Raw genomic sequence first — 144179 nt, 5'->3', positions numbered from 1 at the left:
GGGGGAGGGAGGGAGGGAGGGAGGGAGGAAGGAAGGAAGGAAGGAAGGAAGGAAGGAAGGAAGGAAGGAAGGAAGGAAGGAAGGAAGGAAGGGAGGGAGGGAGGGAGGGAGGGAGGAAGGAAGGAAGGGAGAAAAGGGGGAAAATTGCATGGAATGTTCATCTGCAGAGGCTGGGGAAGTACACTTTTACTGTTGCCTAAAGGAAGGAAAGCAGAAAGTATTGGTGAACAGTCTTCCTTACCTGCTCTGCTTCTAAAAATAAGAAACCCTGTTACTGTTTGGTTTTTACTTTGATTTCTGAAAGCCCAGTGCGTGGTTTGGGGTTCTGTCCCGATGCTGGAGGTAAGAGTGCTTGAGTAAATTAACTTCGGAAGCACAGGTCTGGCTGCCCTTGCCCTGCCTTATCCTCAGTCATGAATTACTTGTGACAGGTGCGCTCCCCACTCTGGGGTGACCTGCGGGCTCTCCAGTAGTGCACATTCAATAGGGTTCCATTTTAATGAGCCATTCTCACTCCTCTTGTGACTCTTCCTGGTAAGTAATGTCAAGCATCTGAAAAAGGAGTCTTTTGTGATTTTGTAGCCAAGTTGCAGAATGTCTAAGTGATAAAGCCATGAGACAACACTTCCATGTCAACCACTGCACATTACAAAGGGGAAATGAGACCCAGAAATGAAGCCCCCACTCTCAACATCAGAAACCTAAGACATGGGTGTTGTTTGAAGTCACTAAATGTGTGTAATTTGTTATGTGGTGATAGAAAACTAACACAAACGTATTATCTCAAGAGTAGTTGTATTTTAACTAGGCCCAAATTAAGACCTAGAGCACTAAAAGCAGTAAGATCTTGACATCCCACATCACTACCATATGTAATTCAAAATAAAATGTTAGTTTTTTTCAATTACATATAGCTTACATAATTTTTATATGGTATTCTACCCAATAATTGACAAATATGCAAATTGACCGTACCTTCACTATGCCCGCGATTGGCCAGGAGGCGCGGGGGGGCGGGACTCGGGCGGGCTGGGGTGGCCGATTGGGCCGGCGGGACGCTGAGCTCGCGTCGCCAGCGGCGGCTCGAGCTCAGCGTCTACGCCATGGCTGTGCTGCGGCACAGAAGGGGCCTCTGGGGCAGCGAGCTCACGTCCCACCACGGACCATCAAAAGCGGGGGAGCTGGGTGCCTGTCTGCTCAGGCACCAGGCCTTTCAGAAGCCTTTGCCGCGCCAGAGCCTTCTGAAAGGCCTGGTGCACCAGCGGACAGGCACCCAGCTCCCCCGTGATCGAAAACAAAAGCGTGAGAGCTGGGTGCCTGTCCACTCAGGCACCAGGCCTTTCAGAAGCCTCCGCCGCGCTGGAGGCTTCTAAAAGGCCTGGTGCACCAACGATCAAAAGCAAAAGCGTGGGAGCTGGGTGCCTGTCCGCTCAGGCACCAGGCCTTTCAGAAGCCTTCACCGGGCCGGAGGCTTCTGAAAGGCCTGGTGCACCAGCAGACAGATACCCAGCTCCCCTGCAATCGAAAGCAAAAGCGTGGGAGCTGGCCTTTCAGAAGCCTCCGGGGGGCGGAGGCTTCTGAAAGGCCTGGTGCACCACCGGACAGGCACCCAGCTCCCCCGTGATTGAAAGCGAAAGTGTGTAGGGGACCCTACACGTGCATGATTCAATCATGCACTGGGCCTCTAGTCTATAATAAAAGTGTAATATGCTAATTAGACTGGAGGTCCTTCTGGATGAAGCCAGGGCTGCGAGGGAAGCTCGGGTCCCGGGTGTCAGAGGGAAGCCGGTGCTGGCAGCCAGGGGAAGGAAGGCCTACTCTTGCACGAATTTCATGCATCAGGCCTCTAGTAATTTTATAATTAAGTTTCTTAGAAATTTTCTGATTTCAAATTTTGATCTTTCTACCAAAATAATATTTTGTCCTTTCTCTCTTCATACTAGATAATCCGCCATTAGTTTTTAAGATAAGAAGCCTTAAATTTATAAAGTAAGCATCTAATTGTGGATTTTCAGAAATCAGGATAGGAATGGGGCACTTGGATGTCATGGAGAGGGACCCTCCCAGGGTGCGGACACACCTCAGTCTCCATTATCCTGCCCAGCAGCAGCCTGACTCCCCAGAAGACCTGGTTTTGTGGCAGATTAAATGGTCCTAGACACTGTTTACAAAAGGGTGTTTGGGGCCCAAGGCAGGGAGAGAAACAGAAGGAACAGGTGCTCATACCTGGATTAGAGAGCAAATTTTGGGTCACCACAAGATAGAAATTCAGTTCTACACACCTGGGGCATGGCAGAAGCCAGCAGGCCGCCCTCAAAGCAGTCCTGTAGAGGTTAAGAGCGAGGCCTGGGCAGGTGCACTGCTCTGTTTGCTGCCTGTGACCCTGGAGCAAGTTACCTAACTTCTCTAAGCATCTGTTTCCTCATCTGTAAAATGGGGGTAGGAGCAACTCCATCATGTGTGTGTGTGGGCGGCGGGGGGCACGGGCCAGCAGATGTTGAGAATTAAACAAGTTAAAACATGAAGTGCTTGGTCTGGTGTCTGTCAGACAGGAAGTACACAAAACTCTATTACCAAGGCACTCTCTCCAACATTGGGTAAACTTGCCGTCACCACGGAGGAAAAGAACAACCATTCCCACCTTCCTTCCCACTCCCAGCAAGAGCCTTGGTCTTGTTTAACCATGTCCACTTGCCTTGCTTACAGGATGGAGGCAGGCGCTGTAGTTGAAGTTCACTCTGTGTTTGGGAGAAGCAGCCTTTGGCGTTGCACCAGTCCTGTATTTCAGCTTCAACCACCGGCCATCACGTCAGCCCCAGGAGCTGCCTCCAGGGCAGCAGGCAACTGATGGGGGCAATTGATTTTTTTTTTTTCTGAATATGCGTCCACAGGTGATGGCTTCTTCTGAGCAATAGAATCATAGCTCTGATAGTTCTCAATAGGGAGGAGGTCTGGACTCCGTGTGAAGAGAGGGTGTGTCTCTTTCCCAATCCACGTTTCCGGTGAATGAATCCGCGTGGATGTGTACCTGGTTGGCCAGTCCAGCCCGGGTGTGCAACCCGATGCACATCGGAGAGAGGAAACTACAGATCCTGCCCTGCCCAAGGTAATTAGCAAGACCAGGCCACACCCTGAGTCACAACAAAAAGCAATGACTTGTAAAAGAAGAAACAGGGACAACAGCACTGTGGCGTTAAGTCATGTGATTTTTGTTTAAAGAGGTGTCTAGTAAACTGCTTTGAACCAACATGGAGAGTATAGGAGGGTGATGGAACCACAACGCCAACCACCTTCTGAATCCATTTTGCAAAGCTGCATTGTCCTGGGAAGAAATTACTCCGGACTTTAAATTCATAGTTCAAAAACTACATTCCCCGGGTCACCTTTCCAGCATGTCCTTTGGAGGAAGTTTCTCTTCTGCTCAGGATAAAATGAAAATAAAAATAAGGATTTCCAGGGAACTATGACCCCCACAGGGCAGGTCCAAATGGCCCTAGCAAACTCCATAATTTCAGAGTAAATGGTCTGTCACTCAAAGTCACAGGTGGAAAACTCACATGCCCAGAACCCCATGGATGACACAAACCAGTAGATACATTCTCTGAGCAATGTTAAGTCGGGGAATTTTTTCCTCTTTCTTTTTCAGTGTAGAATCATCATCTAATGGTCGAAACTTTGTGGTTAGAACCTGGAGAATCATTTATCCCAAAATGTACTGGTTCCATTTTTCCACGAAGTGGATAGTAATGTGTTGCTCCTTCCCAAAGGGGCAACAGCAAGAACGGAAATGTAATTTATTTTTATTGCTGAGTTGGGCTTTTTCAAATGATTTTTGCAGAAGGATCTTTAATAGATTTTCAGACATATTTTATTTGTTGAAAAATTTCCATGCTCTTGCATAATTTCAATTATTCAATGGAAACCACAGCTTGGGGAATTGTTTCCAGCCACTTATTCAGTCCTCCTAAAGAGCCAGATTCATAGCTTGAATTGATTGCGTTGTCCCTTTGGAGATTAGCCAGGATGAGTGGGGATTTAGAGGGAGCGTGTTTCAGGTCCCTTTCCTCCCACAGTCACGCAGGGGCCTCTGTTTCTGTGGGGCGGCCTGGGAGCCGCTTGGAGTCCGCTTTCAGGCCACTGAGTCCTGGGGAAGAGCGGCAGGTGAGGGAGGGTGTCGCTGAGGATGCCTTCAGCTGCAAGCAACAGAGGTTTGTTTATTCACAAAACAAGAAATCTAGAGATGGGCAGTCACTGTTGTTGGTTCAGGGCATCAACGAGGCCCTGGCCAACATCTCAACATGTTTTTTGACCAAAGACGGCTGCTGCAAATCGAGCCATCGCATCCATGAAGAAGAGTGAAAGGGGAAGGGAGCGGGAGAGAGAGAGAGAAACATAGATGTGGGGAGAAACATCAATCTGGTGTGCCTGAACCGAGGATGGAACTGAAACCTCAAGCCACAACCCTTCAGTGGATGGGAGGATGCTCCAACCAACCGAGCCACACTGGCCAGGATGTTATGCTGAGGGGTTTACTCCAGTGAAGTTGTTTGCCCCCCAATGTAGAGACCTGCACTGTCCATACAGTGGTCATCAGTCACGTGTGCACTTGAAGTGTGGCTAGTCTAACTTGAAATGTGCTGTGAGGACAAAATATACACCTGATTTCTATAACTTAATATCAAATATGTAAAACATCTTTCTCATACTTTTTATATTGATTACATAATGACCTGAGACTCCTTTGGTCATATTAGGTGAAATAACATACACAGTCGAAAGTAATAACACCTGTTAATTTTATGTTTTTAACGTGGCTCTTAGAAAACTTTAAATTCCATTTGTGACTCCCAGCATATTTCTGCTGCACAGCACTGATAGGGACAACTCGGCAAATCACACTGTCTTTGTTTGTTTTCTCTCTACATATCCCACTAGGATGGGGAGCTCAGGGCGGACAGGACGAGCATCTCCCACTGCAGAGAGAGGCTTTATCTGTGGTGAGTGTCCCACAAAATGCTTGTCAAGTGAATGAAGCTATGACCAAAAAAATTCCACAACTATACAACGATTCTGAAATAACTATTAGATCACTTGGAACGATATGCTATGAATTGCTATTGAATTGTCGTTAATCCTTTTGGTGTTGAGATGACTTTCAGTACATATGGTTGGTATGCCTCTATAGTCCCTCGGGTGTGAATGAAATGAATATTCCAAAACTGCGCTGAACCTTATGCAACTCAAGCTTGCACACTTACCTGGTGGTGAGTCGGGCAGGCTATTAACTTACAAAACGTAGTGAGTGACTGTGCCCTGCCTCAGAATGAGGCTGTTCAGTCAGCTGTTCCATGTCTGTCCTCGTTCCCTGTGGGCGGCCCAAGGACCAGCAGCACGAGCATCACCTGGGAGCTTGTTAGAAATGCAGCACTGCCAGTTGCACCTGAAACTTTCTGAATCAGAAGCTCTCCAGTGAATTGCATGCCCTTAACATCTGAGAAGCCTGAGCTATGAAGTTTTGTCTCTCAGCTCCAAGGATGAGGGCCGCCTGGAAACTCGGCTATCATTGATTCTTTGCACTCTCTACAGATTTTTTTGCTAAAAATGGTTGAGCTTTCAGTTGTGTAAAATGCTATCCTAGGCCCTGAGTTATGAGGTTGAACCAGACACATGGCTCAGTCATGGGAGACATGTGACACTTAACTGAACCCTCACTCTGTGGGTAGCAGAGATCTCCGCAGGAGGGGAGGACAGCAGTGAAGGGTCAGAAACTGGCAAAATGGCCCACGCCTGGAGTGAATCTATGGCAGCTGTTTCATGAGCCGTACATTCTCAGGGTGTCCAGTGGAAAGGAAGCAACCAGCACTGCCCTTTTCTCCAAGAAGGAAACTTACCCAGAATCTGCCCGTTTCCATGGAAACCCAAGCAGCTGCAAAGCCTCCATCAGCTTCCTTGTCCCCAGGCTCAGGTTCAATCCAGCATAATTCCCTGGAGGTCCCCAGGCTCAGATTCAAGACAACTTAATTCCCCTTTGTCTGAGTCTCTGGGGAGCTCAAGTTTTCTTACTCTGGGGGATGTGGGGGTTTTGCATCCCCTGCGGGTTCCCGGAGAGCAAAATCAACTCCAACTCCATCTCAGCAGCAGTCCTCTCTCTGCGGCTGGCGAAGTGCAGGGAAACCTCAACAACTCTCACCAAAACTATCCGAAAAGTCAGCCACCAGAATTCTTTTTCTCGACTTCTGCAAATATAATTGCATTAATTTCATTAGTCAAATTTCTTGAGTGTCTATGGTGTTTACTATAAAGTTTACCAAATAGCACATCCTAGCAAGAGAAACTGATGTGTAAACAAATAATAGCTTTAAACTCTCCCACAGCTCTTATGCCTTCAGACATGGAAATTATCCCACAAATGCTTGTCCTACCAGGCTGCAGGCTCCGTTCCTGATGGCCCCAGCTCATGCCACCCACCTCCTCCCTGTGCTGTCTCTAGCCACACCGGCTGCTGCCTCCTCGAGGGCCTTTACCTACAACAGTCCCATCTCCCTCCTCCTCCACCTCTCTTCTTGCCTAGTAAACTATTGATCCCTCAGATCTCAGCTCAGGGGTCACCTCCTCGGGGAGCCTGTGGGCGCTTAGCAGCCTGCGTGGTCCTGCCCTGAGCCCTCGGAGCCTTTCTGCTCGCGTCCATCTCTCCACTCACCCCTGAGAGTGCACACCTTTCCTGGCTGATACAGACTTTATTCTACCGACTCTGGGAATCTGAAGTTTTTTGAGCAGGGAAAGATGAGATTAAAGTTTGGGGAAGATGAATTGGCAGCTGTGAGCAGAGTCTATTAAACAAAGGAAGAGATTGCCGGCACAGGAAAGAGACTAGAATGATTATCTTTTAAATGCCAGGCCTCGGGGGGTTTTTAAAATATTATCTTATTTGTTCTTCATCATACATCCATGGGGAAGGCGTTGATGTCCCCATTTTTTAGCTGAAGAGACTGAGACCGAGAAGGGTTTAATAACTTGCTCAAGGCCACACAGCTGCTGTGCCCAGGCCTGCCGCTCTTATGTAAGAGGCTGCCTCTCCGGGCTTCTAGGGGAAACGTTCCTTTCAGGGAAGATGATGGAAAGGAAAGACGTGACCTGGCAGTCATTATCCGGGGGAATCAAGAGAACATGTTGGTGACTGTGTGTGGTGACTGTGTGTGGGGACTGAGGTACGGGAGAGGAACTCATCCCAGATGACTGGACCTCTTACCTGGCCACTTCCTTCTGGACGCATTCCAGACACTGCTCTCTTGGGTTTCCTCCATCACCGTACTTTTCATAGAGTTTTCCCATTCCTGGTCTATTTGCCTGGCTTCCCCACCAAGGCCATGGGTGTGGGATTCACTGCTGGCCTCCACAGTGAAGCAGGCAGCCTACAAGTGCCAGTGAAGATTTGCTACACGAACACAAGGCAATGAATGAACAAAGGACTGGGTGACTAGGAGGGTGAGGATGCCAATGACAGACTCACAGAGAGAAGAGCTCGGGGGAAAATGCCAAGAATCGGTCAGCCAGAGCATGTAGAGTGTGTAAAGAGTTTCGCCTGGAGTGTTTGCCTGGACAACCACGTGGCTTAATCCCACTAAAGAACAGGGCTTTCCCGTGCGAGTTAGGTGATTGGACGAGGCGGGCTTCAGCATCCAAGCTTAGAGGAGCCCAGCTTGGTGCACGCAAGGGTAGATGCAAAGTCAACAGTGCCACAACAGCAAAGCTCAGAGAAGCCCCTTAGCGATTGATTGGATGGTACATCTGGCACTTGAACAACAGCTATGCCCCAGCTAGGAAAACTTTAACAATAGGAGGGTGGCTTTCCCTTGAGGGTTTGCAGTGATGCCTTACGAAGAGAGAAGACCCATAAGGCATCACTGTTGGCTCTTAAAATGGAATCTACCTCAAACTTTCCCTGTTTCCCATCTGGGGGAGGGTCAACGAGCCCTGCAAACCTGTGCTCACCACTCGGTTACCTCTGGAAGTTGCAGAAACTCCTTCTCACACTCTCGGGGAGTCTCTACATCTCCTCCACATCTCTCCGCACTGGCTCCAGTCGACGTCTCCATCACCGCCTGCACAAACCAGGACAGTCGTCTCCTTCTAGTCTGCTTCCAGTATTTCTTCTCTGCTGGCTGCTAGCAGGTAAGATTTTCTAAACACGGTCAGACTAAGAGTGGAAAGCACGACTCCTCCGCTGGCATTCATGACCCTCCGTGCTTCAGCTGTCACCTCTCCCTCCGGACCGACCCTAGACTGAGGCTCTCATCATGTTCACTGGCCAGTGAAGCAGTTCATTCCTGGCTCTTCCTAAAACCTGTCCTCTGTTTCCAGCCACCCTGTTAGACTCAGCTCATGATGCTTTCTCTCCAAAGAACCTGTCAAAACCGTACTGGCCTTCCAGAATTTGCTCACATGCCACTTCCTCTCGGAAACTGACCCAGTTCTCTCTGTGAGAACTAACCTCCCCCTCCTTTTATATATTTACATGGGCCTTCCTTATTCTTGCTCTTAAGTTTTTTCAAAAGATTTCAACGATTGTGAAAAAAATAGTTTTATAAAAATTTGTGAAAGTAGCCCCATTGCATGATTGTATGTCACAGTTAAGATCCATTGATAAATAGCAATCCATCCATATTCGGCATATCAGTGGGTTGTTCTGGTGTTCTTTGTAAACTTCATGGCCCCAATTAAAATTCTTAGCATACCAAAAGGTTTGTTTAAAAAACAACAATAATTAGCTTTAAAAATATTCACAACTTGTTAACTTTGGCAAGCTCAATAAACACTGTATTTTCCTGCTTATGAGTCATCCAGGAAAAACTTTGAAATCCTGAACCGTCCCTCTAGTGAGTAGAAATAGTATGAGTGTTGATTATCAAACTTTTCTCTCTTTTCTTCCCTCTCCTCAAGTGAGAAAGAGAGCCTATATCGACTTTAAGGGTAGCCAACTCAAGAATTTATTATCAATTATTTCCTCTTTCTTGGATAATTCTCAGCTTCCAAAAATATACTAGAAACTTCATATTTAGTAACCTTCTCTTAACCTAGTTCCCGCTCCACAAACAGCACCAGCAAAACTTCTCAGAGTGGATTGTTTCTATACTCCCTATGTCTACTTTCTCACTGCCTATTCTCTCTCTCTATCTCTATCTCTCTCTTCCCTCTCTCTCTCTCTTCATTAAATGTAAGAGCCAAAAATATAAAATTCTTTAAATAAAGTATAGAGCTAAATCTTTATGACCTGAGATTTTACAAAAGATCTTACCAAAAGCTTAAGCAATAACAGCAACAAAAAGGACAAATTGGACTTGATCAAAATTAAAAATGTTTTGGGCTTCAAAGGATATCATCAAGAAAGTGAAAGACAACCCATAGAATGGGAAGAAATATTTTTCAAATCACATGTCTGATAAGGGACTTACATCTCTAGGCTATATGAGAAACTCTTACAATTTAATAATAAAAAGACAGATAACCCAACTTAAAAATGGGCAAAGGATCTGAATAAGCATTTCCTTAAAGAAGATATGCAAATGGCCAGCAAGAACCTGAAAAGATGATCAATATCATTAGTCATCAGAGAAATGCAAATCAAAACCACAGTGCAATATCTCTTCACACTCACCAGTATGGCTAGAGTCCAAAGTCATACAACAACAAGGGTTGGTGAGGAGGGGGAGAAATTAGAACCTTCATACACAGCTGGTGGGGATGTAAAATGGTGCAGTTGATACTGGAACTGGCGAGCAGGAATTCTTTCGGGGGTCGTGTCTCACGGAATCCAATCCATGGACCAGAGGCATTCAAACAACGCAGGAGTTTATTGCCAGCAAACACAGGCTCCCTGCTTGGGGAGGCAACTCAACTGGGTTGCTGCCAAAGCATTCTGCTCTTCCCCTTATATCTGCTGAAAGCCCGCTCTTTGTCTATCTGTGCCGCTCTCTGATTGGTTCCTGGTCTTTTTGCAACATTTTATTTTGTACTTTCAACAAAAACATCCTTGTTTCAAAACACCTTGTTTTTCGGCTCTCCTGTTTTTCTGCACAACATTTTGTGGTTTCAGCTAGCTCCATAATTCCTCCTTCCTCCACCCCTTACCCTGTCTACCTAATTCTGCTTTAACTCTGTTCACAGTCACTTTGGAAAACAGTTTGACAATTCTCAATCAAATATAGAGCTACAATATGACTCACTGGTGCCATTCCTAGATATATATCCAAGAGACATTAAAACATACTTCCAACACAAAAGCTTGTACATAAATGTTTATAGCAGCATTGTAAGCAAAGGTGGAAACAACCCAAAAGTCCATTAACTGATAAATGGATAAACAAGTGTGGTATATCCATACTATGGAGTACTATTTAGTCATAAAAAAGAATGAAGTACTGATACATGCCACATGGACAGACCTTGAAAACATTATGCTCAGTGAAAGAAGACAGTCACAAAAGACCACATATTTTATGATTCCATTTACACGAACTGTCCAGAGTAGGGAAATCTACAAAGACAAGGAGTAAATCTGTGGTTGTTTATGGACTGTTTTACTCACAAGTGCCATCACCCTGAAAGTGCCATATATCGTGCACACAGATGATGACACAACGCTTTAAGCCCAGAATAGACTGAGAGTGCAATAGACTCCTCCTGTTGGGATCTTTCTTGACCATTCCTTCTGTCTGATTCTTAACCACCAAGAAGCCACTATCCCATGCATGTCCCTTTAGCCTTCTTGTCAGTCTTTTCATTCTTTTCCATGGGCTCCTTGTCTTAGCTCCAACTGCCATAACATAAAATCATATACTGGTGACTCAAACAGCATAAATTTATTTCTCACCGTTCTGGAGGCTGGAATCCAAGATCAAGGTGCCAGCTGACTCGGTTCCTGGTGAGAGCTCTCTTTCTGGCTTGCAGACAGCACCACTCTATGGCCTTTCCTTGGTGAATGGGGGGGGGGGGCACGGAGATTTCTCTCTCTCTTCCCCCCCTAACCCCATCATGAGGGCCCCACCCATGACCCACTCCGACACTATCTCCCAAAGGCCCCACCTTCAAATACCATCACATTGGTGGTTAGGGTTTCAACATATGAATTTGGGGAATACAAACCATCATTCCACAACATTCTCTTCTTCTGATTAAATGTGAACGTTTTCCAGGGCTCTGTCCTAATGCCTGAAACACCCTCCACCTTTTACACATCAATGGTTTCTACCCCATCTCTTTTAAGTCTAAAATATGTTCCAGAGGCCGAAACCGGTTTGGCTCAGTGAATAAAGCGTCAGCCTTCAGACTGAAAGGTCCCAGGTTCGATTCCGGTCAAGGGCATGTACCTTGGTTGCGGGCACATCCCCGGTGGGGGGTGTGCAGGAGGCGGCTGATCGATGTTTCTCTATCATCGATGTTTCTAACCCTCTATCCCTCTCTCTTCCTCTCTGTAAAAAATCAATAAAATATATATTTTTAAAAAAATATGTTCCAGAGAGACCCAAACTCCAAATCCAGACCTAAATTTCCCCAAGTCTCACAAACTGCTCAAACGCACATACCCTAAAGTGTCTACCCTTTTCCAGTGCTGCTCCTTCTATGATGCTCACCCCTGTGGATAGTAGGGTGCATGGCATGGGCATCACCCAGTCACCTGAGCCGGAAGACAGGGTAAGTCAGGGTAATCGAAAGACGAAAAGACCTAAGATATTGGCCTGCAAAGGTTTGAAAGCTCCTGTAATACTGATATGGTGATTTTCTTTTTTTTAATATATTTTATTGATTTTTTACAGAGAGGAAGAGAGAGGGATAGAGAGTTAGAAACATCGATGAGAGAGAAACATCAATCAGCTGCCTCTTGCACACTCCCCACTGGGGATGTGCCCACAACCAAGGTACATGCCCTTGACCGGAATCGAACCTGGGACTCTTGAGTCCGCAGGCCGACGCTCTATCCACTGAGCCAAACCGGTTTCGGCGATATGGTGATTTTCTAAGAGTCATGAGGAGACACTGCAGCTCAAACCCATCTTTTCGCAGCAAATAAACTACAAAATATGCCCAGGGAAAACAAATCCCGCTGCAACAGCTCTTCCACATGGGCCCTGATCGGAGGCTCTGAGACGTGACCTGCCCAGGCAGCCACTGGCCTCTCCTGCCATTTTATGTTTCCTCTTCAGTCAGGTCCCTGGATGCTACCGTTCGTTCACACTTGCAGAGATTTAAAAGGCACTTTGATTAATGGACTTGATCAGTGTCTGCTCTTGTTTAACCACGCGTTCTCCTCCACGTTTCACATTTCACACCCACGTAGCACCATTTCCCGTTTATTACAGGAACTGAAGGATGTGATGGCTTGCCAGACAGCAAAGTAATTTATGAAAAATATATATTTTTAAAAGAGTATTAAAGCTTGGAAAAAAACTCAGAGCCTGTTGCTATTTTAATTTTAAATGGGCTATGCAAATAATTAAATGTCAGGTCATATTGACACTATCAAATTAGGAGAGTAGAGCTGCTATACAGCCCCCAGGTTCCTGGGAAATATTAAATCAGATTCAGCCGGGCACTGCATCTTATTATCTTGCTTTTGACAAGAAACAACAGTATCAATTGGGTTAAAAATGACCCGATTTCCAAAACACTCTACCTGCTACAAATATTTCCATATATACCACAATTCTTAAAAAGAGATAAAAAGAAATATAGATGAACTTGTAAATGCATTCAAGTACTAAATCCCTCTTTGGCCTTTTATTTTTCTCAGGCCTCTGCTGCCTCACACTAGCCTATTTCCAATACTGACTCCCAGGAAAGGAGGGATGAGAAGAGCCAATATTCAGGGCGAAGGCAATGGATGCTGCTCACCCTACTTTGGGGCAGTTTACTTTGGATATTTACCTGATCTTTGCTCATGGCTTTGTCCACTTGAGTCTCAATTAGTCACACCAACGTGCACTGTGTACTGTGCACTGAGTTGTGTACTATGGTTCAGCTATCTCAGGTTAGCAGGAAAGTCAAAAATCCCTTTAAAAGGACATTTTTTAACAAGGTCAGTAAATAAATATTTATTGCGTAAAGAATTTTGTTTTATTGTACACGCGCTGTGAAAATAAGGCACAGTTATACTGTTGAGGAAAGAAGTGAACAGCAGAGCCCTAACGGGTTTGGCTCAGTGGCTAAAGTGTTGGCCTGCGGACTCAAGGGTCCCAGGTTCGATTCCAGTCAAGGGCATGTACCTTGGTTGCAGGCACATACCCACTAGGGGGTGTGCAGGAGGCAGCTGATTGATGTTTCTCTCTCATCGATGTTTCTCACTCTCTATCCCTCTCCCTCTCTGTAAAAAATCAATAAAATATATTTTTTAAAAAGAAGAAGTGAACAGCAGAAAACTTGCCTTTTTGTTTAAATTCTTAATTTGGTGATTAAGGGTATTCTTATTTCCAGGATACCAAATACTGGTCATCAGGAAATGCACCAGAATCAAGCTGAATGTCTAAAGTAAACCAGTTTCGCATGCAGAATTGATTGGGCAATAACAACCAATCCTGTGATGAGAAAAGCGTGGCACTGACGTCATGACGTGACCATCATTGTCCATGGCCGATAGCACAAACCAAGCGCAGCATTTGGCTGTCAGTTCCAGGAATATTTCTGAGTGTTTTCTACATATCAGCACTCCAATAACACAGCAGACACTGCAGTACTCAAGGGAACAAAGTCCCTGACCTCATGGAGTTTACATTCTAGTGGAAGAAGGGGCCTAGGAAAGGAGAGAGAGTGTGCTCAGAGGCAGGAGGAGGGAAGGCACTTAGCTCGGGTGGTCAACTCTCCTAAATTTGGTAGATGTCCCATTTGGGAAGAAACTGGACCAAGGCCAGCCAGAAAAGACCCATGAGACTGACTCCTCGAAGCAGCACTCCAGACAGCCATTACCAGTTACTGCCGCCGGGCGGTGCTATAGACGAGCCCTGTGCAAAGCACTCCGTGAAGCTGTGGGAACACATTTAATAACATCAAACAGCACAAGATTCTTACCTAGAGAGTGGAAGGAAGACTTGAAACACTTGGATTCTAGTCTTCCTTTTGCCCCTTTGGAATCTTGGTTTCCTCATCCGTAAAACGAGACGGTTGGACCAAATGATCTGTAAAATTTCTTTTGGAGCCTCTGGTCAACAATTCTAACTAAAAAGGGAAGCAGGTTTTAGACAATTGGAGAGACTGCGTAGATTACATAGAGAGGTCTTTTTGTAAATGGGGTCATTTGGACAGTTGGGAAAGAAATAATATGTGGTGACGGCCTCTTAGAAGCTTCTTGGTGATTTCAGAAAGAGCTCCCGTCAGCTCCAGGTTTCGCAAGCAGCTTCAACCGCTGAAATCCAAAGGACTTTTCACCTTGAATTCTGAATGAAAACAAATTGGCATCATCTTCTCAACACCATACACATGTTCAAAATCACCAACATCTGTATGTCATTGGGTCATCTTGGGACAGGAAGGGCTACACCAGACAAATCATTATGTTGTAGAATAAAGAGCAAAGAGTAATTAGAGATTCACCAGGAAGGACCACCTTTCCCTGCTACCTGCCAGCAGGAGCGACAGGCCTCGCCAAGTGCCATAGGAGAGAGACTTATAGGCTTGCATGATAATGATGTGTCTGGATCAAGACTCGGGTATTTACTTCAAAAATTCCTGATATTGCTTCACAATAGCATGAAAAACAATTCCCAGGTGCATGAAAACGCCCCCCTTTTTACAAGCAGCACTTCGTTCGGGTCTTCAGCCATAACACAAATACTTACATGTTACTGTGATCGTGTGAATTTAGATGATAAATGATTGAAATTCACTTTGTAAGTACAAAGTGCTTCATAAATACTTCATATGCAGAGAGACTTCAACTTAGAGCTTCTTATTCCATTTGGATTTCTGTTTATCCAGGTCACACAGGTCCCTGTTCCAGTTGTAAATATTTCATGTTCCACACTATCCGATTTACAGGTCCCCCTGCTCTCATGGGATGCTGAGTGGGATTTTGCCTTTTGGGAAGACTGAGAAATCAGGACAAGCCAGGAATGGTTTTGAGTAATTGATGGTTTGCAAACAGCCCCACCAAGTTACCATTTCTCTGTTTTTTCATGCTCTGAAGCTAAGATGAAACTACCTCTGTGACTTATCACAGACCACAGGGATGGAAGGTTCATGGGAGGATGCTCTCCCCAGAGAAAAGCTCATGCTCTCCACCTAGCACTTTGGGCCCACTAACCATTCATCAGCCAAGATGCAGCCTCCCCCTCCTTCTTCCCTCCCCCTCCCCCTGCCCTCCATCCCAAACCAGGAGCTAAACAGGAAGACAGCCAAAGGCTCGCATCCCCTGGGAACACACAGGCAGGGACAGCGCAGATGCCGCCTCCTCTATATCCTTCCCTAAAGCAACAACCTGAAGACACCTGTTCAACACAGCTTTGGTCTGCACTGTAGAGCCTGAGGGCCGGGCCGGAGTCTTATTGGCCCCAGAATGAGTGGTTAGTAATGCAGCTCCGCAGCGATACTCCCTCCTCTCCCTGATCCTCACTCTTCTCATTTGTCTGTCTCTCAAGGTTTTATAAATCATGGTAGCCTGTTTGGTGGATAGGCCCGAGTTCAAATCCCATCTCTGGCACTCACTGCTTGTGCTGCCTGGCCTCACTCTGCCTGTCTGTGTAATGAAATAAAAGCCTGCCTCACAAGGTAACTCTAAGAAACAAGTTAATTACGCATGTGAGGGCAGTTGTTCAACTGCAGTGAGCTGTTTTGCCCAAACTCCCCTGCAGGTGCTGCTCTGAGCTCAAAGTGCAGCATCTGTGGACACGGCGGGAGCATCGCTGTGGCGGGTGTGGATGTGCTTCCCTTGTTGGGGACACCTAAGAAGTAAGAAAGCAAGCCACCCGCTCCCACAAGCAAACCCGATATGGGATTAGGGACCAGGACACAATAAACACTTCCATTTGGAAATGGAAGCGCAGGAGCACACAGCAGGCCCTGACCCACAGCAATTGTAAAGTCCCCCTCCCCCCACCCCCGCACCAGGCAGATGTGAGCAGCAACTTGTCCTGAGGGTGAGGCGCACTCCGTGGTTAGCCCCCACTGACTCAGCCCCAGAGGAAACGCCCATCCACTGTGCTCTGTGGTCCTTGGCTCTGTCCACTGGGAGTTCCTTCTTCTCTCGTCACCTTCCTTAGCTACATCTCAAATGGAATATGCTCTCCTTTGGGGGCTGAGCAGGGCCCTCAGCCTCCCTCCTACCTATAAAAGGTTGGGGGTGGATGCAAAGGTCATTTTAAGTACCAAGTGGGCAGTCTTTTTTACTCCAGTCTGGTAGCTTCTTTGTCCATACAACTCTCTTAAAACGTTGGTTGGTTTCTTATATGTTTGATTCTACTCAGCCTCCAGAACCAACCAGGAAAGATAATAATAAAATGATCACTTTTGCTGTAAGCCCCTTAGTTTGGGGTTGGTTTGTTATGTAGCCATAAATTAGCAGAACTACCCACACCCCGGCTGCCAAGGCATAGTAAAAATCATTGTAATTTTCTGAAATTTAAATTTTAACTGGACAGCCTGTATTTTATCTGGCCACTCCCCAGGGGACTCCGCTCCACATCCTCACTCTGGACTCAGGCTAATGAGTCCATTAGGTGCATTCGCTGTCAGAATATTTTAGAAAGAAAGGGGATGTGGCCATTTGCACATACATATACAAAACAAAACCACTGATTATTTGGAATTCAAATTCAGCTGGGGGTCCTTATTTTTCTTTGTTATTCCTGGTACCCCAACCCCCAAGTGACCCATATGAAGCAGGTAGCATTAGAAAGAAAGAAATCTTTGTTATTTTAAGTCCTAGAGAATCAGGACGGTTTGTTACAGCCAAATAACTTAGCCTATACTGACTTAACTATTTCCCATCTTTGATGAGAAATCATTTTGATGAAGCATAGGGTAGCACTAATATTTGAAATGAAGTAGGACGCTTCCCTGCATGATAAAGGAGATAATTGAGAGCTCTGGGACATAATTTGAGAAGGAGAAAAGGACTTTATGGGAAAGTAGGCTTGCCTGACTGAGGCATGGCCAAGTCAGTAGGATTTAGACCACTGAAGAGCTGGGTGCAAGAATGCCCTGAGGGGAGTGGGCACGGCTCTGCACTGTCACGTCCAGCTCTGTCAGCACGTGGGGCTCAGGCTTCTGGGCAGGGCTGGAGAGAAAGCTGTAGGTGGCCAGCTAGGTTCTAGTTCACAGGATTGCTCTGATGCTGAGAGATTGATTGCATTCCACAACACAGATGTCTGTGACTATTCTGGGCCTCTGGACCCAGAGGTGAAGTTAAGTCACTTTGATGGAGAGTTGACATTTCAACACACAAATCCAACCATTTTTGCTAATTTTTGATGGAAACATCTGTGTTATAGGAAAGCTCCTTGATAGCAAGGGCCTGCCTGTCTCTATTTTCATGGACTCCAAGCTTAGTGCAAGGTGGGTGAAACATATAGAGAATGTAATCCATGAGACAAGGCCCTAGTATATACGTATATTGAGACCCCATTAGCTGCTACAGCTACTTCTTTTGACCACCAGGGAGCAGCATGGCATCTTGAACTAAACGGAGTTCAGAATCAGGGTGGATTCAGTGATTCTCAAAACCAGTTGGAACCAGGATGCCAGTCTCAGCCTGATGTTTTTCTAGGTCCTTAGCAAAGGGGCAAAGTAGTCATTTCCCCCCCACAAACCTCTATTTATCCAATTTTAAGGAATATCCTTTATTCTGATTGTCTTTCCCTATGATGTTTTGTCATTAAAACATCCTTTTCTTTTGTGAAATGGCGGTGACTATATGTGGTTAGGGGTTTTGGTTGGTTTGTTTATTGTTAATGCTCTTTTTTAATCAAATAAATAATGGCAACCTCTGGTGTTGCAGAATGTTTTTAGAAAATTACTTGTTAGGTTTGTGAAATCACAAGTCAGATATCCATTAGTGGAGAATGTCAGAATCAGACAGGGCTCATGACAAAATAAAAAAGGTGGGGGAGTAGCCACCCCGAACCTCTGAGGCCCCGGGTCTTCTTTCTGCCGCCCACTGCTCCTTCCTTCCCGCTCCCCACGCCCGCTCCCTGCCCAGCTCCTGCCCTGGTGGAAACCTGCTCTCGGGAACGCATCTGCTATCAGCAGCTTAGACCTCGGTGAACATTTAAATGACTGCTTTTCCCTCCGGGGAAAGCCTGCCTTCCGCAGCTTATCTCTGATTCCAGAGCCCAGGCGTGTGTGGCCAGTTCAAAGGATTTCAGACCTGAGCAGACAGAGGAAGATACCAGAGCGCAAAGCAGTCGGCGTGGGGGCCCTGGGAGAGCCCGCCCCAGGGCGGGCACCGGGTCCTCGGGCAGGGGGCCCAGATACCTCCCTTCCTGCACCTCCCTGGAAGGTCACAGGTCACACCCATAAATGCTCAGGGTACTCTGGCCCTGACCACAGAGAGCCTTCTGTCCACTGGACTAGTGCCTCCGGGCCAGAGACGACACCGGTTCACCAGGGCCTGCCGCCTCGCAACCCCGCAGACACTGCCCCGGCGCACTGGGGGATAGCGGGGTGTTGGCAATGATTACCCACCAAATCACCCCTGTGGCCCGAGCACGGCGCCCCCTGCCCTGTGAGCCCTGCCATGGAGTGGGGCACCTGCTCCTGTTACAGGGACAGAGAAATAGGAGAGGAAGTGTGTGTGTGTGTGGGGGGGGGGGGGGGGGGGTTGGGGGGGGCCCAGTACAAAAGCCTCCAAAACGACCGCTGGAGTTGAAAGAGAGAGGACAGGAGGACAGCTCGTCCATCTGGAAAACTCCACAGGCACAGGGAGCTGGGCCTGGATTAACAGCTGGGATTGTGACAGGAAGCAGGAGAGGAAGGACCTGCGGGCAAGATGCAGCCTGATCTAGGGCCCGAGGAGAAAGCACAGGGTGTGTTTAGGGTTCGGGGCCCAGTTCAGTTGGTGGCTGCATCAAGAACGTCCTAGGAAACCACGGCGATGCTAATCCGGGCAGGAGGGCTGGGCCCTGCGCACAGACCTCCCGCTGGCCCTGCTGACTCCCTGGCCTGGGCTCCCTGACCATCAGCTGTGGACAATGGTCCTTAGTCTTCGGAGAATTAAAGAAGAGAATGGGTTTGTAATTGGTATTAAATGTTAACCAGCAAACACAAACAGTAAAGAAGAAAAAAGAACGCTTAAAGTTAATGCTTTTTCCTTCCTCAGTGTCTCAGTAGCCTCATTCTTCTGATGTCGGCCCCCTCTCCTGTGCTCAGGGCTCCGCCGCAGAAGCCCGTGCTGAGGGGCACCAGCGCCAGGGTCCTCCCTGGGCCGCAGCTGCAGAGGCCTCTCTCCCACCTGCTCCTCGGGCGGCCCCACGGCTGCTCCTGCATCACCCTTCCTCCTCCTGCATCACCCTTCCTCCTCCTGCATCACCCTTCCTCCTCCTGCATCACCCTTCCTCCTCCTACATCACCCTTCCTCCTCCTGCATCACCCTTCCTCCTCCTGCATCACCCTTCCTCCTCCTGCATCACCCTTCCTCCTCCTGCATCACCCTTCCTCCTCCTGCATCACCCTTCCTCCTCCTGCATCACCCTTCCTCCTCCTGCATCACCCTTCCTCCTCCTGCATCACCCTTCCTCCTGTCTGGTTAGTTGGCCGGGGCTGCTGGGACAAAGCACCACAGACTGGGCGCCTTAAAGTCACAGAAATGTAAGCTGTGGCAGAAACCAAGGTATCAGCAGGGCCAGGCTCCCTCTGAAGGCCCCAGGGAAGACATCCTTGCCTGGGGGCGGCTGGCCATCCTTGGCGTCCTCAGTTTGTGGCTGCATCACTCCAGTCTCGCCTCCCTCTTCACGTGGCCGACTTCGCTCAGTGCAGGCAGCTCAGTGCACGCAGCTCTGTATCGAAACTGCCTCTGCTTATGAGGACACTAACCCATTGGCTCACGCCCCCTCATCCAGTGTGACCTCATCTTAACCTGATTGTGCAAAGACCCTGTTTCCAAGTCGGGCCACACTCTGAGGTCCCAGGTGGACGTGAATTTGGAAGGGACACGGTAACCCGGTGCACTTCAGAGGCTCCTTCCAGCCCCCGCTTCCCCGCTCGTTCTGTGCTCCTGCAGCACCAGGACCGCTCTCCCTCTGCTCTGGGGCGAGGGAACAGCCCTCTCCTCTCCTCTCCGAGACCTCCACACCCTTCCCTGGCTCTCCCAGCTAAGAGGGCAGGCCCCTCACCCGAGATCCCACAGCCCACCCCTCCCCAGGGAGCTGGGCCAGGGTGGGTGAGGGCAGTGGCCTCCCTGTGCACAGCCCACCAGCGCCGATCTCTCACCCCACCACTCCTCTCTCTCCCCAGCCTGGGGAAGATGTACCAATCTGCCACATCTCCTGACTTCCCCGAGTCTACTGAGGAAGGCCTAAATTCCGAAACTCAAAAGCCAAAATGACCCCCTTTTCTCCAGAGCTTTGCCTTTCCCGACATACGTCTCACTGGCTAAATGGGACACGGGCATCTGGTAAGAAAACATCAGCAATAAAATGATTCATAATTGGACAGTATCATCCCCCTGCCCCAGCCCCCGGTCACCGGATGTGTGAGGGTCTAGCAATGTCCCCAGCGTGTACATTCCAGGCCACCAGGGACCAACCATGGAGGTTTGCTTTACTTTCAGTGTTAAAAGTAGCAAAGTCCCAGGCAAAGCAGGACACGATGGTCACCCAGTAAAGGCTAGTTCCCTTCCCCAGGGACTCTTCACAACCTGGGGAGACTGTGTCTTGGGCCTCAGAACCCAAACTGCTAAACAAATGAGGAGGTCTCCCCGCAAAGGCTTTCTTTACAGAGCAGCCCGTCCTCATGTCCGAGCTCCCAGCGGCCCTGTGCAGACTCAGAGGTATCTGGCCACCAGCGGGATAACACAAAGGCACCCCAGGACTGTCAGCCAGGCCCGGGGCTCACCCTGCAGCCCTTCCCTCGCACCGCCTCCTCTGCGGCTCTTCCTCACATCTGCCAGCGGCTCCCCACCACAGAAAGGACACTGCGAGTTCTGTCCCATATTCTTAAAAATAAAAACACTGTAGCCCCCCCCCCCAAAAAAAAAAAAATACTGTTCCTTTCTTCGTAGCCAGAGTGGGCATCTCACTCTGTAGCTTGTCTGTGGGCTGGAAAACAACCTGGATTTCCACAACCTAAAACCTATTTCTGGTAGGAAGCTACCATCTGGTGGATATTTGAGAAACTGCTCACGTCCCGTGTTTGGAATGAACATCTGAGGGCAGCTGTCCTAACAGAAGGCCAACGGAAATATCACTGCAAGACGGGATGAGGGCTCCCATTCCAACATGGGCCCGCCCCCTGCACATCTGGCTCCTCACACAGGCAGTTATTCTTCCTCTAATCACACGCAGCTCGCAGCCTTCCCTTTTCCGACCTCCTCGGTCCAGTTTACAAACAATTAGCACAGCTAGTCACTGTCTGTTCGCTTCTCCCCAAGTGTAAGTCTTGTTCCTGGACATTATCCCTGAGGGCCGTATCTTGAGGAATCGGTCAGGCCTCACTCAGAAGCCTTCTTCTTGTCCAGTCCAACCCTCCGTGGACAGGGCCACACACTGGCCTTGTCTTGGGCGGTCCCCTCCCCTGCTTACCACGCCCCTCCTCTGAGACTGTGCGCCCCTAACCAGGTGGGGGAGCTGCCACAGGACCCGAGCAGGTGGTAGCACGGGCTGAGCAGGCAGATGCTGGCTCCCCTGGGATCCGGGATTTGGAACCAGTGTCCAGAAAGCACGACCTGGTGAAGCTAAACCTGGGAGGGGACTCCAGGGCCTGGTGGCTGCCGCCAAGTGCATAAGAGAGCAGCACCCGCTGGGGCTGAGGCGGCGAGTGACCCTGGGCCTCCACGTCCCAGGCCGCGGGCTTGCCCTTGGACTTCGTGAGTCTCATGTGTCTGACAGGAATAGCCCCTCTGAAGCAGGCTTGGGGGTGAGGGGGTGCTCACAGTTAGAGACGCACACACACCTGACAAAGGTCTGAGTCGCCTGGTAGGTGGGGACTTCTCTCTCGCCTGCAGGGGCCCGAGGATTTCACGGAAATGAATCGCTTCTAATCACATTTCGGAGGGACTTTATACTCTGTATAATACATAGCGTCTGTGATCAACAGTGAGATAAAGCAACCTGCCCCAGGCCTGTCTGAAGGTTCCAGCAAGGGAGGTGGCTACCCTCTGCCCCCTGAGGAGCAGGTTTCCTCTGAGCATCTCCCACGATGCAGACGGTTTGGGGAGGAGTGCATGGTGATGGGGGAGGGACACACTCACTCCCATCAGAACCACCGGGAGTGTTGGTGGGATGACAGGTGAGGTAGCCAGAGGGAGAGATTCCAGAATTGTGCCTGGGTTCACAGGGAAGCAGTTCAGTGGGCAGGACGTGGGTGGGAAAGAAGCAGGGTGGGCAGAGGGGAAAGGAGCTGGATGCAGCCCAAGAGCAGCTTGGCGGCCCCGTGGGAGCTCTGGGGTGGGACAAGAGGTCCTGACCTTTCCACCCGCATAAGTCAGTCATGGGATGCGGGTCACCTGGCAAAGGCCAGGACCTTGGACAAGGAGGCTCTCTACAGCCCTAGGCTGTCTGCGACAGGCCTGCTGGCATGGGGTGACCAGTCCTTCCCTGGAGGAGTCCCTCATCTGTAAAAACCAACTCTTAATGTGGTGTTTACCTCTGTGTTACGGTCTCATTCCCACTAGGAGATGGCATCTTGCATGCTCTCTTCTTCCTTGCCCTCATTCAATGAGAAATCAACTGGAATTTACATGAAATAAATCAAAGCATTCCCCAAAGATGGGGACCTATGTAAGGAATATTGGAAAGTCATCAATATGTGTTCCATTTCCATATTTGTTCAATATTTTCTCCTTTATCCCTTCCCTTTACTGTACTGTTCCTCCCCTTTCCTGGTTTTCTACTCTCTCTCCAGTCTCTCCTTCTACAGAGTTTTTGTTTTCTAAGAAGATAAGCAACAAAACAGACTAATTCATGCTATAGAACAGACTAATTCATGCCCACCCTGCTTCTTTCCCACCCACATCCTGCCCTCTAAACTGCTAACCAATCATTCATCCAATGCAAACTTCTGTTCCTACTGTGGTCCAGATGTTCATCACAACTGTATTTAGACACTCTTCTACCTGGTCTCCCTTCTCCATTCCTCCGCTAGTTCACCCGTTCCATGGAGTCCCCCACACCAATAAGTATATCTTATGTCATGTAACCCCTGTGTTCAGTGTCTCCTCAATCCCTTGCATGCTCAGTCCAAGGACAAGGAGCACTGGACCAGGAGTCAAAGACCCAAGGGACCACGTAGCTCAGAAAGTCAGAAGATCACAAGCTCTGGAGCCCAATGTCCTGGTGTGAGTCTCAGTTCCTCCACTTACTGGCTCTGACTTTGGGAGAGATACTGCCCTCTTCTGCCTCAGCTTTCCACCTGTGAAATAGAGGTGAAATAACATACCCTGCTGTACTAGCTAACGCACTGAGAATAGTGGCTGGCATAGAGTGAGTGCACCATAACCTTAGTTATTAGTACCACTGTTAGTGCTGCTACTAGTAGTATTATTAGGACTGTTTTTATTACTCTCATTCATAATAGTATCACTGTGATTATAGTTATGCCATTAGTACTAGCAGCAGTAGTACTATTAATCACCGAGTGCCAAAGAACTGAGTGACCTTGACCTTGAACAAACCACTTCATCTTGCTGAGGGGCCTCAGTTGCCTCATCTTTAAATTGAGGGGATGGCCTTGTGTGCCTTCCAGCCCCAAATTTTGTTTCTCTTATCCTCTTTATGTCATCCAGGATCTACCCCTCATCACGCATTACTACATTACTATGTGGTGGCTGTACGGTAGCTCTCCCCTTATCTGTGAGAATATGTCCCAAGTGGTGCCCAGTGGGTATCTGAAACCTCCAATGGTACTGGACCCTACATATACTATGTTTTTTCCTATACATACCTATAGCAAAGTTTATTTATAAATTAGGCACTGTAAGAGATTTACAACAGTACGTTATCTATAATAATCCTATCTAATAAAGAGGGAATATGCTAATTGACTGCTCCACCCTCAAAGATGGCAGCGCCCACAGCCAATAAGGAGGGAATATGCTAATTGACTGCCCTGCCCTCAAAGATGGCAGCGCCCACAGCCAATAAGGAGGGAATATGCTAATTGACTGCCATGCCCTCAAAGATGGCAGCACCCACAGCCACAAGATGGCGGCACCCAGTCCCCTCAGCCCCCCAGCCGCCCAGGGCTGGCCCGAGGAACGACAAAACGACTGAACAAGCAGGCTGCATGGGGTGATCAGGCTGGCAGGAGGGTTAGTGAGGGATGACCAAACGACTGAATAGCAGGCTGCGTGGGGTTACCAGGCCAGTGAGGATGGGGCAGTTAGGAGCGACCAGGCCAGCAGGGGGTGGGCAGTTAGGGGCGACCAGGCAGGCAGGCAGGTGAGCCATTAGGAGCCAGCAGCCCAGGATTGTGAGTCTAGACTCTCAGTCGGACATCCTGGCAGTCAGACATCCCCTAAGGGGTCCCAATTGGAGAAGGTTCAGGCTGGGCTGAGGGAAACCCGCCGTCCCCCCTCCCCCTGCCCCCGTGCATGAATTTCGTGCACCAGGCCTCTAGTAAAAGCATAATATGCTAATTAGACTGGACATCTTCGGACAAAGTCGGGGCTGTGAGGGAAGTCCAGGTCCTGGGTGCCAGAGGGAAGCTGGTGCCAGCATCTGGGGGAAGGAAGGCCTACTCTTGCACAAATTTCATGCATTGGGCCTCTAGTAATAAAATAGAATAATTGTAACAATATACTGTAATAAAAGTTCCGTGAATGTGGTCTCTCTCTCAAGATAGCTTATGGTACCGTACTCACCTTTTCACTTGGAGGAAGCACCTCACAGCTTCTCTTTGGCCAATCTGAATTGCCAGCATCACTGCTCTTGTGCACTGAGCCGTTGGGAAGTGAACTAGGGTGACTTGAACACAAGCACTGTGATACCTAAACAGTCAGTCTGATAACCAACACGGCATCATTGAAAACTTAGGAATTTCTTATTTTTGGAGTTTTTCATTTCATATTTTCAGATCTTGGTTGACCACAGGCAACTGAAACCAAGGAAAGTGAAACCAAGGATAAAGGTGGACTAATGACATTTTCAGCTCCCCCTTTCATAAGCCTTTGTTCCTACCTCCCATCCTGGACTTGCTCCTGAGCCCCTCCGTGTGCTGCCTCACTAGACAAAGCACAAAATGTAGGTGTGTGACCTGTGAGCGCCCCTATCGTCTGGAATAGCTGATAGACCACACTGACTCCGAGCGCGGAGTTTCTGGCCACTTCCCAGCTATTTGCCCTCCCCGCCCCTCCCTATCTGGAATCACTCCTCGAGCAGAGGGCCCGGAAATGCTCTGGCTCTTTCAACTGCCAGTTTAATTTGCCACCATCTGTCACAGGGAATGCAAGTTCCCAGAGCCCGAGCACATCTTCCAGGGCGTAGCGCTGCCTCCCACCCAGCTCCAGGCGGAGGAGGATCATCAGCGGGGAAGGAAGCTGAAGCTGGGCCGAGTCCCACGTTGGCAGCCGCCAGTTTCTGAACTATCCCCACTCGGTGTTCATGGATAGAATTCAGGATTTCTTAACATTTAGAAAATTAGTGTCCTCGAGTAATCTTCCGGAAAGATAGCCTCCTAGATACATCGTCTCTTCTTTTGTATGTTAACACCTCTAGTACCCACCACCAAGAGTTCGGGGTTAGGCCACGCTACCAGAAGGAAAGGACAAAAAAATCTTAAGATCCACAGGCGTGGGAAGGGAGGTGGGAAGTGACTTTTTTCCCCTAGAGGTATCAGTGGTAAAATCTGTCACATCTGATAAAGAAACCAAAGCAATGTGAATGAGTGGAGCAGCTTAGACCAGAGTCCTCTGCCTAGAAGGTCAACAAATATATTTACATCAGCTTCAATATTCGTATATCTGGGCCTGTTACACTGGCCGTACGGAGAATTCTTGCTAGGGTTTTTTAAAAACATAACATCCTTTTTAAGAAGTAGCTGGATTTCTAGCAACTTCAACCCTCCAGAACCCACCCAGGAGCTTGGAGGTCAAGTAGAAGATATCACTGCCTCCCCCGACCACCGTGGGCATGCATTCGGGATACAGCATCATTCTAGCCTGAGCAAACCGTGGGCTCACAATCGTGATATTAATTGTGAAGCCCATACAGTCTTCTGGGAGCCTCTTCGGCGCTGCCGATATAATTCTGTAAATGAATGCAACAAGAAGCACTTCTGAGTTCCAAGTCTGGCCTATCCCAGGGTCGCCTTGCCAACCTCCTTGGCCAACGCTAATCACAATTGTCAATGCAGGTAATTCCACCCCCGATTAATCCCATCAAAGGATGCATGCCCGGAGTCCCTTGTTACCACCCCGTGGTCTGGTTCCTAACTCCCAGCTTGCTGCCACGGGCCACAGCAGATACAGTGTACAGTGGTTACAGCTGACTCTCGGGGGCGTGATCTCCACCACCTAGCCTTCTCTGGAAAGGCCTTCTCTGCATGTGCTGGTCTGAAGTTCAACCACCTAAACACCAAAGAGGACATTTTATAAACTCCACATATTCAGAGCAAGTAGAACAACAAAATGTCTTAAAGAGCCATGTCATGTTGAGGACAAGCCCAAGCTACTCTACTCTGACCCAGGACTGTCCCACCCCCCCTCTTCCTCTACTGCTTCTGAGAAGAGGACTAACCCATCACCCTTTTCCAGAGCTAACCCACCCCTCTCACTCTCCATCCCACCGTCTCTTACCCATTCTGGAACTTCAGTCAGAAAGCACTCTCTCACCCAGCACAGCAGTGCTCAGCACTCCCCAGGGAACAAACCCACTCAACCTGTCCTCCCTCCTTTCCGTCCCCTCTCCTACCATTGAGCCCTCTTTTACTCCTTTAAATACACATTTCTTGAAAAAAGGCTGCTTACAATGATCAGATCTGTCTCAGCACCTTCTCTTTCCCCTCGCTCCTTGCTACGTGCTTCAGTTCCCATTTCTCTTCTGAAGTTGGTCCCTCAAATGCCACCAGTAAGCTCCCAATTGGGAGATTTAATAACCTTTTATTCAGACTTTACCTTGGTCAACTCTCTGCAGCTTTTGGCATATCTGCCAGCTATTTCCTTAATGTCCTCGGCTGTCCTGGTCCCCAGGACACTTCTCTCTGTGATTCTCATCCTAATTCCATGACCACCTCCTCTTTCTTCCTTTGATTCCATCTGCAGAGCATTCTCCAAAGCCCTGTCCTTGGCTTATTTCTCTCTCTTAACATTCCTTTCTCAAGACATCAGCATGTTCCTCTTTGTGAGGGGTGAATGCTGGATCTTCACCTTCAGTTCTGGAGCTGCTATTGGAGCCAGAGAACTCTATCTGCACCTGCCTAGTAGACATTTCCATTGTTACCTTCAAAGTCAACAGGTAGCAAACTGAACTCGTCATTTTCCATCCTAAACTCACTCTATGCCTCTTTTTGCCATTGGCACCAACATGCATTTTCACCCCAGTCATCTTAGTCACCACCCAGGCTCAGCCACGCAGCATCGTCCTTCCTCCACCTCCACCTCCACCTCCACCTCCACCAGGTCTATTCCGTGGCAGGCTAACTTATTGTAACATTACTTTGTGTGTTTGTTATGGGGCGACCCGCAAGAGACGACCACCAGAGACAGAGATAAAAATGTATGAGCCTTTATTAAGCTGGCCAGCGACTACAGCTGCAGCACTTCACCGCGGTAAAGGCCGAACTGCAGTGCAGACCTCAGGTGTTACAGCAAATTTATACTCGGAAACCACAAGAGGGAGTTAGGACAGTTACAATGACAACCCAAAGGTTACAAAAGTTATTTCAGCCGTTTCCAAGACACTCAGGGCACAGGTGCAACGCCTGGGCATGCTTGGCCGGAGCTTGAACCGCCACCTCCCTCCAAACTCTAACCAACCCATTGTTCGGTGACCTACTCCACCTCCCTCTGTCCCAAGGCATCCTGCCTCCAGGCAGCAGAGGAGCTGTGCAATGTTTGCAGCCCAGAACATGTTTTTGTGTTGCCTTTTCCCTCCTCTATTCCATGAAGACAGCTACACATCTTGTGCATCCTTCCTTTGAGGGCAACAAGAGGAGAGAGGGGATGCTTTAAGGAAAGAGGAAGAGAGACCGAAAGACTTCACAAATAAAACAAGTGGAATCCTATTCAACAACAAGAAAGTAATACTAAGCAACAAAAAGGAACACTTACTGACATACACAACAATGGGAATGAGTCACACAGGTATAGTGTTGGGAGAAAGAAGGTAAAGGATTTTATTCATATGAAATTCTAGAACAGGGCTAGAACTCAAGAGTGGCTGCCTTGGGGTAGGAGGGTTGACAGGAAGGGGCACAAAGGAAGAGCATTCTGTGCAGGGTGGGTCCCAGCTGGCACCCTGAGCTGGCAAGATAGGCCACCGTGACCCTAAACTAGAATAAGCCAGCTGGATAATATCTTACCTTTATTCATCTTTCTTAAATGTATATACAGCTCACATTTATTTCAAATGTTTAATATTATAAGTGTTTTGGGTCTTTATTTAGAAGTTTAGTGATGTTTTTGTGACCAGAAATATGCCACAGGAATTTAACACTTGTTTTATATCAATTGGGCTATGGTAAAATTGGTTTCATTATACCTCGTTTCACTTAAAGTCACAGCTTCCAAGAACCTATCGCCAACATTGAGGACTTACCTGCATCTCATCCTCCAGTCGGATGTCTGGACATTGAAGGTACCTGAGGTGGGGGATCTTCAGGCAGAAGACACAGGGCTCACCACTGTGGGCAGAGCGTGGCATTGTCAGCGAGGCCTACTGATCCCATCGGGCACTAATGAATCTGTAGGATTAGGAACCAGTTAGCAGCAACAGATCATGGAAGAGAAGACAGCAAACTTCCCAGCCTCCCAGCCCCGGTGGAGCAGGAGCAGAGCAGGGAAAGAGGGCAAGGGAGGAGGTGGGGCCTGGGACATTCCGCCCCCCCTCCCGCCTACCCCCCCTCACCCGCCCCCAAGCAGCCTTGCCCACGTTGAGCTGTGCTCAGGATAGGAGCTTTGAAATGACTGGAGACTGCAGCGGTTCACAATGAATTTAACAGAGCAGACTGGGGTTCGCTTCCTCCTGGTTCCCTCACATACAGTTAGTTGAGGGGAAAATAAAACCGTTCCAGGTGTGTCCGTCCCCGAAGTGACTGGGTCCTCACACCAGTTAGTGAGCCCAGAGGAACGTGGGTGCAGGAACACAGGTAAGCCCCTGTCACGAAGCTAAAATGCTGCAATTCCTGAGGGATACCAGCTTGCAGACTGTGTCTGGCCAGCCTGAATGAGGAGACCAGTGAGGAAGAGGGTGGCTCATTCTGAACGTGGACTTTTATCAGATCACCTCTGGATACCTGCTTCTTCCTCTGAAGCCCTACCTCTGCTGGCTGTAGACCTGCACACCTGAGCTTCAAGTGAGAAGTGTTACTGACATAGGTCCCCTCCCGGCCACGACAGCCAGAGATTCCTGCTTCTCCACTAACCCTCTGCATGAAGGGCAGGCCCACCTGGGAGGCAATGCGTAAATTGAGACGACCTTTTTGATGCTGCTCTATTTAGATCTATTAATGTCTTCAGTGGTCCCCCTGAGCTACATCTTAATTAATGGTTTATGTGCCTCCATCAAAGTGGTGGGTGAGCAAAAGTAAATATGCAAAGATTTGAAAAACAAATCAAGTTCCGGTGAGGAATTGTGCAGTTACTTCTACCCATTTTCAACTGCAAATGACAATCTGTATTTCCTCAGAGTGGAATCTGACAGCTTATCGCCTCTTTGAGTTCCTGAGCATCTATTTTATCTCTAATGATACTGCTAATGGGGGGCCTATTTGCACTCACCGCACATTATGACAAACACATCTATCCACTGACATTTAGGGGACTGCGGACAAATGGAGCCATAAAGAGCTTCAATTGCGCACTGCCTCATTGCCTAAGGGTGATTTGTACTTTATTAGGCAGAGGTGGGGTTGTGATGGAGAGGATACCACAATCTGTTACTTGGGTAAAGGCTAAAGGAAACTTCCCAGCCTCCCAGCCGAAGATGTGAAACTTCTTTGATTCCATGTGCAAAGTGTTTATTGGACATCTACTATGTGGTCAAAACATTGGGGGAAAAAATCAGGTGGAATTTTAAGCACAGACTCCACCCTCCAGGAAGAGATAATTACTTGGTGAAAGAAAACTATCTACACACAAAACCCTTAAAAGTGAAAAAATAGAATACAGGCTTATGTGCAATGTATGTATTAGGTAAATACATTACACACATATTTAATGATAAATTCAGAATTGTCAGAATGGAAAAAAAAATCAGTTCGCTTGGTCTTACATCTATAACATTAAATAAACTGTTAAAAAGTGACAACATCTAATAAATTATTAATGCAACTGCCTTCTTGGAGTGTTCCTGATACTCAGTTAAAATCAGTTCCTTCATCCCTTTGTCCCTTACACCTGGAATGTACTTCTGTTCTAGCCCAACAGCTGAAGGCTTCCGGAGCAACCAATCGTCTGACAAAGGCAAGCTTATTGACCATAACTGTGAAGGGGACTGCACATGGAGGAAGTGTAAAACTTACAAGTTGTGGGGTGTAGACCCTTGTGCTGAGCCAGCTCAGCCAGGTTCAGTGAACCTGAGAAGGGGTGGTGAAGGATTAAGAAAAGACAGACAAGAGAATGAAAGCTGGGTCTGGGTGGGACGCTGTCCTTTCTGATGGACAGCATGGCTTACAGGCCATATCTTTATTTTATAGCCAGATTCCAGGAGGCAAAGTAAGGGCGTGGTTACAAAGTTCTCATGAGTTTCGAATCTACTCAATTACATACGTGAACTCTATCAAGCCCACATCACTCAGACATGAGGGGCCACGTGTTCGGATAGGTTCAAGCTTACAACTATAGCTGTTGGCTATAATTGTGCTGGGGGGCTCTGCCCTCCAAGCTGGGACTTGCACGTGGCAATGAGAGGACTGTGCCCTCTCATTAGTCCGAGGCTTGAACCTGTCCAAACACTGTAGGTGCTCTCCACAGACCCTGGTAAGATAGAATCATTATGTAAACTCTGAGAAGGAACTTAACTACTGAAATGGACTCTCCTGGTCAACTGGGGCCCCAAGTTTTATGCATAATAGGAGCCTATTGCAGACAGGGGCTCCTCATGTGCTCTGTCCGCTGGGAAGAACCTGAGTGAACTCAGCTTCCCGAACTGAGCCTGCTGGTCAACCACTGCAGGAAAACCTGATTTTCTCTTTCTACCAACTGAGATCTGCTCTGTCCAATCAGAACCGCACATTTGGATGCCTCATTTACATAAAACAAACCTAATTGAGAACCAGGGCAGGAACGTTAGCTCTGAACTGGTGGAACACAATTTAGGTGGCTACCTGAATCTGTGTTTCCCGGGCTGCAACTCCTTCTTTGCCCAAATAAATGCTTTTTAAAATTCTTTTATAAGAGTCTAAAATTAATTTTGGTTTACAGGGGAAAGGGTGACATTTACATACATCAGCATTGCAACAAGCTCGGAGCAAAGCAGGGCTGTGCGGAAAGGGCCGGGCCTGCAAGTTGAGCCCAGGGTCCTGTGTCCTTGGAAGATACGAAGTTTACATGTGGAATGTGTGTCCCCAAACCCCTTTTCTGAGGCTCTGCACCGAATTTGGGAATTGAAGCAATTTTTCTGTGTCAAAGTAAAATATGTTACAGTGGGAAATTCCATTTCATTCTTACTGATATACTTTCAAATAGCAAAATTTCTGATAGTCTATGATCTCAGAGAGCAAAGTTTCTCAGAATGTGAGAGCCAGTAGTCGCTCAAAGGGAGCTGTTATGACATGTTACAGCTGCAGCACGTCCTTGGGAGAGAAATTGCTTCCTATGAACTCTGCAGCTGGCTTTATCTGTGTCTGATGGAGGGCGTGCGTATTTATATTTTCTCAGCCTAAGCTAATTTTTACTTTCTCACGTCCATTACAACCCAAAACACACACCACCCTGCATTTTGGTTAGTGTTCAGGGCTATCTCCATGCTAGGCTATAAATACAACATGCTCTGTATTCCCACCAAGGTCTAGCCCAGTCTCCTACACGGTGGATGCTAAAAAATATTTCTTGGACTGAATTTGATTTCCAAGAAATAACATTTCAAGTTCAGCAGAGATGGTCCATCAGGCCCAGGTAAGACGAAGACCAATTAGGGCTAGTCCCGTGGGGGTTGGGGAGCTCTTCCACCCGAGGACGTCCAGGCCTGCAGCACTGGAAGCAGGACATTCCTTCTCAGCGGAGGAAAAACATTATCTTAACAGGATTGCAACAGGCATCCATTAACTTTCAAAGGACAGAGGCCTGGCTGGCTTTCTGTGTAAATCCTGCTTCGGAACAATATGGTAATTTCAAACCTGTGTCCTTCAGATTTTGCTTTTTATGAATGGTGACAGTAATCAGCCTTTTCTTTGTCTTATCCTACCTTTGGCATGTACTAATTGCTTTAAAAGGCAGAGCCTACCAAGTTTTTATTGCTCAAGTAATGTATGTTCAATCATCTCAGCTCAACTATGTCATCATGAGACAATTACACTCGTTATAGAGAACATAATGAATCCATGTGGAGTGGAAACTTCTTAACCCGGCGGAACCCCTCAAGTAAAGGGCTTTTGTCTGAGAGGAACACTTCCCACTTCATCTCTTCGTGAAATGTTAACACACTGGGAAGAGTTGTTTGCAAATTGTTCTGGTGGGTGTCAATGGAGCACAGAAAGCACAGAGAGCGGTTGTTCACAAGACCTAAAGACGTGCCACTAGAATCTCTACATACCCAATAATTCCAGGGCAAACTTACTAGGAGTTGGTGAACACAAGACTTCTCATCTGATAAAGCAGTTCCGCTTTGCACCAAATTGCAGGCAAGAATTCATCAGTCAATGCTTAGATTACTAAACAGAAACTAAGTCTAGATGACTAAATGAAGACCGTTCTTAAAGAACATTCCTCACTGAGCGTTCCGCCACGTCCTGTTGATCAGCAACACCTGGGGTTCTGGCCCTCCTCTCAGGGGCAGCAAATTGCTTTTTCCATTCAATGTGTGGAGCTCCTTCTTGAGAGCAAGACGGACAGGATACATGCATGAGTGTAGTGGTGCCAGGTTTCATGTAATTTGAACGCTCCCTCCCTCCAAGGTATCTCAAGACTACCTAAAATACTATACGCATGCAATGGCCCAGCCGGTGTTGCTCAGTGGTTAAGCATCGACCTGTGAACCAGGAGGTCGAAGTTTGATTCCCAGGAGTGCACATGCCCAGGTTGCCAGCTCAATCTCCAGTGTGGGGTGTACAGGAGGCAGCCGATCAATGGTTCTCTCTCAGCATTGATGTTTGGCTCTCTTCTTCTCTGAAATCAATAAAAATATTTTTAAAAAATAATTATCAGAATACAGAACAGAGGCAGGTATATCCTAAATATATTCTGGAATATAAAATCAAAATCACAGTCCTCTCCCATGCTAAATCTCAAGTATGTCAGCGTCAGGACACTTATGGTTAGTTCTATGCTAAAGTGGTAAAAGCAACTGGCTAGTTTCATACATCAAAGTAAAACACCCACTTATGGAGTTCTAGTGGAAAAGTTGCATGTTGCAAAGTGGAAATAATTTCTGAGCTTCTTTTCTGGGTAAGAAACCTTCATTTACCCTATATGTTAATAGGAAAATGTGGGACCTTACTTGATGGGTGCCTCAACTCTGCTTGATGTCCACAGAACTTGAGGAAATCAGTCTTACATTTCTTTGTTGACTTTGCACCTTTTCAATCATCTATATCACTACAGAGAACTTGTATAAAGTCTTACCTTAAAGAAGCAGAGAGAATACAAGCAAGTACTATTAGAAACTAAACTTTAAGGATGAAAAAACGTTTAGAATGTTACCCAATCCCTTACCTTTTCTGGCTTTCCTTAAAGTTAGGATATAAACAATTTTGGTTCTGACGTTGAAATTTTAATATATTTTGCCGTGACTTGGTTATTCCTTTAAAGCTCCAGAATGAAAACTAAAAACCTCTTTTTTGCTCATTATTATATCCTTAGCACCTTGAAAATGTTTAGCATATAAACGTTCCAAATTGATACTGCTGTATAAATAAATCCCACATTGAATTACTGCTACAGCCTAAGAAATATCTTTATTTTTACTGAAGTCATGGGTTTATTACTGAAAATGACATCCTTTAAATGGGAAAATGAAATGTGTAATTTCTATAACCCAGATCCAATTTGTTTTGATAGCAGCAAATCTAATTTAAATATATTCATTTACGGATGAGGGGAGAGAAGAGAGACACCTAGTGGATGGATTGAGAGACTAAACTCAAAACCCACCATCTGCCACTCCATCTCCTGCTAAAAGTCTGAAGAAGTCGTCTTTGAAATAGGTCAAAGCAAGTAGTTACTTCAATTTCAAGAATACTAGAATGCTAATGATTGAACAAAAAGTCTTCTACTCTGGGGAAAAGAGTACTTAAAACCATTTCATTCATGCTTCCAGTACCCTAAGGACTAATATTGAGGTGTAACTTTCCGATTTATAAAGGTGAAGAGAAATAGGAAAAGATCAAATACTATACTTCTTTTTTAGATATATCAGTGGCAGGTGAATCCACAGACACACAATTCAAATGTAACCCAATGTGAGATCATTAGCAGACGCTTGATCTTGAGGTTATTAAAATATATGTATGTACACATAAGGGTTGAACCACTTCAATGGACTTGAAGGAGATGAATTTTTAAGACCAGTGGTCGGCAAACTGCGGCTCGCAAGTCACATGCAGCTCTTTGGCCCCTTGAGTGTGGCTCTCCCACAAAATACCACGTGCGGGTGCGCACATACAGTGCGATTGAAACATCGTGGCTCATGCGCAAGAGTCAGTTTTCGGCTCTCAGAAGAAATTTCAATCGTTGTACTGTAGATATTTGGCTCTGTTGACGAATGAGTTTGCCGATCACTGTTTAAGACAGCTATAAATGGATACGTAAACAGAATTTTAATTTGTGCCAAATATGTGACATTTTTAAAGTAGCCATTACTCTGTGTCCTAAATATTCTTTTTTAATTACTGGAGCAAAACAGTGATAGAGTCAGAAATACCATTTCTACACGTCTTTTCTGATCCAGATAACTTTATTCAACAAGTGTTTGAGCATTTGCCACATGTCAAGAATTGTATTTCATAACATTATCAGAAACCTCACTTTTATTTGTAGCCTAAAAATGCTTTCCCAGTCTTTAAAATCAGTTGTGGTATTTTCTGATTCACAAAAACCCAGTTATGTCACTGGTAAGTTTAACTTTCAATATCAATGAGATCTGAAATAAGGTATCAATTTAGAGATTCATGGCCCAAATGTGCAAAGAGCTCAGAACAGTTTCAAGTTCCAATTGTCATTCTGAATACAGAGTCCTTTTTTCCAATTCAGTCTCAAACAGACTTGCTGAATTTTAGGCTTTTATGAACTCAGCACTTCAGCCTGGTAACTCTAGGCCTCCTGCATGGTTTGGTAGACATATATTGAGGTTATTTGATATCTCTCTCCTCAGTAGCATAGCACAGTAATGTTGATATCGGTTCTCCCAACAAAATGGGTCAGAGAGGCTAAACAACATAGCTAAGTAAACTTTGAAAAAAAACTTTTTATGTGGACTTTGCCAGCCAAATCCCTTCAAATGTTTTCTCATCTGTAAAATGTAGGACTAGACCAGACTCTGAACATTCCACAATGCAACTTATGTCAAGTGTGTGTGTGATTTCAACCTTAACTGCACCAATTTTTAAGTTTTCCCGTCAATGTCTGAGTGGCAGATATCCTCCCATCTTATCCCCTACTCTTGCTTACAGTCACATCATGCTCATCCTTCCCTCCAGTGACTAAGTGTTATGCAGGCGGTTTCTTTGATACCTAAAACATCTTCTCCACCTACACTCCATCTACCAAATTTTCTTCATCTTCCAAGCTATTGGAAAAGAGAAATCAAGTCTATTCTAGTAGAAACTATGCTATATAAAGTAATTTAGTCAACTCATGAAATGTCTATGACATACCAACTAAGCATTGTGGCACAAAAAACAAGTCTCAGATTTTCTTAAAGCCCAAACCTCTAAGCAGATTACAATTTGCTTGGGAAAAATAACATGCACTCTCAATAAGATGTATGGCTCCAACTCCCGTATTGACTCTCTAATAGACCTCCAATTTAAGATTGACAATCTACTGCACCAGTGACTCACTCATAGAAAATGGAGAACATTTTAAGTCATCATCTCTAAATTAATTGGTTTGAAAAGGGAGTTAGACCAGAGAAAATCAAAATTGTCAAATAAAATCCAGAACTGGAAATTAGTAGTGTTTCTGCTGCTGATGTTCAATGCTATAAACATTTAAAGGCATTTCAATCAGCATTGTACAATGCTGTTTTAGAGCATAACATCATTTATACTATGGAGATTTCAAAATGATGACCTAGTTAAGAAACTATTAAAGAACTACATCAGAAAATTTATGATCACTTTATAATCCCCCAGTGGTTTTTTTTTTGTTTGTTTGTTTGTTTTGTTTTGTTAATCTTCACCCGGGGATATTTTTCCATTGATTTTTAGAGACCGGAAGGGAGGGGGAGAGACAGATAGAAGGGAGGGGGAGAGACAGATAGAAACATCAATGTGAGACACATGGATTGGATACCTCCCGCACCCCAACCAGGGCTGGGAATCGAACCTACAACCAAGGTATTTGGCCTTGACTGGAATCAAACTTGAGACCCTTTAATCCTTGGGCTGACGCTCTAACCACTGAGCAAAACAGGCTAGGGCAACCCCACTGTTTTATGTAAATTGTTGATGTTTAAGGCAAAAACTAGAATAGAAAAATGTAATAACCCAGTCTTATTTTCTGGATATTTTCAAAGGGACAAAAGTTGTATGCTCAAATAATTCAAAGTCTTAATTTCAAAATGAAAACTGATTTTATTCACTCATTCACTAATCAAACACATTCACTGAACCACTACCATGTGCCAGGCAAAATGTAAGGCACTAGAAATACCAAATGAGTAAGACAAATTACTTTCTTCAATTATTCAATTGTATATAACATTTATCATTTTAAGAATTTCAGGTGCACACAAAGTATTTTTAAACCATAGTCACTTTAACTTTCACCTTACCCGAGTTATTTTTTTTCTCCTCAAAACTACCGGGACCATCATCTTTATGAAGAGAAATTCTAAGCTTAGTGATCTCTCAAACTCTGGGCAAAATACTTCTCACTCCTGACTGTGTCTTTACTACTATTACACTAGCCACTAAGCTCAGGACAGGATGTTATTCATCTTCATGACAGTGCCCGAACCATAGCACACAATCAATGCCTCTGGAATTAGAGGCCCAAAACTTGATACTACTATATAGGTAGTATACTGTACACGATTGTAGTGTAAAACTATTTTGGCTCAAAATCTGAGTTTCAATGTAATGTATAAAAGTGACCACAAAGGATGGCACACTGGAAAACAGTAAATAATCATTTGCTAAATCAAAATAACAACAACAGTACTTTTCTTCTATTTTTTTTTTCAGTTGTCATTTTTTCTAAATCATTCTTATCTATTTTTGGTCCCCCTTTTTCCTGCTCCTGTGATCACTGGAACAATATTAATGCAATTCTAAATTCAGATAGGTGTTATTTAATTTCAGCTCCTGAGTTCCAAATGCATGTGTTAAACTGGGTTACGGCATGGAGATTACCAAAGACAACCACATGCTTTAATTTTTTGTTGTTGTTAAGATTCTATCAAGACCAAGCAGGTTATAACAAAAGATCTGGTATACTGAAAAACAAATTATGCAAGAGAGATGAACATTTACATAGTGCTGAGTTATCAACAATGAGTAGCAGAAATCCTTTTTCAGAGATCTAAAAACTTCCCAGACTCTCCAGGAGATCTAAACATTCTTGCTTAAGGTCAACTTAGATGTAGTTATGTCATTAATTAGTACTGCCCTGGCCCAGTGGCTCAGTCACCTGGAGCATCATCCCGTTCCATATACCAAAAGGTTGTGAGTTCAATTCCCAGTCAAGGCACATACTAGTATCTAGGTTCAGGGTTCGATCCCTGGTAGTGGGGGCACATTAAGGCAACCAACTGATGTTTTCCTCTCTCTTCCCACTTTCCTCTCTCAAAAGAAAAACAAAACAAAAAAACAACAACAAAACAACACTTAGTTTTAGGGTTTGCTGTTAAAGTTCCCCATAACTTCTGGATAACAAGTCTGTCCCAACTACATAGACTAAGTGCTATTATACTGAAATATGTTCTAGCACAGGATTCCAATGAGTGGGAGAATGTTTCACTCCCAGAGTCTGCACACACTTTGGATTGTATTTTAGCCAATATATGTATACAGTACCCATTAACCTAAGTTGGAATCAGGTGCTAACAGTTGAAGACTACAGAGGGCTAAGGTACTCATGCCCAGTGATTATGAACCATAACAGATCAGGGAGCAGGGTGTCACAGGAGTCAAAGATGGATTGTTAACAAAGGAAGAATAAACCGGACTTTATTACTGACATATCAGTCCAGTATTTAGAGGAATGACAACTCTTACAATGGTACTTCATTTCCTCAATGTTACAAATATTCTGGTACCATCTTTAGGGCTACCTGAAAGTTTCTGTTTATATAGATACTAGTGACCCGGTGCATGGATTTATGCACATTGAAAGGAAATTAGAAGGTGGCAGGTGGGGCGGGACTGGGCAAAAAGGGCCGGACACGCCCTGAAGCCAACCTCCCGTGGTCCCTCCCCAGCATCTGCAGAATGAGCGGGGTCCCTCCAGCAGGTGGGGTCCCTCGGCCTGGCCTGCAGGCATCAGGCCAAAACGGGCTCTCCAACATCCGCCGAGGGGTCCCAGAGTGCGAGAGGGCACTCTGCAAAGTTACTTTCATACAGGGTGTGGAACGCAAACTCAAGTGTGCAGTAAACCAGATTTGGGGCCGACAGTGCCCCAGCAACAACTAACCCATGGCTAAAGGTGGAATCGCAAGGAATCAGGCTCCCTCCTCTCTGGTTTCAGGGTGCGTCACCCAAGAACCACCACTGCCAAGTCACTGTAGCTCGGCAACATGTGCACAGAGCGTCTGCCCGCTGGTGGTCAGTGCACATCATAGTGACCAGTCGGATGGAGGGAGGAACACTTAGCATAATAGCCTTTTATATATACAGGCAGTGCTCGGGTTACGTCGGACTCGACCTATGTCGTTTCATGGTTATGTCACTATCTCCCACTTATTTATATTAAAAAATAAAGTTCCGTCATTTCGACGTATGTACATATGTGCTTTATGTTTTTTATTATTTATTTACCACAAGGTCAGGAATTGTTATCTTTCTTTTAAATTTTTTTTACTGTTTCACTTCATTACGTACTGCTGTTTATATGCTCCACGTGAGTGACGTAGGTGCTTATGTAGGTGGGTTCTGACTTACGGCAAAAATCGTTTTACGTCGCAACCGTAGAAACAGATCTCTGACGTAACCCAAGGACCTACTGTATAGATATTTTCTAGAACTTCTCTATAGAAACTAAGGAAAGAATAAAGAACATAATTGCCTATTATCCTTATAATTCATATTATTACTTATTAAAAAATTTCTAGAAATAACTGCAAGAACAGTTATTTCAATCTGTTGAGGTAGCCTGGAAAACAAACCAAAATATTGTATGGGCGACCTGAATAGATAGCTGCATTACCTCATGAGAAAAGAAGCTAGGTCAGAAGAGGGTGATTACTTGCAGTATATGCTATTTACCAATGTTTAAGAAATAAGTAGTGAAAACTTGCTTACTAAAGAGTAGGCATCAAGTTAGATAACTGTCATCTATTTATTTCTGTCCAATAATATTTCCCATTGATCAAAGCGCTATTAAAAGTAAAACAGCTAGGTTATATTTTCAGAAATCACAAAAGTTGCATTGTTAATATGGCTATCACCAATACCTTATATATAAATTAAGGTCCAGAAAGTTCAGAATTTATCCAAATTATATAAATATGTTTCTTGTGCTTAAAAAAAAAATCAAACTTGAAGGAGTTGTATACCAACTTGTAGATTCAGAATAAAATTCCAATGTACCATGCTCATGCAGCCTGACATCAAACTGGTGTGAGACCTGAATTCAGCTTGGCCAACCTCTACCTATATACAACCAAAGGTGCTATAAAATGCCAAAATGATACATGACGACAGGAGAGATGTAAAGAAATAAGAGCACTGTTTCTACCACATTGATAGCTCACTCCTATAAGCACTTGCAAGGCAAAAGGCATAGCAGAGTCCTCTTGTTTTCCCAAATAAGCATAAGCTTAAAAGAAAATATTTGACCTTCACATGTTCTTATCAGTTAAGAACATATTTCAGAATGTATGAGATTATAATCAGCTTTGTAAATGTGTCTTCTGAGCTTATTCATTTACTATTCAACCATCCCAGGTGAAAATGACATTTATGACAATGCTAATGCTACTTTGAGCCAGGAGCATGAAATCTGTAATGTTTATCAGCTTAGGTCTATATCAAAAGATATTTGCAACAGTATATATAGTAAGCTCCTATTTGTGTAAAATAAGGGAGCTATATTTCATTTAAATATGCACAGAAAGTTACAAGGGCACACCGACATTTCTAACAATGTAATGATGAGAAAATGAGACAGAACAGTTTGGTGAAGGCCAAGGGAGGGAGAAGTGGAGGTAGATGGAGATAGGCAAAGGGGGGAGGGGGAGGTAAGGGGGGGGCACCTGCAATAATGTCAACATTAACAATTTTTAATAAATAAAAAGAAGTGACACAGACTAGGATGGGAAAGAAACCTACTTTCACTATTTAGTTTTTTTAATAATGTTTATGAAATATTTTTCAAGTAAAAAAAGATATTTGATACTGACACTACTACTACTATAGGACATACAGTTTGTTCTTTATTCCACACTCAAAGAATTAAGATTCATATAAATAATATAATTTTAAATATCCAGATTCATTCTAAATAAAAAATAAAGTTTACTCCCCAATCCTATCTTTATACTAAAAATAAACAACAAAAACACTTTGTTCTTTAACTTTTGGGTAGAGATATACTAATCATATGTGTTATTTTCATGGCTAATGAAGTTCAAGTGTTCACTGGTATTACTGCTTAAGTTCTAAAAAGCCTGTAAAATCTCCCATCTTTGTCTTCTATAAATAACTGGATAAAATTTGAAGTTCACAAGAAATTTTCTACCATATACATTATAGAGATTTCAATGAATCCCACTATTCCAACAAACAGAAATAACATAAAATACAAAAGCACAAAATAGAATGACAATGCTTCTAAAAAAAAAAAAAACATTAGAAAAGGTAATTCAGTTTTAATTTATTTTTATCACGTTTTCTTCATGATCCAGAGATTTTTAAATGCAAAGAAAATTAACTTTTCATGATATGTCAGGGACTGGCACTAAAAAAATTTTCAGACTGCAAATGAGTTATACAAATGAAATATCAAATGGAGATCCAGTTATCAAAATGAAAGCACTCAACATATTAAAAGTTCACAATTATTTGTTTAGAGCACATAAAAAAGTCAGCTTGCTAACCAACTGTTTGATTTTAAAGAACTATTGCAGAGATCTGAAGGAAATAGATTAGTTAACATAAAGATTAAAGGGCTTGAAACAAGTATTAAAAAGAAATCTGTGCCTTTATTAGAATGGTGTTAGGCTTTAAATATATGAATTTTGGTAATTCATTTTTTATAAGAAATGACACTACAGAACTGCAATACTGGTCCAACAGTCTTGTCTTTACTTTTCCTTTAAAGCAACAAACAGAATGCGAATAATCAGAAAGCACTAGCAGGCATCAGTTAATCCAAGATACTAGCTTCTTAGTTCCAAAAGCACTTGCAAAGAAAACCATTGGGGCAGCACAGGGGGATGGCAGCAATTCATAATAACTGGAATCCCACGAGCATGTGTGTACATCAAGTCTCATGAGGCTATTTTTTTAATTTATCCTTTACTTGGTCACTTTTTTTGTACTCAAATACTAGTTTTTCTTTGACTTTTTTCCTCAAAGTATAAAAAGTATGAAATATAAACAAGCTCTTGCATTGCACACTTAGAAGTGCACAATTCAAGCATTATAGAGCTATCTACATACTGATAAATCCCATCAAATCTTGGATAATTCAATAATATACAAAATATCAGGACACAGAAAGAACTAAAACCCACTTCTTTTTGTTACACATAAGATTCAAATATTCAACCTAAAGAAAAACAATCATTTTGGCGCTCCTCTACATTCGCATGTTGATATATTTATTAAAATATTCCTGTATAATTATGTTTGGTCTTATTATTTCAAGTCAGGTTTAAAACTTCAAAACCAGCCATCCAGACAAAACATGTAATCAGAAAGATGATTTCTTTCCCACCTCCCTAACCCCAATAACTAGGAAGCCAATTTTACGACATGACTCCAAACACTGGATTGTGGCGACAAATGCTAGGTCCAATTTCTTCATAATCCTTTTTGGTGTGGCATACTTGGTAGAACTCAGGCTGAAAATAAAAACAAGTATTTTCATAAAGATAAAAAATCTACCACTTTTCAATTTGCTTTAAAATAGATTTGTTAAGTCTAAAATGTTTATTAGTAGTCCATCCACAGTACTTGAACAAAGCTTAGAAAGTCCAGCAACCATGACTTAAAATCACCTATACATCTAACTCAGAACTGAAAAGGAGCATTTAACTTATGTCCATCAACCTCCTCAACACCTATTTGTCTTAGATTTTGAAATTTTAAGGAATGGAAAATTGATTTTCAAATGCCAAGACTATTCTACTGAGACTTTCCCAAACTATATATTGAATCAATAATCTACAGAAGCAGCATTAATCTGAAGTACCAACAAATCACTCTTAGTGATGCTACAAAAACTTGTAGTCAATTTGCTTTCCTCACTCAAGGTCTGGTATAGACAGACTATTCAATACTCTCTCCGTTATCTAATTTCTCAAAGGGCAAAGCTACAAACTCAACTAGCTATATGGCACAAGTGAAGACAACTAAAATTAAGAAAGAAAATACTTTTACCTCTTATTGTTAAATGGTTTTAAATTTAAGGTTGTATAGTTTTTAATAATTCAGATAAAAGCACCTGTGCACTATGAGATAAAATACCCATATTTAACAGGCTAATGATGTTAAAATACCTTTTTAAGAGGCTTTAAGATGTTTTGGTTTGGGAAGAGGGCTCTCAGAATTCCCTTTACTTAATTTAGACCAGGTACATGCTATCCAGTAAAACATTACTCTTAACTCAATGCTTTTAAATATTTGCACAGAGAAAACAATGGCCTTCTGATATCTGCATTATCACAGGGTTCAAAAAATTTTCCCTACAGATACATTTAAAAATTCTAAATGCTCACTCTAAAAAAATGTCCAGCAAGCAAAGAAAAATATGGACATTAAATCCAAATGACTTGCACTTTTTAAAAATACTATGTACATATATATCCAATTTTAAAACTTTAAAACATTTTTTTAAATTTCTCATTTTTCTAAAACTTAAGTATTCAAGGATTCTTCTATCTAAAAAAAAAAAAAAAATTAAAAAAAAATCAAATTATAAAAGTAAGCTTCTTCTCATTTACCGTGGAAGCCAACATCGATCCTCCAAACCAAACTGCATATCGCTGCATGTGGTGTGTAATGACTTGTACATCAATAGGTTTTGGCTAAAAAAAAAAAAAAAAAAGAAAAAAAAGTAAGATCGATTCAACAGTATATTAAAATAACAGTTTCTTTGGATCATTTGCCTTAAATTTAAATTTACATATATCAACTGTAATGTTTCACATACTTGAAAATAAGTAAAACTTTAAAAGATGTGAGAGGCACATTGGGCAAAACAACAGAGTAGAAAAACATTAAGCTCATTTTTTTAAAAGCATAACCACACTGAAGTTGGGGAAGGAACTACTCCAAGTAAGTTGTGAACATAGGATTATGACTATGCCCTCAGGCTTAAGATTAAAAACTACACAAATATTGAACTCTTGTTAGTAGGCCTATTTCTCCCAGTGGTATGAATCAACAATTCTGAAGCTACTATAAAACATAGCCAAGGATAGACCAAAAACATAAATATATTATAAATAACAGAAGCCAGTTTTCTCACTGTCCGAGAGGGCATTACAAATATGGAAAGGTAAAAGGCTAGAGCAAACCTCTGGTATTCTGGAACTGGCAGTATCAGCATGAATTCAGTTTTTAATTTACATAGAGAACTAGATATAGATGTTCATACACACACACACACACACACACACACACACACCCTAGCTCCAACCGCCAACAAGGCTTAGAAGCATTGACACCCAGTAGCAACGAATATATCTAATGTCCAAAACTTGATTTCCTAATAGCATTTTCCACTAAAATGAACAAGGGTGCCTTGGGGAGAAAAGGGCTGATTCCTGGTTTGGAGAAGAAAATGTACAGGATGAGCGTGGAATATCTTGCTGTGCCAGAAAAGTAAGAAAGTGCTTGAAAAATACTGGGACCACATCCAAAAAGCTACTTCGAATGGCTCCCATTGGCCAAATCTTAGAAAATTTGAGCATCAAAAGTAATGATATTAATAATAATATTAATGTCGATATTAAATCAAAATGATATTAATGATATAGCTATGGAATAACATGAGAAATCAGTTTCTACAGATATGAATGAATGAATGAAAGAAAGAAAGACTTTTCCATAAGTAAAATGAGACTAAAAAACATAAAAGGAATGATGGAATTTGCAAAATACCACTTGGCAACTACCACCGTAATAACTATCAAAGGAAAGAAATATGGGTGTTAAAATTAGAGGTTAAAAGTTTGATGAGTATCAGGATAGTTACAGAGTCTGAAAGTATCTTCCCATAAGATTCTCATTACATGTTAAAAAAAAAAAATCACCTTATAGTAGAAAAACCTGAAAGACACACCTTTAACCAAGTGATCTAAATTAACATACAGGACAAATCATATCATCTGTCTAGCAATAAATGCATTGAAAGGACACATCATCACTTCTGTGGCATTACTACCAAAAGTGCATAATCTGAACCTAATCACGAAGACACATCTGACAACCCCAAAATGAGAACCATTGCAAAACCAAATGATCTCCACTCTTTAAAAACATTAATGGTTAAAAAAGACTAAGTAATTGTTCCAGACTGAAGCGACATGGCAACTAATTCGAACATGTAATCCTGGACTGTATCCTAGATCAGAAAAAAGTATGTATTTTTTTCCTTTTGCTATAAAAAGAACAATAAGCCGAAACCGGTTTGGCTCAGTGGATAGAGCGTCGGTCTGCGGACTGGAAGGTCCCAGGTTCGATTCCGGTCAAGGGCATGTACATTGGTTGCGGGCACATCCCCTGGTGGGGGTGTGCAGGAGGCAGTTGGTCGATGTCTCTCTCTCTCATCGATGTTTCTGGCTCTCTATCCCTCTCCCTTCCTCTCTGTGAAAAATCAATAAAATATATTTAAAAAGAAAAAAAAGAACAATAATAATAGAACCAATGAAATTTGAATCAGATCTATAACTAGATAACATACTGTATTCAAGATGATTTCCTGATTTTAAAATTGTGATATCCTGTTTTGGGGAAACACACTTTAAACTATTAGAAGTAATAGGCCACCATATATGCAACTCATTCCCAAACAGTTCGGAAAAAAATAATTTTTCTATGTGTAGGTATACGTATGTAAACATAAAAATATATAAAATACTAATATTTGGGGCATCTAGGTGAACAATATATAGGAATTCCTACTAGGTTTTGCAATGTTTCTGGTAAATATGAAATTATTTCAAAAAAAGTTTACAAGTCATAAAAAGATGCGGCTTATTGTTTTTTTATTTTTGGGTCAAAAAAAGCTATTTGGTTGCCATTAAAAATTACAGATTAAAAAGGAATAATGCCAGATTTAGATACAGATATATAAAAATTTATGAAGATCTATAAAATGACTATCAAGTAAAATAAAGGGGAAAGAGGGAGAATCCTATATCAAGTTTTCCCAATATCACTAGATGTCAGTATAGCACTGTTCAGCAAACCCAGGGGGTGGGGGGTGGGGGGGAGGGAGCCCTCCTTTCTTATTTAGAAATGTACCAGAAGCTTAGAAATATATTAAACAATTTTACTTCATTGAAATACTAAAAACAGCATTTATTTTCTCATTTCATGTAGCTATAATGAATCCTATAAACTGAACCACCGATTTTCAACTGGTGAGCCACAAGAATTTTTAAAGCATGTAATACCTGACTATTTAGTCAGAGACATTGACCTCTTTTCCCTTAGATTGTCAAATAAAAAAATGACAACAATCAACACAACAGCCATCCAGTGTGAATGAATCAAAATTATAACAATTTTTTGGTCAGATGAGCAAAAAATATTTTTTCTGGGGGGCCGCAGAATTATAGTAATTAGTTTATGTGTGCCATGAAATGAAAAAGGTTGAAAATCACTGAACTCTTAAACATACTTTTTAACTGAACTTCAAGGGGTAGGATTAAAATAATCAAAATTTAGGGGCTGAAAACAGTCAGCTGTCATGTAATTTCTCAAAAGGCAGCAAACTCTAGAGTGTTGTATTTTACTGTAATTTTGACTGACTGTAGTATCCCTCATTCTTGGTAATTTTCCAGTTGAATAAAATGTGTTTTATTTAGCAACATATCTTCTGAATTATGTTTTGTGTCAATTTTCTACATTTAACAAGGATGAAACATAAATCTCTTTCACAGCTACAAGAATATTTTCCAGAAATGTAGACAATATCCTAGAGGAATCAAATGGTCAAGAATATAGATATGAATGTTTAATATTAATCATTCTCCATTAGAATATCCAACAGTTCCTCTTATTTTCCTAATAAAAGCAAAAGTTGGCAGACATTTCCCATCCCTATTATAATAATCAAGGCACCCTCAACCTTCCCAGCAATTATAGAAAAAAACCAACCTTCAATCTACCGCCACTCAATTCCTCACTTAATTTCAGCCTGGCATCCACAGTTCTTTTCAAATCTCTTTGCAAGCGACGTCCGAAGTCCCTGAACATGGTTGACCCTCCAGAGAGGACAATATTCTATATTAGTGGAGAAAAGTAAATAAATAAATAAGCAAGCATGACCTTTATTTTAAAAGAATAAAAAAAACTAAAGATATAAGAAATGGTAATAAAATCCAATTATATCCTTTAAAGAGAAGTTTTTTAAACGCAATATTCAACAATGGACAGAAAATAAAGAAGCTTTTAAAAGTATGACCTTGAATAACAATTTAGCTGTAAATACTGACCTTGTAGAGAGGACGTCTAACATCAATAGGACAATTCTGAATTACTTCATCTACAACTTCTGAGATAGGTTGAGTAAAGTCTGGATTAGCAAACTGAAAAGTAAGTAAAGTTGGATATATAATAGAGATTAAATCAATATTGACTTAAATGTCACAATTAAAAATGAAGTTTTAAAAACGTTATTATTTTTAACTTCATTTTACAATGATTTAAACTATCAAATCACTTTCCATCTCAACTCTACCTTCCTAACCAGTCTGTTAAAAAAAAAAAAAAAAAAAGAATCTGAAGTTATAACACAAATGTACCTACTACCCCAAATAACCTCGACAACCTGAGAACCTGTCAACAGCTTAAGATATATAATTCTCAAAACCCGGACAGAAAATATTAACAATATGACAGAAAATATGTGCTATAATATTCATTTTAAAAAATGTTATCAATTTGTTAATACAGAACTTGCAAATTCTCTATACTGATCTTTGTTAACCATACTCTTCAGTATTTAACTAAAACAATAATACACACACGAGGTAATACTTTCCCTACCTTTAAGATAGTTTATCTGCTATACTATGAGCAAGTAAAATGCAGGAATAGGGTCATTCATTCCTGTGCTGTAACTCTGTGCCCTTCTCACAGTTTTTAATCAAGAATATACAGAAATGAAAAATGTATACAACATTTAAATCTTCCCATAATCTGGATCCACACACACAAAAAAATCTGATTTAGAAAGAAATTAAGTCTGATTTAAATATATCTTTTGAAAAAGCTCAGGGGCTATAGTGCTATAGAACCTCAGGTGACAAGTAGAATAATATGAAGTAAAGCAGCAAGCAATGAATATTTAGTAAATAAATTAAGGAAAATATAATTCACAGTAAACAAATTAACAAATTGTTGAAAGTTATTCAATACTTTAATACTAGAAGGCTCAACCTAGGGTCCCTATTAAGATTATTTTTAGGCCTTTTCTTTCACTTTCAGCAAAAGGATGTCTTGCTTCCAAATGCTCCCTGATCAGGTCTTCATATTACCGCAAGTGGCTATCAGAGGAGGAATATTTTTCCTCTCCTCTGAAAAATGTATAGAGAATACACCCAATGAAACACAACAATCCAAATAGTTTTGTCAAAAATTTATAATTTCCTTAAAAAGAAAAAAAGAAAAATACTAAACCCATTCCTCCTAAAAATAATTCTTGTATTTGTGATGAATTTAACAGTTCAAAAATAAATATCCTTACTCTTTCGTACATTTTATCTTCAACTGTTCAAGTTCAGATGCCTATCCCTTCATCTAATCAAAACAAAAAACAGAGCAAATCCTTCAAATGACAGAGGAACTATGACAGAAATATCTAAAACTACAGAAGAATCTTAAAATTCACTTGGGAAGTGACCCAGTTAATTTACATAAAAAAGGTCTATTCTCAAAAAATACAGTGAACTGAACACACATCCTATCCTATATAATAAAAGCCTAAAATGGTTAGTGTCCAGTTGTACATTCAACCAACCAAAGCGTAATCTATAATAATAAAAGGGCAATATGCTAATTAGATCAGATGTCTTTCAGATGTCATTCCAAACATCCATCCTGACGAAGCCCGGGCCAGAGGGAAGCCAGCCCGGATCCTGGGTGCCTGCGGCAGCCCAAGGGAAGCCAGCCAGGGTACTGGGTGCCTGCGGGGGGCCAGAAGGAAGCCAGCCAGGGTCCCGGGTGCCTGTGGGCGGCCCAAGGAAAGCCAACCCAGATCCTGGGTGCCTGCAGCAGCCCAAGGGCAGCAGACTGGGTCCCCGGTGCCTGCAGGCAACTGGAGGAGGGAAGCAGCCCGGGTCCCGGATGCCTGCCAGCTGCCAGAGGAGGGAAGCAGCTGGGGTCCTGGGTGGCTGCCGGAAGCCAGAGGAGGGAAGCCCGAGTCCCGGATGCTGGAGGGAAGCCGCTCCCGGCAGCCAGGGGAAGGAAGGCCTACTCTTGCACAAATTTGCATGCATCAGGCCTCTAGTATGCCAATAATATGCTAAGGCTGCTCAACTGCTTACTATGATGTGCACTGACCACCAGGGGGCAGACAGTCGACCGGTCGACCAGTGACTATGGCGTTCACTGACCACCAGGGGGCAGACGCTCCGACTGGTAGGTTAGCTTGTTGCTGGGGTCCTGCAGATCGGGACTGAACGAAACTAACCAGACACGCCTGGAGTCCTCCCGCAGTCCGTCCCTGGCTGGCCAATTTTCTGCGTCCCTGCCCAGCCCCTGATCAGGCACCAGTGGGGTCCCTCAGCCTGGCCTGTGCCCTCTCACAATCTGGGACCCCTCAGGGGATGTCGGAGAGCTGTTTTTGGCCTGATCCCGCAGGCCAGGCTGAGGGACCCCACTGGTGCACGAATTTGTGCACCAGGCCTCTAGTATCTAATATTGTTCTCTCTCTCTACTAAAAGCACCACTAAAGATAACTTTTTAAAAGGCATAATCCCAGGAGGTCCACACTATGAATTCCCAACTTTCATCCATCACCAAGGCAACAAGCTGCCTCTATCACACCATTCCCCTAAAACGGTTCCACCAGAACACCAATAATTTGGATGCAAAAAAACCATGAGTGCTTCTCAAGTTTCCTCTATTACCATACTGTATTAATGGGCACTACTATTTAACCTCACTTCTTCAAATTCTCACTTCTTTTAATGTTAACAGCATAATCCTTTGGCTCAGCTGCTCCCTTTCTGCACTCTTCAGTATTCTTTGCAGGCTCCTCTTACTCTGCCTGTCCATAAAGTGCTGGTGTTGACTAGGGCCCCACTCTTCCCCTTATTCCCACTCCACATCTTTTCCCTGACCATTCTCTTCCTTTGTTCCGTATGTGCTAATAACTTCACATCTATCCTCACTTGAAAACACACTAGTTCAAAATCCTTAGAACCCAAGTGTTCATTTTGCAATCCTTTAAAGATGCATAATAAAGTAATCTCATGTTTTCACCTCACCTATTCTTCCCCTTCACTGTTCCTAATCGGAGTGGATGGCATAACATCTAATTACGATACAAACCTGGGAATCATCAGAGATTCTTCATATTTTTACTCTTCTCACATCTAAGCATCAGTAAGTCACGTTGCTTCTATTCGTTCTCTCTCACCTTCTTTCTCACTCTCATTGACCTACTAACATTTAACTTTCATCTGAAAAACTGCAATAAACTCACCTGCTTCCAACACAATTCACACCTCTATTCTAATCTATCCAACCCAGTACAGCCAGAGTGATTTTTTTAATACTGCACATAAATCTGTGTCATTTTCATGCTGAAGTTTTCTGCACGACTACAGAATCCAGTAACTCCTTTACATAGCATATTAGTACCTCATGAACACCAATCTGGATCTATCTCCTACTACTCCCTTTATACTTTTACTAGAGGCCCGGTGCACGAAATTCATGCATGGTGGGGTGTGTGTGTGTGTGTGTGTGTGTGTGTGTCCCGGGGATCGGGCCTAAACCAGCAGTCGGACATCCCTCTCACAATCCTGGACCACTGGCTCCCAAGTGCTCACTTGCCTGCCTGCCTGATCGCCCCTGCCCCCCCCCCCCACACTGGCCTGGTCGCCCCTTACTGCCCCCCTGCCAGCCTGGTTGCCCCAAACTGCCCCCTCTACCGGCGTGGTTGCCCCTAACTGCCCCCCCCCGCCGCCAGCCTGGTTGCCCCTCACTGCCCCCCCCCTGCCGGCCTGGTCACCTCTCATTGCCCCCCCTGCTGGCCTGGTCACCCCACGCAACCTGCTGTTCAGTCGTTTGGTCATCCCTCACTAACCCCCCTGCCAGCTTGGTTGCCCCATGCAGCCTGTTTTTAGTCGTTTGGTCGTCCCTCACTAACCCCCCTGCCAGCCTTGTCGTACCACACAGCCTGTGTTCAGTCGTCTGTCCAGTTGTTTCGGTCATGATGGCCCCTCGCTTTTTATATATTAGGATTATCTAGTTCTCTTATATCGCAGGACCTCTACCCAGCTTATTTCCTCTGCCAGATATATATTCCCCTAGCATAACTGCCTAACAAACATCCACTCAACCTTTAAGTCTCAGTTCAACTGTTATCTCCTCTAAAAAGTTTCTCTGGTTCTCCCAAGCAAACTTAGATGCTCTTTGCTTCTATTTCCTCACCTGATGCATGCATCCATTAAAGCAACTATACCTATTTAGGTATTCATCTCTCTTATTCTTTAAGCTCAGTAAGAGCAAGACAAATTAATTTTTGAATATCCAATACTTAAACTGAGAGCATGACAATTATATCCACTTATTATTTGCTAAATGTGTAAGCAAGAGTAGGCATTTAACTTTAGTAATTCTATTAATAAAGTTGTTTCTTATAAGTTATAAGAACTTTCCATTATTAAAAGCATGTATTTTTCATTAATTTAATATAGCCTGTATGTCATTAACATTTCATAGAGACAGAGACTATTTTGCTAACAATTAAATATCTTGTGACAGTCAATTGGTTTTTTTATAATGGTCATTTTACATATTTTATTTAAATCATCAAAAAGTTTAAGGACTCCCCTCTTTCTATGACCCCACATAAGCCACAATTATTAAAGGTTTCATTTTTCTAAATACATGAATAATAGTAATATTTAGCCTGTTTTGACAAAGGCCTTTTTAAAAAATATATATAACTAACTATAGCATTTTAGTATACAAAAAAAAGTTCCTGAGATTAACTCTCTTGAATAATCTTATAGTTCACTGATATTTTTTGCTGAGTATTATAAAACAATTCCATCTAAAAAAATTACCTCTGGATGAAAGAAGATTTCAGGTCCCAAGAATCTCTCATAACCAACATCAATGGAAAATTCTTTCTTTGAGATAGCATTGATTCCAGTATACTGTTTAATCCACTTCGATCCATCTGTGTCATACTTGTTAAATTCTTTTACTAAATCTGGGCAGACATAACTATAGCGCTCCTAGAAAAACAAAGAAACAAGCAATTTATTCCTCTTGTTTTAGGAAAAGTACAAAAAGTGGGGAGGGGCATATTTTCAGTAAACTAGAAACAAAAAAATCTTTAGAAAATTAGAAAATTAAGCTAAAGAAAATTTTATGTAGTAGAAATAAACAGTTCACCTCCTGGCTTCATATATAAATAGACGGATTTGATAAATGAAAGAATCAAGTTCTACTATTTCAATGTTATTTCAAAAAATATTCAAAAATGTCTTCCAACATTTTATACTGTTTTAGTAATTAATGAACTCTATATTCTAAAAAGAAGAGAAAGCATAAAATATACAGAACTAAAGAATTATTCATAATTGATAAATCCACACAAATTAATGTATATCCTTAGCAGGAATAAAAGTGATTATAGTCTAAGTAAATAAGCAGAAGAAAAAAGGCTAAAAATATAAACTATTCTTTTTCACTATATCACCTGCACAACTGAATTGTTGCTTATCTGGTTATATGTCCCAGGAAAAAGCTATCATCTAAAATGCAATTCAAAATGTTATGGGTTATAATATTCTATTTGTAATTTATGGACTCCTGACTTCCAACCTCATTGTTTCTTTTTAAAGAAAAATACATATTTCACGTATCAATTATTCTACCCAAGATAGATACAAACATTATTATTGATAATCAAAGGATATAGAGAGAAAGAATATTAGAAAACAAAAGGCAATTTGGTTAAGTTATATTAGGTCTTCTTTCTCCAAACCTTGGAAATAGTAATTACATAGTAATGATCTTTCCCCGGCCAGGGTGGCTCAATGGTTAAGCATTGATTGATGAACCAGGAGGTCACAGTTTATTTAATTCCTGGTCAGGGCACATGCCTGGGTTGTGGGCTCGATCCCCAGTAGGGGATGTGCAATGTTCAATGATTCTGTCATCATGATGTTTCTATCTCTCTCTCCCTCTTCCCTTCCTCTCTGAAATCAATAAAAATGTATTTTAAAAAAAGAAAAAAATAATCCTTAAAAAAAAGGCATTCAGACTGAGCATCAGTATTCTCTAAAATAGATTTCTCTAAAATAGATTTAATTCAAACTCCACAGATTTCCCAAAACTGTTAAAACTGTAGTGTTCATATTGTTTACATATTTAAGAATAATGTCACCAACTGTAGAGTGATGTTTGGCAGCCATTTAGTAATTCCTTTACTATCTAGAAAGTAGTAAATTTATTTTCATTCCCAACCTTTAAAAATAATCATATAAAGACTAGTGGCCGGGTGCACGAAATCCATGCACAATAAAAGGGAATTAATTAGAGGAAATATTTTAATATTGCTATTTGCCCTTTCTCTATAATAGAAGTGTCAGAGATTAAAGAAAATTAGTAAAATGTACATGAAAATCTCCCTCCTGTCAGAGTCTGGAGCTTGCTGTGGGACCCAGAGTCAAGTCCCCGCCCACCCGTGCGCGCCTCAAAATCATGGGAGACCCAGACCCGGCCAGCCCCACCCCCATCAAGTCCTGCAGAGCAGGGGGCACAGCCTCAGGTCCCCCAAGCCTCACCGGGTGGGGGGCGCAGCCTCAGGTTCCCCGTCAAACCCCGCCAGGTGGGGGACACAGCCTCAGGTCCCCCGGCCCAGCGCCGGGGTAGGGGACGTGGCCTCAGGTCCCCAGCGCAGCCTCAGGTCCCCCAGCCTGGCATCAGGGTGGGGGGTGGGGCCTCAGGTCTCCCGGCCCCAGCACGAGGGCGCAAGGGCATGATGACCATTTGCATATTAGCTCTTTATTATATAAGATAGGCAAATTAATTAAGTTATTTTTGCCAGGTTAGATTTCCTTTTACATATTCCAAACATATGTGATAGGCCCAATGAAATTTTGTAGGTATGTTGACAAATGATAAATGTAAAAAATGATGCTCAGTATTTTGATAGTTTGTATGAAACACTGAAATAAGGAAGATGTATGTAGCATACAAGTTAATAGAATACTTACACAGCCTTCACATTTTTCTATTTGCCATTAACACTTGAGCTAACTATGTCAAAATCAATCAATTAAATCAAAATAATTTTGCAACAGAAAACTTTCAGAGTAAGGAATTCAGTGAAGAAATTGAGGTTTGAGGACTCTGAAGTGAACGAGTTTATTTTACAAAAGGAAATAATCATGAAAATGTATGTCAGTCCTCTCAAATGTTAAGATGTGAGGAAAAAAGAATTGGTAATCCCCCAAAATTTCCTTACAAGAGATACAGAGAATACACACACACACACACACACACACACACACACACACACGTAATTAATAATTTGTAACTGGCTAACACATGTTTTTAAGTACCGTTCTTAAGAATTTTTCATGTTAATATTTTAAATTTGATTTTAATCTCTAACTGAATTACACCTCATCACTCTTTACCTTTACTGCCTTAGCAGTTTCCAAGGATTGCTCTGGAGGGATTCCTACTTCTCGGTCTCTCAGCAATTGCTGAATAAAATATGTTATATCTCGTCCTGCAATGGGAATGTGCTTAATACAGCTGCCAATCACATAACCTTCAGCCTAGGGGGAGGAAAAAAGAGTATCAAATTTACTGTCAATGTTTTCAAAATTAATATAACCTAAATAATTAGCTATTAAAGACCAATACCTCAGGTTAGTGTAGTTATATCTAAAGTATTGCTTTATCCCAGGATAATTCTTCTAGTCTTTATTTCTCAATTGTATTCCCCACAATTACTTATCATAGAGTTTATAATACTGTACAGTAACAAAAATGAATGGCCAGCAACTTAACATTCTCTCATTGATGAGTTTATAACCAAGACTGAAATAACTCAATAACTTAGAAATAATGACTTTCTTAAGTAGTAATGTTTTAGATAATAGACTTCAGATGAGATGATTTTTTAAATCTTCTAAAATTTTAATAAAAAATTTAGATTTCATCATAGGAAATTTGATCATTAAATCAAAAGCTGGCTATCATGTTTCCCAATGAAGTAAGTACCAATTTCACAAGCTTCAGACATACCATGCACCATAATAATGCCAAATAATTAAGTTCTGCAGAATTCATAAATTTATTGATCCAAGTAATAAGAACAAAAAATAATGTAGCAAAATTAAATTTCATTAACAAATGAAATGTCAGAGATGTCCTCATGTGCCCATGACAATATAGTAGGGATTGAATTAACCCTCTCATCTTAAAAACAGGACAAATTTTATGAAGTTGATTTTCAGATATTAGAGAATAGATCAGTAGATCAGAGTAGATCAGTGATCCCTAAGAGAATGGAAAACAAACAAGGTGAGTGCTACAAACATTCCATCTTGCTGCCCAGGGAGAGTTCTTAGACAACAATAATGGGAAGGAGAATCCAGAGACTGGTGGTCTCATTAAGCTGAGGATACAGAATCTGCAAGTCAGACTTCTAAAATGGGAGAAGCTGCACCGATCGAGAGCTCTAGAGGTCTGAGAATTATCATCTTAGCTGACTCGTAATCATCATGTGTATGTGAGAAAAATCAAGGCCAGAGAAAGAACCTCTGGAAAGGAGCAGGCAGAAAGAACGATCCCCAACTCATACATAGCTGGGAATAGTTTATGTTCCCACTCACCATAGTTTAAAGACCTCAAACTCAGAGCACCTAGTAGTCTCCAGAAGAATATTGCCCCAACAAGGGGGACAAAGTAGGCCTAGATAAAACATTGTTCTGGACATGCTTAATAATGTTTTAAAGGAGTCCCTTAAAGGATCAAACTGATTCCTAGTCACTTACCTGTGTCCCAAGAAAATATCTTAAAATATTAAGCAAGAAAGGAACCAGGAAAATACAACCCCTGATCAAGAAGAAAATAAATCAATAGAGAAAGAAGCAGAAATGTCAGATACAGAATTAGTAGACAAGGACATTAAAACAGATAATATACTCCATCTGATCCTAATCAAGAAGATCAATTGAAACATGAGGAACAGAGAAATAGAAGCTATAAAAAGGCCCAAACAGAACTTATAAGAACAAAAATACATGAACTTAAAAATACAATAAATTTAATTACAGCAGATTAGACAATGAATAAAAATCATAATCATGAAGATAGAAACAGAAACTATCCAAAAGGATACAGGGAAAAAAAAATGGTTAGAAAAAAGTGAAGAGTATCAGTTAACTATGAGACAACTTTAAACAGTCTAATATACATGTAATTGGAGTTTCCAAAGATAAGGAGGTAAAGTAGGAAAAGAGAAGATATGTGAAGAAATAATGGACAAAAATTTCTCAGATAACATAAAAACTACAAATTCATAGGTCCAAGCAGCTCAATGAGAATAAATGAAGAAAACCACATTTAGATACATCACAATCAAATCGCTAAAATCTAGTGAACCTGGAATATGTAAAAAGATAACTTGACAGCAGCCAGACAAGAAACCTTACATTCAAAGGAACAAACCTGAAATTATAGCAGATACTTTAAAAAACAAAGTAAGTCAGAAAACAGTAGAGCCACATCTTTAAAATACTGAAAGGAAGAAAACTGTCAACCTAAAATTCTACACTAAGTAAAACTACCTGTCAAAAATGAAGGCAAAATAAAGACTTTTTTAAAGTATGTACATGAAATAATTCATAGGCAGTGGATCAGCACCATAAGAATATTAAAAATCAACATTCAGACAGAAAGAAAGGATGGAAATCTAGACCTTCACAAAGGAATAAAGAGCAATGAAAATGGTGTGTAGGTAAATATAAAAGAATTATATGTGTTTTTCAAAATCTCTTTTAAAGATGACTATTTATTATAGGCTGACTTGTGACCTGTCCTTCCCAAAATTCTAAGTTAACATGCTAATCCCCAATACTGTCAAAATGTTAATGTCTTTGGAAATGGGGTATTTAAAAAGGTAATTAAGTTAAAATGAAATTAGAGTGGGCCCTGATCCGGTATGACTACTGTTCTTAAAAGAGGAGGAGACTGGAACACAGACACAGAGAAGACATATGGTCTACAAGAGAGTCCTCAGAAGTCAACATTACCAACATTTTGACCTCAAATTTTTTAGCCTGCATATCTGTGAAAAAATTAATCCTTTACTATTTAAGTCACTCAGTCTGTGGTACTTCGTTATGGCTGCCCTAGCAAAACTAATATACAACTTACAATGAAACAAATTAATAATATACTATTGAGTAAGTAACATGTTGAAGTAAAATGAATGACAATGACAATACAGACTAGAAAGGTTATGAAATGTTAGAATATTACTTGGAGTTAGATTGTGTTAAGTTAAGTTGTTTACTATAAGCCCTGGAGCAACAACCACCAAGAAACAAGCAAATGACAATACCAAAAAAGTATAGTGATAACTTCATAGACAATTTTAAATGAGAAATAATTTATTTCAAACACTGTATTTAAAAGTCATTAAGCTTAGAGGTAAAGAGAGACACACAGAGCAAAGAAAAAATAGAGAATTCAAACAGATCTAAACATATGCAAAAATGTGGTTATTCACATAAAAAAAGGAAACTGAATTCCTGTCACACCACTTGTAAGAATTAAACATTGAGAAAGGGAAAGAAGGAAGAAGGAGACCCAGTCAAATCACCTTGTAAACATGGTAATGAAAGACCTCCAATGGTATTTGCTAGTGGAAGAATCATCTATGCATTGTTTATAGCAGAATGTACCTGATCTGTCTATAATTATAGTAAACTAGAGGCCCGGTGCACGAAAATCGTGAATGGGTAGGGTCCCTAGGCCTGGCCAGTGATCAGGGCTGATCCGCAGGGTGACTGGCGGTGTGATCGTGTGGCCCCCACTTGCACCTGCCTTGGCTGGCCTGGCACCACCTGCTTGCCAGCCCCACCCCGCGCCACTGCCATAGGTCGGGGCCTGCAGGCTGGGAGCAGCTCCTGCGTTAAGCATTTGCCCCTAGTGGTCAGTGCGCATCATAGCAACCGGTCATTCCGCCAGCTGTTCTGCCTTTCAGTCAATTTGCATATTAGTATTTTATATAGATAAGATTCTACAAATTTATGGCACAGCTTCCTGAAAAAAATTTTATGTAAGTTAACATTAACTGTTAAGCGACTATAAAATAGGTCAATAAAGAAGATAAAACAGATTAAAATAACCCATTAACTCAACAGAAAATAAGAAAATAATGATCAGTATAAATTTGAGCTGTCATTTTGAATCTATGAGGCACAGTAAAAAAGCTAATTTGTCATTAAGATTAGAAGCACAAAGGCCTTGGCAAAAAAATGCTATCTCAGACAATAATCCAATCTGATGCATTTTTCTTAATATGCTTTACTAAATTCAAACCATGAAGCCCCATCATATCTTGAGCTTTTTATTTTAAAAAAATAAATAGTTCCTTAAAAGTCATTAATAGTCATTGCTCACAACTAACTGCCATTTTGTTAATGTACACACCAGTCTGAAATGTGTTAATTAAGGATAAGAGAGATTATCAACTCGCTAATACACACAAAGATACATCAAACTGGAAAAAAGAATTCCAAGTTTAAGAAAAGATGTATTTTTTCATTCCATATACTCCAATTCATCATTTCCCAATTATGAATTAGAAACTATTGCTAATAAATTTCTAATTATTTTCTAATAGTAGTACAAACCTATAGCAAAAGAAACATTTTAGAATTTGTTTATACAATTTTAACAATAATTTGAGCAAAATACAACTATAGTTGAACAAATGGCCAAATCACAGCAAAATTTTAAAGTATAATATTTAAAGTTTTAAAAAGTGGTATTAATTCATATAATTTAACTTGTCAGATGTATAATTTGATGTCCTGTTCAGTAATTTTAAAATATTCTTACCACAGGAATGACATGTGTGACACCATCTCCACTGTCTATTACCGTACCAGTCAATGTCCGTTCCCCTACTTGTCTTGAGGTCCAGGATGCAGCTAAGGCAAGAACGGCCTTGAATAAAAAGAAATAAGACAGGCAAAAAAGAAACACAAAGACAGAGAGTTAAAATTACATATATTTTACTGGAGTACTTTATTCAATTTTAAATGTAGTATGTCTGGAAAGAAAATACACAAAATTAATTTACACTATACAATCAAATTATTCACATCCTACATTTTATTAAGACAAACTTACAAGCTTATATTTGCTTTCAAGGACATATTTATACATTTTCCATATTTTAGTGAGAGCCTTTTTTCTCCTAAAGTCAAAAAAATGTGGAAGACTAACGTGAAATTGTATAGTATAAGATTGCCAAGACTTAAACTATGTTTATATGGGATAGCCTGTTACAAACAACAAAGTAGGAGAAGCACACCACCAACAACCCAATCACCAGAATTATTCAATACAAAAATGGCTATAAACAAGTATCACTCTTATAAGATTATCTCCAAATTTTCAAGTGCAACATGCATCTAGGGATATGTAACAACTTATCACAGAAAAAGCCCTTGCGCACTTCCAAATACTATGATATAATTATAAAACAAAGTTGATGAGGTAACATTTTTCTGTGAGAAATTGTGGCATAGGCAATAAAGTATAATTCTTTAAAAAAGAAGTTTACAAATTGAGAAATTAACACAGCTAGTTCATTTTTTAAAATCTATATTTCATACAATCCAAGCCTCAAATAAGATATATGACTAATAATTAAAAACAGAACAAAACTAGCTTTTTAAAATCTACTTGCAATATAAATAGCTGAAAAACGGACCTAGAAAGATGTCTAGGCTGACCTCCAATTATAACACAGGATCACACTACAAACATTGTGTGCCACCAGAACTATACAATAGTTTTTATACTCATCAAGCATCTGTGATATACCAGGTTATCACACTTACTATAGTGTTAAAAAATAAGAGGTGAGTTCTGATCCTGAGGGGTGGGACAGAAGCTGTACCATATAGATATACACACAAATTAAGTATAATAAAGTATTGCAGGGATTTATAATATATAGGATACAGAGAGGCACAAAGGAGAAGGTGGTCAAATACACCTAGCAATAAATCAGTCAAAACAGACGGTAAAAAAAGGACACAACGAATGTTATAAGGATAAATGAATATATATATACTAGAGGCCCAGCGCACGATTCAATCGTGCGGGTAGGGTCCCTAGGCCTAGCCTCCTGCGATCAGGGCCATCTTCTGCCTGTTCGCCAGTCCCCAGGCCCAATGGTGCCTCCGCCGCCGCCACTGGGCTGCCAGGCTGTTGGGATCACCAGCTCATCCCCAGCCGCTGCTGCTGGGGCTTGAGGCGCTGACGAAAGGGAGCACGGCAGGGGATCCGGGTGCGGACAACCGGCTCCCCGCCTCCGATGGCAGCGGAGCTGGGTGTCCAGGGTGTCCGAGGCAGCCCCCCTCAGAGGCCGCCAATCCAGCCGTTGAGAGGCGGGGGGGGGGGGGGGGGGGGCGTGGGAGTCCCGCGCCTCTCAATGGCCGGATATGCCACCCCGAGTCCCGCCCCCCAGCCTCCCACCACCCAATCGTGGGCGTAGCGGAGTGATGGTTATTTGCATATTGCCTTTTATTATGAAGGATACTAGAGGCCCGATGCACGAAAATTCATGCAAGAGTAAGCCTTCCTTCCCCTGGCTGCTGGCACCCGCTTCCCTCCCACACCCGGAACCGGGCTGCTTCCCTCTGGCCCCAGCTTTGTCAGGAAAGATGTCCAGTGTTGGAAGCTGCCCACTGCCTTCACTAGCAGAAAGAGGTGGACAAGGAGTGCACAAGGCTGGTCAACCTTGAGGCTCTGGCAAGGGTCAGAGCCATACACCCACTGTCTGGTGGAGACAAAGGAAGCTAAAGCAACTTCCACCTTTTAGTCTTGTGTAAATCCTTGCTGATGGGCTATCATGGAGCTATTACTGGAATTGCCTGCCTAAGGGCTATGGGTGTATCCCAAAACCTGAATAAAAGGGATCACAAGGCCAGAGCAAAGCGGAGTCCTCTCTTGGGCTTCCACCTGGACAATTCCCAAATTAGTATTTTCTTGTCTTGTCTCTTTCATTTGTGTGTGGCCTCCTACAGAACCCGAACCCTGAACCTGAACCCTGAACCCTGAACCACGCGGGACGTGGGGGGTACACTCACAGTCCGGAATGACACCTGGAAGACGTCTGGTCTAATTAGTATATTACCCTTTTATTATTATAGATATGAAGTTCTTGACATGGTAGAAACACTCAATGAACTTTAGTTCCCTTTTTTCTGTCTTATAAAAGGCCACGAGTAAACCAAAAACCATTAACATACTTTAACATTTCTTTTCTACTAACTAAAACTCAATTTCTTATAATATGATTTCTAAATTATCAATTCAGGAGAGAACTATGATATGCTTTGAGGTTATAATACACACACATAGATAGGTAGACAGATAGATAGATAGATAAGAATTAAACCAGATTAAAACTTAAGAATCCAGATTCTCTTAACTTATGAGCTTGCTTACCTGTACAGCAATGTACAAGCCTGGAACATTGAAGGACTCAAACATTATTTCAGCAGTATATTCCCTGTTTTCTGGAGTATTCAGAGGAGGTTCAGTCTATTAAATTGAATAACATTTTAAATAGACAATATCAGAATATTTTGATAACTTCATAGACAATTTTAAATGAGAAATAATTTATTTCAAACACTGTATTTAAAAGTCATTAAGCTTAGAGGTAAAGAGAGACACACAGATCAAAGAAAAAATAGAGAATTCAAACAGATCTAAACATATGCAAAAATGTGGTTATTCACATAAAAAAAAGAAACTGAATTCCTGTCACACCACTTGTAAGAATTAAACATTGAGAAAGGGAAAGAAGGAAGAAGGAGACCCAGTCAAATCACCTTGTAAACATGGTAATGAAAGACCTCCAATGGTATTTGCTAGTGGAAGAATCATCTATGCATTGTTTATAGCAGAATGTACCTGATCTGTCTATAATTATAGTAAACTAGAGGCCCGGTGCACGAAAATCGTGAATGGGTAGGGTCCCTAGGCCTGGCCAGTGATCAGGGCTGATCCGCAGGGTGACTGGCGGTGTGATCGTGTGGCCCCCACTTGCACCTGCCTTGGCTGGCCTGGCACCACCTGCTTGCCAGCCCCACCCCTCGCCACTGCCATAGGTCGGGGCCTGCGGGCTGGGAGCAGCTCCTGCGTTAAGCATTTGCCCCTAGTGGTCAGTGCGCATCATAGCAACCGGTCGTTCCGCCAGCTGTTCTGTCTTTCAGTCAATTTGCATATTAGTGTTTTATATAGATAAGTCAAGATTCTACAAATTTATGGCACAGCTTCCTGAAAAAAATTTTATGTAAGCTAACATTAACTGTTAAGCGACTATAAAATGGAGATATTTACATAGTTCTCTTCAGTTTAAGTTATGTGGCTGCATACATCACTTAGAAACCTGTGTCTGGGTTAAGTCTGAGGCAAAAACAACCTTGGGAACAGCACTGACAATCCCAGACTTCATTTTTTGCTTATGTCTCATGATCATTTAATTCACTTAAATTATTAAAGTTGAAAACTGGGTAAAGCTGATTCTTGTGAGACTGATATGACAATCCAATCCTTTCTGTTATCTCAAATATGTAAAGTTAAAAGGCAAAACTTTTAACCTTAACACAAAAGAATTATCTTTTTGAGCTTGAGGAAAGCCAGGAATTTCTTACATTTACAGAGCAAAAATTACAAAAAAAAGAATGATAAAACTTGAATTCATAACAAATTAAATGTATTTTTTCAATTTTAAAAGACACTATAAATAAAGTTTAAAAAATTAAGCAGGAATAGAGTTTTTCATATGTAAAACTTTTAATAGTTAAACTGCCTGATGTTAAGAGAGTTTGGAACTAGGTTCAACAATATGAAAATATTTAGCAATATATACAAAACTAAGCAAACTAAAAAACCAAAGCAGTTAAGCTTATAAACTCCAAAACAAAAGAAGTTCTACATAAAATATAATCAGAAACTTCACAAGGAAAACATACAGATAGCTAGTAAGTACATGAAAAAGTGCTCAATGCCATTAGTCATCAGGAAAATGCAAATTACCACCAAAATGAGAAAGCTTACACACCCACTAAAATGGCTAAAACTAAAAAGACTAACACAGCAAATATTGGGCAGATTGTAGAGCAACCAACTTACTAACATCTTATATAAAAGGTTCTGAAAAAGTTCTGAAAGTTTCCTATAAAACCTATTATGCACCTACCTACAGCAATTCTGTACCAAAGTATTTATACAAGAGAAATGAAAACATTTGTCCCCAAAAAGATCTGTATAAGAATGTTCCCAGTAGCTAAAATATTGTTAATAGTAAAAAACTGGAAACAGCCTCGGACTAGGTGAACATCAACAGAAATACATAGTAAGGCATATTCATCTAATGGAATACAACCCAGAAAAAGCAACAAGTTATTGGTATCCTCAACAACATGGATGAATTTTTAAATGTTAGTCTCCGGGGAATACGAATCAAGGGTTGGGAGAGGTGAGGAAGGAGAGTGCTATTTTTTTATTTTCGATCTTACACCATTTGATTTTTTTAAAGATATGAACATGCAACTATTTTGGTAAAAAGAAAAAAGTTTAAAAATTAAGTTATATTGTATTTTTGTTACCAAGAATTACAAATGAAATAATGATCAGACTACAATTAAAAAGGGAAGCGCCACATTTCCAACTTTTTTCTGAACCTTACTATTCCTATCAAAAAAATTACATATTAATTATCAAAAGAATTTCTTAAGTGTCTAAACTTTGTTGTTTCAATATATTACTACTCTATTTGAACTCCAGAATAGGATCATCTTAAAAACAACAGAGCTTTTCAGCAGAGACTTTTAGACATATGACAATTTAATAAAAAATAAAGCATGCCCTCGTGAATACAGATGTGATAAAAATATTCTCATTGAGTTTCTTCAAAACTTTCCTCAGTAAAATTACAATTTGTACTTACCAAAAGAAAATAATGGTCTTCAGGTTCTGCCCTTAAATATTTAAAGATCACTTGTTCCATAAACTTTTCCATCAAATCCCAATCTTCAACTATACCATGGCGAATTGGCCACTATTAAAACAAAAAAATAAAATACAAATATTATTAACATCAAAATAAACTACCAAAATTTAAAAACCCAGAGAATACTAGGTCATTAGTGAATATTAGATAAGGACAGCATTTCTTAGGTGTGATAATCAAACTGTAGATCATTCTTTAGAGATTCATACATAACTATTTAGAAATAAGTAAAATTATCTCCACAATATATTTTCTGGTGATTCAATTAAAAACATAATGCAAACATGTAAAAATGTTAAAAATTGTAAATCTAGATGGAAGATCATTGTACTAGTCTGTCTGGATTTCTGAAAATTTTGCAATAAGCGAAAAACTTAAAATTAAGCCTATGAAAATTATAGTTTACTACAATTTCCTTAATTTTTAATTTATTAGCTCTTTCACAAATATTTGATATGTGCCTGATATATAAAACACAGTTGGTAAGTATATAGCAATAATAAATCAAGCACATAAATTAAAAAAAAAAAAACTATATATATTTGCAAAGAAACATGCTTTCAAAACTGAGCCCCAGGGTACTACAGCAAATTCACAAAGACAACACCAATTACTTTAAATTTTTCAGGAAAATACAGTGACAACCAAAATCAGTTCAACACTGCATATCTTACTAGCAGAGAAATTAAGTTTCAACATTAGGTAATACTACATATATTATTTTCAATAACATCACCTCTTTGAGAAGCTGAATTGCCAGTAGTTGCTATAATAAAAACTAGGACCTCCCCCAAAAACTCATCCTAATATATAAAGAGCCAGGTGCCGTCACGACCTAACGGATGACCAGTCGCTATGAAGTGCATGGAGCACCTCTCAAGTCATCCCCGCCCAATGGCCCCCGAACCGCTTGCCATGAGGGGGGGGTGGTGGTGGTGGGCGGGATTGGGGACTGTTGAGTGGCGGCGGTGGGCTTAGCGGAGCAGTCACTGTGTGGGGGAGTGTAGAGGAGCAGCAGGAGCCTCGCAGAGCAGTCGCGGGGGGGAGGGAGTTTCACGGAGCAGTGGCGGGGCAGGAGGACCAGTTGTGGGGCGGGGGTAGTTTTGCGGAGCAGTGGCAGGGCAGGGGGAATTTCACGGAGCATGGCGGGGGGGAGGGGGGGAACCTTGCGGAGCAGTCGAGGGGCTGCGAGCATCGCGGAGCGTCCCTGGGAGGGGAGCTTCATGTAGCGTCGTAGGGCAGCGGAGGCCAGTGACGGAGGCCAGGCTAGGCCTAGGGACCCTAACAACACATGATTTCGCACGTACCGGGCTTCTAGTGTAAAATAAGAAAGGAGGCAATGTGCAATCTGATTCCAGGTGTGAGAAGTTGTAAAGTAACTAACAGGCAAATATATTCTTATAGAATTGCAATTATTTAACAATTAAATCTTTTCCTTTCAAATAAGTGTCTTATTTTTTTCAAAAGGCTATTTAGTTCCTTAGACCTAGCCACTTAATAAGGAAACTTTTAGATATTTCTTTTGGTCTAGATATCACTCTACACAATCTTACTGAGACACTAAAAGGCATTGAGAACATTTGTGAATCTCTGCAATAAAATACAGTTCCACAACACATATAACTAACAAAAGATTAGTATTCCAAATATATAAAGAATTCCTTAAATAAGCAAATTAAAATTTATGCAAAAAAATTTTAAATATATATAACAGAAAAAGAAACAAACAAAAATATATAGTTCCATGCACATAGTACATACTCAATACCTTATACTGAAAGAACAAGTAAACCTCCTATAGTCATTTACTCAGTCATTAAACCTATTATCAGTTAATCCCCAATATTCACATCTCACCCTAGTCTTCTCCATACTTTTTAAGGAATTATACTATGAATTCTCCTCGCTTTAAGTAAAGAAAAATATGTACTACATCATTCATTTTATAATATTACTGAAGTTTATATATTTAAATAGTCTAAGTGTTATTTTATTGTGTAGCAACTGTGAACCATTGGCACAAATGCTAAGGACATGAACAGCCTGCCCCCTAGAAGCTCAATCTAGTGAAAGAGATAGATAAAAATCTATTGTAAGTTTTTAAAGAAATAAAGTACCTAGGACTAGATAAGGAGCTAGGCTCCTAAGGAAAAATAGAAATACTCCTATATAACTGATGAGGTCATATCTAAACTGGGTCTTAAAGGAGCAACCTTGTTGATTTTATTTTCTTGGAGGAGGGAGAGGGAAGAACATGTAGATGTAGAATAGAAAGAAAAAAGATGTAAAAAGACAAACACTGCATTTAACAATGAGAAATATGTGTGACAAAAGGATAGGGGGTGGGGGGGCAGGTGTAGAAAGACAGATCAGTTCTAGATAAAGGGACCAAATTCTCAAAAACTGTATTTTCCTTGTATTTAGATTTTATTCTGTAAGAAATAGGGCATCAGCAGAAAATTTTAAGCAGGAGAGTGACAAGAACAGCTTTGATTTTTAGGAAGATTATTATGGCAGCACTGAGAAAGCTGAAAAGAATTTAAGACAACTAAGCAAGGGAAAATAAAAGCCCCAACTGTGATATCAATGATATTAGGCCAGATTTAAGATTTCTATCAATAAGAATGAGAAGAAATGCAAAGATATCAATATTTTTAGCTTTGAAGTCAGACTGGAAAGAAGCTATTAATCAAGACACAAAAGTTGTGTTTTATTTTTTCTTGAACTAAGCAAGGGTAGAGTATATATAATAAGTTTTGTTTTGGTAGATTATATTTGAGAGCCAGGCAGTAGGTAGTTGACAGTAGGTAGCTGGAAATGAGGCCAAGGAATTGAAGTAGAGATTTTAGGTTGTAGTTGTAGACAGAGGAGTGGATGAGATCACCTACACAAAGAATTTAATCCTATATAATAAAAGGATAAAATGCAAATCGACCAGTCACTATGACGCACACTGACCATTAGGGGGCAGAGACTCAACACAGGAGCTGCCCTCTGGTGGTCAGTGCGCTCCCACAGAGGGAGCACTGCTCAGCCAGAAGCCGGGCCCACGGCTGGCAAGTGCAGCGGTGGGAGCGGGAGCCTCTACAGCCTCCGAGGCAATGCTAAGGAGCAGCGAGCAGGCAGGCAGGAAGGAGCGAGGGGTCCTAGACTGCAAGAGGGCTCCTGGACTGTGAGAGAAAGCAGGCCGGGCTGAGGGACCCACCCCCCAGTGCACGAATGTTGTGCACCAGGCCTCTAGTAAAGAAATAAAAGAGAATCAAGGACAGTACCAGGGAAATAAAAACATTTGAGTAGTGGGCAATGGAGGAACGCGTAACAATAGCGAAAATAAAACAGTAACAAATAAAGAATAGTCTATGTTAGAAACAGAAAAGACAAATCAAGAAGGATGAAGAGTGTTACAATCAGATTTAATAGTTTATCAAATTAGAGACTAAATAAGAAATTTGGTTTCAAAAGGAAAATAATAGCTAAAAGGCTGAGGAAAGAAGGTACAAATAAAGACTGAGAAAGTTTTGGTTTTTTAGGTTTGCTTGCAGAATTTGGAAGACATGAAAATGTGTTTAAGGGAAAAGAATCAGTACAGAGGAACTATGGTCTCTCAGCTCACTATCTTCAACACCTTCAAAGATTTCTTTTCCCCATTTTGGCTAGTTTAGATCTTAGTATCCTCAGCATCTCTAAGTACCAGAAATACAAGGACGCTCCACTCTGATCATAACCATTTATCCGCCAGCAACTTGCTATATCTCTCTTTATTACAATTAGACTAGCAGGCCACTGGCTATTATAATTATTCCCTAGCTATCACCACCACCCCAACACACACACACACACACACACACACACACACACACACACACACACACACACTTAGATTTTATGCCACATCACCTTGACTATTCATATTTCCTTTTGTCATCCCATCTACCAAAGCCCAACTCAGCATGATCCTACCCTAAACTTCCCTATACACAGAATGCTGGTTATACTGAAGAAACATATGTAACTGGGTTGATAAAACTAAGCATTCATACTTGCTATTCTCAAATGGACCTAACTTTGCGAGGCAAGCATTTGTTTCTCTACTCTATTCATCTTTACTCTCCACAATGATGATTTTAAATGTCCCCATTATTCAGATTTCACCTCCCACCATTTCCTGGGAAGCAGAGATGATAACGCCATGTATGTCACAGAGACGACAGACACCAACAGTTAGGAATCCCTTCATCAAATCTATAAAACTGACTCCATACATATTCCTTTTTCTCTTTCACTCTTTCACTTTTTAATAACATAAGAGAATCTTCCACATATCAATTAGATCATCTGTGCTCTGGACCTCACCCTTCTGGCTTTCTCAGAGACCTGAATTATATGTTATTTTAATCTCTTTTTCTAAGGGCGCTTTCATAATAGCATTTAAACATTTCTTCTACCTTAAACCCACATGTCTCTTGATCTCTCTCTCCCAATCAGAGCCAAACCTCAATGAATATTGACATTTTTTCCTGGCCTACCATTCACAATCCAACCTACTGTAATCCAGCCACACTGCTCCTAAAATGATTTTTATTAAGGTGACAAATGACATCCTTGTAGCTAAAAAAACAGTAATTAATATATGGGCTCCAGGTGACTTGATATCTTAGCAACATTCCATGCTGTTTATCACTTGCCTGTTTACCCCATCCTCTAACCATGCTTTCTCAGTCTCCTTTGCAAAGATTTCCTCTTCTATTCAAACCTAAATAGAGCACTAATCAGGCTGTGTCCCAGGCTCTTCCCTGGTATACACTTCCCTAGGTAATTTCAGCCCTTCCTAGGTAACTGATACCTTCCAAATATTTATGTCTTTTTTCTGAGTTCCAAAAGCCAAATATTTGTCTAACAATATATCAGATGTCTCCCAGATACCTACAACACTACTTGTTAAAAACTAAACTTATCTTCTCCCTACATCACACCCCAGTCAAAAGTGTTTCTCCTTAAATGTTCTCAATCTCAAGAAATAAGGAGGAGCAAGGAAACTTTCCAAGAACTGAGAATTATCCTCAATTACTAGGTACAAAGTATTGCCACCAATATCTTGTTAACCATTCCCTGTTACTCCTTAAATATCCACTTTTTTATTCTTGGCAAAAAAACAACAACAAACCCACATTATTTTTACAAAAATCTAATCAAACTTCTAGATTTAACTACCATTTTACAACAAAGTAAATATAGAAAGTAGAGGATCACATTAAATGACACAAGGATGCAATTATCAGAATCCAGAATATGAATCATTTAACAAGACAACAAAAAATTTTCTATAAATAAAGGCAAAAAGAGATAGCCTTGGCCAGTGTGGCTCAGTTGGTTGGAGCATCATCCTGTATACCGAAAGTTGGTGGGTTCAATTCCTGGTCAAAGCACTTGCCTAGATTTTGGGATCAATACCTGGTCAAGGCATGTATGGAAGGCAACCAATCGATGTTCTCTCTTGCACTGATCTACCCCACCCACCCCCGCTCTTTCTCTACCTCCTTCCTTCCCCCACTTTAAAAAAAATCAATAAGCCTATCAAGATTGAAATTTTTGAAAATTTTATAATGTAGTCTTGATGGCTTTTAAATTTTAATTTTTTGCACTATAATATTACTGTTTTAGGTTCATTACATGGTGCACAATTTTATCATGAGATGAAGTACCAATAAAAATTTTAGTTAACACTTTAGGAACACCTTTTTGTCCAGTACAATTAATTTTTCTAGAATATTCGCTTGTTTCAACTAGCCAATTTAAATTTGCCTGAAAACTTGACTACTATTTTACTGTCAAATTTATTACTCTAACAACAATCTTATTTTACCCTGTAAATATTGGTGGAAGGGATTATTTGCCTTCTTGAGTAGGTCCTGCGCATTCCTGGTGGTAGGCTGGATTTAGATATCGTAAACCCACTTCCCCACACCATGGGTACAAGACAACTCAAACAATTATTGTTGGAGTGAGAGGGCAGCTGCTGTCGGCCAAGTTTCCTAACATTTAAATCAAAAAAGGAGGGGATAGTAGAGGAATATCATGTAAGGAAAAATATCCTGTAAATTACATCTAGAAAATTAATACTTTAGAAAATTAATTGTAAGGCTAAAAGCAAGACACCCATGAAAAACACACAAGGTGACAAAACAAGCTAGAGGAAAATCATTTGGGCAAAAAATGAAATAGGATCCCAAGTCAAATTTATAGAAAAAATTCCTTTATTAACTTTTGGTCGAGAATATGTTTGTATATTTTAAGAAAACAACTCCGAGACCATGTGGATTCCAACAACAGAGAGGAATCGACAGGACTACTCCAGCCATGAAGACAGAAGAAGAGAAGCAGTCCAGAGACGGAAGATGCTGATGTGGCCTTCCCATACTAGCAGTTAGCAGCTGTGCATCACTGCAGGTTGCCCAGGACCAAACCAGACAGAGTCAGACCTGCATTACCACCATTTGTCCACCATCCAGAACTGTAATGTCAGTGCTGATATGTACACATAAGGAACTGTTGGACATTGAAATTGGGTCTCAAAAGAACTGTTGGCCCAGAAAGAAACTCACTACAGACTGATTCATTTGCCTGTCACCATAACCATTATTGCTTGTCTCATTTTCGGTTCTTATAAGTGTATTTCTAATAGCACATGATCTCACTCATCTAGGGGAAATAATGAACAACATAGACTGATGAACAAGAACAGACCCAGAAACAAGGAGGCATGGATCAGACTGTCGGGCCTCAGAGGGAGGGTAGGGAAGGGAGGGGGTAAAGGGGAGAGATCAACCAAAGGACTTGTGTGCAAGCATATGAGCCTAACCAGCGGTTAAAGACAACAGGGGGGTAGGGGCATGTGTGGGGAGGGGTGTGGGATGGGAATGGGGGGATGAGGACAAATATGTGATACCTTAATCAATACAGAAATTAAAAAAAAAAAGACTGAAATTTTAAAAGGCAAGAAGAAACATACATACAGAAAAGAACCTATAAAAAGACTGAAGAGTTACCAACCAAATCCAATGAGTACACAATGTTTGAATCTTGATTCAAACAGATTAATAATCAGAGAAATTTGAGCACTGACTAGATTTTAGATAATATTACGAAACTGCACTGTATTCAGGGATAATATACTTAAAATATATTTTTTCAAGTCCTTACCTTTAAAGGTAAGTGTTTATAGGTAAAACAATATTTGGAATTTATTTTGAAATAATCTGGGGGTAAGAGGGAGATCTGATAAAACAAGGGTGGTCCAAGGTTGATAACTTCCATTGCTCTGAGATGGATTCCTGGAGTTCATTATATTCTTTCCTCTATTTTTATATATAAAGTTTCCCATGACAAAGGTTTATTTTTCCCCATTTTCAAATCATTTTTGTTTCAATTACACTTGACATACATTACTATATTGGTTTCATATGTGCACCCCAGCAATTAGATATTCCATAACTTACTAAGTGATCATCTGGATAAATCTCACACCCATCTGATACCATACATAGTTATTGGAATACTAGAGGCCCGATGCACGATATTCGGCAAGAGTAGGCCTTCCTTCCCCTGGCTGCCAGCACCAGGTTCCCTCGCAGCCCCGGCTTCATCCGGAAGGTCATCCTGTGGACGTCCAGTGTAATTAGCATATTACACTTTTATTATTATAGATTACTGACTATATTCCCTATGCTGCACTTTACATCCTCATGACTATTCTGTAACAACCAATTTATACTTCTTAATCCTTTCACCTTTTTCACCCATTCTCCCAACCCCCTGCCTTTCTGGCAACAATCAAAATGTTCTTTATCTGTGAGGTTGTTTCTGTGCTGCTTGTTTATTTTGTCTTTTAGATTCAATTATTGACAGATATGTACTTATTGCCATTTTATTGTTCATATTTTTATTTATTTTTTCTCAAAAACTCGTTAACATTTCTTATATTACTTGTTTGGTGATGATGAATTCCTTTAGCTTTTTCTTGTCTAGGAAGCTCTTTATGTCCTTCCATTCTAAATGACAGCTTTGCTGGGTAATCTCGGATATAGGACCTTGCTCTTCACTTTGAATATTTCTTGCCAGCCCCTTCTGGCCTGCAAAGTTGCTGTTGTGAAATCAGCTGACAGTCTTATGGGAGCTCTCATGTAGGTAACTAACTGCTTTTTTCTTGCTGCTTTTAAGATTCTCTGTCTTTAACCTTTGGCATTTTAAGGATGTGTTTTGGTGTGGGCCTCTTTGGATTCACCTTGTTTGAGACTCTCTGTGCTTCCTGGAGTTGTATGTCTATTTCTTTCACCAGTTAAGGGAAGTTTTTGTCATTATTTTCTCAAAAACGTTTTCAAAATCTTGCTCCTTCTCTTCTCCTTCCAGCATCCCTATGATGTGAATGTTGGTATGCTTGAAGTTGTCCCAGAGGCTACTTACACTATCTTCATATTTTTCTTTCTTTTTGCTCTTCTAGTTGGGTGTTTTTTGCTTCTTCATATTCATATGCTGATTTCATCTCAGCATCCTCTACTCTACTATTGAATCTCTGTAAATTCTTCTTCATTTCAGTTAATGTATCCTTCACATCTGAATGATCCTTTTTCATACTGTGAGGTTCTCACTAAGTTCACTGAGCATCCCTTATAAGCAGTGTTTGGAACTCTTCATCTAGTAGATTGCTTATCTATAATACATTTAGTTCTCTTTCTGGAGTTGAGTTCTGTTCTTTCATTTGGGACATGTTTCTTTGTCTCCTCATTTTTGCAACCTTCCTCTGTTTGTTTCTATGCATTACATAGAGCACTACATCTCCCAGGCTTATAGAGTAGCCTAATATAGTAGGTGTTCCGTAGGGCCTAGTGACATAGCCTTTCTGATAACCCAAGAAGGGCAATTGGGGTGTGCCCCCTGTGTGGGCTGTGTACACCCTCCTCTTGTAGTTGAGCTTTTGATTGCTGTTGGAACATCAATAGGAATGATTTATCCCCAGGCCCATCAGCTGCAAGGACTGGGTGTGACCACAGACCACTGACCTCTGACCATCATGGAGATCAGCTAGCAGGGGCCCACCCCACATAGTAGGACTTACTTCAGCAGGGCTCTGGTGCCCACTGAATTTGTCCCTTTAGTGTGTCACTTGTGGAGTTGTTTGTGAGGTGATGCTTCAACGTGGTCAGAAGCTGTCCTCTGGATGCACGGGCTCTCAGGTCTCCAAGGAGGTGCAGGCCAAAATCAGCCATTGCCTGTTACTGCCCAGAGCCATCTGACATGAGCTACAAAGCAATCTGCAAATGTCTGCTACTTGTGTTGGCCCAGGAGAGGCCAAGCTACAAATCAAGGCTAGCTGCTGCTAGTGCCAGGCCTGGGGCCACTTATTGAAAGGTATGTGGTATGCTGAGTCCAGGTTCTGCTTGTTTGAAAGATTTTTAGGAAAATCTAAAACATGAGCCAAGACAAGCCACTCATACAGAAAAGCCACTAGAAATAGCATGGGTACTCCTTAAATTGGGCGGAGTGGGGCCTCAAGGGATCACAAGGTGGGGAGAAGTGGACAGTGTTAGCCAAGCTGATGGAGACTCAGACATGCTGGCTCTGTGGAGGTGGAGAGCTCATCAAGGCAACAAATGGCCTCTGCCAGCACTTCTGTCTGGAAGAAAGCTGCCTCCCCAGCTCTCGCCCTGATGCTAGACATTTCAGTTCCTTCCCCTATGTCTCTGATGCCTTTTTCACGCTGCTGCCCAGTGATAGAGCTCAGAGGGAGTGAGTCCAAATAAGTCCGTGTGTGAGCCCTTTAACATGTTATCTGCCAAGCCTGTTTTGTCTTCCTTTCTGTTTAGCCCGCAATATCCGATTTCACCGATATACTGGCAGCACAAGTGACTGACTGGTCTGGATGGAAAGTATAGTGTCAGTCACCGGTAACTGACATGGCGCTTAACATGTTAAAAGGAACTGCCTGGGACTCCAGCAGTCTACCATCTCCCTCAGCCTCAATCCCACTGGTTTGTACAGCCAAAAGTTAGGGGGACTTCTCTTTTTGACATTGGAACCCTGGGCCAGGAGGCCTGATGTGGGGCTGGGACCCCTCACTACTAAAGGGGGATCTCTGCAGCTGAGATATCCCTTCTGATTTATATCCGCCACATGTGAGTATGGGACCAGCACATTCAGCATCTCCACCCCTCTTACCAGTCTTAATGTGGCTTCTTCTTTAACTCCCTAGTTGTAAGACTTCCATTCAGCCGGATTTTAGGTGGTTCTAAATAATGGTTGTCCTATGGTTTAGTTGTAATTTTGATTGGGTTGTGGAAGGAAGCGAGTACTAGATTTACCTATGCTGCCATCCTGACTGAAAGGCCCTATGATGAAAGTAAAATGTTTGTGTGCACACACACAATTTCTGTTTCTCTCTATGCCTACTGCCATAACTGTAGTCCAACACACTAATATTCCTTGCCTTAGCAATTACAATAGTCTGGTCTTCCCAGAATGATGCTGTGTCCCCAAATAATAAAAACAGCCAATGCTCTAACTGGTTTGGCTCAGTGGATAGAGCGTCGGCCTGCGGACTGAAGGGTCCCAGGTTCGATTCCAGTCAAGGGCATGTACCTTGGCTGCAGGCACATCCCCAGTAGGGGGTGTGCAGGAGGCAGCTGATTGATGTTTCTCTCTCATCCATCGATGTTTCTAACTCTCTATCCCTCTCCCTTCCTCTCTGTAAAAAATCAATAAAATGTATTTTTAAATAAATAAAAAATAAAAACAGCCAATATATATGAGTATTCATTTTGTACAAAGCACCATAACAATTGTTTGATATGCATCATCTCATTAAATCTCCCAACAATCCTATACTATCACCATTTAACAGATAAAGAAACAAAAACTCAGAAAGATTAAGTTACTGAATGATATCACAAAGCTAGAAAGTTGCACAGCCAGCTCTAGCTGGTTTGGCTCAGTGGATAGAGCGTCAACCTGTAGGCTAAAGGGTCCCAAGTTCAATTCCAGTCAAGGGCACGTGCCCAAGTTGCAGGCTCGATCCCCAGTAGGGGCCATGCAGGAGGCAGCCAATCAATGATTCTCATCATTGATATTTCTCTCTATGCCTCTCCCTTCCTCTCTGAAGGAAAAAAAAGAAAGTTGCACAGCCAGAATTCCAGCCAAGCCAATATACTTCAATATTTGTGCTTTTAATCACTACTTAAAACCATTAATGTTACCCAAAGGACAGAGTTAAATTCTTTAACATGGCCTAACAACACTTTCAACAATCTTATCCTGGCCTACCTGTTCAGCCTCCTCACTTCTTTCCACCTCCTCTATGCTTTAGGCACACTGGTCGTTCAGTTTCAGGCTCCCCTCATACTTTAATGCCTTCCTGAATACTGGAATCTCTGCCTAATATATATAACCTTGCCTATATACAATTCATCCAACACCTATTTATTATTCAACCCTCAGCTTAAAGATTTACTCCTTAAAGATTTTTTTGAGTCCACAAAATAGGTTAGTTACTCCTGATATACATTCCCAGAGTTATTCTATACTTTCCTTTTTGTAACACCCTTAACACCTATAATTATTTCTTCAGTGTATTCCTTTCCACCACATTATAATTGCCTCATCAGGAAAGTCATTTTATTTATCACTGTATTCTCAGCACTTAGCCAAATTTTTTAGATATGGTAGTGTTCATTAATAAATTATGAGAATAGAAGAAATGAGGTACAAAGGAGGAAATTTGCAAATGAGGCAAAGTCAATGTTCAAAAATAAGATCATAAATGTCAGAATAGTGTTTACCTTTTGGTATGGGTAGGTGTGGTGATTATGGGAGTAGGCACAAGAAAAGCTTCTAGGTTACTAGATTTACTCTATATCCTGAACTTTTACAATTGGAGTCATAAATTTTTTTAAAATATATAATTAAGACTTACCTATTTTACTACATACAAATTATACCTCAATAAAAAGGAAGAAGGGGAAGAATGAAAGAATAAGAAAGGGAAAAAGAAAAAGAAGGGAAAAGAGAGCAGCACTACCCGGTGACATAAGCTTCAAAAAGGAGAGAAATGGTATAGGTTTGAATACTTATGGGAAATGTCTCTAAATGTGGCTATGAGAAAGGCAATCACATTGATGATTCTAAGATATAGTAAATATGGAAAAGTAAATTCTACTCACTTGGGCAGGCTGAAATTTTCCACTTGGAAAAAAAATAAATAAAGTTAAAGCTAAGTTGGGAGGGGCCACAGGGAAGGAGAAATTTCTATTGTGAAGAGGTTGAAGCTATCAGACCTATAACAGAGTGAAATTCCAAATGGCACAATTATAAACTAATTTTTGACAGAAAATGTTATTTATAATTTATAAATCATAAAATATACCTTTGTTGCATATGTAGGTTTTTCTATTGCTTCATCACCAATGAAGAAGTCTAAGTCATCAACACCTTTCAACACCCTCCTTTGAGCTTGATCACCCACTTTTGCTGACTCCTTAATAGCAATACCTTTAAAATAAAAGTTATTTATACATGTCAAAAATTTTATTATTTTCAGGTGCAACAAATTTATAAAATACTTCTTCCATTATAAAGTGCTATTAAACAAAACATGATCTAGCATATTTAAATTGCCAAACTAAAGCACAAAGGTAAAAAGAAAAAAAAGAATGACCAAATTCATTTAACACAATGAAATCTCAATACAAAGACAAGGTCTCAAATGTTAAAAGCCAAAAAAAAAAAGAAGTATGGCTCTGGAAATGTTTCAGTTATATTTTTTAATACTATGTTAAGATCTACTTTGATTTTATAATCCTACCAAATCAACATATGCCTGATGGACCATCAGAAAGAAAAAAATTAAAAACACTAACTAATGACAATACAAAAATTACAAGGGGAATTTTTTTTTCTTAAAGCTTTCTTCACGCCCAGACAGCATGGCTCAGTGGTTGAGTGTGGACCTATGAACCAGGAGGTCACGGGTCAGGGCACATACCCAGGTTGTGGGCTCGATCCCCATTGGGGGGTGTGCAGGAGGCAACTGATCAATGATTCTCTTTCATCATTGATGTTTCTATCTCTCTCTTCCCCTTCCTTTCTGAAATCAATGAATATATATTGTTAAAATAAATAAATAAAAGCATTCATATTTCTATTCTATTTGTACTATAATAGATTAGTAATTTCAATATAGCACTGACATAAGGTTCTGTTAAACTTTAATCATATACAAGACAAAGTTTTTTTTTTTTCTAAATCATTTAGGTAAAACCTATAATAATCCCCTTAAAAAACTTCAGAAATTCAGCATACAGTTCTATACATAAAACTTATTACATATTTCTTAATTATGTTTATAAATCCTCCAAGTTAAGCAGTCCTTCATTATTATTATAATTACCTATACATAATACCTATATATAATATCTATAATGTAAATAATAAAAAATGCATACACTTAAGTTAATCTGGCATTCAACTGTTATACTTTCATTTAATAACAGTTATATACTTAATGAAGTGGGCAAAAAATACTGAAGAAATTCTAAATCCACATTCTATTCCTAAATGTTAGAAACCTTCTCTAGCAATCTATATATATAAAAGCCTAAGCAACAGTTCAACCATTTGACTGGTAGCTATGATGCGCACTGACCACCAGGGGGCAGACACTCAATGCAAAGGCATGGAAACATGGAACAGACTGATGAATCTCAGGGGGAAGGGGGAGGGCGGGAAGAGATGAACCAAAGATCTTATAATGTATACTAGAGGCCCAGTGCACGAATTCGTGCACCAGTGGGGTCCTTCGGCCTGGCCTGCGGGGATCAGGCCAAATCCATGCACGGGGCCTCCGACATCCCCCAAGGGGTCCTGAATTACAAGAGAGCACAGGCCAGGCCAAGGGACTCCACCAGTGCACGAATCCATGCACTGGATCTCTAGTTCATTTATAATGTCCATAGACATCCAGATAAGTCACTATAAATTTCCTGGAAAACAAAGATATATAAAAATAACTTTGAACCATACCTACAGCCTTTCCAGATCAAATATTTATGCTCATCAGTAGCATGACTATATCTGCTGATTATAAACTCTGTACCTAAAGTATTAAAATACAAGTTGGGTGAAAAAACTCCAAAATCAAAAACTTCCTTTCAGAAGGCAAATAAATGTTTAACATGCTGCAACTTCTCATAATAAGACAATGAAAACTACCATTTGGGTAACTGGAAATATCGAGGAACTCTTTGTAAAGTATATGATTATCTAACCACTATGCTATACAACTGAAACTAACACAAAATAACACTGAAAAAATAAAGACAATAAAAACTAAAATATTTTGACAGAGAGACGAAATAGAGAATGGGTACAATGATGATGAGAACCTAAGGTTCAAAAGATCAAGATTTTAAAGGTCTCCAATAAACACTACATATAGCCACTTGAGAACATAAGCAAAACCAAATTTTGTAAAGATTAAAGTGACATATCAGTAATCTCCTAAAATAATTGTTTAATCACAACATAATGCCTTATAAAAGATTACATATTAACCTTTTGCACTCGGATGTCGAGTGTGACTCGACACGGTTAGCATTAGAATAAAGAAATCGAGAAAAAAGCAAGCAAGTGCAAAGGGTTAAGAGATTGCAAAACCAGAAATAGGTTGAATTGTGTCCTGCAAAAAAAGATATGTTGAAGCCCTAACCACAGAATGTGACCTTATCTGGAAGTAGGATCTTGCCAGTTAAAATAAGGTTATTAGGGTGGGCCCTACTCTAATGACTAGTGTCCTTATAAAAAGAGGAAATTTGGACACAGAAAGCCACACAGAAGAAAGGCAATATGGAAACACACAGGGAGGAGACAGCCAAGTGATTGTATATACAAGCCGAGGAATGTCCAAGATTATCAGCAAACACCAGTAGCTAGAAGAAGCAAGGTTTTTCCCCTAGAGCTATCAGCAAGATCATGGCCCTGTTGGCAACTTGGTTTTGGACTTCAAGCCTCCAGAACTTAAGTCTCTTGTTGTTTTAAGCCACCCAATTTTTGGTACTTTGTTACAGCAGCCTTAGGAAACTAATACAAGCATATACAATGGTCTGACAGCACTAAATTCCAATACAGGGTGGGCAAAACTTGGTTTACAGTTGTAATACAAATAAATAATAAAAGAATAAGCTGTGTTCACATACAACTATAAACCTACTTTTGCCAACCCCTGTATAACTAAAGTCAAGTACTAGTCTACAAAAGCACTTCTATACAAGTCAGCAATAGAGCCAATATTTGTCATCAAAAACAACAATCAATAAATTGATATATAAATGTGAGGAAAAGCAAACCTGTCCTTCAGTGTACACAGGACAACATAATGGTACCACCAAACTAAGGCCGCTATTCTCACATGAATAAGCTATATCAGTGTCACCTAAAATCCTTTCTAGGTATTAAAGAATTAGACTTAGGTAGTAGGCTAATTTCTTATAAAATTAATTCCTAGAAAAGTATACCAATAAGCTATTCATGTCCAATTAGTACCCAACTGAGACTAAAGATGTGCAGTCTTTGGCAAGCCTAATAATTTCTACCTAGTTCTCAACTTCACTAATTCTGAAATGTCAACTGCTTTCATTCCTCTCTGCATGTTTATTTTTCCATTTCTTTCTTATTTTCATAATAAGAATACATAAAAATATTCAAACAGTCACATAAATACTACTGTGCAAAACTACTGACACTCCCAAAATTAAACTGTCCAGGAGTTAGCACCACCAAGCAAAGGCTCAAAAGGTCTGTCATCTAATAAGTTAAAGTTTCAATTCAACATTAAGACAAGTAAATCACAGGTGTTACTATATAGCATAAAAAAGATGAATCATTTGAAAATCAAAAGTACTAAAGTATGCCAAGGACCAGATACATAATCCATGCTAACAAATAAAAGCTCTAACAAAGCCAAGTATGAGAGTATTTTTAAAAAACTAAAGACAAACTACTGAAAGTTGATGTTCAATTAAATTAGACAAAATAGGACAGAATAATAACACTGGGTGATTATAAGATATTAGAAAACAGCTGAAGTCAACATCTCTAAAGATGAAATTCCATCCTTATTTTAAAGGATGAGCTTTGGTCATGATGTCAACAAGCACAAGGCCCTGCAAAACGTAATCATATCCAAAAACCAAAGGACAGTCTTCTAAGTGTGTGATGGGGATGCCTTCTTAACAGTTTACAAGCACATACTGTTAATAGCAATATCCTTAAAGCAGAAGCTTGTTTAATTCCTTCATCTTATCTTTAAAGAGATACTTGGAAGATTTGGTAAATGGAGCTAAACAGAGAGCTGAAATGAATGATTAAAGGTGCAGAAATGAGGCCACACTTAAAAGTTTGCAAACCATAGTATTTAAAGGATTAAATAGTACTGTGTATCAGAAATGATTATCTGTTTTACTTTAATTAAGAAAAAGATCTTTTAATCTGTTAATTTGTGGCTTAAAAGAAACACTTACAGGAAGGGATGATAAACTGTGGTTCTGTATTTCCAGCATATCCTATTTTTGTATACCTGCAAAATAAAAAGAATTTTATAAGGATTTCACTTAAATCTTATCAATTATTAATTTAATTCTTAGATTTCCATTTATTATAAAGTGAAGTTCCATGGTGGGTAAATAATACATAAAATTCCATAGCTTCTCTACTTTCAAAATTATAAATACCCATAGCTTTTAACCAGCACTTCCACGTCTAGAAACTGATCCTGTGGAGATATTAATACATACTTGAAGTAACATATAACAAGGCCATGTTATTGTACATATACGTTAGATGTATATACTGCATCTTTTTTGCTACAACCTTGCTTATAACAGCAAAAGACTGGAAATAATTTAAATAACCATCAAATGAGAAACTAGTTAAATATGCTAAATTTATACTATGGAATATTACATAGTTATTAAAAAAGAGATTGAAGAACTCTTATGTACTGATAGAAACAATCTCCAAATTGTATTGCTAATTGAACAAAGCAAGGTACAGAACGAAGTTTCTTTCAAGTATTCTACGTCTGTATAAAAGTAAAAGAGCAAGATTAAAAACATATAGTTTATTGTATAGGCACAGAATATCTCTAAAAAAGTACAAAGAAATCAGCAACTGTAGTTATCCCCAGGGAAGGAAACTGGGGTAGGTGATGGTCAGGGGTGAGAAGATTTTAATAGCCTGTCATCTCATACCATTTGAATGCATTACAATTTAATAAGTATAGTTTTTTAAATGTTTTACCACAGTGAATTCTGCCTATATTTTTACAATAACAAAAAACAAGCAGCAGATAGGAGGTAGCTACTTAGGAGATAACTGGACACTAAAAACAAAATCCAGTGAAGTCTGAATACAATGGATATACATCACTAAATTACAGTATTTAATGACTATCAGAGATGCCAGTATTTTCACCAATTTTTTTAAAAATATGAAAGGAAATGTCTTGGTTAACTTAACCTTAAAAGTTACAGCCTCCAAGAATTAATTTGGTTCCTGGCTAAAAGAAAAATGTGGTATGTAGAATACAATCTAAAAAATAGAGCAAGTAAAAAAGGTGAAGGAATTAGGGAAAAAAAAAAAAAAAACACCTAATAGACAACAGTATGGTAATTACTAGAGGGAAAAGTGGAGGGAGGTAAAAGAGGGTAAGGGGGGATTAATGGTGATGAAATGAAACTTGACTTGGGGTGAACACAAAATACAATATACAGATGATATATTATAGAACTGTACCCATGAAAACTATATAATTTGATTAACCAATGTCACCCCAATAAATTCAATTAAAAATTATCAAAAAACAAAAAATAGAGAAGGTCATATACTAAAATCTGGAAATAAATTTGCTGAGTTAGGCTGAGCCCTCGAAACCTCACATTTTTTCTGGTGGAGAGGTAGCAAAGAACTAGATGACAAAAGAAGAATTTGACTCTTTAAAAACTCTTATATTATTAGCAACCTTTAAAAAATGTTTTGAAAATTAGACTTTGAAAATACTCAAAAAAATCCAAAGTTCAGAAAGAATCAAAGTTCCAGAAAGCATTTAGAAAATATCTCAAAAGAATAAAAAAAATCAGAATAGAAACTTATAGAACTCTCAGACTTAAAAGAGAGATTTTAACACTCATATACTTTGAGTGGTGCAATACACAGATCTTGTAACGTAGAAACCCACACCCAAAACCTGTATGTTCATGTTGACCAATGTCACCCCAATAAATTTATTTTTTAAAAAGAAAAAAAAAATCCTATCTAATAAACGAGTGATATGCAAATTGACCGTCACTACAACACACAAGATGGTCGCCCCCATGTGGACACAAGATGGCCAGCAGGGGAGAGCAGTTGGGGCGATCAGTCCAGCAGGGGAGGGCAGTTGGGAGGGACCAGGCCTACAAGAGAGGGCAGTTGGGGGGGACCAGGCCTGCAGGGGAGGGCAGTTGGGAGTGACCAGGCCTGCAGGGGAGGGCAGTTGGGAGTGACCAGGCCGGCAAGGGAGGGCAGTTAAGTGTGACTGGGCCAGCAGGGGAGGGCAATTAGGGGCAACCAGGCTGGCAAGGGAGGGATGTTAGAGGTGACGGAGCCAGCAGGGCAGGGCAGTTGGGGGCGACCAGGCCTGCAGGGGGGGACAGTTAGGGGTGACCAGGCCAGCAGGGGAGGGCAGTTAGGGGTGACCAAGCTAGCAGGGGAGGGCAGTTATGGGCAATTGGGCTGGCAGGGGAGCATTTAGGCATCGATCAGGCCGGCAGTGGAGTGGTTAGGGGGTGATCAGGCTGGCAAGCAGAAGTGGTTAGGGGCAATCAGGCAGGCAGGCAGGCAAGGGGTTGGGAGCCAGCAGTCCTGGATTGTGAGAGGGATGTCTGACTGCCCGTTTAGGCCCAATCCCAGTGGGCAGTCGGACATCCTTCAAGGGGTCCCAGATTGGAGAGGGTGCAGGCTGGGCTGAGGAACACATACCCTCCCACCCCCTTGCACGAATTTCGTGCACTGGGCCTCTAGTGCTCATATAAAACACTTTAACGCTCATATATAAGAAAAGAATAGAAGCATTTAAATAGGGAAAGTAGAAGAGATGAGAGGAAAAGATTCTAGGGAGATTTGAAGGAACTGAGTCTAAAAGCTGAGTCTAAAAGTATGAGCTGGAATAGGCAGTACATTTCTAACCCTTTACATATCAATGCATATAAAATATAGTAATATTTGAAGAATACATTCTTTTATTTTATTTTTTCCATTACCATTTATCCCATCTCTGCCCTCTTGCATACATACACCTCCCATATCAACACACTGTTGTGCATGTCCATGAATTCTCTCTCTTTTTTCCCTTTTTTAAAGAGCATATTCTAATAAGCTGGAGGGAGCTTGGTATAGCTAACTATAAGAAGTTTGCTTAAATTTTTATATAATTAAAATTATTAGAAAAATATGAAATAATATACTTAAAACTATCAAATAAAAAGCTTTCCAAAAGTAAACTTCCAAAAAAAAGTAAACTTCCATTAACCTAACTTAAATCTATCAGTTTTCATACTTGAAATGGCTAATTTGATTAAGACATTTTTTACAATAAACTCAAAATTTTTGATAGCCACCCAGAAGAAATTGGACAAGTAGATGGCAGAAAAGTTCCTCTCTGACTAAAAGAAACTCCTTTTGAAGGGATAAAAAAGGGTATTTCATACAAATGGAAATATTTCACAAAATAGACTTTAAACAAAGGCTATAGTAAGAGACAAAGAAGGACACTACATAATGATAAAGGGAACACCCAGCATAGGAGCATCTAAATACATAAAGGCAATCTTGATGGACATGAATAGAGAGATTGACAGTAATACAGTCATAACAGAGTAAGTTAACACCCCATTTATATCAATCGATAGATTTTCCAGAGAGAAAATCAAAAAGGAAACAGTGGTCTTAGGTGACACACTAGATCATAAGGATTTAATTGGTATCTTTTAAAGCATTTTACCCCAAAGCAGCAGAATATACATTCTTTTCAAGTGTACATGGAACGTTTCCTAGGATCGACCACATGTTAAAATACAAGACAAGTCTCAATAAATTTAAGAAGACTGAAGTCATATCAAGCATATTCTCTGACCATAATGGTATGCAACTAGAAATCAACCACAAGAAAAAAAAAAAAAAACACCTGAAAAACACACAAAAACATGGAGACTAAGATACATGATACTAAACAATAAATGGGTTAAAAGTGAGATCAAAGAAGAAATCAAAAGATACCTTGAAACAAATAAAAATGAGAACACAACAATCCCAAATTTCTGAGACACATCAAAAGCAGTCCTAAAAGGGAAATTCATAGCGTTACAGGCCTATCTCAAGAAACAAGAAAAATCTCAAATTAAACCATCTAACCTTACACCTAAAGTAATTAGAAAAAGAACAACAAACAAAGCCCAAAGTGAGAAGAAGGAAGAAAATAACTAAGATCAGGGCTGAAATAAATGCAACAGTCTTAAAAAAAACAATACAAAAGACAAATGAAAAAAAGAGCTGGGTTTCTGAAAAGATAAACAAGATGGGCAAACCTCTAATAAAACTCATCAAGAAGAAAAGAGAGAGGACTCAAAGTTAAAAAAATCAGAAATGAAAGAGGAGAAGTAACAACTAACACCACAGAAATACAAAGGACTATAAGAAAATATTACAAACAACTATATGCCAACAAATTGGAAAATCAGGACATAACAAATAAATTCCTAAAAATATACAACCTTCCAAAAATGAATCAGGAAAAATCAGAGAATCTAAATAGACAAATTACAACTAATGAAACTGAAGCAGTAATCAAACAACTTCCAACAAACAAAAGTTCTGGACCAGATGGCTTCACGGGTGAATTTTACCAAACATTCAAAGAACACCTATCCTTCTCAAACTATTCCAAAAAATATAAGAGGAGGAACAATTCCTAGGTTCATTCTACAAGGCCAGCATTATCCTAATTTCAAAACCAGCCCAGCTGGTGTGGTTCTGTGGTTGAGCATCAACCTAAGAACCAGGAGGACAGGGTTCAATTCCTGGTCAGGGCACGTGCCTGCCAGGTTGTGGGCTGGATCCCCAGTGTGGGGCATGCAGAAAGCATCCAACTAATAATTCTCTCTTATCATTGATGTTTCTCTCTCTTCCTTTCTCCCTCTGAAATAAATAAAAATGTATTTTAAAAAAACAAAACAGAAAAGGATACTACAAAAAAAAATTATAGGCCGCCCTAAACGGTTTGGCTCAGTGGATAGAGCGTCTGCCTGTGGACTGAAAGGTCCCAGGTTTGATCACGGTCAAAGGCATGTACCTTGGTTGCGGGCACATCCCCAGTAGGAGGTGTGCAGGAGGCAGCTGGTCGATGTTTCTCTCTCATCGATGTTTCTAACTCTCTATCCCTCTCCCTTCCTTTCTGTAAAAAATCAATAAAATATATATTTTTAAAAAAATTATAGGCCAATATCCCTGATGAACACAGATGCTAAAATCCTCAATAAAATATTCGCAAGCCGGTTCCAGCAATACATTAAAAAGATCATAGACCATAATCAAGTGGGATGTATTCTGTAGATACAACGTTGGTACAAAAGCCACAAATCAATAAATGTGATACACCATATAAAAAACATGAATGATAAAAATGACATAATCATACCAATAAATACAGAAAAAAGCATCTAATAAAATCCAGCACATGTTTAAGATAAAAATTCTCAGCAAAGTGAAAATAGAGGGACATACCTCAACATAATAAAAGGCCAAAGACTCACAGCCAACATATTTAATAGGCAGAAATCAAAAGCATTTCCATTGGGATATCCACTTTCACCAATTTTTTTTAATTAATTTACTTTTAAAATTATATTTTTATTGATTTCAAAGAGGAAGGGAGAGGGAGAGAAAGATAGAAACATCAATGATAAAGAATCATTGATCGGCTGCCTTCTGCACACCCCTCATGAGGATAGCGCTCACAACCCGGTAGGTATGTGCCCTGACCAGGAATGGAACTGTGACCTCCTGGTTCATAGGTTGACACTCAACCACTGAGCCATGCCAGCTGAGCTCACCACTTTTATTTAACACGAGAGGCCCAATGCACAAAATTCGTGCAAGAGTAGGCCTTCCTTACCCTGACTGCTGGCACCAGCTTCCCTCTGGCACCTGGGGCCCAGGCTTTCCTCCGGCCGCCAGCAGGCACCAGGGACCCAGGCTTCCCTCTCAGCCCCAGCTTCATCCAGAAGGTCGTCCAGAAGGATGTCCAGTCTAATTAGCATATTACACTCTTATTATTATAGACTAGAGGCCTGGTGCACGAAATTTGTGCATGGGGGGGGTGTGTCTCTCAGCCCAGCCTGCACCCTCTCCAATCTGGGACCCCTCGAGGGATGTCCGACTGCCCGTTTAGGCCCGATTCAGGTAGGACCGGGCCTAAACGGGCCCTCGGACATTCCTCTCACAATCCAGGACTGCTGGCTCCCAACTGCTTGCCTGCCTGCCTTCCTGAATGCCCCTAACCACTTCTGCCTGCCAGCCTGATCACCCCTAACTGCCCTCCCCTGCAGGCCTGGTCACCCCCAACTGGCCTCCCCTGCAGGCCTGGTCACCCCTAACTGCCCTCCCTGCAGGCCTGGTCCCCCCCCAACTGCTCTCCCGTGCAGGCCTGGGTCCCACCCAACTGCCCTTCCCTGCAGGCCCGGTTGCCCCCAACTTCCCTACTCTGCTGGCCTGGTCACCCCTAACTGCCCTCCCCTGCTAGCCTGATCACCCACAACTGCCCTCTCCCTTGCAGACCTGGTCCCTCCCAACTCCCCCCACCTGCTGGCCATCTTGTGGTGGCCATCTTGTGTCCACATGGGGGCAGCCATCTTTGACCACATGGGGGCAGCCATCTTGTGTGTTGGAGTGATGTTAAATTTGCATATTATCCTTTTATTAGATAGGATTAGATAGGATAGAGGCCTGGTGCACGGGTGGGGACCAGCTGGTTTGCCCTGAAGGGTGTTCCGGATCAGGGTGTAGGTTCCCTTGGGGCGTGGGGCGGCCTGGGTGAGGGACCTGTGGTGGTTTGCAGGCCGGCCACGCCCCTCGGAGACCCAAGTGGAGGCCCTGGTATCTGGGACTTATTTATCCTCTATAATTGAAACTTTGTAACCTTGAGCGGAGCCAAGCCTCTTGCTCGCTCCATGGCCGCAGCCATTTTTGTTGGGATTTATTTATCTTCTATAATTGAAACTTTGTAGCCTTGAGCGGAGGCCTGGGCCCGCCAGGGCAGGTGGAAAGCTTGGCTTCCTCCATTGCTGGGGCAACCCAAGCCTCCTGCTCTCTCTGTGGCCGCAGCCATCTTGGTTGGGTTAATTTGCATACTCACTCCTGATTGGCTGGTGGGCATGGCTTGTGGGTGTGGAGGAGGTATGGTCAATTTGCATATTACTCTTTTATTAGATAGGACAGTAGAAGTCCTAACCATAGCAATCAGACAAAAAAAAAAAGAAAAAGAAATAAGTCATTCAAATTGGAAAAGAAGTAAAACTGTCAATATTTGCAGATGATATGATATTGTACATAAGAACCCTATAGATTCCACCAAAAAACTACTAGAACTGATAAATTCAGTAAAGTAGCAGAACACAAAGTAAATACCCAGAAATCAGCTGAATTTTAACACACCAATAATGAACAATTAGAAAGGCAAACTAAGAAAACAATCCCAGTTACAATTGCATAAAAAAAAAAAATTCCTAGGAACAATTTTAACCAAGGAAGTAATAGACCTGTACTCAGAAAATTATAAGACACTAAAGAAAGAAACTGAGGAAGATACAAATAAATAAAGCATATACTGAGTTCATGGAAAGGAAGAATTAAGACCATTAAAATGTCCATATGACCCAAAGCAATCTATAGATAGCAATGGCGTATTCCACAGGACTAGAACAAATACTCCAAAAATTTATATAGAACCACAAAAGACCCTGAATAGCAACAGCAATCTTGAAAAAGAAAAACAAAAGTAGGAGGAATCATGCTACCTAATATCAAACTATACTACAAGGCCATAGTAATCAAAATAGCATGGTACTGGCATAAAAATAGACATAGACATCAATGGAACAAAATAGAGAGCCCGAAAATAAACCCATGTCTTTATGGTCAATTAATATGTATTTTACAAAGGAGGCAAGAACATATACAATGGGACAAAGATATTCTACTTGAAAAATGGTGCTGGGAAAATTGGACAGGTATTGCAAAAAAATTACATCAGACCATCTTTTTACATCAAACACAAGAATAAACTCAAAATGGATTAAAGAATTAAATGCTAGACTCAAAACCATTAAAATCCTAGAAGAAAACATAGGCAGTGCAATCAGACATTTCTTATAGCAATATTTTTGGATATATCTCTTCAGGCAAGGGAAACAAAAGAAAAAGTTAACAAATGGGCCTACAACAAACAAAAATGTTTTTGTACAGCAAAGGCAACCATCAACAAAATTAAGTCTTCCTATCTAATAAAAAGGAAATATGCTAATTGACCCTCACGCCGCCACAAAGATGGCAGCACCCACAGCCAATAAGGAGGGAATATGCTAATTGACTCCCACGCCCTCAAAGATGGAGGCACCCACAGCCAATAAGGAGGGAATATGCTAATTGACTGCCACACCCTCAAAGATGGCGGTGTCCACAGCCACAAGATGGCGGCGCCCAGTCCCCTCAGCCCCGCTGGGGCGGCAGGCACGCAGCACACTCTGCGTGCCTGCCTCCAGAGTCCCCCAGTCCCCTCTGCCCCCCCAGCCGCCCAGGGCCAGCCTGAGGCACAGGCAAGCCTGGGATGGCAGCTGCCCAGTCGCCAAGGGCCGCCCGAGGCTCAGGTAACCAGGGCTGGCCGAGGCTTACGCTGCCGGCAGTGGCAACAGCAAAGGTGTGATGGGGGTGTCACCTTCCCCTGATTGCCGGGTTACCTCCCGACCCTGAGGGCTCCCGGACTGTGAGAGGGGGCAGGCCGGGCTGAGGGAACCCCCCTCCAGTGCATGAATTTTCATGCACCAGGCCTCTAGTAAGAATATTTGCCAATGATATATCTGGTAAGGGGTTAATATCCAAACGTTATAAAGAACTAACAAAACTCAACACCAGCAAAACAAAAAATCCAATTAAACAATGGGCAAAGGAACTGAACAGACACTTCTCCAAAGAGAACATACAGATGGCCAACAGACATATGAAAAGATGCTCAACGTCATTAATCATCAGAAAAATACAAATTAAAACCACAATAAAATATCACCTCACAACTGTCAGAATAGCTATCATCAATAAAACAACAATCGACAAGTGTTGGGGAGGATGTGGAGAAAATGGAACTCATGTGTACTGTTGATGGGAATGCATATTGGTGCCGCCACTGTGGAAAATAGTATGGAGTTACCTGGAATAATTAAAAATATAACTGCCTTGCCGCCCGGCCAGTGTGGCTCGGTGATTAAGTGTTGACCAATGATCCCGGAGGGCACGGTTCAATTCCCGGTCAGAGCACATGACCAGGCTGAGGGCTCGATTACCAGTGGGGGGTGTGCAGGAAGCAGCTGATCAATGTTTCTCTCTCATCTTTGATGTTTCTATCTCTCTCCCCTTCTCCTTTCCTCTCTGAAATCAGTAAATACATATACACATACACATACATATACATACTAGAGGCCCGGTGCACAAAATCTGTGCATAGGGGGGTGTCCCTCAGGGGGAGGGGTAGTCCCTCAGCCCGGCCTGCACCCTCTCCAATCCGGGACCCCCTCGGGGGATTTCTGACTGACAGTTTAGGCCCGATGCAGGATCGGGCCTAAACCAGCAGTCGGACATCCCTCTCACAATCCGGGACTGCTGGCTCCTAACCACTCACCTGCCTGATCAGCCCTAACCACTCTGCCTGCCTGCCTGATCGCCCCTAACCACTCTCCCCTGCTGGCCTGATCCCCCTAACCGCCTCTGCCTCGGCCCCCGCCACCGTGGCTTTGTCCAGAAGACGTCCGGTCTACCCGGTCTAATTAGCATATTACCCTTTTATTAGTATATATGTGTGTGTATATATACATATATACACACACAGACACACACACACACACAGACACACACACATATACACCTCTGCCTGCCTGCCTGATCGCCCCTAACCGCTCTCCCCTGCTGGCCTGATCCCCCTAACTGCCTCTGCCTCAGCCCCCGCCACCGCCACCGTGGCTTTGTCCAGAAGACGTCCGGTCTATCGGTCTAATTAGCATATTAACCTTTTATTAGTATATGTATGTGTGTGTGTGTGTGTGTGTGTGTACACACACACACACACACACACACCTCTGCCTGCCTGCCTGATCGCCCCTAACCGCTCTCCCCTGCTGGCCTGATCCCCCTAACCGCCTCTGCCCCCGCTACCATGATTTTATATATATATATATATATATATGTATCCTACATAATAAAATGGTAATATGTAAATTACCATCATTCCGCTACGCCCACGATTGGGCCAGCAGGAGGCGCAGGGGGCGGGACTCAGGGTGGCCGGGGTAGCTGATTGGGCCAGCAGGACGCTGAGCTCGCGGAGCCAGTGGCGCCGCGAGCTCAGCGTCTGTGCCATGGCCGCGCCGGAGGCTTTCGAAAGGCCTGGGGCACCAGCGGACAGCCAGCCAGCCAGCTCCCCCGCGATCAAAAGCCAAAGCGGGGGAGCTGTCTGTCTGTCTGTCTGCTCCGGCACAAGGCCTTTCGAAAGCCTCCGCCGTGCCGGAGGCTTTCGGAAGGCCTGGGGTACCAGTGGACAGACAGCCAGCCAGCTCCCCCGCGATCAAAAGCCAAAGCGGGGGAGCTGTCTGTCTGTCTGCTCCGGCACAAGGCCTTTCGAAAGCCTCCGCCGCGCCGGAGGCTTTCGGAAGGCCTGGGGCACCAGCGGACAGCCAGCCAGCCAGCTCCCCCGCGATCAAAAGCCAAAGCAGGGGAGCTGTCTGTCTGTCTGCTCTGGCACAAGGCCTTTCGGAAGCCTCTGCCGCGCCGGAGGCTTTCGGAAGGCCTGGGGCACCAGCGGACAGCCAGCCAGCTGGTGCACCAGGTGCATGATTAAATCATGCACTGGGCCTCTAGTATATATATATATGCCTTATGACCCAGCAATCCACTTCTGGGAATATATCCGAAGAAACCCAAAATAATGATTCAAAAAATTGTAAGCGCCCCTATGTTTATTGCAACATTATTTATATTAACCGAGATTAAGGATGCAGAGCAAGTGTCCATCAGCAGATGAGTGGATAAAAAAGTTGTGGTACAATTTACACAATGAAATACTACTCATCAGTAAAAAAAAAGGAACCCTTACCTTTTGCCATAGCATGGATGGACCTGGAGAGTATTATGCTAAGTGAAATAAGCGAGTCAAAGAAAGACAAGTACCATATGATTTCATTTATATGTGGAATCTAATGAACAAAATAAACTAACAAACAAAATATAAACAGATTCATAGATACAGAGAACAGACTGGCAGCTGTCTGAGGAAAGGGGGGTTGAAAGACTGGGTGAAAAAGGTGAAGGAATTAAGAATTTCCAGAACTCCATAATCCAGTTCCAACGTATCTTTTTAAATTTAAATCAACAAGAAGCACTTACTGAGCATCTTCCATGTATCAGACTCTTTCGCTACTTCCCTGTACCATACCAAACATTTCAATACTTTTGTGTAACATATGAAACACACTACTTCCTTGTATATCAAACCTAACAAACCTAAATTCAACCTTTCCTTTTCCCACCTCACTTTGTTTCCTCCCACTGTTCTCGCACCTTATATCTGCCTATCAGTCAAGGCCTTCAGTTAGTATCTCTACCAGGAAGACTTTTTTCATCTTCCCTGGAAAATATAAATTTTCCTTCACCTATAATTCCAAAAAGTTTCATTAATACCTGCCAGAACACTTGCCACATTGTCATAATTATTTGTGTATATGTGAGCTTCCTAAAGGCAGGCACCATTTTCTGTTCAACTTTATATTCTCCATGACAAAAGTATTGCAAAAGTGTTCATTTGCAGAGTTGATGCTTACTAGATATTTACTGAAGACGAATTTCTCCAACTATAAACAAATAAATGCATAAGCTATTTCCTCCCGTGTTTGGGGGGGAGAGGTGTGTGTGTGTGTGAGTGAGTGAGTGTGTGTGTGTGTGTGCACGCGCACGCAACTCATTATATTCTGAAAAAAATAAATGAGTGCAGCTCAAATTCTTTAAATCATAATTCTGGGTTCAATATTTTTTAAAAACCTTCAAGAAGTAGCCTCTCATATCACTGCATTTCCAAAATATTCCATAATCACAAAATTACTATACTTTTATTCCTCTGTTCTAACAAAAATCCTATATTACTCAAACCATCAATTATTCTTTTAAAAAAACTTCTTTCACATGTTTAGATTAAACACAAATTCTAAGGATTTTTGCACTTTTGGAAAAGAATAATTCAAACTGCTAGTTAGCAACAGATCAAATAGTTATTAAAATAAGGAATTAAAGGCACCATAAAGAAAAATGATCAACATATTTTCCCATACTCATCTTTTCCCCTATAGTGGACACTCATTTTTTCTGCCAGAATCAAATCCCCATTCCTCTTCTGAGGAACCCACCAAAGATTAAGACTTAGCAGGAGGCAAAAGCACACATCCCATTATAGAAGGAAGGAACTAATACTGACCTGCTGTCATCACATGATCTATGTCTAGCCAATCTGAGCTTACATCAGAACTTTGAATCTTGACAAGATGAAGAGATGGTTTAGAATTCATATGGTGAATATCTAGTTGCAGCATCCTGCAGACCTCCCACAGCATGACTTTGGTGGCAGAGTGTTGTTACCTAGTCTCCCTTTTTCTCTGCTTGTCTGAGCCTGGTTCTCCAGCCTTCCATCAATTTTGTGGTCTACACCACTGCCTTTTAAATAATTCCTTTTTTCTTTTTGCTTTATTTTAGCTAGAGTCATTATGTTGTTTGCATCCAAGATTCCTCACTGATATAGCAACAAGTTACATTTCTCTTCTTCTCACAGTCTTCCTATCAATTTTAATTCCTGTTCACTTAAAAAATATATATATCAAACCCTTGTTTTAAGTAACTTTCCTGACAGAAAGGCAATCTGAAATAAGCAAAGCAGGTCCCTTTGAAAGGCATTTTGAAAGCAATAAAATTTTCAACTAATCTTTTAAACAAATAACAAATTAACCAAGAAAAGGCAAGGGAAAAAAACTAAAAGTTCTCTCTTCTTTGCTCTGTTACCTCTACTTTTATTATTATACAGCAAAATTTTTAAATACTTTCAAACAGGAAACATACAAGCTTTTACTAAAACCCTGTGTGCTTTTTATATAAAATGCATCTAAATCTTCATACACTCGGGATAACAATCTTTAGTTCTATTTTAGAAAAAACTACTTTGTGGTAACCCAGTTTCCCTTAATCTATATATTCTTTATTTTCAGAGTCAAATACTAAGGTCTTCTGAGTTTAATAAAAAAAAAATTTTAATAGTCCTGTATTAAGTTATTCTTTTTTGTTTTTCTTTTTTGTTAATCCTCACCCAAGGATATTTTTCCATTGATTTTTAGAAAGAGTGGAAGGGAATCAAGGGCAGAGGAGGGAGGGAAGAAGGGAGAGAGGGAGGTATCAATGTGAGAGAGACACATGGATTGGTTGCCTCCCATAAGCTCCCAGACCAGGGCAAGGGAGTGAATCTGCAACCCAGGCATGTGCCCTTGATAGGGAATTGAACCCGAGACCCTTTCGGTGCACAGGCTGAGGCTCTAACCACTAAACAACACGGGCCAGGACTATTAAGTTATTCTAGTGAACTATTTCATTTCTGTGTTTTATTCAGTTATTAAAGAGAGAGGAATTACTTTTTTAATGCATAAATTATTCATTTTCAAATTGCAGCTTCAGAAATACCTTCATTTTAAAAATTATATGTAATGAAATATCATTTCCTTAATTGAACTGTCCTGAGTTAACCAGCAATTGTCAATTTTATCATGTTAGATACAACATGTCCTTGCAATATTCACACTGCTAATGAGTAAGCCTTTATCATTTAACATGCATGTATTTTAGGTTAATCAAAGCAATAAATTAGTCACTAAGACTTCCCTATCTATATAATAAAAGCCCAGTGACTGTACGGCGGAACGACCAGTCGCTATGATGCACACTGACCTCCAGGGGGCAGACACTCAACGCAGGGGCTGCCCCCTGGTGGTCAGTGCACTCCCACAGCAGGAGCACCACTCAGCCAGAAGCGGGCTCACAGCTGGCGAGCGCAGCGGTGGTGGTGGGAGCCTCTCCTGCCTAGCGATAAGGAGCGGCAAGCCAAGTGGTAAGGAGCGAGCAGGTGGGCGGTAAGGAGTGAGCAGGCAGGCGGTTAGGAGCGAGGGGTCCCAGATTGTGAGAGGGGATAGGCTGGGCTGAGGGACCCCTGTCCTGCACGAATTTCATGCAATGGGCCTCTAGTATATTTCATATTTGTACAAAAATTAGTAGTTCTAAATGTAGATTTATTGTTTTATATGTAAATTCAAATTCGAACATTCTTCAAAAACTGGGTTAGCAATTTAACCATCCTTGTTGAATATATCCCAACTGGGGGCAGCATATCAATGGACTATAGAATCAGACTGCCTCAGGGCTCAAATTCTAGATTTATTACTTAACTGTATCCACTATTTACTTTAGCAATTAAGTTCACCATACCTCAGTTTCCTCATCTTTAAAATGGTAATTACATAATAGTACCTACTTCAAAGGGTTTCTAAAAAGGTTATAAACAGTCCTGGCTGGGTGGCTCAGTCTTTTGAAGCATGGTCCCTTACACTGAAAAGGTTGCGGGTTTGATTCCCCATCAAGGCACATACCTCGGTTGGTGGTTTGATCCCAGGTTAAGGAGAGTAAGGGAGGCAACCAACAGATGTTTCTCTTTCTTACTTTCTCTCTCTCTTTCCCCTTCCCTTCCTCCCTCCCTCTCTCTCTCTCTCAAATCAATAAAAACATATCCTCAGGTAAGGATTAAAAAAGAAGAGAAGGTACAAAACTATTACAGGGCCTTGAAATGTCTCATTTGTACATATCCCATGTAAATAACTGAAATCCAAAAACTAAAATAAATATATTTAAGATTTGTATGACTCAAACAATGAAAAGCATAGTTCTTTATAAAGAGCATTCATTTCACAAAAATTTTTTCTAAACTTGGTTTAAAATGTTATATTGGGGAACATCAAATTATATATTTTTTTATTTCTCACATAATGTGTTTATATTACAACAAAAACACTAAAGAATTCTCATGCACATGCTGTACCAGGCCTCAACCAAAATTACCTTAACTATAATTAACACATTATGGCATATTAATTACTAATAAGAAATTTCAACTACTATAACCCATGAATGTGAACGCCAAAGAAAATTTAAAAGAACTCAACAATGCTATCCTATCCTATATAATAAATAGGTAATATGCAAATTGACCATCACGCCCTCACAAGATGGCTGCCTACGACCAGGCCAGCAGGGAGGTTAGTGAGGGACGAACAAATGACTGAACAGCAGGCTGCGTGGGGCGACCAGGCTGGGAGGGGGGGCAGTTGGGGGTGACCAGGCCGGTGGGGGGAGGGGCAGTAAGAGGCGACCAGGCCAGCGGGGGCTGGGGGCAGTTAGGGGCGACCAGGCCGACAGGCAGGGTGCAATTGGGGGTGACCAGGCCAGCAGGGGGGGCAAGTGGGGGCAATTAGGCTGGCGGGGGGGGGCAGTAAGGAGTGACTAGGCCGGCGAGGTGGGGGGAGGCAGCAGTTGAGGGCGACCAGGCTGGCGGGGGGGGGGCAGTTGGGGGCAACCTGGCCAGCAGCGGGGGGCAGTTAGGGATGATCAGGCTGGCACACAGAGGCAGTGAGGGGTGATCAGGCTGGCAGGGAGTGGGCAGTTGGGGGGCAACCAGGCTGGCGGGGTGGGGGGCAGTTAAGGTCAACCAGGCAGGCAGGCAGGTGAGTGATTAGGAGCCAGTGGTCCAGGATTGTGAGAGGGATGTCCACCTGCCGGTTTAGGCCCAATCCCCGGGATCGGGCCTAAACCGGCAGTCAGACATCCCCCAAGGGGTCCTGGATTGGAGAGGGTGCAGGCTGGGCTAAGGGGGACCCCCCCCTCCCCTGTGTACAAATTTCATGCACCGGGCCTCTAGTCAATCAATAACTAGGAACAATCCTGAAAGACATTTCTCAACTCTGGACCTCTATTTCACTTGTAAAAAGGATGGTTTAAATTATTTCTCAAATTCTTTTGCAGCTCCACAATTTAATGTGAGTCATTAGGCACTTCCCTTAATTCATGAAAGTGTCACAAATGCACATTAAATGCTATTTCTGTAGCCTTAAGTAACTGAATTTTAAAAATGCTTACATAGCAGAAGAAAAGTGCACTGTATTTAATTACACTAAGCTCTAAAACTTTAAATAACTGAACACTTGTATTTTATCATAGACCAGTGCTCGGCAAACTCATTAGTCAACACAGCCAAATATCAACAGTACAACGATTGAAATTTCTTTTGCGAGCCGAAAACCGACTTCTGTGCATGGGCCACTTAGTTTTAATTGCACTGTACGTGCGCGCCCACACATGGTATTTTGTGGAAGAGCCACACTCAAGGGGCCAAAGAGCCGCATGTGGCTCGCGAGCCGCAGTTTGCCGACCACTGTCATAGACCAATACTATGTAGTTTACTTTTTTAAATAATTTCAAAAACCAACCCTAAAAGGTATTTCCCCTTTAAGACTTTTATTCTCCTTGTAGCAATGGCTCATTCACACTAATTATTGTAAATGACTAAGTCTCAAAGACACCCTTCACAAAGGGCAAGAATCCTTAAAGGAGAGAATGTTTAAAGATGAAATATTCAGCATCAGAACAGATGGAGAAAATGTTTTTTGAGATAGGGGTAGGGAGGAAGAGTAGAAGGCAAAAAGAATATACCTGACCACGCAAATCCAAGTCTGTTCCTTTCCTGGTTACAAGGAGTATGTAAGAATGACGAGTTTAAATCAACAGTTTGGAATGGTTTTGAAAAAAATTTTGAAAGAAAAGTATTAAAATTCTACAAAATGGTCCTTTGGAAAAATTAGGATATTTGTCTATTTGCCTTGGTATTACTCAACCTTTTATATATTTTATGATATAAAGACCCACATAAAGTTATAAAACAAATAGCACACAAAGTAATATGAATCACTATCCTATTCTGAAGAACCAAACTTAAAACATTAATCCAATAACATCACCTTATTTTGCACTGTGACTAAATAATGCATGTATTTATAAGTACTTGGTAAGCTATAAAGCATGTTAATGTAGTGTTATTACCTAACTGCTCTTGCCTCTCTATGCCAGTGGCTATTACAGATCAGTAGTGCCATAAAAGAGGCCACAAGTCCAATAGAATTACAGGTGAGCATTCAAATGTTTTTATAGAGGATTTGTTTCAGAAGATATATTGCTTGGAGCTACCTTTTAACCATTCCACACTTCTGCCCCTAGTCCAAGCATTTATCAGTTTCCACATGTTGGAGGAGGGGAAGCATGCTGAACAAGGAGGAATACTGTGAAGGAAAATTTAGCCCTATTTTGAACATACTCTCCTCCTAAGGAGTAAAAAATAGGATAAGAGACTAGCTGGAGATAAGAAAACAGGCATGACACTGTGTTCCTTTCCTTAAAACCTTCAATTCAATTTAAAAAAAAAGGGGGGGGGGCTAACTGATAATTGAAATAATTACAATGTATTGGGCTCTTACTGTATGCCAATCACTGTGATGAACCACTTTTATTCATTATCTCAAAAAAAATTTAGATATTATGATTGCCAAATAACAGATGAAAAAAAATAATACCTGCAGCATTTGAAGTGTACAGCTTCAGGTCATACTAAATGGTAGAGCTTGAAATGAAAAACAGCTATGATTGCAAAGATCATGCTGACCATAAATAAACAATCTATATAATAAAAGGCTAATATGCAAATTGTTCCCTCAGGAGTTCGATTGAGAGTTTGATTGCTGTCTATGACATGCGCTGACCACCAGGGGGTGGCACGGAACATGGTGGGCAACCAGCGGTGGCAGCAGGGCGCTGAGGGAGCAAGGGAAGGAGGAGGCCGGGAGGCCAGGAAGTGGGGAACCTGATCGTCCCTGATGGCCAGCCAGGCCTAGGGACTGTACCTGTGCACAGATTTTGTGCACTGGGCCTCTAGTGGCAATATAATTGCCAGAAGAAAGGTACAAACTAAATAAAAGAAACAACCTTTCCCAAATTTCTCTCTTCTACTCCATTCCCACTGCCAATACCTTATTTCAGCCCACTCTGCAAAGCTAGTGTTTAGAGGGCTAATTAAAAATCATCTAGGAAGCCTATTAAAATGAATATTCCTAGGCGTAACCCTTGAGATCCTGAGTCACTGGGTATGGGTGTTTCTGAAGCAGTTTTGTAAATCAAACCCCTAATTCTTGTTTATTCATTCATTTATTCATTCATTCAAAAAAAAAAAATTTAGTTCCTACTTCTGTGCCAGGTGCCATAACTGCATCCCAAAAATACCTCTTTTACATCTGATCCTACTGCATTCCACCCTGAAAATATTCTGAAATTCCTATTTTCAACATTTCCCTATTCTCCTAGATTTTTATTCTTTGTCATGTAAAATTACTTTGAATCAAAACTTTGCTGACATATAATGAACACCTGGGTACACAGTAAGTGCTCAATAAGTGCTAGCACCTTTACACATTACATAATCTAGTCTGCATTATGTTGTTATGTAGTCAATTCATAATGTGGGGAATATGCAACACATGCTAAGAGGGCTAAAGACAAGAACCAGTTACTCTTTCCATTTTGTTATATATGCTTTTCCTTCTGCATCCTTCCAAATCCTTAAAAAGAGAGCTCATATCCTACTTTTACTAAACATTTCTTGACTCTTCATGACAATAATCCCTTTCTTTCCTTACAACCTACAGAATATAGCTATTGCTGTCAGAAAAGTTAAGTATCTTAATGTTTGATTAATGCAGTCTTCCATCAGCCTCTAATTTTTTAAATGATTTTTAGCTCTTGTCATTAAGATTCCTGAAAGCGGATTTTATTATGCATTTTCATTATATTTCCAAGAGTGCCTGGCCTGCTGCTAAGACTTGATTTGACAATACCTGTGCAAGCAGTACTTAATTACTAACATTGCTTTCTGCCTTAATCAACATCCTATCAAAGGCTCATCTTCTATATAAGGAGACCACTATACAGGGTGGGGCAAAAGGGGTAAGTCAGTGGTCTGCAAACCGAGGCTCCCGAGCCACATGCGCTCTTTGGCCCCTTGAGTGTGGCTCTTCCACAAAACAGCACGGCCTGGACAAGTCTATTTTGAAGAAGTGGCATTAGAAGAAGTTTAAGTTTAAAAAATTTGGCTCTCAAAAGAAATTTCAGTCGTTGTACTGTTGACTAATTTGGCTCTGTTGACTAATGAGTTTGCAGACCACTGAGGTAGGTTTTTAGTTTTTCTTATAGAAAATACAATAATTAATAAATAATAATACAAGAAATAAACTCTTGTGTTTCCCATACCCACAACTGCAAATCTACTTTTGCCCCATCCTGTATGGTGGCTCCATCAGTTATTTGCTACAATACCTTGGACAAGCGGTTTAACTTCCCTCACCCTAAATTTTCTAGTCTATAAAATGGAGATAATACTTCTCAGTTAATGTGAAAAGTAAATGAGATAATATAAAGCATTTAGCACAGGGCCTGACACACAATTCTTGATAAATGTCAGCTGTTATTACCTGATAAACAAAACCTTTTGTCTGTTTTTCTCTCTCTCTTTTATAAGAGTAAATTTTTTCTAGAGAATACATTTAAGGAAAGTTATAAGGAAGTAAGTCAAAGAATCCACATAATGAGGAAAAAAATCTTAAGTCAGAAAGATTTGCACAATAAGGTTTCTCTAATTAATTAAATCAAATGAGTAATACTAGGATTTTTTAACGATTACTTTAAACAAGAATAAATTGAGTTGATCTTACCAATAAAAATAAAGCAAAGTGCATAGTTCTGAAAAGAGGCCGAGTCCCTATAGTGTAATAGAAAAACACAGGGCTCAAGTACAGGAAAGCTTAAGTCCAAATAGCAACTCGTACTAGCTGCTAACTACATGACATTAAAAAGGTAATTTAAATTTTCTAATCTAATTTTCTTACTTTTGTAAAATTAGGTTTAAAAAATAGTTGTCACAAGTTTAAATAGGATAACTAAAAAACCTGACCAGCAAGTCCTCTACTGGTGGATCTTTCCCTTCTATGCTTAAAAATAAAAATTTTGAACTGCATTTTACAATAAGGCTGGAAATTTCATTAGATACAACATATATCCAATCCAAAAATCAATGTTTCATCACAAAATAATCAGGAAAGGAAAAAAGGAGAAAGAGATTTTAGGAAAATCTAAGTAAGATTAACTTCTCAACTGGAACATGTCTGTTACTTCAAACAGCATGCAAAACATGACCCATGAAGGAATAAAAATTTTAAGGAACTTTTTTGGGGTAACAGATATAGTGACTATTTCTGCCCTTGGAGCTAGTTGGAGAAATAAATAGCATTATAAAATAACATGTATAGAATTAATGTAAGAAACATGAACTTTCCACTTGTTTTCCCCCATGCACTCAGCCCTTCCCCTCTGCTCTCAAGGTCATCCCATCTATACTCATTGCTAGAATGTGGTTACAGGATGAATAAAATAAGCTCCTTATGAATGGACTCCAACAAAATATTTACGATTACATTTTAAGACTGCTAAGAAGTTAAGTCAATTAGGGAAATTCCTTAATTTATCCTAGATCTAAATATATCTAATAGTTCTACAATAAGGCTATTAACCTCTGCTATCATAATCAATGGAAATAATTTACCGATGCAATATATATGGGGCGGGGGGGCGGGGAGGGGAGGGGAGGAGTCTTAAAGGGGGAAAAGAAATTTTACAATGCAGAGCTCTGTAACCAAGCCACAACATAATAAAAGTACATTAAAAGCTCCTTTATTTGGCTTGACTGAAATGTGAGTGAAAACATGCAAAAAAAATAACGAGATAATTTTAACTTTTCATGTGTTTAAAAGTTAAAAGTGCTTTTAAAAAAATGTTTTCCTCACTCTAGCCGGCTTGGCTCAGTGGATAGAGCATCGGCCTGGGGACTGAAGGATCCCTGGTTCGAGGACACATGCCTGCGTTGCAGGCTCAAACCCTAGTAGGGGGCATGCAGGAGGTAGCCGATCCATGATCCTCTCTCATTATTGATGTTTCTAGCTCTCTCTCCCTCTCCCTTCCTCTCTGAAATCAATAAAAAATATATATTTAAAAAAAATGTTTCCTCAACACTGGTTGTAGCTTTAAGTTCTGTAATTTAGTTCTTAAGCAACCAATTCTATCAATGAGAATCTTTGTGGCCAAATTTTATTCTGCAGCACTATTCTAATACAAACCAAAAAAGTGTGTAGATAGGGTGTCAATATGAAAGAACTATTTCTTTCTAAATTTTTTTCAAAAGGAGTTATTTTTTATGATCTGAGCTTAAGTGATTCATCATATGTTGAGATAAAGGATCTTTGCTGAAGGATTTTTAAATTCTAGTTCTAAGCTTTGTTTCCTAACTCTTACAGCTTTTCTTACCTAAGATCACCAAGTTTCATAGATGGCCACTTTCTTCAGTCACCTTTTGCCTAATGTATATAATTAAATGGAATGAGCAACCTGATTAAGGTTTTCATTTTTCACTTACATTAAGTGGGTAACTGCAATTAGACCTCAGACATGAATGCATTCTCTAAAGCACAAAGGAATACAGAAATTATAGATGCAGTCCTGACTGGTTTGGCTCAGTGGATAGAGCATCAGCCTGCGGACAGAAGGGTCCCAGGTTCGATTCCGGTCAAGGGCATGTACCTTAATTGCAGGCACATCCCCAGTAGGGGGTGTGCAGGAGGCAGCTGATCGATGTTTCTCTCTCATCGGTGTTTCTAGCTCTCTATCCCTCTCCCTTCCTCTCTGTAAAAAAATCAATAAAATATTTTTTTTTTAAAAGAAATTATAGGTGCACAATTTGCATCTGGAGACCACACACACTATTCTGAAACAAAACTCCCTATCAAGTAAGGCCTCACTTAGAGATGCTTGTCCCACGGTCCAATCTCAATGAGCTATCCTCTATGTGCTAATAATAAAGCTAAAGGTCTATTCTAGTAGTTACATTAAAAGGCAACTGAAAGACCAAAAAGCCTTTGAAGACCAAAATAAATGGATCTCTAAAGATGGAATTTCAAATTGTGATAGATGTTTTGTAAAAGAAAGTAATGGGCAATGAGGAATCCTAATCAGTTCCATTGAAATCATAATGAGTGTCCAATTAACAACCCCTCTTTGTGAGGTAAAACTAATGTAAAATGTAACAAAGTAGTAATAACTGAAATGTTAAAACAAAAATATCCTAAATATAAACTGAACCCTCCCCACACCTCCTGGTCACTTGGCAGGTGTTTTAAGGTCAAAGTTGCCCTATCAGAAAGGTCACTTAAGGACAGTTAACCTCAATGAAATATCTAGTATACTAATTCAAATATAATCAAAACTGTATTTCAAAAGGGGAAAAAAATGAAGGAAGACAAGGTAACATCCTACTTAAGATGTTATTTACTGGGGTGAGGGTGACAATTATCTATACTAATTTTATTGACAACCCAATAATTTCTAAAGTATAAAAATATTAACTATGTAGCAATATTTTTCAGTTTAACAAAACACTGAAAATTCCTTCTCAGTCAGGCCAAATCTGATTTTCAAACTAACCCTGAACATAAAACTATTCACCAATTAGAGTAAGAAGGGAGAAAAAGAAAATACTGGAAAGTAAGACTGGATTAAGAAAAGTAGCTTTAATAAGCTGTCCACAAAAAAAAAAAAAAAATACATGTAACCAAGGCTAAACTAGGCTAATTTTCCCCAAGGGAAAATATTAATAGATGGGTTGTTTCCCTGTGCATGGCTGGGATTTTAGAAACTGCCACACTAGCATAAAGTTAAGAGAAATTTTACAGAGAGCAAATAGAGGAGCATCCTTTAAGAATGGTTTGCCCCAAAATAAAGGGTGGGAGATGAAGACTGGCAATCCACCTCTCCCAACCCCGCCCCCACCCCCCAAAAAAATTGGGAGTATTTTGGAAATCAACAGATGATTTATTTAATAATAAATCAGCGCAGGACACATCCACAAAAAGAAAACACTTCCAATACAGTAACATAAAGCGGTCCTTCTACATTAAAATATAGACAGTATTTTCTATATATAACTCCAAAGTGTGGTATAACTCTTTACAACGCCTAATAATGCAAAAGGAAAAGACCACTTTTTAACGCCATTCTGTGTTTCAGTAAATGACACCACAGATCTATGATCAACAGCTCTTGGAAAAGTAAGCACATCCCCTCCTTCACTCCCTGCCTTCCTTCTCGCTGTAAGAGGCCGGCACAGAATGAAGGCACACCACTGAAAACTGTTTTCCTGGGTGCTGCCCATCCTCCATCCCCGGAAAACAAATACATTTTTTTTAAGTTCACATAATTTGACACCTAGCACCAGTAACTCGGGTCTATTTGAAATGGGCTTAATTTTGAAAGTTCTAAATAAGATGTGCTCAGGTTGGAAACGAAAAACTACCTTATAAGGGTATGAAAGACTGAAAGCAGGAAGCGGCTTTGACAAAACTAAGGAAGTTGCGGCGCGCTTGCTCACTGGGGGACTTTTTTTAAGGCAAGAGAAGGAACACATGACATCTTTCTCAAATTAAAATGTGCCTCGGTGCGCCGGTTAACACGCAGGCTGAGAGGGAAAAGGCCGGGAGTGGAAGAGGAGGAGGAGGAGGTGGGTGGCCAATGAAAGCCCCGATTTAGCTTCCCATTTTCCGAGGCCGATGCTTCCCCTTCCCCACCCACACCCTGGGCAGGGTTGTCACCGCGATCTTGCAAAACCGACCAGGAGCGCTTCTCTTTTCTCGCTCCTCCGCCGAGCCGGTCCCCGCGCCCGAGCCCGAGCCCCCGGGCCCCCAACCACGGGCAGGAAGGACGCGGAGGGAAGGGAGCCGGGCGCGGCGGGAAGGGCGAGCCGGCGCCGGGCGCGGCGACCCCCGCACCGCGTCCGCGCGCCCCGGGCGGCAGCCCACCGCGGCGGGGGGAGGGCAGGAGGGGTTCGCGGAGAAATCCATCCCGTGGGGGGGTTCCCGGCCCCGCGCACCCGCCCAAGTCCCCGAGTGTGAAACCGGGAACGCGGGCGGCCTGTCTCGCCGGGCCCCACCCCTCGCACCCCGACCGGACCAGAGCTGACACCAGAGCAGGCGGCGGCACCTGGCCGCACCATTCATCCCCCGACCTCCTCCTCCTCCCCGCCATTTTCCCACCTCAGCCTCAGTTTCCCCACCCCCGCCCGCAAGCCCCCGTACCCGGTGCCACAGTCCACCACACAGGCCGGCAGCCGTCCCGCCATCTTCCTCCTCGCCTGCTGCTGCCGCTGCCGCCGTCTGCTCCGTACTGGTTGTGGCCAGGGATCGGCGGCGGAAGACAGGAGCTATCTGACCATCCACAGCCGGGCCGCCCTCTCCGTCCGTGGGGGAACCGGGAAGCTGAAGCAGCAGCGAGAAAGCAGCAAGCTCGGTCAGCGGCTACCACTTCCGCAACCCAGGCGGGCAGGCAGTCCCCGCCCTGCCCCACCGCGGCCTCCTCCCCCTCCTCTCCCCTCCTCCTCACTCCGGCCCCCACCCTACAACTTCTTCCCCTCTCGCCGCCTCGCCGGGGAAGCCAAGATGGCCGCCGCTGCCGACGCCCTGGCCAGGCCGGGCCGGCTGCGAGCTCCGCTTCCGGCTCCGAGCGGGCGGGGCGAGAGAGCATGCGCAGTGAGGGGCGTCGCCGGCGGCCGCTCCCGTCCCTCCGTGAGTGAAATCCACTGCGGGTTTTCCGGGAGCGGAGGGGCGGGGAAGGCGGCCCGAGCCTCCAGTGCTTCGGAAGCTGAAAGGGCTTTTAGTCTCAATGACTTCGGTGCCAGGAAGGGGTGGGACGGGGCTCCGCAGCCACAAAGGTCTCCCGCGCCCCGGGGAGGACGATCGGATTGAAAACGTCAGCGGCACACAACCATTCTTATAACTTGACTGCTTTTCGGGGTGGGAAAAAGCAGGATCAGACCGGAGGTGGGCAGGCCGGGGACGGCTGAACAAAGGTTTGCAGCCTGGCTCTTCTGCCTTTGTGCCGAGGTTTTACTCATTCACACTTGCGCATTTTGATATTTCCCTCTGCGGGAGTTTAAGAGTATGCCATTCTACGAGCAGGATTACGCCGAGGATTAAGGACCAAAATGTTTAATGTAAAAAGGTTAAAAACTGGAAAGTCTTGAAGGATGGTTTTCAAACTTAAGCGTGTATCAGAATTACCTGGAAGGCTTGTTACAACACAGAATGCTGGGCCACACCCCGGAGTTCTCTGCTTAGGTGGTCTGGAGTGGGGCCTGGTGACTTGTTTTTCTACTCAGTTCCTAGGTGATGGTCTGGGGAAACTAAAAGTTTAATAGCTGTCCTCTCCACCAGGCTTATCTTCTGATAAAGCTGCTTATATGAGGCTGTAATAAAAAATATCATCCTTAAGAAAGGATGTCTAATTCACTCCAGAAGATCACATAGTGTGGTATTGACTGGCCTGGGGGATGGAATGTGGGTTTTTCATTCATTTGATTAAAATATATATATATATATTGCTCACCGACTCTATTATGGATGAGACTGGGCTGACCCTGAATAGTCAATAGGCACAAAATGGTAAGGTCTCTACCAGGCATCCTCAAACTGCAGCCCGAGGGCCACATGCGGGTGTTTTTGCCTCTTTGTTTTTTTACTTCAAAATAAGATATGTGCAGTGTGCATAGGAATTTGTTCATTTTAAACTATAGTCCGGCCCTCCAACGGTCTGAGGGACAGTGAACTGGCCCCTGTTTAAAAAGTTTGAGGACCCCTGGTCTCTACTCTCATAGAGTTTACAGTTTGGTGGGGAAACACACAAATTGTGTTAAGAATAATAGCAGAGACATGGTGCTATGAGAAATGGGGATGATGGGTGGGAGAGTGGGAGGGAGGTAGAAGATAGAGAAGGCTTCTCTGCCAAAGTAGGATTTAAAAGCTGAGGGCTGAAGGATGATGGGTGTTAGGAGAGAGGGGAGCCCTCCAGGAAGAAGGGGCAGCAAGCATCAAGGCCCTGTGGTGGGAAAGAGCGTGGCCTCTTCCACAAATTGAAGGAAGACCCAAGTGGTCAAATTGAAGTGAGCCAGGGAAGGTGCAAAGGGAGGTGAAGTCTGAGAGATAAGGAAGACGCAAACAAGGCAAGGATTTGTAGACTTTTCTAAGCATCTTAAAGCTTAGCCTCAAAGCAGCTCAGAAATCATCGAAGAGATTTAAGCAAGGAAATGTGGCTGCTTTGTAGGGAATGGATTCCACAAAGGGGAGCGTGAACTGAATGGTCTCTGCCCTACATTGTGGGCTGTAGTTCAGGGATAGAAATATATGAGGAGCAGCATCCAGATGGGATCAGCTGTGTGCAGAGGAGACTCAGGGGAATCATCATCTATCAGTGCCCTGCACATCCACAGCTACTCACAGAAAATGAATGAACAAATAGCCCTGGAGGAGGATTTTCCTCAGAGATTGTCTTCCAAGAAGACAAGGAAATGTTTCCAGTTGCATAGCTGTGTCCCCGCCCCCTACATTTTAGAAGATGCTAAGTGGGGATTCTTTGCTGCCTTTTCCAGCATCAGGTATTCAAGGTCATTCAGGAGAACAGATGCCTGAAGATTGGCTCTGACAGGAGAGGAAGATGTGGCTTGATTGGGGTAGAGGAAATGGTTGTTTCTAGCATGACAGGTGTAAGTCGGGAGTAAAGGGATCCTACCAAAGGAGTCCCAAGGACAGAGGTTAGGGACTTGAACAGGTCCCTGAGAGAAGCCCACACTGGTAGATCCTCAAGATGGCAGTGCACATGCCGGCCTTCGCTGGGTTGTCATGGAAGTAGTTATGGCACGGGTCAGAACCTAAATGCTCCCAGGGTCCAGGCAGGCATCGTTATGAGTGGAGAGGGCCATGAGGAGGGTATGGCAAGCTGGAGAGCCAGCATCCCGACAGAAGACAATGGAAAACTTGCTCTGCAGACCCAGTGTTGCCAGAACCTCCTTTTTTTTTTTTTTTTTTTTTCAAGAAAAGTTGGAAATTGTATTTTTATCTCTTGGTAACAAATTCTTCACAAAGCTAGGCCTGACCTGTGGGCTGCACATTTGCAAATTGTGATTGGAAAGACTGTTTAACGTATACTCGTGCACGGCATTCAAATGCAAAGCTTGTGGTGGTGCTACATTTGCAGGCATGAAGAAACCTCCCACCATAGTCTCTTTCACATAGTCAAGATTGCCCTTTGTCTGGAAAGGCTATGACTGTTAAAAGTGTTTGGAATTTTCCAACACTTGTTAGAAGTGTCATTTGTGCTTGTTCCTCATAATTTGTCTACCCAAACCCTTTACTTGCATAACACCCCTTTTATAAGTACCGCACGCTAACTGATTGCGCCACTGGAGCTCCCATAACACCCCTTCTACTTCCTGCTTGCTACAAGCCAAATTGGTCAGCCTCTGTACTGCCATGGTGGCTCAGCCTTCCTCCTTCAGGGGAACATCCGGCCACAGCATTTCTGACCACCCTATTTGCATATGTCCTCTTCCTGCTCCCCCTTCTCCAAATACAGAGAAGCAGAAGATGCCAGAGCTAAAAGATGTCCTGAAGATTATCTTGTTAGATACCAAAAGGAAAGCAATAGTGGATGGGTGGGGTTTGTTTGACTGTCCTATATCCATTACTCCCTAATAGGACTCCGATACCTTTAGCTCCGGTCAATCAGATGCTTGGTTCTTGTTGGTTTCCAAGCCTGGTTTTGAACCTTTGAAGCATTTGTGAGTCTTGCAGTATCCTTCCAATAAATCCCCTGTTACTTAAGTTAGTAGTAATCTGTTTCCATGACTTGCATCAAATTTAAGAACCCTAAGTGATACAGAAGCTCAGAGAGTGTAAGTGATTTTCCCCAATATTTTAGAGAAGCTAGGGAACAGAGTCCAGACCAAAACCTGGTCCTGACCCCTTTTCGGGGCCTTCAGTTGTAATGCCACAAGCATCGTTTAATTTTGACTGATATACTAGTTACCAGGTACCATGAGATTTTCTAGGGTATTCCTATATTCAAGGTCAACTTAGCAAATGTCTCTGGATCTTAAAATGACCAAGAAATTCACGTCACTCAGTTCCCATTATTTTAAAATGCGAAATATTTTTTAAAAAATCAACTTAGATACTTGCTGCAGGGATGACTATTGGCAAATTGGCAGACCAATCAAACCCACAGAGAGCATTCATTAAGGGCAGATAGCTCAATGGACAAGATGTTCATGTAGCTAGTGGTCAGGGAGGTGGCTGTGAACTCTGGCTTCTCCCTTTTCAAGTTGTGTGGTCTTAGACACCTAACTTAGTGTGTAAAGAGGGCACTGAACTTGGAATCAAGAAACTTGAGTTAGGTATGAGTTCTTTAATCTCTCTTCAGCTAAAAATTAGCAGAAATATCTAACCTATACGTTGTTATAAAGCTTAAATTTTTTAAAAGCATTTAACAAATTACAGAGTGATCTTATGGACAGATCAAGAGAAATAGGGTATAAGTATAAATTAATGATTCTTACTTATTACTTAAACATATAGACTTAAACATCTCAAAACAGGTCCTCCTCTTCACATAAGTTAACATAGGGCCTGTGTGCCTACTCTTGTCATGTTGCTATTGTGCAAAAATAGTTTTGGAAGATCTCTTCAGGCTTGTCTTTGGAGCCTTAGCACGTTCTTTTAAATATCTTTATTGAGGGCAAATCTTGGCCCTTTGTGGGGAGATTTGACTTTTGGAATTGCCAAAAGTCATTTTTCTCAGAGCCAAGTTCAGTGAATAAAATAGCTGATCAACTAGGGCTATGTTTTTGGATAAAAAGCTTTATGTGACTATAAAGTAATAAAACTGGTTTTCATAGGTGACTTATCAACTGCTTCTGACCATAGTTCTAAAAAGAAGTTCTGAAAGGATTTTATTCAATGATCACATACATTCCCTGGCATAAAAACATTATACTCATTATATATTTAATTTCAATTGAAAATATATTTCACATAATGATAATAGCTGCACAGTGTTTAAAGTGAAGTGAGATTCTGTGAGATATCATCCTAGTCCCCCTACCACCTGCAAAAAAATGAATAGCTTGTTTTACATATAAGTTTCAAAGAAAGATTGAGAAAGGAAAATAAAAGACTCCACATCCCCACATCACATTACCTATAAACACAAATTCCAGATGAACTACAAATCTTCAATATAGAATAAAATCCATACCCCTCATTGTGGCCCACTAAGCCCTTGTGTTCTAGTGCCTGCCTCCCTCTCCAACTTGCCTCCCCTTTCCCTGATGCATTAGCTACATCAGCCTTCTTGCTCTTCTTCACACACCAAGGCCATTTCTACCTGCCTCCTCTCCCTGTACTTCCCCCCTAATCATTAGTGGTTCCTGAGTCAGTTTAAATTTTACCTCCTCAAAGATGCCTTTCCTGACCACCCAATCTGAAGCAGCCTGCCTCAGACTACCATGCACTACGTCTAATTCTCTGGTGAAATGCCTGGTTTATTTATTGGTTCATTTGTTTATTGTCTATCTCTCCCAACTAGAAAATATCCCCACTAGAATTTGAAGAGGACCAGGCACATAATAAGTGTTCAACAAATATTAGTTGAATGAATGAGTCTAATAATAAAAACAAAACTATAAATATTTTATAAGAAAATTTAGGAAAATATTTGTATAATCTCAGAGTGGGGGAAACTTTCTTAAATAAAGCCCTACCTGGTTTGGCTCAGTGGATAGAGCGTCGACCTGCGGACACAAGGGTCCCGGGTTCAATTCCAGTCAAAAGCACATGCCTGGGTTTCGGGCTTGATCCCCAGTGCGGGTGGGGGGCGTGCAGGAGGCAGCCAATCAATGAATCTCTTTCATCATTGATGTTTCTATCTCTCTCTCCCTCTCCCTTCCTCTCTAAAATCAATAAAAATACATTTTTTTAAAAAATAGAAACCCATAGCTATTAATGGAAAGCTTTGGTTACATTCACAACTTTCCATTGGCTAAAGACTTAAATTATAGATTAAAAGAAAATATTTGCATCACATATGACAAAGGTTAATATATATAATAGTTTTTAAAATGATAAGAAAAAGGCAAACAATCCAACAGAAACATTAGCAAAGAGTACTACCTAACACCACCTCTACAAAGGAAATTTAAACAGAAAATTCACATAGGAAAAGAGGTTTTTTATTGCTGATAGTAAGGGAACTACAAATTAGACAATGACAGATACCATTTTTTTTCCCACCCATCATTCACAACATTTAAAAGGAGGAAAAAAAAATACCCAGTGCTGATAAGTGTATAAGAAAATGGACACGCAATGACCCTGTTCCTGAGAACATGAATTGCTAGAACCTTCTACAAAGTTAACCATCGATATTTATTAATACTCTCTGAGACAGCATGGAAGCATGTAACAGACTGAGGAATCTCAGAGGGAAGGGTAGGAGTTGGGGGAGGGCAAGAAGAGATTAACCAAATGATTTGTATGCATAGTCCATGGACACAGACAATAGTGCAGTCAAGACCTGGGAGGAGGGGGCTAATGGGGGAGGAAGAAGGAGGACATCTGTAATACTTTCAACAATAAAGATAAATTTTTTTTAAGTTAAAATTTGTATATGTTAGTCTTAGAAATCCCATTTGGGTGACCCCTTAAAAAAATAAAAGTACTGGCTGTTGAAGGGAGAAAAGATTATGATCACGAAGAATTATTTAAAATTGTGAAGAATTAGAAATGCATCTTTTATTTCAAGTGTCTCTGTGACCAGGTATCTCTCAGGTTTCTTTTAACTTAGAAGGGGAGGCTGGATGTTGAGGGGCCCTCGCAATCTCTTCCACGTACCTGTTTTAATTTGCAGGGATATGTAAGAGAGATTGGTATTTATTCTTTCTTCTTAATACTACTAGCACCTGGGTTTTATTCAGATACGTATGTGCCCAACCAAAAGGCTTCATTTCTCAATCTCATTTTCAGGCAGGTGTGGCTGTGTGATCAAGTTATGGCCAATGAAATGCAAGTAGAAGTAGTTGAGTGGAACTTCTGGAAAATATCTTTTAAGAAGTTTGGCTCGGGAAGAGTGCCATTTTAGTTGTGTGTCTTCCACTTTCCTTCCTGCCCAAAACACAGATAAAGTGGCTTCTCAGCCACTATGGATTATTAAGTCGCCTGAGACCAGAGGCTGCGTCCTAAGGAAAGTGGAGCAGAGAAGTAGGAAATCGGGTCCCTAATGACCCTGAAGTGCCCTATAAAAGCTCTGGAACCCCCTCTTCCAGACTTATTTCACAGGAAAGAAAAATAAACCCTTACTGTTTAAGCCTGTGTAATTTGGCTTTTTCAGTTATATGCAGCTGAATCTAATTCTAATTGATAATACCATGATATGATAAATCCCCAAAGCAAGATGCTAAGTAATATCAGAAGGATATAAACTCAAATGCTTATGGGTGATATACCAGTGATATAGCAAGGTGGATTAGTGAAGGTATAAGTAACTGGGAATGGAAACTAGAGGGCCTGTGCAGCATCAATAATATTATCATCATGCAGGCATGTGGAGCCAGGTCTTCCAGTTTTTATGTCAAATTTCCATAATGTTTTGGAAACAAAACATTTCCCTGGATATATCTAGACTGCAGGCCATCAGTTTGTGACCTTTGATTTGTAGCGTGATCTAATATTCAGAAAAATACAGAAAAGGGAGGAGTAAAGAAAGGAAAAGGAAGGAAGGGTGGACCCTATATGTATATATTTATACTAGAGGCTCTGTGCAAAATTTCGTGCACTGGGCGGGGGAGGGTGTCCCTCAGCCCAGCCTACACCCTCTCCAATCTGGGATCCCTCGGGGGACATCCCTCTCACAATCCAGGAGTGCTGGCTCACAACTGTTCACCTGCCTGCCTGCCTGCCTGCCTGATTGCCCCTAACTGATTCTGCCTGCCAGCCTGATCACCCCCTAACCACTCCCCTGCCAGCCTGATTGACACCTAACTGCTCCCATGCCAGCCTGATAGCCCCCGACTGCGCCCCCCTGCTGGCCCAGTCCCCCCAACTGCCCTCCCCTGCTGGCCTGATTGCCCACAACTACCCTCCCCTGCCGGCCATCTTGTGGCGGCCATCTTGTGTCCACATGGGGGTGGCCATCTTGTGCAACTGCATGAGGGTCAATTTGCATATTACCTCTATTATATAGGATGTGACATAAACAGAGATGATATGGACAGTTGTACATGAAACAATGGGAAACCTAAGAGGAATGAGATTAAAGGGGAAGATTATTCACTTCTTGTTATAAACTACTAGTAAATTTCTATCTTGTTACATTGATTTTGTAATTTAAAAAAATCTAATAGGATAGGAGAGAACTTTCCAAGTTACCTGGACTGTACATCTAATGCCAATGCCACAACATAGTAAAAAAAAAAAATATTTTAGGAAAATTCAGTCTAAGTTCAACCTGTCTTAGGAGAAGGTCATTAATTTAAGTATTAATATCTAAAAGAAGAGAAAAAACAGATGTGAGAGGGAAAACAAATACACTGTAGGTTGCAGTGACATTTTTATGTGTAAATAAACTGGAAGTCATGCATAAACACATGTGCTTGTCAGTTGGATAAAAAAATGTTATCGGAAATGGTACCTTTGATTATTTTAAAAATAAAAGATAAAAAGAAATGCATTCTTTTTATAATTTATTGGGGTGACATGGGTTAATAAAATTATATAGGTTTCATGGGTACAATTCTACAATACATCATCTGTACATTTTGTGTTGTGTATTTACCACCCCAAGTCAAGTCTTCTTCCATCTCTATTGATCCCCCCATTTCTTTTCTCCTACCTCCCCCGCCCTCTTTCCCTCTGGTAATCACCTTCACCTTTTTCACCCAGCCCTACAACCTCCCTCCCCTCTGAGAGCTGGCTATGTTCTGTTCTCTATCTATGAGTCTGTTTCTATTTTCTTTGTTAGTTTATTTTGTTCATTAGATTCCACATATAAGTAAAATCTTTCTCTGACTGGCTTATTTCACTTAGCATAGTGCTCTCCAGGTCCATCCATGTTATTGCAAAGGATAAGATTTCATTCTTTTTTACTGATGACTAGTATTCCATGGTGTAAATGTACCACAGTTTTTTTTATCCACTCATCTACTGATGGGCACTTGGGCTGCTTCCAAATCTTGGCTATTCCAAATAATGCTGCAGTGAACATAGGGGTGTAGATACTCTTTTGAATTAATGCCTAGGGTTTCTTCAGATACATTACCAGAAGTGGTACTACTGGGTCATAAGGCAGTTTCATTTCTAATTTTTTGAGGTAACTCCACACTGTTTTCTGCAGTGGCTGCACCAGTCTGCATTCCCATCAACAGTGTCTGAGGGTTCCCCTTCCTCCACGTCCTGGCCAACACTTCTTGTTTGTTGTGCATTTTTAATTCTTGGAAATTTTAATGTGGTCTAATGCATACATTGCATTTAGTTTAACATGCCATGTTGTTTTTTTCCTAAAACTGGTTCTAGTTTTAGAGCAACTCAGATTTTTAAATATTCATTGGGTTGTTTTATTTCTACTGCTGTCTCAGGCATTGCCATCCTCCTTAAAACATGTTTGAAAAATGTTCAGGCTTCTAATCTCAATCAGAAACTGTGTATTTGGTTCCAGTTTAATGAGAACAAACTCAATTATGAATACATTTTTTCTGACACATCTTTTATTTTTCACCCTTCGGTAAATTCAACAACCTGTGACAGTTCTCACATTTCTGAAACAAGTCTCCCAGTTACAAAAGAAGCTAATGATAATATGATAAATAATAATATTTTTTACTGTTTTGGATTTATCCAAAAAAAAGTTTATCCAATTTTCTTTTCCTGCTCCACCTGCTTCTAGGCCCCCACAAGCCTGATGCATATTTGTGCCATTGCTGCATTTATGCCTAGGGAATTATGATCCTTAAATAGCAGTCAATTGCTCTAACATTGTGTCTGGTATTTTTTTAATCCTACCTAATAAAAAGGTAATATGCAAATCGACCGTACCTTCGACACACCCACAAGCCACGCCCACCAGTCAATCAGAGAAAGTATGCAAATTAACCCAACCAAGAAGGCTACAGCCACAGAAAGCAAGGTTTCCCAGGTAACAGAGAAAGTCAAGCTTTCTGCTTGCCCTTGCCAGGCCTAAGCCTCCACTCAAGCTACAAAGTTTCAATTATAGAAGGTAAACAAATTCAAACAGAAATGGTGGCAGAATGGAGCTTGAGAGAGCAGGCCAGGGTTGCTCCCGGCAACAGGGGATGCAAAGCTTTCTGCACACCCTGGCTGGGCCCACCTGCTTAAGGCAACAAAGTTTCAATTATAGAAGGTGAATTAATTGCAACAGAAATGGTTGCTGGCTGCGGAGGGAGCAGCAGGTTTGGCTCCGCTCCAGGCTACAAAGTTTCAATTGTAGAAGGAAAATAAATTCCAGATACCAGGGCCTCCGCTTGGGTTGCCAGGGGGCGTGGCCGGCCTGCAAACCACCAGAGGCCCCTCGCTCAGGCCGCCCCACACCCCAAGGGAACCCCCACCTGATCCGGGACACCCTTCAGGGCAAACCAGCTGGACCCCACCCATGCACCAGGCCTCTATCCTATCTAATAAAAGAGTAATATGCAGATTGACCATCACTCCAACACACAATATGTCTGACCCCATGTGGTCAAAGATCCTGCCCCCATGTGGACACAAGATGGCCACCACAAGATGGCCAGCAGGAGAGGGCAGTTGGGAGGCACCAGGCCTGCAAGGGAGGGCAGTTGAGAGGCACCAGGCCTGCAAGGGAGGGCAGTTGGAGGTGATCAACCCTGCAGGGGAGGGCAGTTGAGAGGGACCAGGCCTGCAAGGGAGGGCAGTTGAGAGGGACCAGGCCTGCAAGAGAGGGCAGTTGGGGGTGATCAAGCCTGCAGGGAAGGGCAGTTGGGGAGACCCAGGCCTGCAGGGGAGAGCAGTTGGGGGGACCAGGCCTGCAGGGGAGGGCAGTTAGGGGTGACCAGGCCGGCAGAGGAGGGAAGTTGGGGGCAAACAGGCTGGTAGGGGAGCAGTTAAGCATCAACCAGGCTGGCAGCAGAATGGTTAGGGGGTGATCAGGCTGGCAGGCAGAAGCAGTTAGGGGCAATCAGGAAGGCAGGCAGGCAAGCAGTTGGGAGCCAGCAGTCCTGGATTGTGAGAGGGCAGTCGGACATCCCTCGAGGGGTCCCAGATTGGAGAGGGTGCAGGCTGGGCTGAGGGACAACCCCCCTCCGTGCACGAATTTCGTGCATCGGGCTTCTAGTAGAATAATAATTTTTCAAAAGGACTCAGCATAACACCCTAGTTTAGCAAATGAAGAAACTGGGGTACAGAGAAATAAGTAACTTATTTAAGATTTCACAACAAATTACTAGAGTACTTCTACTGAAATACATCTCTAAAGAGCCTTAAAAGATAAAAGCTATATGAAAATTCACACAATTCTTGTGGAATATAACAAACTTAATGACGTTATAAAATCTGGCATAATGTCCTACTTATTGGCCAAGAAACTTTGGGTAGTAAACGAAAGGAAGAAAACTGAAACCAGCTTAAGAATAAAAAGGAACTTTTTCCTTTAAAGTGAGTGGATCTCCAAATGTAAATTTCAAGGGGGTAAATCGGGTTCAGGCATAGCTGGATGCAAAGACTAAAAATATCATCAGAATCTGCCTTTCTCTTTTGGCTTTGTTTACCACTGTGCCTGCTTCGCTCCCAGGCAGCTGTACTCACAGTGGCAAAAATAGCTTATGTTCTAACCCCAGTGCAGAGAATACACTTTCTCAGTGGTCCCAACAGAGAAACTGGGAGTGACTCCCATTAGCTGGCGTGGATCGGGCGCCCTACTGAGCACTTCACTGTGACTCCAGTTGGCCAAGCCTAGGTCATGCCCACACCACCTCCACCAGTCCCACCCAAAAGAACTACATGGATGGAAGTGCAGGAGGGGTAATCACAAGAGGAAAAAAATAAGTGTTTATTACCTGAAGAGAGGTAATGAATGTAAGGCAAGTTAGAACATGTGAGGTTCATTAAACATTTCATTTATGTTGAATCGTAAACCTACACAACTAAGTTAATTTCTTGCTTAATGAGATTTTCATGAGATCTCATGGCAGTTCATGAGATTTTCATTAAGAAAAAAAATTACCAACACTAAATAAGAGGATATTGTGAAAGCAGAAAAATTAAAAATATATTGAAAAATATTGTTGACTTTGTAAAAAAAAAAATATGCAGTGCATGTGTGTGTTTATATTGCCAGTCCATAAGTGAACACAAAGGCAAATGAAAAACAAAAATGTTAGACAGCTGCCAGACATTGCATTAAATGCTTAATGATCCTCCTCAATCCTGCACTAGGAAAGCAGTCATTATATTTTTTGCAGTAACATTTGTTTATTTGGGTTTCTATTTCATCTTAAAGGCTGATGAGCTTGTGCTAGCTACACTTAATAGTATTCTATTGGAAGTTACATAATTATTCAGTTCATAAAAAGTAATGGCTTCATACACAGTCAATTTTTATCATGGTGTAACTAGAACTCTACTCATTCATTTGCCCATTCATTCATTTATTCCATATGCCGGTTATGAATCGGGAACAAGGCTGGACACTAAGATTAAAGAGATGGGTAATTTGCAGCCCCGTCTCTTGAAGAACTCAAAGTACAATAAGGGAAACAGATAAGTAAAAATTAAAGTACTCCATGAGGAGGGATTTGTATAGGCTTTTAGGAGCAGAGGAGGACCCATAGCTCACTCAGCTGAGAGATCCAGGAAGGCTTCCAAGGTTTAGGGAATGCTTTCAGAGAGGAAAAGGAGGTGAGAGCACCTCTGGGGAGCATAATGTATAATGATAGAGGGTGAAAAGAAAACCTGGGGTTTTCAGAAATGGCTTCCAACTGTGCTGTGGTATAGAGTGTATACAAGGGAAGAGTCTATGTGAATATGTGAATGACTGTGAGCTACATTTGACTTTATCTTGCAGTTCCAAAAATCCTGGTCCCCCAGTTAGAACCAGGCTGACAGGAAAGAGCCATCTGGAGAACTTGTAACCAATACAGATTGTCCTCGCCCCACTTCTGGAAATTTTGGTTCTGGAGGAATCTGTGTTTTGTTTAAAAAAAAAAAAAAAAGTTCCTTCAGTGATTCTTGAGCACATCCAAGTCTGAGAATCACCGTGTGTAGGCAATGGGGATCCAACAGAAGGTACTGGAAAAGAGAAGAACATGTTTTGGAAAGATAGCTCTTTACCAGTGAAAAGTGGCAATAGAGCAGGTCAAACAAACCAGGAGATGGGGAGACCTGATAGGAGACCACTGTGATAGAATAAATTAAGAAATGGCACTGCCATTTGATCCAGTAATACCACTTCTAGGAATATATCCCAAGAAAATAGAAACACCAATCAGAAAGGATATATGCACCTCTATGTTCATAGCAGCACAATTTACAATAGCTAAGATTTGGAAACAGCCTAAATGCCCATCAGCAGATGAGTGGATCAGAAAACAGTGGTACATCTATACAATGGAATACTACACTGATATAAAAAAGAAGGAATTCTTACCATTTGCAACAGCATGGATGGAACTGGAGAGCATTATGCTATGTGAAATAAGTCAGTCAGTGAAAGAAAAATACCACATGATCTCACTCATTTATGGATAATAAAAAGCATTATAAACTGATGAACAAAAATAGATACAGAGGCAGAGAAGCATCAAACAAACTGTCAAACTACAGCGGAAAGGCTGGGGAGGGTTGGGGGTGGGGAGGTAAGAGATCAACCGAAGAACTGGTATGCATGCATATAAGCATAACCAATGGACACAAGACACTGGGAGGAGGGTGAAGGCCTGTGCCAGGGGGTAGGGGAGGCTGGGGGAAGGTCAATTGGGGGGGGGGGGAGGAGACATATGTACTACTATTTGTAATACTTTAAACAAACAAACAAACAAAAAAGAAATGGCAAGCAGAGCAGTGCAGGTGCAGAGGAGGTGAATGTTCAGAGTTATTTCTGAGTAATGCAATCCACAGGACCAAATGATCTGTTTGGTATGGAAAGTGAAGTGTGTGTGTGTGTGTGTGTGTGTGTGTGTGTGTGTGTGTAGAGGTGGAATTCTAGTTTGCAAAGTATGCCCTGTGATCTGGGAGGGAGAGGAGAGCAGAAGGTGTGGCTGTGTGTACAGCAGTGTGGTTAGCTCAAGGTGGTAGACCGGGCTGGAGCTTGCCATGGGCAGGAGGTCAAGGCCTGGGACTGAGCTATCTAAGATCCAGAGGCTCAGGTCTGCCAACTCTGAGGTTGAAAACTTGCTGATGGTTCCTCACCTGGGGACATCTCCCTTCTTTGTGCCGCCTGTGGTCCTGCCAGTAGTCATTTCTCATAGTCCATTGAGTAGCCTCTTAGGCTTTCTCTCTAGCTTATAAACTTCCTGAAGTCATGAATTATGTGAGGCTATATGTTCTCAGAGTCTAGCCCAGTGCCTTCACATAGTTGATGCTCACATTTCTAGGTGAATGAATTTTATTAATTACCTAGGTAATTATAGCTATAGTAGCCTCATTATATATATAGGCTTTGGGCCTCAGTTTTGTGTGTGATTGCATAAACTTGTATTTCTGTAATTCTACATTCTTCCTTTATTACACTCCAAAATGCACATTTTTATAATTAATAACAGTATGAAAAATACACTGCTTTCTTCCAAATATTAATTATTGCAAGAAGCCTGTATAGTGAATGAGGCATCTCCTGCAGATGTTAATTTAGATTCCACCAAAAGATCTTGATTAATAAAAATATATTTTAAAAACTTTAAATCTAATTAATTAAAGGCTAGGTATAATTTTTGATTCAGTTATCCAAATAAGCATATATGGATTCAGAGAGATTATTTTTACACTAGAGGCCCAGTGCATGAAATTTGTGCACTCAGGGGGTTCCTCAGCCCGGCCTGCATCCTCTCACAGTCCAAGAGCCCTCAGGGGATGTCCAACTGATGGCCCACGGGGAGTGGGCCTAAGCCAACTGTCGGACATCCTTAGTGCTGCCATGGAGGTGGGAGAGGCTCCCGCCACCGCCTCTGTGCTCACCAGCCATGAGCCCAGCTCAGGGCTTCTGGTTGAGCAGTGCTCCCATGGGGAGCACACTGATCACCAGGGAGTAGCTCCTGTGTTGATTGTCTGCTAGGGTCAGTGCACATCATAGCGCCCAGTTGTTCCACCATTTGGTTGATTTGCATATTAGCTTTTTATTATATAGAATAGAGTGGTATGATCACTTTAAAGTATCTATCTTTTTCTTATATGATGCTAAAAGGAGTAAATAGGAGATTGCCATGAAAGGAAAGAAAATGTAAGGCTAACTTGAAAGTTATATTACTTTTTAAGTATAAGCTTTTGTTCTATTCATTGTTTGGATGATTTCTCTTTTTATTTCCCATTATCTTTGCCTTCATTATTTCAGTTAAATGCCCATTGAGTATAACAGGAATATCCTACTTAAAGAGGTTGAAATCAACAGAAAACTCCAATACATAACGACTTTCCTTTACAATCTGCTCTCCTGAGAAAGAGCAATAAGTAGGCAAGCTAATATCAGCGATTTTAAAGTACAATTTTTAAGCAGATGTGGAAATTAACTTGGATAACAAAAATATATAAAATGGAAAAGATATTGGCAAAAACTAAGAAAAGCATTTTTTAGATTCAACTCTACATTTCAACTAATTTGGAATGAATTCTTAGGTACAGATAACATATTGTACTTCTCTAGCATATTTGAGCTTGTTATTTTTCCATGTGTGTTGATTTTCTATCTCCTGTGTGACCTAATTATTGGGAAAATCTGTAACTTCCTGTTTCCCAATCTCCAGGGAACTGTTTTAATCTTCTCAACTTATAATTTATGATATGTATGTGCTAGTCCCCTATATTGCCTCAACTTCTATTTATGACCCTGTATTTTATATGCAATATCCATGATACCTCCTTGACCTTGCCCAACCCCTAGTTTGGGCTTCTCTGGCCTGCTTTGACCTTTTGCTACCCCAAGTCCAATATAGCAATGCTCTAACCTTAATGTATTGGTCATTTGCCTACTTGCTTTCAGATCCATTCATTTCTTGCCTGTCTCTTACTCCGTTTCGAAGGAAACTGATTCCTGCCAACTCCATTTGCTAAACTCACTTGCCCGTGCCCCAAACAAATTAAGACAATGAAAGATAAAGAGATAAAGTAGGAGCATGGGCAGAAAGAAGAGGAGAAGCCAACGTATTTCTCCCCCTCCTTATTCAGGGAGCTTCTCCCACAGCTTCTCCTCAATGATTCCCATTCTGGGTCCAGCCAGGGAAAGTGGCTCCAAGGGTCTGTTACTTCAGCTCCTCTGTCTCTCCAACCACAGGGGTGAGAGGTAAAGGCTTTTGATACTAGAGTGCTCTCCTTCCCCAATTTGGCTTTCCTGCCCTTCCTATACCTTTGTAATTAGTTCCTGGTATTAAATTCCCTCAACTGATCTACCTCACTTGGGCTCTCATTTGTGACCAGACGCCATCTCATACACTGAAGTGACAGTCCCTGGCCAGTTGTTAGGCTGTTAGGCAAAGAAAATTGTCATCATCACAGAAAGATTCGTATCAGTATTGCAAGGCTCACATCCCAAAATATCCAGCAAAAAGATATAAGGAATAAATATGTTGTTAAAAACATATAATACAATGGAAACAGTCATTTACTTTTTTAAAAGCCACTTCCACTTAGTTCTTATCCTTATTCATTAGTATATTCCCATCAATAGGGAAACCATGGGAAATGGAGCAGAGTGAACAAAGACTCAAGCCCACACTGAGCCCAAAATAGTTCCAAGCACATTTGCCTGCACAAAGGAGGGAAAGATGTAATCAGTACCAAGTAGGTAATAAAGCACATTTAAGACTGTCATGTCTAGCTTTAAGTAATTCCTTTTCTGGTTTTGTTGAGATGGAGCAGAATTAGAAGCCACAAGGGGGACTAGTTTTATTCTTCAGCCAGTGATGGGCCATGTATGAGTTTCCTGGAGCTGCCCTAACTAAGTACCGACCACACACTGGGTGGCTTAAACAACAGAAATGTATGGTGTCATAGTTCTAAAGGCTAGAGGTCTGAGATCAAGGTGCTGGCGGGTTGCTTCCTTCTGAGAGCTGTGGGGGAAGGATCTGTTCCAGGGCTGTCTCCTCGTTTTTGGTGGCCTGCTGACAATCTTCATTGTTCCTTGGTTTGAAGAAGCATCATCCTGATCTCTGCCTTCTTCTTCACTGGCGTTTTCTCCCATCCAAGTACTAACCAGGCCCGACCCTGCTTAGCTTCCGAGATCAGACGAGATCGGGCGCGTTCAGGGTGGTATGGCCGTAGACTTCACTGGCGTTTTCTGTGTGTGTGCTTGTCTGTCTCTGTTTTCCATATTACCCTTTTATAAGGAGACCAGTCATTTTGGATTAGTACCTACCCTAAAGATCTCACGTTAAGTTGGTTACTTCTATAAAGGCCCAGTCTCCGAATAAAGTCACATTATAAGTACTGGGGGTTAAGACGCCAACATATCCTTTTAAGAGAGATAGATTTGAACCCATACCAGACCACTTACCCAGATTAGATCACTATCTCTTGCTGGACTCATATTTTCATCCCCACCTGTCCATTTCTCTCCACCAAAGCCTTCTGGGCAAGAAAACATTGGATAAAATCATTGTGGTAAAAAACATTGGATAAACTCATTCACAATGAAATATAATTGGCTAAAATTGTTTGTGTCTATTTATAAAGTGCAGCAGTCCAAAAATATATAAAGCAACAATAAGAAACAGCTAAAATTTAATATATTGTTCCTCCTGGAAGTAGCTATATTTTTAACAAATCTCAAGGAATTATATACATGCGTCACTATAACATAAGTGGTAGCAAAACCTAGGGTTATTAGTAAAAAACTTGCTAAATAACCCGTGGTTTTCATTGTAGTTAAGATAAAAACTACATTTTCTACTAATGGCAAAATAAGGTTGAATTCTAAGTTGATACAACAATATGCACTCATAATTCCTTATTGAAAATGACTGCAAATTTCTTCTTTAACATTAGTAAAAGATATAAATACTCCTGAAGGAACTGCAAACTTGGTAGCCACTGCTACATTATCTATTTCATAAGTGGTTCAGAGTATATAAAATTGGAAAGATATTTGAACCACTCAAACTAACAATGGCTTTCTTTTAAGTCCATGCCTTCCAGTAATACCTTCATCCATAGCATTTAGGAGCCACTTTTGCACATACCCCACCCAAAATTATTTTTAAAAAATAAAGAACATAGGATATGAAAGCACAACTATCATATTTAAGAAAAACTTAAATCAAACTAACACTAAAAACTAAAAAGTAAGATAGGAAAACTTGACTTTATGTTATGTTCTAAAATACAGTTGATTTTTATTTTTCTCAGTAACTATATTCTATCAAGTCTCTACCAGTGCTGAATTAGCAAATACTGAACCATTGCTCCTAGGGAAATGGTTAGGTTCCTACAAGCCTCTAGTCACAACATGTCTGTCAGCCAAACACATAACCATTTTTTATGTGTGTTCATTTAAAGACAGCTTAGTTAGCACTGGCCAGTTTGTGGATACAGCATCAGCCTGTGGACTGAAGGATGCCAAATTTGATTCCTGTCAAGGGCATGCACCTTGGTTGCAGGCTGGATCCAGACCCTGGTTGGGGTGCATGTGGGAGGCAAACAATTGATGTGTCTCTCTCACATCAATGTTTGTCTCTCCCTCCCTCTCCTCCTTCCTTCCACTCTCTAAAAATCAGTGGGAAAATATCCTTGGGTGAGAATTTAAAAATAAATAAATAAATAAATAAATAAATAAATAAATACAGACACTTTATTTAATATACATTGCCAGTCTATATATATAAAAGGCTAAGCGGCCATCTGACCATCTGACCAGCCTGTAAGTATGACGTGCACTGACCACCAGGGGCAGACGCTCAACACAGGAGGTGCTGAGCTGCAGTGACTTGACAGCGGCAGTTCTCAGGTGATGCACCACAGAACCAGAGAGGAGGGAGCCCAATTCCTCGCAGGGCCACGCAATTCCACCTTAGGCTGTGGGTTATGTTGTTGCTGGGGCACTGTCGGCCCTGAATCTGATTTACTGCACACTTGCATTTGTTTTCCACACCCTGTATGACAGCAACTTTGCAGAGTACCCTCTAGCACTCTGGGACCCCTCTGGGGATGTTGCAGAGCTGGTTTTGGCCAGATCCTCGCAGGCCAGGCTGAGGGACCCCACCTGCTGGAAGGACCCTGCTCACTCCACAGATTCCCACAGATTCCCTTCAAGCCACAGCGCTGCCCCAGGTGCAGCGGCCGGGAAGGGACGATGGGAGGTTGGTTCCAGGGCGTGTCCAGCCCCATCTCGCCCAGTCCCGCCCCGTTGGCCACCTTCTAATTAATTTCCTTTCAATGTGCACAAATCTGCACACCAGATCACTAGTTAATTAATAATGAACTCAGCCAATAACACTAATATTTATGCCTGAATGAAGCTTATCTAACACTGTATTTTCTCCATAAAACACATCACAGCCTCATGCACTTAGGAACACAAGACAGCACTTCAACACTATGCTTGGGGGCCATTTTAAATAGCAAAATGAACAACAGCAAAAAAGAAAAATGTGAAAAACATAGCTGAAAGTGGACTGCGGAAAGGACACTTCTATGACAGGAAGAAAGCCAAGTGTCACCATGTACGACCTCAACTGGGAACATAGCAATCAGCAACTCAAAGGTATTGCCACTCTGCTCATGTATGGAAATGACCATAAAGTGCCATGGGTATTGGTTTTGGGGTAACAGATAAATTATGAGCAAGTAGAAAAATTCACAAGTGTGGAAGTCAGGAATAATAAGGTATTTTAACCTGGCTTCCATTGCCCATAAGCAAAGAAATACTTTTTTTTTTAAAAAAAGGCTTTATTTGCCTAAAAAAATAAGTTACTTGATTTAAGGTTCATATTTGTAATGTGAAAACTTGTAATGTTGTGGATGAGTGTAATTAATGTAAAGACCCACTACTGATTCTCTGGGTTTCCTTGGACAAAGGGACTAGATTTCTGTGGGCCTCAGATTCTTAGTCATAAACTGAAAGTCTTGGACTATAGCGCTCTCTCTCTCTCTCTCTCTCTCTCTCTCTCTCTCTCTCTCTCTTTCTTTATTCATATAAAGACAGATATTTTATGTCCATATAAATACAGATAGTTTTAAAGCTATTCTTAGAACTCTAACACATATTTTGGTTTTTGAACCAAGAAAACATTAACTATTTTTATAAGTGAGCTTTCTAAAAGGAGAGGAAAGGAAAAATATTAAACTTTAAGAAGAAGAAAGAGAAGAAGAAGAAGGAAGGGGAAGAGAAGGAAGAAGAAAAAGAAGAGGAAGAAGAAAAAGGAGGAAGAGGAGGAGAAGAACGTAAAGAGAAGAAGAAAGAGATCGCTTAATAGGCATTTTATATTCTGTACTAGTAGCCCTGTGCATGAATCCGTGCACCAGTAGCTCACCAGTAGCTCACTGCTGCTCTCCTGTAGCTCCCCCCACTCTCCCTCCTCCGCCCCACCCCCTTCATAGCTTGCTGCCCTGCCCCCCTCCTGTAGCTCTCCGTCGCCCGCTTGTAGCTCACTACCCCACCCTCCTGCTGATCCATGATCCGGTTATTCCGCAGTCACTCGTTACGCTTCACGGTGTAACAACCATTTGCATATTACATCTTTATTATATAGGATGGTAAGGGGCAGATATTTTGAGCTCAGATTATACTATGAGCATTAAACTACAGGGTTTAATTTATAAATCTTTTTATAACTCATGTACTTATTTAGCACTTACTGAACACCAGGGACAGTCTAGGATATTATTCTATGTATTTTTTTCCTCATGCCTGTGAACTAGGTATTAGGTTGAATCACATGAAAATGCTGATATTCAATTATTTTTTTTACCACAAAAATGTCAGTTTCATATGTTCAACCTAATGTCAACATCCCCATTTTAATGGTGAGGAACTCAAGGTTGACAAAAGCTGAGAAACTACCCGATGGCGCACAAAACCTGCAAGAGACTCTTGACCTGACCCAAGACCTCCTGCTTCCACTGAGTAGTGGGTATGAATTTCAGGCCAAAAAAAATAAAGGTACAAGAAATGTTTAATTTCCCTTCCCTATATGTGCCCTTAAGTGCCACCAAGTGGTTGAGATTTAATATCAATTAAGTCAAGATTTTCTCCTCTCACCATTTCCGTCTCCTTCCCCAGAACTGTGCCTGGGAAGTGCCTCAGGCCTAGCTGCCCAGGTTCTCCCTGCCCCACCCTACTCTGGTATCTCCCTGCCTTTCCTCAGATGGAGGGCAGCTGTCCCCTTTGTTATCAGACAGAAGGTATACTGCACAGACCACTTGCTCTGAAACTGCTAAGTCTATCCACCACTAGCTTCCGCACGAGAGATCCTGGATCCAGACCCTTACTAAGCAAGTCTGGCTCTGACGTAGTGCACACGCCCCACCCTTCAAGGCTTTGGCTTAGAAATATCAAAAGCTTAATATTTTGCCTTCAACAGTCTCTTCTTTTCAACTCTCCCCTGCTTATGGTTCAAAGTCTGTTTTGAAATGAAAAAAAAAAAAGTCAACAATCAACTCTGTTTTTGTGGGTTGTTTTTTTTTTTTCTTCATTTCTTTTTCTTAAGACAATAAAGGCAAAATAATTAGTAGCCTGAAGGTTGAGGGTAAAATGTAGAGGTAACAGAAAAGAACAGATGGCAAAAAAGGGAAAGCATCATTTAATGTTCAAAATACCGTCCTGACACATACATTTGTTGATCTTTTCTCAAGACAGCTTCCCAGAGAATTCTCAAACCTGAGGATGTTCCAGAATGGTCGAGGGGAGATGCTCAGGCCCCACTATTATTTGAAGAATATTATTCTGGACAGATGGAAAAAGGCTAACCCATATGATTACATTACTTTTCACTGTGAACACATCTAGATTGAAATAAGAGGTTGCCGTCTTACAGAATAGGGAAAAAATGTTAAGATGATTAAAACGGAAATTTATTTTTTAATGAAGAATTGAATGGCAACTTGCCACTGTTTGCATAGCATCGCCCACTGTGACTGCAGCTCTGTGGCCCTTTCACTTTGCCTGGGGAGCAGTTCTTTTAGGCACAGTTGGGGTGCTGGGCCATTATCTAGGCAAGACTCATATAAGGTAGAAATCCATCAAAATGACATGATAAACCAGAGAGGAGAGTCAAGGAATCTGCACTGTTGTGCTGCAGCTAAAATTGCAAAGGAGAGGATGGATGGGGAAACTGTAATTAGAGGCATTTTAAGCTCTCTCGTGGGAAGAACAGCAAAGTATTCTATATTTGAAACTGCAGTGTGAACTTGAAGTTCTAAGGTGGTAGGGAGAGGGACAGGGAACAAGGAGAAAGGAAGAAGAAGCCATGATGTGTACTTGGACTCACACTCAAAGAATCAGCAACAGTTCTAGGAGAAAGGAGTAACATTTCTCTTAAGTACAATGAGCAATGCAAGGCTGGAGAGAAAATGAATAAGGGATGGTGGGCGAGGGTTTGACAGGGCAGGTAGAACTGAAATGGAATCAGATTGAATATTTACAAGGGTTAGAATTAAAAAATTGATTTTTAAGTAAAAATATTTCACTAGTACAAAGTGCTAGGCATGCCATTAATGTTTAATTTAGATTATACAACTTTATTACACTATGGTGTTTTTTTCTAAAAATACTGTAATAAGTGCTACTCAACCTTCTTGGCCACAGTTCAGAGTCTGATTATGAGTCTCATATAGACCCAGAGTTTCTTTTCCTGAAGGTTAATTTTGTTCTGTCCCTGACCTTGCCAAATTGAGAAAACAAACACACCTTGTTTCTTCGACAAAAAGCAACTGTCAAAACTGCTGCAGTTCTCAAGGGAGAGGCAAAAACACCCCTGTTTCAAGTTTCTCTTGTAAAAAGTTTCTCCTCATATAAAGAATCCCTCTCAGTTGTATAGCACTTTAAGCTCTAAATCCCTTTCAGATGCGTTTTCTCATTTGAATTTCGGTGGATTCTGTCATAAAGGGCATTTCCTATGTCATGGGTTTTTATGTAGTGCTCTTTATACTATCCAAACCAATACAACATTAGTTATGCTAATGAGCTTCTTGCACCCTACTATTCTCAAACTTTCTCTCTTTTCACTTAGTTGTTCCTTTTTCTTTCTTTTTTTTTAAATAAATCTTTATTGTTCAGATTATTACAATTGTTTCTCCTTTTTCCCCCCCATATCTCCCCACCACCCGGTTCCCACCCCGCCTCTGCCCTTACCTCCCCCCCCCCCCCGTTGTCCTTATCCATAGGTGTATGATTTTTGTCCAGTTTCTTCCCATACCCCCCACACAGACACCCCTTTCCCCCTGAGAATTATCAATCCACCCCCATTCTATGCCTCTGATTCTATTATGTTCACCAGTTTATTCTGTTCCTCAGATTTTTAATTCACTTGATTTTTAGGATCACTTGTTGATAGATATGTATTTGTTGTTCATAATTTTTATCTTTACTTTTTTCTTCTTTTTCCTCTTTTTAAAGAATACCTTTCAGCATTTCATATAATACTGGTTTGGTGGTGATGAACTCCTTTAGCTTTTTCCTATCTGTGAAGCTCTTTATCTGCCCTTCAATTCTGAATTATAACTTTGCTGCGTAGAGTAGTCTTGGTTGTAGGTTCTTGCTATTCATCACTTTGAATATTTCTTGCCATTCCCATCTGGCCTGCATAGTTTCTGTTGAGAAATCAGCTGACAGTCGTATGGGTGCTCCCTTGTAGGTAACTAACTGTTTTTCTCTTGCTGCTTGTAAGATTCTCTCTTTGTCTTTTGCCCTTGGCATTTTAATTATGATGTGTCTTGGTGTGGTCTTCTTTGGATTCCTCTTGTTTGGGGTTCTGTGCGCTTCCTGAACTTGTAAGTCTATTTCTTTCACCAGGTGGGGGAAGTTTTCTGTCATTATTTCTTCAAATAGGTTTTCAGTATCTTGCTCTCTCTCTTCTTCTGGCACCCCAAAAATTCGGATATTGGTACGCTTAAAGCCATCCCAGAGGCTCCTTATGCTATCCTCACACTTTTGGATTCTTCTTTCTTTCCGCCTCTCTGGTTGGGTGTTTTTTTCTTCCTCATATTCCAGATCTTTGGTTTGACTCTTCGGGTACGGTGGTCTACAGTTGAGTGTCTGTATATTCTTTATTTCAGACAGTGTATGCATAATTTCTGACTGGTCCTTTTCCATTTTTTTGGTATTCTCATTAAGGTCCTTGAAGGTCTCTTCAAGTTTCTCAGCAGTTTTTAGAAGATTCTTGAGTAACCTTATAAATGTGGTTCTGAACACTGTGTCGTCCATTAGTTTGCTTTCCTCCATCTCTCCTACTCGTGACATACTTCAGTGTCTCCGCATTTTGGCTGCCTCCCTGTGTTGATGGAGTGGCTTTGTGTGGTCAGTGACCTATAGGGGCCAGTAGCTCAGCTTTCCCAATCACTCTAGGTGGTCGCTCTTGGTACACCCCTTTGTGGGCTGAGTGGAAAGTCTTGGTGTAGTTAAAAGCCTTGATTGCTGTTGGTACACTGGGAGGAATTGACCTCCAGGCCAATTAGTTATAGACTGCTGTGTCTATAACGGAAGAATTGCTGTGCTGGAGACACAGTAGGGCTTTGGTGCTCACTGAGTCTGCCTCTTGAATGTGTCCCTTATGAGAGTGGTTGAAATCTGGTGTCGTCCACACCGACCACTAGATACCCTAGTGTCTGGATCTCCAATGGGGTGCAGGTCTGAGGCCTCCCAGCAGGAGCTACAGCAAGAGCTACAGTTTTCTCCTCTTTGCTTGGGCGGTTTTAGAGCAGTCTGACTGGAGCTGCAGTTAATTTGGTTGAGCTGCCACAGAACAGGCCATTTATATGTAAAAGCCGCTGTGTGGAGCCTGGGCGGGTTTGTAGGATGTGCGGGGCGGGGTCTCAGGGCATCACTAGGCTGGGGCGTGGCCAACGGCCATGGCTGCCTTCAGCCGTCTCTGCCTTTCGGCATTTCCATGTCCCCGTGTCCCGCGCTCCAGCGCAGCAAACCCTGATTGCTGGGCTCACCTCTGCAGAAAAGTCACTCTCACTCTCCGACCGATGGCCGAGAGTCCAGCTTCTCCCCGTAGGCGTCTGGGTCCCCCGCGTGTCCCCAGAAACTGGAGTTCAGAGTGATAGGGAGTTTGTCTCCCTTCGGTTTGAAGAAAAGCCGTGCGCCCAGTCGCCTGCCGCCAGCCCGCTTCGCGAGCGCCTCCGTACCTCAGCTCTCCAGCGTTTGCGCTCCCTTCTCTTCTTAGTTGTAAATCTACCACTCAGCCAGCTTTCCCGTGGTTCTGGGTGGTAGACGTTTTGTTTTTTAGTTGTATTTTTGAAATTGTTGTGCGAGTTGGCAGTTTAGTTGTTTAACTTTGCCGCCATCTTGGTTCCTTCTCCTTTTTCTTTTTTTCTGACTAGAGAGCATCTTGTGCCACTGATCAGTCCTCTTGACTTTCCAAATTTCTAGTCTTTCACTTAACCAAGTAACCAAGACCTGTAAGACATAAAGCAAATTCTGGGTTGGCATGAATATCTGGCCCACTATGTCATAGCCAACTGCTAAGTCATTCATTGGTCGTGTGAGAGCCACTGTGGCCTATTGAGGCCGTTTGAGGGCATCAGGGGCTAAAGTTTTAAAGCCAGATTAGACCTGGCTTTGAACCCTGGCTTTACCACTTAATAGCTACATGGCATCCTCCACGAAGTGGCGATATCTTACTTAATAACTTTTGTGAAGTTTCTAAGGGCAGCAAAGCTCCTGCCATACAGTAGGCATTGAATGAATGTTCACTCCTCTCCCTTACCTCCTAGGAGTACTGCCAAAGTCACCCACAGCTTATATGACAAGGGCCGTGGTTTGATCTTCTTAATAGAAGTAGAGATGGGAACTCTACCCTCACACAATCACCCAGGATCACTGTGGGCACTACTGAACCCACCAAGCCTGCTGACACCAGTGCATCTGCTGACACTCGCGTGGATGACATAATCCCCATCAGGCAAGGCCAGGAGGCACCTGCATAGCATAATTCCAGAGAAGACCCTTCTAATCATCCCTGAATTATGCAACAATAGATGCAGATATTGCCAGCCAAACAACATCACTCAGGCATTTTACTGTTCTAATATGGGTCAGAAACAGATTGAGTGTTTTTGCTGTAGAAGATCTACCCCCTTTCTCCTTTCCCAAATCTCATCCCTGAACGACTCCTAGCTCTGTGCCTCTGTCTGGGTCAAGTTCCCTGCTTGTCCATTCAGGCCCCATCTTAGGTCTCTAATCGTCTATATTTTTTATTTAATGGCACATAGGAAGAATTATTGTTTTATTCTCTGTGAAAAAGCCATATAGAAGAAAGGAAGCAAAAGCTCCTGTGAACATAACATGACAAGTGTTGATTCTCTGCCTAAGGAAAAGCTGGAAGAACTGGACAGGAAGGTAGGAATAGGTTACTTCAACAGGACAACTGATTTCTCTGTGACAGGCAGTGGCTCAGCAAGCATGTATAGAGTACATACATTGGCCAAATCCTGCAGTGGATGCTGGAGATATGAGGTGAGTAGAACATGGTCCTTATCTAAGGACTTCAAAGCCTATTGGGAAGGACAAATGAAATACAGTGCAACCCATCATGATGCTAAAAAAGACTCAAAATGAAAGTACTTTCTGGTCCTAAAGAGGGACTGGTCAACTTTAATGGGGGAGGGAGTTAAGAGAAGGCTTCACACAAGGGGTAATAGTAATGCTAATTAGGATCTTCATATTGGTTCTAGCCAATGTGAAAATGAAATAAATTATGGAGTTTATTGGTATTTCTGGCCTGTCCTAATTCTTTCATTTTTAAATGATCTTTTCAATTTATTCATAAATTTGTCTTTCAAATGTATATATATATATATATATATATATATATATATATATATGTATATGTGTGTGTGTGTGTGTGTGTGTGTGTGTGTGTGTATGTATGTGTATATATTAGAAATATTTTGCTTTCTTTTGTGACTTTATTCCTGCTTCTCTGACATATGTTCAAGTGTTTAAATATGCTCGGAGCTATGCTTTTTCTACATTGTAGATATAAATGGTGATCTCCTCTAAATAAACTGAAGCTGGTATCAGTATGCAATTTACATATATGTGTTCCACTTTTGACATTAATCGACAAACTGTCCTCCTTCCTTCCCGTCTAAGGCTCCCATCTCTGTTTTCTGCTCTGTGTTTTCCTGACCATATTGCTGCGTGGTTCACAGCATTAGCGCCTGTGACTCAGCAGCATGCCCCAGGATCTCTTAGAAGAAACACCTTGAAAGGCCTTACATTGTGGTCTTAGTATGCAGCGCTGCTCTGACTTTCAAAGCTCCGTGCAATCCTGCAACTTCCAAATGGGCTCGCACTTCGGAAAGTGCTGCTGTCTTTACTGGGAAAGATGCTCTAAGCCTTGAATGGCTCTCTTGATCGCCCTCAAGAGTATCTTCTGTTAATGGTGGAAGTTCTCAATTCCAACTTGTCTAAAGCTGTTCCTCCTTGAACTGTCTCTGGGTAGGACTGATCCAAGAAGAAGGGATTTTGCTGCTCATGTTTCAGCAGGAGGAAAGTTTGTAGTGTCACTTGGTAAAGATTCCTTAACTGGACCAAAGACCTACCTTCTGTGTAGTTCCAGTAAGCACCCTCCCTAGCTGCTGCGACCTTGAGCATCCCATGCCCACCTCTGGAGTGTGGGCAGCCTTGGTGGAAGCTCACCTCCCATCCCACTACTATACAGGCCACAAAAGCACTTTGCAAACTATAATGCATTATAGAAGCAGAGTACTATGCAATGAAGTTGGAAACAGCAACCCATTAAAGAGCAGTCTTTCCGCATAGGTCACACCCATTTCTCCCTCCTCTACCATTTACATGAACTACTTCGGGATGAAGTTGCCTTGGTCCTTGGAGTCATTAAGAGGTCATTTCTGTGACTACAGAGGGGTCCAAAGGAAACATCAACTTTTCAGGAGTATTTATTTTAAACTAATATGATGAACATTGATTAATTTTGGGTCCACATGTATTTTTATTAGCTATGTTTTTGTTTGTTTTTTTTTTGGTGTTTTTTTTAAAATTTCTTTATTGATTAAGGTGTCACATATTTGTCCTCATCCCCCCATTCCTATCCCACACCCCTCCCCACGGATGCCCCAACCCCCTGTTGAACTTAACCATTGGTTAGGCTCATATGTATGCACACAAGTCCTTTGGTTGATCTCTCCTCCCTCCCCCCACCCTCCCCTATCCTCCCTCTGAGGCCCGATAGTCTGATCGATGCCTCCTTGTTTCTGGTTCTGTTCTTGTTCATCAGTCTATGTTGTTCATCATTTCCCCTAGATGAGCGAGATCATGTGTCACTAGAGATATACTTATATGAACTGAATGTGAGATGAACAATAATAGTTATGCTGACAGGCAAATGAATCAGTCTGTAGTGAGTTTCTTTCTGGACCAACAGTTCTTTTGAGACCCAATATTAATGTCTACCAGTTCCTTATGTGTACATGTTGGCACTGACCCCTCAGCTCTGGATGGTGGTAGTGCAGGTTCGATTCCCTCTGGTTGGGTCTCGGCCGGACCCAGGGGCACGGCTTCATCTGGTCCCAGGGGCACGTGGCCTCACCCGGACCCAGGGGGTGCGTGGTCTCACCTGGACCCAGGTGCGTACGGCTTCCCCCGGACCCGGGACCCAGCCTCACCCGGATCCAGGGGCATATGGTCTCACCTGGACCCGGGATCCAGCTTCACCCGGACCCAGGGGCACATGGCCTCACCCGGACCCAGGGGCGCGTGGCCTCACCCGGACCCAGGGGCGCGTGGCCTCTCCCAGACCCAGGGGCGCGTGGCCTCACCCGGACCTAGGTGTGTGCGGCCTCACCCGGACCCGGGATCCAGCTTCACCCGGACCCAGGGGCGCGTGGCCTTATCCGGACCCAGGGGCGCGTGGCCTCACCCGGACCCAGGGGCGCGTGGCCTCTCCCAGACCCAGGGGCGCGTGGCCTCACCCGGACCTAGGTGTGTGCGGCCTCACCCGGACCCGGGACCCAGCCTCACCCTGATCCAGGGGCACACGGCCTCGCCCAGATCCAGGATTCAGCTTCACCTGGACCCAGGGGCGCATGGCCTCGCCCGGACCCAGGGGCGCGTGGCCTCACCCGGACCCGGGATCCAGCTTCACCCGGACCCAGGGGCGCGTGGCCTTACCCGGACCCAGGGGCGCGTGGCCTCACCCGGGCCCGGGACCCAGCCTCACCCGGATCCAGGGGCACACGGCCTCACCCGGACCCGGGGTCTAGCTTCCCCCGGACCCAGGGGCGCGTGGCCTCTCCCAGACCCAGGGTCGCGTGGCCTCACCCGGATCCAGGGGCCCACGGCCTCACCCGGACCCAGGACCCAGCTATTAGCTATGTTTATTTCTGCATTTGTAAATGTCTTCAAGTTCAAAAATTAGGAATCTCCCTTAGCAGAACAGTATGCCTGCTAAGACATACCTAATCAACATAAAAGAAACAGGGACACAGTTCTGCTGAATCAACTGGCTCCTAATGATAACTTTTAAATCTCCCACATTCACCTCTTTTCTCTTAAAAAAAAAAATGCTCATTTTCTAATTTTCCTTAGTATCCCCTCCCCTATTTATGTTGCAAATAGGAGCATATTTCTAATATAGTAGTCCCCCTTTATCCATGGTGTCACTTTCCATTGTCTTAGTTACCTGCAGTTAACCACAGTCAGAAATATGAAGTGGAGGATTCCAGAAATTTAAGCAATTCATAAGTCTCAAATTTCACATCATTCTGAGTAATATGATGAAATCTCAAGAGTCCCGCTCAGTCTCGCCTGGGCCTGACTCATGCCTTTGTCCAGCATCTCCATGCTGTGGGCACTTCCTGCCTGTTGGTCACTTAGTAGTCATCTTGGTTAGCAGATCAACTGTCGAGGTGTCACAGTGCTTATTTCCAAGTACCCCTCATTTTACTTAATGATGCCACTTTCACGTAACTTTTATAAGAGTATATTGTCATAATTGTTCTATTTTATTATTGTTGTTGTTAGTCTCTTACTGTTCCTGATTTGTAAATTAATCACAGGTCCAACGTGTAGGAAAAAACAGTATATATAGGGTTCAATGCAATCTGCGGTGTCAGGCATCCACTGGGGATCTTGGGACATATCACCCACAGATAAGGGGGCTACTGCAGTAGCCATGGAAACAATAGGCACTAGGTGCAGCCACCGAGAATAAGTCTAATGGCTGAAACTGTGTCATGAATGCATATCCAATTTTAAAAGGGGCACAAGGAACTGTGTATCATACAATGATTAAAAGTAGGTATAATAAAAAATAAAAATAACAGTAAGAAAAAAGTAGGTATACATGAGATACATACTCCTGTGTGTGTGTATGTATGTATGTAGAGGGGGGGATACAATTGGGAAAGAATATGAAGAAACAAAAATTTCCTATATGGTAATATAAGGATTATGGGTGGCAAAACATCTCTTGTAAAATTTTAGTTTATCTATAATAATAAAAGGGTAATATGCTAATTAGACCAGATGTCTTCCAGACATCATTCCGGACGTCATTCCTGATGTCCTTCCTGATGAAACTGGGGCTCGGGATGCCTGCAGGTGGCCCAGGAGAAGCCAGCCGGGGTCTCAGGTGCCTGCTGGTGGCGGGAGGAGGGAAGCCTGGGTTCCGGGTGCCGGAGGGAAGCCGGTGCTGGCAGCCGGGGGAAGGAAGGCCTACTCTTGCATGAATTTTTGTGCATCGGTCCTCTAGTTCAGTATTAAAGAAAAATTAATGTCCCTACATTAGTATCTTCATGCCATTGAGCTTTTCTTTGCCTCCCATTCTCTTAACTTTGTGCTTTCTTTTCTGCCTCTTGCTTCTGCTTCTCTGGCAGGTGCTCACATGTTTAAATGCAGGATGCTAAGCTTCTTCTGTTATACATTCTAGCTGTAAATGGTTCTGTATAAGCAGAAAATGAGTCAGTGACAGGTCCCTGTCCCTTCTTCCTTAAATCTTATTTCTCTGAAGTGCAATTCATGCTGTTAAGCACAATGAGAACCAGACTTGTCGCTTGTCCCTGATACTCTTTCTACCCACCGGTGAAGGTAGTGAAGGGACTCTGCTAGGGAATGTCCTCTTCAGTTTCAGCCCTTCATTTGCATGGAGGCTCAATCTTAAATCAGTCTTGATGCAAAATTAAATATCACCTTCCTGATTCTCTACTTTGGTGTACCCCATAATTCCTCTTAAGCCACCAAGCTATTATTTTTTTTACCCATTAATGGTATATTTTGTGCCTTGTGAGTCATGTTCCTGGAAATCGTTTGCCGTAAGATTTACCTCAAAATCTTAGAATTTAGGAATATTAGTGCTCCTCAATCCCAGTAGCTTTCATTTTACTTTTGAAAAAGTCGTTATTAATATATGATATATGGGTGCCAAAGTATGTGTCAAAAATACATACTGGGTTAGAATAATAACCACTGAATTAATAAGAGGTTTTGATCTAATCATAAATGCTAGGATGGGAGAGAGAGTCAGTAATTAGTATAAGAGCCCTCAATGGATTGGCAATGTTTTTTAAAAGGGGTAGCAAACATGTTATAATGTTAAAATTTGATAAAGCTGGGTGGTGAATGCATATGTTCTTATATTAATCTCTAGTATTATCTGTGTGTATGAACTAATTCACAATTTTTTAAAAATGTCATTTTTATAACTTCTTATTCCATTGTGCTGGTTATGTGGACTTTTTCATTGAAATCTTACAGAAAACAGCAGTGTGAGAGTTTTAAAAGTGGAAAGGGAGAGGGCTTCACAAAGTGGGGAGTAGAGAGATACAGGTTATAGTTAATGGAACAGGAAACAAAAGTACATATATTTAAAAAGTTATGAAAAGGAACTGAAGTTACTGCATTACCTAAAATTACAAATAGAGGAATTAAAAATAGGCATTCATATTGAGAGTGGGGAGGGGTAAGTGAACTAAACGCTCATCTGTCAGAATGGGAAGGAAGTCGGAAGTCCCCAGATTGCCTCTCTGCTTGATAAAGAAGTGCCAATATGACTGTATTATTGAGAGATAGGGAAGCAACCACCCAGAAAAAATTTTAAAACTGTAGCCATTAAAAGTTTAAACTTGGTTGCTTTTCTAGTGTGGGTCTAGGGTATGAGTGGAAGACAAAGGAGTATGGTAGGGCTAGAATGTGCTCTCCAAACTGTACAATTACATATTTACTTTTTTATCTGTTTTCTTTATAGTTTTAGGTTTGATGTTACTCTCATTCTTGTTTGACTTTTCCTTTTCATCATCTTGTTGCTGTCAAATTTTTACTTGCAGTTTGCTCTTTCTGTTCTGTTTTCTTCACTCACTGTAACACTTTGCTTTGCTGCTTTCCATGAAAGTTCTCCCTGAATTACATACAAATGCCTTAACCAAATTATGTCTTTGTTTCAAAGGGAGCTGGATTTTCCTGCCTTGAATCATTCCTGAGTCTAATCAAAACTGGCAGGGAATCTGGAGTAGGGGGAAAAGGAGGACAGGAGAATTAGAGGAGGAGAAACTTTAAAAATATTTAATAATAAAAGCATAATATGCTAATTAGGCTGGATGTCCTTCTGAACGACCTTCCAGATGAAGCCAGGGTCCCAGGTGCCTGCTGGCGGCCAGAGGGAAGCCCGGGTTCCAGGTGCCAGAGGGAAGCTGGTGCCAGCAGCCAGAGGAAGGAAGGCCTACTCTTGCACGAATTTCATGCATTGGGCCTCTAGTGAATAAATAAAGGAGAGACTGATATTTATTGAGTCACTGCTAGGTGCCTTGCTCTGTACATGCATTTTCTCAGTTTTCCCTCAAGCCTGAGAGGCACTTTTATTACCCTCTTCTTTTCAGTGCACACTCTGTGGCTCGGATAGACTAAGTAATGTGCTCAAGGTCACACACCAGGTAAATAGCAGAGGAAAGTATCAGACTCAGTTGTGTTTAACTTCAAAACCAGTACTCTCTCCTCTACTTTTTATTTTTAACTAGAGGCCTGGTGCATGAAATTCGTGCATGGAGGGGGCGTTCCCTCAACCCAGCCTGCACCCTTTCCAATTGGGGACCCCTTGGGGGATATTCTACTGCCGGTTTAGGCCCGATCCCACAGGGCCTAAACCAGCAGTCAGACATCCCTCTCGCAATCTGGGACCACTGGCTCCTAACTACTCACCTGCCTGCCTGCCTGATCGCCCCTAACTGCCTCTACCTGCCAGCCTGATCACCCCTAACTGCCCTCTCCTGCTGGCCTTCTTTATTGGCTGTGGGCGCGACCATATTTGAGGGTGTGGCAGTCAATTAACATATTCCCTCCTTATTGGCTGTGGGCACTGCCATCTTTGCAACAGCACGAGGGTCAATTAGCATATTCCCTCTTTATTAGATAGGATAATGACTCTTTACTTTCTTTTATAATTATTATTTCCTTTATTGCCATTTACCTCCCAACTTTGTTTATAGTACTTTTAAATGTAAAGCAATTATAGTTGTTTACATTTTAATATGTTTTATAGTTATGAGTTTAATGTCACTTTTGAAAGAATTTTATCACCCTGAGGTAATTCATATTTCTGTGAATTTTGTTCCTGGTAGTTTTATAATTTTTTTTTTATTAAAAAACTAGAGGCCCGATGCACCAAATTTGTGCAAGAGTAGGCCTTCCCCCGGCTGCCAGCACCAGCTTCTCTCTGCCACCTGGGACCCAGGCTTCCCTGCAGCCGCCGGCAGGTACCCAGGACCTGGGCTTCCCTCACAGCCCCGGCTTCGTCTGGAAGGTCATCCGGAAGGACGTCTGGTCTAATTAGTATATTACGCTTTTATTATTATAGATGTTCAGGTCCTTGACCTATCAGGATTTAGCTTAGTATATGGTGTGAGAGGGAATTAACATTATTTTTTCTCCTAAACAATAGCCAGTTGTCCCAAACCAATTCATTTTATTTTATATATTGATCTTGTGTGTTACCTTTGTGGAGTAACACACACACACACACACACACACAAAGAATCTGTCTCTAAATTTTCTAGTCTGTTCCACTGACTTATTGTGTAGTCCTAAAACAGTGCATGTTGTTAAATTTGATATTTGGTAGGACAAATCCATCTTCTTGTAATATCTTTTAAATAAATAAATAAATAAAAATCTCACAAATCAAGAATTAAATAGAACTTACACCTTGTTAAATGACTTGCTAAAATTCATGTGTCATTTAGAGATTGAATTTGGAGAAAAATCACAGTCTTTTGAGTTTGGGTCACTTATTCATTTTAGTTTCCAGATTTTTTGCACACCTACTATAAAGTAGAAGCTATTCTAGCTTCTAAGAATCCAGTAGTGAAGAAAACAACAAAATCTATGCCCTCCTGGAGCTAACACATGTTCAACATTATTATTTATTTTCAAATAGATATATCCTCCATATACTTCTGCTAAATTTTCCAATTTTGGGAAATAAATCTTAGTTATTACTTAAGCTTAATTAAAAGAGTTGGAATCTTGCACTTTATATTTCACAGCTTCTTTTTCTTGCATATAAATTTTGTAAACTCTACAGTTTCACTTCTCTTTTTTTAATGCAAAGTAGTCTCTCATACATCCATGTTTGGTTTCTGAAAACCTCTTTGTACAGAATTAATTGTTAAGAAGCTTAAGACTTTGTGAGAAAAATTAGGGAAACAAAGGTTATAATTAAACTAGAAAAAATACTTTTTTCCTTAAACATTTATTAAAATAAAGTAATGCATTTGGCATATTATGCATCTGAAATTACTTATTAATTTCCATTCAGCATTTCTTCCTTTCGGGGAACTTTTTAGAACTTATGTTATTAAATTTCATCAAGATTGTTTTATTTTATAGCACATGATAGTCACAATAAGAATCTTTTCCCCCTTATTTTATTAATTCTTTCTGATCATCACATTTCAAATTTTATGAGTTGGAGTAGTTGACTCCCACTATCTAGTCCAAAATGATCCCAAAGAAAGAGAGTAACTTAACAGGAGTTAAATATAATTATATGTTTGGGCTCTAAAGATGTGGATTCAGAACCAGCTTTGCTGCAGAATAGCTGTGTGACCTTGAGGTAACCTCTCTAAGTTAGATTTCTCTGCATATAAATTGGTGAGAATATGAATAGAGTCTCAAAGATTGTTGAGAAAATTAAATGAGCTGGAACATGTAAAATTAACAGCCCAGTGCTTGTCACATAATGCGTGTTAAATGATTGTTAGCCATTATTATCATTGAGATGTTTGTCAGTGTCCTTTCACTACAAAGAGCAGTGGTTCATTTGGGTGATGGAAGTGAAGTATGGTAGCAATCATCTCAGGTAGAAACTGCTGTTTGGGTTCTGTACTTATTTGTTTGCTAAAACAATAGAAAGCTATTTTGATTTTCTGAACTTATGTATGCTATCCCAATACTCCATTGATGATGGTTTGAACATCCCATTGATTATGATCTCACTAGTCATCGAAGCACATGTTTCTGGGAACCAAGACAGCACGATCATCCTAAATTGTCTCAGTAGCTGCAGATAGTGCATTCCTGTTGACTCAGTGATCCCAGAATCTGGACAGCACAATTATTCTAAATTGTCCAGGCGGTCCCAGATAATGTGTTTCTGTTGATTCAGTGATTCGTAGGTACTTTAGATAACTAACTTGCTCAGTTTCACTTCTGTAAAACCGCGAAACAGGTTCCTCATTCCAGACCCAAAGATGTAATCGATACTTTTGTGATATTCTGCCAATATAAGCCAGACGTGGCAAACTGTTCGGGGCTGCGAGATTTGGAGCTTTAGCCCCTCGTATGCCGCCGGCCTTTAATAAATGACTCCATAATTCGACTTCTTTGAGGTGTCCTTTGTAAGATGGGGGTTACACTACAACAGAAGTAGGGGTATTGTGAGAATATTTGTGGAAATGAGGACTGTAGGAACCTCCTGGGGATTCAGGGAAAGCTATGGAGCTGGGCCGCAGGGACACTGGCAGTCACTCAGGAACTAGAGGCATGCAGTGAAGAGTCACTGATCTGAGTCACCTCTTTGCCTTGGCAAGGTCAGGGATCCCATAACTGCAATGACTCAGCATCCTTTCATCTGCGCAGCTACCATTCCTATTTCTAGTCACCAACTTCTCCACTCTCCTATGAATACCTTTTGATTTCAGCTTACTTCGACTTCTGCTTGTTCATATCTGCTTCCTCAACTTTTCTAATAACTCAAAGCTTTCAACTTATTCACAACTTCTCAGTTCTATGTCAGATTTCTAGGAGTTGGTCTCTGCTAACCCAACAATATCTCCATTTGAATAGAGGCTCTATGCCAACCTCCTCATATAAACCCATCTAAAAACTGGTTGCCTTGGGGTTACATACTCATTCCTAGTTTTGGTCAGCTGAGGTGGGAGAACTGGGGATTGAGGGTTTAGGGAAGGTTAGCAGAGGCCACATGGTGACGACCCCCTTAGTAGGAGCCACAGGCTGTTTCCCCAAAAGGGCTGTGATGACTTGCTTGTCCATAAACTCCACCTTGGTTAAATGACATCTAACCTATTCAACATAGACAAAGAGAAATATATTACTCTTTTTCCTCCATTCATAATTATTTTATTATTTTGGTTGGTTTCAAGTGACGCAAAATAGGGAAATTATTGGCTCAGAGAATCCAGTAAAGGTTTAAAAAGTACATGCCCAAATCCAGTCTTTGTTCCCATCTTACTTTGTTTCTTGTTTTAAAATTATACACTGTTGCCCTAGCTGGTGTGGCTCAGTGGATAGAGCGTCGGCCTGCGGACTGAAAGGTCCCAGGTTCGATTCCGGCCAAGGGCACATGCTTGGGTTGCAGGCTCGATCTCCAGTGGGGGGCATGCAAGAGGCAGCTGATCAATGATTCTCTCTCATCATTGATGTTTCTATCTCTCTATCCCTCTCCCTTCTTCTCTGAAATCAATAAAAATATATTTAAAAAAATAAAATTATACCGTTTCTTTCTTTTCTGATCCCCATAAACTGTGATTCTAGCCTTTAACGATCTAATGCTATCTCAATGGCCTGTTTCTGGTTTACATAACACTTGACCCTTATGTTTAATGGTTTATTTTTAGCTCCTCTAGGCTTCATTCAAACTCCTTTTACTTCCTTTGATTCTTAATTTTTTTTACTTCCTTTAATCTCAGGACTCATGTTACTCCCCTTTCTATATTCTGCTTTCAATAATTTAGGCTCTTCATGGTGCTTCTCATTTCCTTTGGGCTTTGCCTTCATGGATTTCCCTGGAAGTTCTTTCTTTCCACTTCTTCCTTGCCTCTTTGTCATTGAGCTCATGGAATTTTCTCCCCCACTGACTCAAAACAAGGGTATCTCTGCTGGAGTAAGTAAGCTTGGTACTCTTTCCTCAACAAAAGTTTATTGTGGCAATCACTGACCACTTTTTCTTATTCATTTATTTTTATCTACACCATTTCATAAAATTTATCTTCTTGTTTTTATCAGTCTCTTCTATTGCCCCTTTATTTCCTTCTTGTCTTATAGAATCAGTTAATTCCCCTGAATTCAAAGGATAAATGATACCAGGTACTGCTTGTCTTAATGTGCTAGGGCTGCTATAACAAAGCACCAGAGACGAGGGACTTGAACAACAGAAATTTATTTTCTCAAAACTCGAGAGGTTGGAAGTCCAAGATCAAGGTATCAGCAGGACTGGTTTCCTCTGAGGCCTCTGGCATGTAGACAGTCATATTCTCTCTTTGTCCTCATACGGTCTTCTTTCTCTGTCTGTGCCCTAATTACCTCTTCTTATGGGGACACCAGTTGTATCAGATTAGACCCTACTCTAATGACCTCATTTGAACTTAATTACCTCTTTAAAGACCCATCCTATATAAAAATATAATCACATTCTAAGGTACTGGGGGGTTAGGACTTCAACATTCGGGGGCGGGGCACAATTCAGCCCATAATATTACCTCTACTTTAACATACAGATCAAACATTTCCTCTTTCTCCATGACATTTCCTTTTCCGAAAAGCCCACAGCAATTTAGTCCTTCTCGAATTTGTGTGGAAGTTACTATCCTGACCATCTATCTGGTAATCAATCATGTGTTCTCTTGTAAACATCTCTTGTTTTGCCATATTAAGTTATTACGTATGATTTGTGTTGTTACTTTTGTGTGCTCTATTTTATTTCCCAAATAGGGTAGATGAAGATGAACTATACCTCCAGATCTCTGAATTTCCATAATATCTGATCTAGTACTTTGCATGTCGGTTGCTCTCAGAAAGTTTGACATTTTAGTCTTTAGATTCTCCTAAGTTCAAGCCATCTTAAAGCTTGCCACCAATTAATTGTGTTCAGTTAATTCCTAAAAATGTGTTCTCTTTTGGAACGGGCCCTGTTGAGTCAGATTAACAAGAACCCAATCAGGAAGGGCTAGGGAAGTGTTGGAATATGCTTGGAGTTGTTCAGATAGAGGTCAAAATCTATCTGTAAGATGGTGGTCAGAGAGCAGATGTTGGGGTTCATTTGATTGGTAAGTTGAGTTTGGGGCAAGAA

The 144179-nt window shown here is 41.6% G+C and overlaps 1 protein-coding gene across 1 annotated transcript; it reads right to left on the bottom strand.

The window, feature by feature from the left end:
• Window positions 1-41662: 41662 nt before the first annotated feature.
• On the bottom strand, window positions 41663-105780 carry ACTR3 (actin related protein 3). Its single transcript, XM_079782461.1, has 12 exons — window positions 105502-105780; window positions 81319-81374; window positions 77169-77293; window positions 64694-64804; window positions 62182-62277; window positions 59557-59664; window positions 55113-55256; window positions 52524-52697; window positions 47718-47810; window positions 47380-47505; window positions 43995-44078; window positions 41663-42893 (listed from the first exon to the last, which is right to left on the bottom strand). The coding sequence occupies exons 1-12, from the start codon at window positions 105543-105545 to the stop codon at window positions 42798-42800; spliced, it is 1257 nt and encodes a 418-aa protein (XP_079638587.1). The 5' UTR covers window positions 105546-105780; the 3' UTR covers window positions 41663-42797.
• Window positions 105781-144179: the final 38399 nt, after the last annotated feature.

The sequence above is a fragment of the Cnephaeus nilssonii genome (genome assembly GCF_951640355.1).
Source record: "Cnephaeus nilssonii genome assembly, chromosome: 10".
Taxonomy (NCBI): Eukaryota; Metazoa; Chordata; class Mammalia; order Chiroptera; family Vespertilionidae; genus Cnephaeus; species Cnephaeus nilssonii.
This window is presented reverse-complemented; position numbering and strand designations above follow the sequence as displayed.

Bases quoted from the DNA above. Each gene is read 5' to 3' on its own strand.
- ACTR3 (XM_079782461.1), bottom strand. From the start codon at position 105,545: ATGGCGGGACGGCTGCCGGCCTGTGTGGTGGACTGTGGCACCGG. The intron at 81,375-105,501 runs GTACGGGGGCTT...TTTATTTTGCAG, and splicing joins GTGGTGGACTGTGGCACCGG to GTATACAAAAATAGGATATG. The intron at 77,294-81,318 runs GTAAGTGTTTCT...TTTATTTTAAAG, and splicing joins ACAGTTTATCATCCCTTCCT to GTATTGCTATTAAGGAGTCA.